The following is a 123,480-nucleotide window of genomic DNA, read 5'->3' as shown; positions in this document are numbered from 1 at the left end:
TCGACTATGCCAGTGTGATGTCTCTGCTCTTCACTATTTTGTTGAGGTTGGCCATTGTTCTCCTCCCAAGAAGGAAACATCTGATTTCCTGGCTTCAGTCTGCATCTGCAGTGATCTTCGCGCCTAGAAATATAAAGTTTGTCACTGCCTCCACGTTTCTCCCTCTATTTGCCAGTTATTAATCAGTCTGGTTGCCATAATCTTGGTTTTCTGAAGTGTCTATGAAGGGGAAATTTCTCATTGTGATGAGGTCGATTGCCAGAGTTCCTCCTTCTGCCTCTTTTCAACCAAGGGGAGCTTTGCATGATGGCCAGAAGTAGTTTAACTCATCTTATGAGCTCCATGCTTCTCTATGCTTGAAAAAAGGCTGAAGTGTCCTACAACTGGAACATTTTTCAATGTGATAAGGTGGAAAATGGATCCTATTTGTTGACTTCCTGGATGCATCTGACTATTTACTTTTTTATTTACTTCATTTATATCCCACTTTTCTCCCTGTGGGGACTCAAGGTGGCTGACAATCACTCACTTTGGTCCCTGTTTAAAACAAAGTGAATACAAAAATTAATTTAAAAAACTATAGTACTGTGTGGGTTAGGTAAAAATACAATTAAAATATAATAAATACAATGTGACTGGGAGGGTCCCTGGGAGATCCTGACTCATGGTGCCATTTTCCCAAAGACTGGCAGAGATGACTGGAGAGAAGACTAGCACACATATGACGCATGAATCATCATCCACTAACTTGCTCACAAATAAATGATTTTAAAAAATATTCTTGCAGACAATTGAGCAGCTAAAATGAAGCATACTCAAGCTCACTTTAACATGCCCTATTTATTATATACTAGCTTGGGGACCCGGCAGTGCCCGGATTATTTGAAAAGGGCATTTGACGGCTTGGTTATTTGTTGGCTAGGTTCAGGGCTCTCTGAATAAGGGTGAACTACAACTTCCATATGCCAAAGTCAATCACCCCCAAACCAGGCCTGTATGCACTCATGGTGCCTGTGTGCCAAATATGGTGCTGATCCATGTCAGCTGGATTCAGAGCTCTCTGGATAAGGGTGAACTACAACTCTCAATATCAAGGTTAATTCCCACAAAGCCCAGCAGTATGTTCAGTTGGTTATGGGGCTTCTCTGTGCCAAGTTGGGTCCCAGTCCATTCTTGGTGGGGGTCACTGTTTCTCTGGATGCGGGTGAACTACAAGTCCCAAAATCAAGGTAAATTCCCAGAAACCTCAGCAGTATGTTCAGTTGGTCACGGGGGTTCTCTGTGCCAAGTTTGGTCCCAGTCAATCATCGGTGGGGTTTGGAGTGCTCTTTGATTGCAGGTGAACTGCAAATCCCAGTATCTACAACTAACAAATGTCAAGGCAAATTCCACTGCAAATCCACCACTATTCAAATTTGGACATATTGGGCATGTGTGCCAAATTTGGTGCAGATCCATTGTTCTTTGCATTCACAGTGTTCTCTGGATGTAGGCGAACTATAATTCCTATAAATCAAGGTGAATTCCTCCCAAACCTCTCCAATATTTTTCATTGGTCATGGGGGTTCTGTGTGCTAAGTTAGTTGCAGGTCCTTTGTTGGTGGGGTCCAGGGTGCTCTTTGATTGCAGGTGAACTATAAATCCCGCTACCTACAATGGCTATAAAATCAAGGTGAAGTCCAGTGAAACCTCTCCAGTATTTTTCATTAGTCATGGGGGTTCTGTGTGCTAAATATGGCCTAGGGGGTCACAGTGCTGTGTCTTGATGCTGGGTGAACTACAACTTTCATCACTCCCCTGTTCCATCAGTTCCCCTGCTTTCAGAGTGTTGTACCTTATTTACAAAAAAAACCCTCTAAAATCAAGACAGTAAATAAAGAACAACACTCAGAAAACGGGAATTCCAGACATTAAACAATCAGGGCCAGCTAACTCCTCCCAACAAAAGATTCCCCCAGGCAGGAATCAGCCAGGCCTTGAAGCTGCAAGGCTATTCAATGCTAAACAAGGCAGTCAATTGCACCATTCACACTTTCCTCCAGCAGACAAGAGTTCTTTCTCCCGCCCTGGACCTCCCACAGATATATACATCTCACTTGCCTAGCTTCCAATATACATCACAACCACTGAGGATGCCTGCCAGAGATGTGGGCGAAACGACAGGAGAGAATGCTTGTGTTCTGGTTCTGGAACATGGCCATACAGCCCGGAAAACTGACAGCAACCCAAAACTTGGAAAGCAAGCAAGTAAGAGGTGGGAATCACTGAATACCCTAACAGTGCCTCAATTCTGGTTGACTGTTCACTATGTTTTATCGTTTATATGTTTGTTTTATTTGCATGTTATATACGTGAGTAGACCAATAGGTACCGCTCCGGCGGGAAGGTAACGGCGCTCCATGCAGTCATGCCGGCCACATGACCTGGAGATATCTATGGACAACGCCGGCTCTTCGGCTTAGAAATGGAGATGAGCACCAACCAACCCCCAGAGTCGGTCACGACTGGACTTAACGTCAGGGGAAACCTTTACCTTACCTTTTTATACTGTACAGGGCTTGGTCCCCTTGGGGAGATAGACCGGATACAGAAATAAAGTTGTTGTTGTTATTATCCGCCGGGCGCTGCCACCTGCCGGCGAAAGAAGGAGCTACACTAAATCCCGAAACTCTCTGGTCTCGACTGGTCTTAACGTCAGTGGAAAACCTTTACCTTTTTTTACTATACAGCAAGAGCATGCGCAGTGACAACGCGGCTTACTAGGCTAAAGTCCGTAAGTCTCGCGAGATCTGGTCCCTCCTTCATTGAGTTGTTCGAATCACTTCCGTGGAGCCGTCCTCGTGGTTGCGGGATGCATTCAGACGACGTGAGTCGGGGAGGGAAGAAAGATGCGAGTCTGGGAGGGGGTTTGCACGTGGGGGGGGGGGGGGACCGGAAGATTAAAGTTCAAGGTGGGGGAATCCTGTGGGTCTTTCCTTCGGAAGGAGTGTCTTAAGAGGGGGCCTTCATTGTAGCACCCTGGCAGTGGAGTGCTTTTAAACAGTTTTAAATAGAGTTTATTGCTTGTGATGTTTTCTGTAAGTAAACTATAATATTATCTTTTATCAGATTGTCTGGGACACTCTTGGCAACAGACAGTTCTGCTCATTTAAGATCAAGTGAGTATTCCTGATCTGAGTTCTTCTCTCTGTCTTGAATTCAAGTGCTATAGAATGCATTGGTTCTGCTGTTTCGCCCAGTTTATTTCAGTCGGTTTTTCAACTGCCTTATTTATTGACTAAGCAAGATTTCTAACTTGTTGGTGATACCCTTGGATCTAAAGTACGGTCCTGCCACAAGGCTCAGAATTAGTGTTCTGTCTCTATTGAAATGTATAAAATTTATGTTCCACTTCTTTTCATAATCAATATCATCATTTAATTACTTATTAATCACTCTCCATCCAAGATGCTCTAGGCGATTTACAAGATAAAATTGTAAAGGATAAAAATACATACATACAAATATTGATAAAATTAATATAGATTAAAAGCTCTAGTAAAGAGCCAGGTCTTGAGTGCTAGGGTAAAAGGCCCTAACTCACGCATGGCTCTCATATAGGGCAGCAAGGCATTCCATAAGGCAGGGGCAGGAATAGAAAAAGCTCTGCACCTGGTCCTTTCCAAGTGCACTTCTCTAGGACCTGGTATATAAAGTAAGTCGCGTTGGGATGGTCATTGCGACCTCCGATGATGGGAGAAGGAGAGACAGTCCCTAAGGTACGATGGGCCCTGGCCGTAAAGAATTTTAAAGGTCAGAACTAGCATCTTATATAGACCACGGAAATCAGTTGGAAGCCAATGCAGATGCTGCAGCACTGGTGTTATGTGGCATTTCATGGGTGTTCTTGTGAGTAGCCTGGCTGCCGCATTCTGAACAATACGGAGCTTTCGGGTCGTGGACATCGGAAGGCCAACATACAGGGCATTGCAATAGTCCAGCCTAGACATGACCGTGGCATGGATGACTGTTGCCAGCGTCTCATCAGATAGATAGGGTGCCAGTTGCCTCGCTTGTCATAGATGGAAAAAGGCCTGTTTGCTGGCAGCAGCGACCTGCTTTTCTCTTCTTTGCAGGACAAAAACACAGAGCTTTTGCCGGAATGAATTCAATATCACGGGCCTGTGCAACCGCTCCTCCTGCCCCTTGGCCAACAGCCAGTATGCAACTATTAAGGAGGAGAAAGGTGAGGATCTTTGGATGGGTTCCTGGAGATGATGCTCCGGTTTCGTTGATTTGATGAAGGGTCTATAACAGAGCTTTCCAAACCTTTCATGTTGGGAACACACTGTTCAGATATGTGTTCTTTTGTGACAAGGTAATTCAGTTTTACGAAGGAGATATAAAACGCTTTTCTTTTCACATCAGTTTTTGTTGCTCAGCTAGAACTTGAACAATTAAGTCAATCTCATTCATATTTGCACAATGGGAAGCCCTGACAGCGCCTATGGGCTTTGCAGTGCTTTTTTCACTGTTGGAAACCTGTTAAAATGGTTGGCTGTTGACAGAATAAAAAAGGAAAATATTGGAGAAGCTGCCAACTTTGAGTAGATCTCATAAAAAGTGAAGTAGTGACAGTTACCCTTTTGCAAGCAGACTGAAGTTTCAGTAATTTTGATTTTGTGTTTTGCCTTCTGTTGTGGCATATTTCTTCATCTGATGACTTGAAGGTATGGCAAACCTGGCATTAAATGAATAGAGGTGTATACTTTTCCTTTCCAGGACAATGCTACCTGTACATGAAGACCATTGAACGGGCTGCTTTCCCCAACCGGCTGTGGGAGCGGGTAAGCCATCCTTCTAAATTGCCAGTCTGCACGTGGCCCTGTTGATATTTGTTTCATATATTGTGCTTAAGGTAACAAAATTAAATAAAATTGGCAACAAGAAAGAGATAATCTGTCACGCTCCAGTGTTGTTGGGCTGCAAGTGTTTACCAGGATGCAGAATCAAAGGCTACTCTGAAAAGATGATATTGAAATTCTTGTTTGTTTCACTGTTGACCTCTACCTGTCCCAGACATGATGGGCTATGTGTTACTTCGTAGTCAGACTTGGCCATTACCTTCCTGTTTTTCACCTTATTTGCTGGCAGGTCCGACTGAGTAAAAACTATGAGAAAGCACTGGAGGAGATTGATGAGAACCTGATCTACTGGCCCCGCTTCATCCGGCACAAATGCAAGCAGCGCTTCACCAAGATCACACAGTACCTGATCCGGATCCGCAAGCTGACGCTGAAGAGACAGTAAGTCAAGTCAACGCACAGCCTTGGATTCACATCTTTTGCCCCATTCTGGCAAACAAAGGGCAAAGTCCTCTCCTGGCTCTCCAAGAGCGCCAATTAGCCTTTTAAGGAAGTGCTTCCTACATAGTTTAATATTTAGAAAGTCTGTTTTGCAAAACCATGAAGAGAATGGAGCTTATCTTAATTTGGCCTTGAGGGTGCTACGTCAAGGGATGTGGCCCTTTGGTGTGCTGTAATGCATGAGTCAAAGTACATTAGCCTTTTCATGAGGCTTTTGCTTCTCTACAGATTTACACTAGTTCTTTCTTTAGCATTTCTTCTGCTCTATCTAGTGATGCTGTTGACTTAGGTGTTTCCTATATGTGTCATAAAGCAAAAGGAGACCCCAGTAGACCCTTCTTACTAGCATAGCTTGAGATCTTCCAGATGTGTTAGACTCCTTTCCTTGTAGCCCAAAAAAGTGGTGAGGGATGATGGATATAAGTTCAAAGACCATAGTTCAAAGACTGGAGGCCTCTTCAGAGTTGTATACAAGTGCCTCATTTGGCCAGCTACTTTATTTATTATGAATATAATATTTATATTTATATTCAACCTTTCTGGAACAGAATTGAAAGTGGCTTCCCTTTACTAACCACATCTTGCCCTTTGCAGGAGAAAGCTCGTTCCATTAAGCAAAAAGATTGAAAGGCGTGAGAAGAGGAGAGAGGTACAAACATTTTTGTTTATATTATTCAACCATAGAAGAAAAACAATGGACTTTAATTTGGAAAAAAACCCGCTTATAAATTATTATTGACACAACTGGGATAAAATACACTGAACATTGTGCATAAATGGTAGAGTCTCGCTTATCCAAACTCTGCTTATCCAAGGTTCTGTATTATCTAACGGAGTTTCCCTTTTAGTACTCAATGTTTTTGTAGTCAATTTTTCAATACATTGCAAAGTTTTGGTGCTAAATTCATAAATATAGTAATTATTACATAACGTTATCGTGTACTGAACTTTTGCTATCCATTTGTTGTAAAGCATGATGTTTTGGTGCTTAATTTGTAAAATCATAACATAATTTGATGTTTAATAGGCTTTTTCCTTAATCCCTCCTTATTATCCAACATTTTCGCTTATCCAATGTTCTGCCGGTCCGTTTATGTTGGATAAGTGAGACTCTACTATTATTCCCCTTAAATTCTTTCTCTTCCAGCATTAACCTCATCTTCCTATCTCCCCAGGAAAAAGCTCTGGTTGCAGCTCAGCTGGACAATGCCATTGAAAAAGAACTGTTGGAGAGACTCAAGCAGGACACGGTATGGTCTCATAAAGCAGTACATGAAGTTCATATTATCAGATGATTTCCAGTAAACAGTGCTTGAAGTGACACTGACATATATACCTAAAAACTATTACTATTTGGCCAGAATCTAAAAATTCCATAACGTGTTTTGAGAGCTCTGGCTTTGGGGGGATTTTTCTTTTCAGTTCATCTGTGGGTTGGCTATCATCTAATCATATTTTGCTTTTTCTTGGCCTGTTTAGTATGGCGATATCTATAACTTCCCTATCCATGCCTTCGACAAAGCTCTAGAACACCAGGAGGTGGAGAGTGAAAGTGACTCAGATGTGGAGAAGGAAGAAGAGGAGGAAAATGTAATTTTTTTGTTACTTTTTTGCACGTTTTTCGTCTTTCCAATCTGGAAGGAATTTTGTTTTCCAGATAATCTTATAATGTATTTGTTTTGGAATGCAATCCTTTCCTTTTAAATTTCCTCCTATAGTAAATAATAAGGGAAATGTAACAATGGCTGTGTTATTCATCTCCTTGTAATATTAAATGTTTATGTGATTAAGATACAAATCTTAAAAAGATGCAATTATGTATAGAACATTATTGTTACTGTCAGTATCAAGAACCTAGGTTGTCTACCGGTTTCAAAAGAAGCCATGATTATCTTTTTGCTGTGCCAAAAATGCTGTGTATGGATGTGTGCATATCCTACTTCCAGTTCCATTGGTCAGTGACAGGGAGTTGCTTGAAAGATCATTTGTGGAGCTGGAATTATGAAACTGAAATTTAAGTACTGCTCTCTAATTGAGTTTACTTACAATTTCAGTGAAGCAAAAAGGAAGTTTGGTAATCACTCTCAAACTGCATGGAAATAGTTGGCATATCAGATGAACTCTAAATAGTCTATTTAGTCAAAATCAGTTCAACAAAAGATATAAAAGTACACCATTTGTGGAAGAGGTCCCCAGAGTAGATGGCAAACTCTTGTTTGTGGTCTTCATCATGGTTCCATTAGATACCATTAGTCTTTGGATTTGTTCATCTCTGTATACAGATAAACTCTTCATTAAACAGATTTGAAGTTTTATGAGAAGAAATGTTTCCCTCTCTTTCTCAGTATGCTCAATTTTCGCAATTTTATCTCTGCAGGATTCAAAGAGGGAGTTTGTAGAAGTGGATGAGAGTGATCTCAGTGACTTTGAGGTAAGTGAAAATTTGGGAGGTCCCCTTGCTCTTCTACAGCCTTTCCTCAATCCGTTGCCCTCCAGATGTGTTTGACACCAGCTTCCATCTTCTCTACAGCTACCCTTCCCATGGAAGGAATGGGAATTGTTGTCCAACACATTCAGGGGGGCACCAGGTTAGGAAAATCTGCCATGTTCTTAAGCCAAAATGTGTGATACTGTAGTGCTTGTGTTCTTTGCCTCCCACTTCTAATATTATACAATTTTATAAGTCATTTTTATGTATAAGATACACACATTGCTAATTTCATACAGTGATAGATATGTTCTTGTATTTAGAAAACAGCAATATTGGAATCTAATTTGAGTGCCCAAGTTCAGCACTTCTACTCAGGCCTCTTGATTCATCAGAAGCATTTGTCTTCACTACTAATACCCTTTCTCTGTTCAAGGATATGGATAAACTGGCAACTACCAGTGATGAAGATGAGGAAGAGGCTACATCCAGTGAGGATGAAGAGAGAGAGATGGAGCCCAAGTCCAAGGGGAAAACTCCTCTGAAGGGGCCAGCAAGAAGGAAACGAGCTTATGTCGAAATAGAGTATGAGCAGGAAACAGAACCACTGTCAAAATCAAAAGCAACGTGACTTACCCAACATTTGTGAACTGTGATATACTGTTCGAGGAAAAACTTTTAGCAACTTCAGTGATGAAAATACTCATTCAAAAACAATCTCAGTCCCAACGGGTATTCATTCAGCTGAAGGACTTGTAATACTGTTTTTCAGAAATGCTACAGTGAATGTTTTGGAAGTATACTTTTGAATACTGAGAAACATGAAAGGTTCTGAGGAAAGTATATTGTTTCTCCCACTAGCTTCAGATAGTATAGACACTGAGTCAGCTCATGGGAATTGTAAGTCAACAGTGAGATAAATGCGCAAATGCTTTTCAGGCTTTTATTATAAAAGTGATATATTAATAAGTGAAGAAACTATACATTTCAATTTTTTAAATAATGTATTATTTCCCATTATAAAGAGTTCTTGTATCAGGATAAGCAGGCTGTAATTTACAAAAAGAGAGTTAGTCTTCCAATCTTGAATAATCTAATCCTTACTAAACATCTTTATTGAGCTTTCCAGGAGGCCAAACTTCTACAGGCTCCATTTGTACTTTCTTCAGGTAATTCTTGAGGTGATCATTTTGACAATGATGGTAGACTCCTTGCAAAAGAATCTGGAATTTATGAGGAGAGAAAAACGTACATTATATTTATAGCAGGATTTTTTTATCTCCAGTGATCTTAAAGCAAGGTACATGCCTCACCCTTACTTTATCATGAGAAACTTGTGAGGCAGGACGTGTTGAAATAAAGTGACTTTTAGGGTTTCACTGGGACTTCCTTAAGCCAACATCTCACAATTTTCAGTCTTTCTAACTATATATCACCATACTGGCTCTTTATAACTTATACATGAGGTTGACTTATACACAATGCAGTATAGAAAGCCAATGTGGTGCTAAGTTTTGAATGGCAGAATAGGACTACCAAAAGAAAGAGGGTGAAATAAAATTATCTCATAATAACCAATTGTTTATCCTGCTAAGTAAGCCTCAGTAAGGGGGAAATTACTTTCAGCATTCCAAATGTGGAGGTTGAAAGCTGTAGTCTTCTAGGGTCCTGCGAGGGGAATATGTGTCCTCATCCCCAGGTAGCTGCTCACCTCAACACCTAGGGACAACTGATTAGGGTCTAAATCTAAAGATTTCTCACCTTCACTTGGCCATGAGTAGAATGATCCAATAAGAGAAGGCATTCTGTGGCTCTCTGCAGCAACTCTGCTTTCACCGGTTCAGGTGTAAAACTATTGTCTGTAGATACATCCCACATCATTTTCAGCAAAGCCTTCAAGAGCACACTGAGATGGCAGGTCATTCTGGAACAAAGGAATTGTAAGATCATGTTAGACTCATTGGGAAGTTCCGCTTTTGGCCTATCTTTACTGTTGGTATTAATGACTTTCTGCAACCCCCCCCCCCCCCCAAGGCAATTGATCATCACAGCACTGCAAGATGGTTTGGGCCCCATGGTGGAAGATGATCAAGGATAGCAAATAAATAGGTTAGTGGAGAACTCCTGATCTCTGGTGAGATTTTAGTCCACAATCTCCATTAGCTCCAGGCGGCATTATGGTAAGAGATTACAGGAATTATAATCTGGAGGCCACACATTTTTCATATCCTGCAATAGATATTCTGCCTCTAAGCACATTGAACTAATAAAAAGTGTTAGTTTAAGACTCTCTATTAAGATATGAAACTAAATGTGAACTCTTGGTCCACTCAGTCTCAACATGACTATACATCACACTTCATCCTGAGGAAAAAAGGAGAAGAAGAGTCAAGTATTCTGCCTTGACTTTATTACAGGAAAGGCAAGATATCAATTTAATCAGGTACCTGGGCCAGGTGTGTTGTATAGTACACTTCAGAGTATCCAATATTGCCAATCTAGCAACTTCTTCGGGTCCATCAGCAATCTCCAAGTAGCCAACAATCACTTGTTGTAGCCTTTTCAGGTGCTGAGTGATCTGAATGCCGAATCTTTCAAAGATAAATTAGTTAAAGTTTATATTTGCTTTTAAAGTACACAAATAAGCATGGAGGAAGAAAACAGCAATTCTATCCCTTACCTCTTTACAAAGGTAGGCAGGTTCCTGGCATAGATCCTCCGTAAGGACAGCTGGGGCTCTGCTTCCATGTGTGTCAGTACAAGCTGAAACACTTCATCAGAAGGTGTGACAAGTGGGGGGTTGTGGGACTGCTGTAGTGAGGACTTCTCCAGGATTGGCAGCAAATCCAAGACACATGGCAACAAAATCTGTTTTAGTCATGAGATTATGTTTTAGTATTTATTTGAGCAATTGACCAAAGATCACCCATTGTGTTTCATGGCTCATTGAGACAAGAATGGTTGCCCAGATCCACATGGCAGTATTCTAACTTTGCCATCACTAAGGAAGAGCAATGAGAATAGCTGCAGATTAGTTCTTTAAACTGATTCAAATTTGCAGCAGTAGAAATCATAACAATGAGCTGAAATTCATCAAAACCAACTCCAAGGAGTCTTCAGCTACCAACTGGCTGCAGAGAGCTGAAGGATCACAGACCTGTTTTTAAGCCACTAATAGAGAGTTAAGAGACATGCCTAAAAACACTAGTTCTTAAGGCTGCAATCCTATGGGTGCTTTCCTGGAAGGAAGTAAATGACTCTTGCTTTTGAGCAGACAAGTACAGGGCTATGCTGTAAATTACCTGCATGAGATGAGCCTCCTTGCTGTAGAGGTGGAGGGAAAGGGCATGATTTACAACTTGCACCCTGTTGAATTGGCAGAGGTCAGCTGCAGGCTGCAACAAGAGGAAATCAGTGACAATTTGACTTGCAAAAGCTTACAGAAAGAAATCACCAAGATTTCCATCATTCATGCCTGAGATTAAAAAGCCAAAGCTCAAATGAGGGCTTTACCGCCAGATCTACCATACAAAATAACTAAATAAATGCCATTTAGAAACAGAATAAATTTGATTACAAGATATTTAGCATGAAATTAGATCCTTCATGTTCTGCTTGGGAATTTCTCAAGACCTCTAAGGTAGCCACGGTTGAAGGCAATAGCTATAAAGGCTTTTACATGAGTCACCAAGACTCACGTAAAGTATAACTTCCATCATTCACAGAAACCAAAGCGGACAGACCTGGACTATTCATACCATCCATGTCCTGATTTCAAAGGTTTTTTTGCAAGCAAGCAGAAATGTATGTGTCCTGTTGATTTTGATGGTTATTTTCTGGTTGGAGCTAACATTGGATTTATAAAGAAAAAAAAGCAAAGGAATGGGTCTGATTATTATTATAGCTTCATCTACACTGTGCTTTGGCACTAATCCCATCGCAATGCAGACTTGACATGTTGTTGACTTAGATCAAAGTCTGGTTCCCTTGATAATCTCATAACTGTTGATTCTCATGGCCATTTTAGTCCCATGATAACTGAGGTGGGTCAATAGCCCCATTTTATGTTGGGGCTGACATATTTCTTACTCTGGAGTTATAGTAATTCAGGAAGACATTTTCTTCAGCCACTGATTTTACTGGTATTGGTTATTTTTAGAAATGAGGATTCAGTTCTGAGACCCTGTAACACGTATGGATATATATGTAGGTGATAACAGAGATGCCACCACTCCCCCCCCCCCCCCAATTTTCTTTCCTTACCACATTCCTAATGATGTGGTGCAGGCACTTTACTCCCAGGATTTTGTTTTCCACACGATAGTCATCTGACAGGAGCAATGCAGGGGGCAGAACCTTCTCTAAATGCTGGCTGAGCCAGGGTCTTGTGACTTGCTGGAGCACTGAGCAGAAGATGTACTTTGCTGATGGGTTGTGCTGCCATGTTTCTCTGAAGCAGAGGAAAGAGAATCATGATACCCCTGAGAAGGTTTGCAATGTGGCTTTGAATAAATAGCTAGAAAGGGGCAAGCCACAACACAGGAAGCTCCTTTCTACAGATCAGACTTTCTTTCATCTGCCTCACCTTGTATTATCTACTTCTGACTGATAGCAGTTCTTGAAAGCCATTGGCAAAGAGAGGTCTTGTCCACTTCAAGGTATCTGATCCTTTCAACAAGACATAGGGGATAATTTTCAGGATCTCTGAGAGAATGTACAGTAGAGTCTCACTTATCCAACATTTGCTTATCCAACGTTCTGGATTATCCAATGCATTTTTGTAGTCAATGTTTTCAATACATCGTGACATTTTGGTGCTAAATTTGTAAATACGGCAATTACTACATAGCATTACTGCATACTGAACTACTTTTTCTGTCAAATTTGTTGTATAACATGATGTTTTGGTGCTTAATTTGTAAAATCATAACCTAATTTGATATTTAATAGGCTTCTCCTTAATCTCTTATTAGCCAACATATTCGCTTATCCAACGTTCTGCCGGCCCGTTTATGTTGGATAAGTGAAACTCTACTGTATGTCAATGTGTTATGTCAGAGAACAATAGACTATAATTGTGACATTGTTAAGATCCCACATGTGGCTTCCTGACTGTTAGAATTATGGAGAGTCAATGTAGTAGTAAATAGTAAAGTAAAAGTTGGAAGAATAGTAAAGTTGGAAGAGACCTCATAGGCCATCCAGTCCAACCCCCTGTCAAGAAGCAGGAAATCGCATTCAAAGCACCCCCGACAGATGGCCATCCAGCCTCTGCTTAAAAGCCTCCAAAGAAGGAGCCTCCACCAATGTATAGCCAGACCAATGAGATAACTGATTTCTGTAGACCAATGAGAATGTGTCTTTAATTCTCTGTCAAAGTGATAAAAACCTTGCAGCCTCATTTGGGGGTGCAACAGAGCTTTTTATGCTCCATGCATTTTGTCCTTATTGCTGGCCCAGAATAAACAGCTTCTGCAGTAGGTTGATTGCCAGAGTTCTCTACTTTCAGGACACTTCTGCCTCTTTTCAACCACGGAGAGCTATGCATGATAGCCAGAAATAACTTAACTCATGTGATGAGCTCATACTTCTTTCTGCTTGAAAAGGGGCTGAAGTGTCCTACGAGGGGGAAGTGCCTCAATGTGATGAGGTGGATGAGCCTTAAACAGTTTGGATCCGGCTTATCTCTTTGATTGCATTTCTTACTACGAGCCTGTGTGGTTTCTGAGATCTGCTGGGGAGGCCCTCCTCTCGTTTTCACTGCTCTCTCAAACATGGTTGGTGGAGACGAGGGAGAGGGCCTTCTCGGCGGTGCCCCCCGGCTCTGGAACTCCCTCCCGAGAGAAAATAGACTAACCCACACCCTGGCCACATTCCGTAAACATCTGGAAACCTGTGCATTAATTAAATGTGCACTTGATTAAATTGGCATAAATTGATGACTGTCCCTTACCTCCACCTAGACCCAGTTACTGCTCTTCCTCCGGTCCATTCAGTAGAGCGTTATAAGATATTGTATACAGACAACATTTGCCTTGTCCCCAGTGGAATATGTTTACTGTGCCTGACTAATAGCTTTTGCTTGAGTATGTTTTTATGTATTATATGTTTTATGATTTTATGTTTATAAGTTTTAAATGGTGGCACAGTGTGTTAAAGCACTGAGCTGCTGAACTTGCGGAGCAAAAGGTGCCAAGTTCAAATCCTGGGAGCGGAATGAGTGCTTGCTGTTAGCCCCATCTCCTGCCAACCTAGCAGTTCGAAAACATGCAAATGTGAGTAGATCAATAGGTGACGCTCTGGCGGGAAGGTAACGGCGCTCATGCCAGCCACATGATCTTGGAAGTGTCTACGGACAACGCCGGCTCTTCGGCTTTGAAATGGAGATGAGCACCAACCCCCAGAGTCAGTCAGGACTGGACTTAATGTCGGGGGAAACCTTTACCTTTTATTTGATTGTGTATTGCTGGGCTTGGTCCCCATGTGAGCCACCCCGAGTCCCTTCGGAGAGATGGGGCCGGATATAAGAATACAGTTGTTGTTGTTGTTGTTATTGCTCAGCCCATACCTTCTCAGCTCCGGCTCCAGAAAGCGCATCACCTCGGCCAAGCAGCCTTCGTCTCCCTCGCAGGCGCCTCGGAGGAACTCAGGCACGGACTGACATCCCCGAACCCGGAGGAGGTTGTCCAGCAGCGCCTGGGCCTGACGCGCTGTCCCCGGATGGGCCGAGTGGGCCGCCGCCAAGACGAACACGGGCCCTTCCAAGCCTTGGGCCTCCCCCAGTTTGGAGACGAGGCTGGAGAAGGCGAGGCCGGCATCCGTCTCCCTGTCAGTGGCTGTTGCGTCGGCCCTCGGCTCCAGAGGCGCGGCAGAGCGGCCCAACGCCGCCGCCAGGTCGCGCAGCAGGTCTGCGGCCTCACCCTCGCCTCCATTTGCGAAAAGGCGCAGGGAGGAGGCCCAGGGCTCCTCTCCCGACGCCTCCACCTCTCGGGCCTCCACCGCTTCCCTCTTTCAAAACAGGCCGCGAAGGGGACTCTGTTTACCTCAGGCACACTCCGCAAAGGGCCTTTCCGCTGCATACCAGAAGTCCCGCCTTGTCGCCCCGCGCAGGCGCAGATCCGGGAGCCTATCCCGCTTGGTTTCGTTTGTGGACACATTTAGGCTTGAATGCAACCGGAATTCTGAGACTTGCTTCTCTCTAATTACCTAGCTCTATGAACAGCAATTTCACCTCCTCTTTGGTCTCATTCGTCCGCTCTAGTGAATATTAGCATGTCTAATTAGGCTGGCAAGAACCTGGTAATTTTGGGAGCAACGACGCCATTCCAAGGGATGGAATTAGAATCTTTTTCTTCCAGCAGATATTAAACCATTGAGTTAATCCGCTGCTTTAGTGTTGAGTGTGAGACCACACTAACTTAAAGGTGGAGTGCGTCTCTTAAGTAGTTCCTCATGCGCCCTTATGCTCCGATCCTTCAGGTTCTTCCATGTGATGAGTGGGTTGTTCATGCGCATGCGTGAGATGTGCCGTCCCAATTGTTACGACAGGGCACAGTACCCATCTGATCTGAACCTGCTTAATTAACTTAAGACATTTGTTGAGTTGTAGGTGGTTATTATTGTTTGTTGGGTTATGAGTTTTCTTGTGGTTCTATGTAATGGGATGCTGTGAGTTTTCTGGGCTGTATGGCCATGTTCCAGAAGCATTCTCTCCTGATATTTTGGTCAGATCTATGGCAGACATCCTCAGAGGTTGTGAGGGTTGGAAACAAGGCAAGTGGGGGTTTATATATCTGTCTAGGGTGAAAGAACTGTGTTTGGGGCAAGTATGAATGTTGCAATTGATCGCCTAGATTAGCATGGAATAGCTTTGCAGATTCAAAGCCTGGCTGCTTCCTGCCTGGGGAAAATCCTTTGTTGGGAAGTGTTACTGGCCCAACTGTTTCCTGTCTGGAATTCCTGTCTTTAAGTGTTGTTTTTATTTACTGTCCTGATTTTCAAGTATTTTAATACTGCTAGCCAGATTTTGTTCATTTTCATTGTTTCCTCCTTTTCTGTTGAAATTGTCCACATGCTTGTGGATTTCAGTGGCTTCTCTGTGTAGCCTGACATGGTGGTCTGTCCTCTAAAATCAGGACAGTAAATAATGAACAACACGCAAAACTGGGGAATTCCAGACAGGAAACAATCGGGGCCAGTTGAATACCTCCCAATATAGCCAAGAAGCATCCAGGCTTTGAAGCTGCAAGGCTATTCAATGCTAATCAAGGTGACCAATTGCAACATTCACACTTGCCTCAGACAGAGAAGAGTTCTTTCTCCCACCCTGGACGTTCCATAGATATATAAATCCCACTTATATAGTTTCCAACAAGACCCCACAACCTCTGAGGATAACCCCACTTTCCAGCCTCATGTCCAGAATTGCCTTGTTTAAGAAACGGAAAAGACCAAATAGACTTAATCCAGGTTTCAGAGTCAGTCATTTATTTTTTTCTGTACAAGGATAGAATAACAATAACAATAAAGAAAAAAAATGAAGGCCACTCAGGATAACACGTCCATCTTCCAAATCCAAAAGGTTGGGACATAGCTATTTCCGTGTCTCCTCCTTCCTCGCCAACTGGCCCCAAGGCCCTTTCCTCCCACTCCAAACCAGTCTTCTAATGGAAACAGGCTGGCTTTCTTGGTGCTCTCTTGGTCAGGGAAGTGTCTTCTGCACCTACAGGAGGATTTCCAATTCAGTCTAATGTAAACATTGACAGTAGGTTCTGCAGAGAACAATCCAGGCAGAACCTGGCAATAGGTCTAGGACAGAACCTTCCAAGCTCTTGGTTTATAAAACAACCTCTTCTCACAAGGAGAGGTCAAGAGGGTCCAGATGGCTTTCTACTAAAAGAGTGGTGCTGAGTAAACCTGCTAAAACAGAAGTAGGAGATGCTGGCCAAAGTGGATAAAGAAGACACAGGGGATGTTTGCCACCCATCGCTTCTGGCCAGCAGTTCCTAGAAGAAGGAAGACTTTAATCTCATAGTTGGCACCACAAGGTCCAGTGGCAAAACCTGATTGTCTACACAGGATTTCCTGGGAAGATCCCCTCTTCTTGTCTCCCAAGCCCTTCATGGATCGGTGGACTGTAGCGTGAGGCCCCAGCGCTGATCCGATGAAGCTCTCCTGACAATCCCTCCCAGGCTGGAGAGCAAGGCCGGCTTGCCTTCCATCTTGGCCATGATTTTAGGGAGGAGAAGTGTCTCTGGATGGGACACAGGCTGATGTGCAGAGCCCCAAGGCAAATGTCCATGTCGATAGACGTTCTGATTCCGGGGGAAGCCCTTGAGCAGAGGTGGGGATCACACCAGCTCATCCAGGAGGACCCCAATGCTCTGGTGAGCCTCTGTGGGGCCCGCAATGGGCTTGTTGCACATGGGGCAGACGCATCGGACTTCCAACCATTTTACGAGGCACCTGCAGCCAAAAGCAGAAAAAGCAGAGGACAGTGCTGTTATCCTGTACGTGCATATTCAGCTTGGCTGGAAGGATATATATATATATATATATATATATATATATATATAGTATATACATATAATATTGATAATAATATTATAATGTAATACAATATTATACTAATAATAATACACTATACTGTATATATTCGAGTATAAGCCTAGTTTTTCAGCCCTTTTTTTAAGACTGAAAAAGCCCCCTCGGCTTATACTCGGGTGAGGGTCCTGGTTGGCTTATATTTGGGTCAGCTTATACTCGAGAATATATGGTACATTTATTATTTTCTTTATTATTATTGGTATTACAGTAGAGTCACACTTATCCAACATAAACGGGCCGGCAGAACGTTGGATAAGCGAACATGTTTGATAATAAGGAGAGATTAAGAAAAAGTCTATTAAACATCAAAATAGGTTATGATTTTACAAATTAAGCACCAAAACATGTTATGCAACAAATTTGACAGAAAAAGTAGTTCATTACACATTAATGCTATGCAGTAATTACTGTATTTACGAATTTAGCACCAAAATATCACGATATATTGAAAACATTGACTACAAAAATGCGTTGGATAATCCAGAATGTTGGATAAGTGAGACTCTACTGTATTACATTTATTATTTTTCTCTATTGTTGCTACTATTATATTTATTTTACTCTATTTTTATTATTATTAATACATTTATTATTTCACTCTGATCTTAATATTATTGCATTTATTATTTTACTCTATTTATTATTACATGTATTATTTTCCTGTATGTATCATTATTATTATTTATTACATGTATTATTTTACTCTATTATTATTAAAAGGATACATAAGCACACTTACATTGAAGATGAGAATAATGATTTGATCCGAGTTGGACAGTCTTATCTTAAATTTGAGCTTTATGTAAATATTCAAAAACATTTAACCTACTGATGCCTCAATTAATGTAATTTTATTGGTATCTATTTTTATTTCTGAAATTTACCACTCTCGGCTTATACTGGAGTCAATGTTTTCCCAGTTTTTTGTGGTAAAATTAGGTGTCTCGGCTTATATTCGGGTCGGCTTATACTCGAGTATATACGGTAATAATATTAATTATATATTATATATTAAATGTAATATTACCATGTAATGATATAGTACAATATAGTAATTTAATGCTTATATTGTGCTATGCTAATAATATATTGTATGTTCATTTGATTTGTAAGCTGCTCTGAGTCCCCTTCGGGGTGAGAAGGGCGGGATATAAATGTAGTAAATAAATAAATAAATAAGGAAGAAAATATGAGGGTGGTCCGTGGTGCCATTTCCTTTGCCCTGTCTGGATTATATCCTGACTCCTTCCTATTCCCTCTGGTCAGTCACAGCCTTTCTAAGGGCTTGGAAGAAGGTTTTTAGCTAGAAGACAAGAGTATAGCCTTTTGCACCTTGTCCAAAAAGGGACATAGGACCTTATCACATTGAAATATAATCCATTTATATCAGTATGCCAATCCTATTTTTTAAGGACGGGATGCATACTGTATTGAGACGGGATGCATACTCTCTTCATCACACCTGATTTTTATGATTCTGATGATTTGAAAATACCATGCTTTGACCCATCATACTATGGAAAGCTGGCTCCACCCAAACCCTTCAAAACACCCCAACATCATTATGACCTTTTAAAAAGTGTCATCGCTGACGGGATGCATACAGATTTTCTTATCATACACAAAAACAGTGCTTCGGCAATAGAAAAATCTGTAGTATTTCAAAAAACACAAATGCAAATAATCCGTTTCTGCGATGCTTTGCCAATGGATTCTAATGGAATACTAATGGGATGGGGCAAATGTAATGTGATGGGACCCTTTTGAGATAATTCTCAAACAGTCTCAGAAACAGAATATTTCCTAATGTGTTAAGGTCCATAGTCAGTGTCACTACTATGATTTGTTTTTCTATGTCAGGAGTGACTTGAGAAACTGCAAATCGCTTCCTGTGCAAGAGAATTGGATGTCTGCAAGGATGTTTCCCAGGGGACGCCCGGATGTTTTACCATCCTTGTGGGAGGCTTCTCTCATGTCCACGCATGGGGAGCTGGAGCTGACAGAGGGAGCTCACCCACTCTCCCTGGATTCAAATGGGCAACCTTCAGGTCAGCAGTCCTGACAGCACAAGGGTTAAACCTATTGCACCACCGGGGGCTCCTCACTACTATTATGTCAACCTCAGAACCATAATCTGTTAGCAAAACACAAAAAGCTCAATAGGACTCTTCTAGCATGGCCCTGTGGCTCAGCAACAGGGAGGTTTCAATCTTGTAGGATTGCTTTTGCTTCGAGCAATCACATGTTGCTCCCATTTTTCAGTAATTCAATCGCCTGGCTTCGTCACTTGCTTATTGGCAGCCTGAATATTAAATGGAAGCTCATCAAGGAAATGGGGCAGCAGGGATGGGAACCACGTGGCCGTGGGCAACACTTGCACTCTCGACTTCTTTCCCAACTCGGTTTGGCAAAAAAAATTATATATATATAAGAAACACAGAAAAGCACTTCTCCATTAAAACAAAATACGACCCATGGGTTGCTTTGAGTTTTCTGGGCTTTATGGCCATGTTCCAGAAGCACTCTCTCCTGACGTTTCGCCCACATCTATGGCAGGCATCCTCAGAGGTGTGAGGACTGTTTAACCATTTTACAAATGCAAACATACAACAAGATTTCCAAACAGAAATCCTATCATTAGTTTCAACTGGAGCACTTGTTTCATGTGCCCAGTAATTAACTAACTTGCGTTTGGAGAAGCAACATCGTTTTAGCTTAGAAAGGTGTGCTTTAGGCCCAAAGTTTCTTCATCTTAATGCAACTTTCATTTTGATCATTTAGATCAAGATCAAGAGAAAAGGAATGCTCTGAGATCTGTGAGAACATGTCAGCAACCTAACTCAGCTGTCATCTGCCTTTACACATACACAGTAACTGCTTTGCGACAGAACAGAATCACCCTTCATTGCAACTAAAGACTGTATGACTGAAACACTGTCCCTTGTTTTTCTTTGATGACGCTGTTTTACTGTGAGAACTAATCTTTCTCCAGGCATGAATTGTGTGTCTGCCATTTGCTCATCACCATGTGAGCTTATAAAATTGGTGACGGCCAATCTACAAACTCTTGACTCATGAAAGAAGGAGGTTGTTCTGTGTTTTTGGTGACGAGAGGAGTCTTTTAGATCGAAGGCCAGGCTGGGCCACACTCTTCCCCTGTGGCTTGAAGGTACCCTTGCAATCCACACAACCATAAAGGGTTTCATGGCAGACTAGGCATATTGTTTGATCTTTAGTGTTAGTGGCTTTAATTTTCCTATGGAAGACAAGAAGCGGGATATAAATACATATGATTATGATGATTCCTGGAGTCCAGGTCTGGCACTTAAATCAACGTACCACGCTGTTTGCCCTCTTTTTCTTAATCTTAGTCAGAAAAAAGTAGGTCAAGAAAAAGAAGCTGCAGATTAATCCAAGTGCTGATTTCTCCCAGTCATTTGCCTCACCTCTCTCCAACCCTTTCCTACCGCTTTCCCCTGCATGGCCTGCTTTTCGCTCCACAAGATGCTAGAGAACAGGCATTTGTTCAGGCTTGTTGGCATTTTAGCCTCAAGGCTAAAATTCTTTTGGCAAAGCTCCCAGAAGACAGGCATTTATGGCACTAATTTTGTGCAAGGGTTAATAACAAATGTTTTTCAAAATTGTTTCTGGGCACAGCTGGGGGATAGGGAGCCATCAGCCATTTGGGAGAGAACAGGGAACACTGGGCTCATGTGTGAAGCTGCCCTGGGCTTGGAAAGCTGTTTTTGAAATGTAATTTGTTACAGTCATCATGGTTCCAAGCTTCAAAAAAACGCTATCATGATATTGTGTTGTCAAAGGCTTTCATGGCCGGAATCACTGGATTGCTGTGAGTTTTCCAGGCTGTATGGCCATGTTCCAGAAGTATTCTCTCCTAATGTTTCACCCACATCTATGGCAAGCATTCTCAGAGGTTGTGAGGTCTGTTGGAAACTAGGCAAGTGGGGTTTATATATCTGTGGAAGATCCAGGGTGGGAGAAAGACTCTTGCCTCAGTAAAGAGCAACACTAGGAAGAAAAAAAAACAGGGGAACTCCAGACAGGAAACAATCAGGGTCAGGTAATACTCCCAACAAAGGATTTCCCCGGGCAGGGAGCAGCCAGGCTTTGAAGCTGCAAGGCTATTCAATGTTAATCAAGCTGGCCAATTGCAACATTAACACTTGCCTCAAGCGGACAAGAGTACTTTCTTCCATCCTGGACACCATTCCACAGATATATAAACCCCACTTGCCTAATTTCCAACAGACCTCACAACCCATCAATGTGGGCAAAACGTCAGGAGAGAATGTTTCTGGAACATGGCCATACAGCCCAGAAAACTCACAGCAACCCAGCTATCATTATAATTTGTTCATTTTAGCAATGAATGTTTTCCACTTTGTTCTTTTCTTTGTATGCCACCCTGAGTTCCTTTGGGGAGATAGGGCAAGTAATAAATAAAGCTTTATTAAAATGATGATGATGATGATGATGATTATAGTAAAGCATTTATAACTATAACATTTTTTTAAAGTATGGTTTTCATTTCTGGTAAATATCAATAATAAGATTTTGAAAAAAATCAGACTACTGTAAGTTGACAATCTGCACTATAACATGTGTTCTACTCTCATTCACTGCCTTGTCTGCCTTAAACCACCCAGCAGTCTTCTTCTACAATGTATTCAGGCCACACTTCCATAATATAAAAATAACTAAGGTCACATTAACACTGCAGAAGAGGTGAAGGTAGCAAGTTATTTTGTTAACTTGCATCTGTTATATGGCATCCTGATGCCTTTGCTAGTGGGGAAACTAACTGATTGGTTAACATTGGTTAACCAATAACATTGGTTATTTGACTTTAGTTATGTCCATTTTCTGCTTATGGGGAGGCAAATGCTTCACTCTCCAGTTTGCTGCTCCATTTGTTGGTGATGGCCATTCTAGCATTCAGAGGATACCCACAAAATGGTTTGCTAAAAAGAGACTACTTGTATTATATTTGGGAAGCTATATATTGTAGTATTTGGGGTTGTATATTTTATTATTTTGTCTTCATTTCTGTTCATTTTCTTAAACTGGTAGTACAGCAGGTGGAGAGTGCTTGCCATGATCATTCTTTCACCTTAGAAGAGCAAAAATTGCTACTATTGTTCAAACCTGCTGATTTTCCTCATTTCGGCAATTATTTTGCTCCTCCCCAATCTGTTCTGTAGGTTTGCCCAAAATGTGACACTCAATCCAATCCAGCCTGCCACCCAAACCAACCAAGACCAGCACCGGGTTCTTTGGGTATATATCTATCTGGGTGTGTACATTTGTCCACATTTGAGTCCTCCCTATGACCCTCCTCTTGCTCTTTCTTTATGGTTGAAGTGAACAGGTTTGTGCTTTATGTCGCTAGAGGTGCCACCTCTTTTTCCCAATCACAGGCTTGAAGGGCATTTATTGACTGTGCACCGGGCTGTTTGCCAAACGGCGAGGCACAAAGGAGCTATTTCGGCTGTCCTTGGCAGCTACTCACTTTCTGTGGAAGGCATGTTGGCATGGCAACACTCCCAGCTCATCTTTCACTTTAAAGTCTTCCAGGCAGACGGCGCAGGTCTGCTGCGAGGAAAAGAGGAGGAGGACAAGGGGAAAAGAGGCATATATTACAAAGTGGTATCACGCATACCCACCCACATCACAAAAGGATCTCATGGTTTCACCCAGGTCACAGAGAAAGGGTTAGAATGGATGGCAAAGCCTGTTTTGCTTCTGCAAAGTCATTTGCTCTCTTTGACTGTGGAAAAGAAACCTATGGGATTCTTGTCTGGATGAAGGTTTCCCTGACCTTGGAGACTCCCTGAGGAATAGGATAGGTCTCATTTACATGGTCTCCAACCTTACTGGCCAAGGACTGTGTCTTACTTGTCCTGATTAAGTTACTCCAGACTTCCAGTGTGTCTGTTACTAAAACTGGTGACTGAGGTCATTGGAGGAAGGCACAGAAGCAGCAGCAGTTGGGCACTTCTCCATTGTGTCTACTTGCAGCTCTAAGACCTATTAAATCTAGTCTCCACTGAACTTTGGATTCAAGAAACGAGATTTACTCCTCTATGTGTGCCTTCGAGTCTATTTTGACTTATGAGGCAAACTAAGGCAAACCTATCCTGTGAGGTGGGGGTGATTTGCCCAAGGTAACCATTGGTTTCCCACTTATTTATGTTTTTCATGTCAAAAGTATTGCATAATAAATACATTTAAAAGTGATAAAATGAAGGAATCACAAGCAGCTAAATAGTTTTAGATCAAAAGCGGGCAACAGCTACCGCATTGTCCATAGCTTTAAGCAACTCTTCCTCCGTACATGAGGTAGGACATTGTGGGTAAGCATACATATGCGAAGTTGTTTGTTCTGCTCCACAGCCACACAAGTTGGAGGATTCCTCCAGACAGTGCCATCTCGCCAGGTTGTCTTTTGATCTGCCCACTCTGCTTCCGAATCTGTTTAGGGACTTCCAAGTTACCCATTCTTGGTTTGCCCCTGGAGGAAGACCCTCATGGGGGGCCATCCAGTTGGGATTGCCTGGTTTAGCTGCCCAGAGGGATACTCTTGTTGTTGAAGGAACATTAAGAGGGGTGGTGGGTCTCATGAAGCTTTTCCTTGATTTGAGTCTACTGGGAGGAGTCACTGATAGTTTTCTACTGCCAAGTGTGGATTTGAACATTGAATCCCTGACACTCAAACCACTAAACCCAATGGTTTTCTTCCTCTTCCACTCCTTTTGGCTTTTGCATCATGTTATAACCTTGCAGATCTTGCTTGTCCTATTTGTCAGCAGCCCAAGGGAGGGCAAGGAGATCGGGGTTGAAATTGAGTCCATAATAAATAAAGACTGCAACCTAGGGTTTTTTCAGACAACATGAGTTATGATCAGAGAATGTGGGTTGTGCGGATCTGTAAAGAAGCCCAGCTTAGTATTGTCTATTGTGATTGGCAACTAATCTACAGGTCTTTCCAGGCACAGAGTTTTCCCCATCACTTGGTAGCTGATCATTTTAAATAGAGATGCCTGGGATTTTCTGTATGCAAAAATAAAGTGATCTTGGGATTTTTCATGGATTTTCATGGAAACATTCAATTGGAAAGAACCCCAGGTGTCATCTAGTTCAGCTCTTGCTATATATATTTAACCTTCTCTGCTAAAGAGCTCTGGTACTACAACAAACTACAACTCCTAACATTCTATAGCCCTGAGCTATGGAAGTCAAAGTGGTGTCAACTGCCATAATTCTTCAATGTAGCTGTCTTTTAAGTCACTTATAAAGACATGGAATATTTGGTTTTGTTCAGCTGATATACCTGAATCCCAGTATATTTTAATAAATACACATTTACATGTTCAAACAGGTTGTGATTTTCTTATTCCTCCCACCCCCTGGGTCTCCGGAAACAAAAGGACTGTCTTCTTTTGACATTTTGGGAAAAGGTTAGCCTTGTCTGTTCATCAAGGCGAGTTCTTTACCCACCCCGTGTAAGTTTAGTTTTCTGGCGTCACCTTTCAAAACCACCTGGGAAAAGAAAGGAAAGAGAAGGAGGCAGATTAGGATCAGGGCATTGGTACTGAATGATCAGGACATGTATTTTATCCTGCTGGCCACTGCTGAACATGAAACATCTTGGTTCATATGGCTTCTGGGTGAAGAGATCAGGCTCAAACAATCTGCATTTCAGATTATTTCCCCATTAGCAAAGTTCTTTTTTTCTACAACTTTTCTAAAGCAAACAGTTTAGAATCATTGTTCAGCAATACGATCAGACTATGATTCTCTGGTCTAGCTTCACCACAGCCTTCTTTAGTTCAGAAGAAAAAAAAATCTTAAAAGCCAGTCCCTTTCTCCTTTACCTCTTTGTAACCAAATCTTTCACTTTGTGCTTGATGCCGAAGTTTGCTGCAAAGAGAAGAAAAATACGGTAATTGAGAGAATGTTGAATATGTTATCATATACAACATTTCTACAGATGGACTGGCCAGTTCTTAACTCTTACCTATCGCTAACAGGAATGAGATTAGTTCTACAAATATTTGAAAATGGAAAACAACGTAGATACCATTGGACACTACACTGTTTACTATAATCACATTTCTACACATGCATCTTAGGTGCCTTCAAGTTGAATCTAATGTATGACAATCCTACCATAGATCTTTTTTCATAGCAAGATTACTCAGAGGAGGTTTTCCCTTTTCTTCTTCTGAGGTTGAGAATGTATAACATGCTCAAGGTCACCCAAGTGAATTTCCATATCTGAATGAGGATTCAAACCTATGCTGGTACACTCTGCAAACTCTCACATCCATATATACATACTTCTTTGCAAGTGATTAAACAAAGCAATATTTTTTATATTGGATGTATTTAGTTAATCCGTTGGTTAAACACTGTTACAAGAAACATTAAATGCATAAATAATGTCTATTGTAAGTAAAGGTTTGACAGCTATTCATTAGAAAACAAAACAAAAACACACAGACTTGGCTGCTTTAAAAGTCAATGGCAACTGGAGTGTTAAGCAGCCATGTCTTCAGATCTTTTTTGCACAATTGCAGAGATGAGGCAGAGACAGGAATACCATTTCTGTTTAGCCATATGCTGCAAGATCCAGCTTTCAATGGCGAGTGAGCAGCAGCTGCGACTAGACTTGCAAATATAGGCTCCTACGGATGTCAGTAATGAACCTTGCTCCCGTTCTGGAGCTCAGACCTTTTGGCCAAAGCTGGGTTGTTCAAAGCCCGAGGGGACAAATGGCCCTTCAGTTCTGTGGAAGACAGACCAGCTGGTTTGAGCTGTGGGAGGCCAAAAATTGACTGTGAATAATAGTTCTGTTTTGTATTGACACAGATTCCTTTGTGCCCAAACTGCAAGGAGGGCTGGGCCAGAGGCAGCTGCAACACCAACCAAGAAGGCAATGCCAAGGATATTGCGGAGCAGGAATGCTGTATTTTATGAGGAAATCGGAGTACAGGAATTTAGTAATAGGCCTCTTCAATTGTTCTAACCTTGGTTGGCTTACTTTAGTTGTTGTAACCTTGGTTGGGAAGGAATGCCTCTTCCAAGATGGAAATCCTTTCTATAGCCCTGCTGGGAATGGCATCTGCGTACCATCCAACTGTCCTGCTTTGGGAAGCACAGTCCATCATCTTGCATTCCACTTTTTTGGTAGCCTGACCAGAAATCTTGTTATTGTTGTGTAACTTCACATAATTTCTAATTTATGGTGATGCTAGATTATATGAAAACAACATTAAGCAAAGAGTCCTGGAATTGATCCTTCGTGTAATATGCACACTTATTAACTGATACACAGAAAACTGTCATAGATCAGAAATAGACTCCTCCATCCATCCCTGCTGAGAAAGAGACTGTGATTTTTTTTTGGGTAGCATATTTATGGGCAAAGGAACATTATCCTGGCTTTCAAAACCACTGTTGTATAGGCAACTGATGAACAGATTAATATGGAAAAACACAACAGATGGAGTAAAATTGTTAGCAAACTGGCAAGGAGGGGATCAGGCGGAAAGGTCCAGCATGAGAAAGGTAGTGTTCAAAGTCAGTTCTGTTTTCATGGATAAATTGGTAAAAGAGGCCCACAGTAAACGAAGGACCTCTCCTGTGCATGTATTTAGACTAAACAAGACGGCTGCAGGAACAAGAAGGAGGTGCCGCCTTCGACTACAGAAATAGCAACTTTCCCACCTCCAAATGTGTTTTGCAGGCAGAGAACTCAGTCCTTGGAGACAGATGCACAGTATGCGGCAACTGTGTTTGTTTGTTTCAGTTGAGCCATGTAGCCTCAGAATGAGTGATATGGAGAGTCCTCTCTCACTTTACCCCATATTCATTATTTCACCTTGCAATGTCTTCAAAAAACCCTAATAGGACCAGATCTTGTCTGATCTCAGAAGCCGAGCAAGAGTTTAATTTGTGAAAGTTGGATAGTACAGCAATAAAAATTACAGTGCTTAGGGAAGGAATCACAGAGTTGGTCAACATCCTCTGGACATGTTCAATGTATTGACATTGTCAGTATCTTACTTGAATGCCCAGAACTGGATACCTTATTCCAGGTGAGGTCAATATATAGTTTTTGCTAATTCCATTTTAGGTTTCAGCTAATAGAAATAATGAAACATCAAAGAAAGCAATAGAACTAAATAATGAATAAAGAGTCTGAAACATAACTTAAATTGGATGACAATACAGTCAGTCCTCCATATCCATAGATTGAAAATATTCCAAAAAATATTGAAAGGAAGCCTTGATTTTGCCATTGTATATAAAGGATACCTTGTTACTATGCCATTGTAACAGGATTTTAGCATCCAGAGATTTTTGGATACTTATTTATTGTGTCAGAAGCAAATTGAGGATACAGTTATACTGTATTTAAAAACACAAACACAGTTAAAAACTTGGCATTGTACTAGATTTCCTTTGATCAGAAGCTGGCCACTTGGAGTGCCTCTGGTGTCGCTGTGAGAAGGTCCTTCATTGCTCATGTGGCAGGGGGGTTGGAGATCACCTATAAAATTCCCTCTTGATGGTGGTTGGTCTAGAAAGGACTAAATTCACAGGAGCCACAAAATGAGCTGGAAGACAGCTACTCCATATTGTCTGTTTGGTTCTTTCTAGACTTCCTGACTGCCAATGTTTGTCTAAAAATGAGTGTTCCATAAATAGACAATAAAACCAGGACATCACTCTTCTTCCCCTGAGAAACAATAGCTCTGTTCTGGCCACCCGAACAAGACCTTCCTTCCAACTTCCTACTATTTCCTGCATGAGATGATTTGCTCACTGGCTGTTTATTTCTTATGGGACCAAAACACAAGTATGTACTCAGCATGATGATCTGTGAGGAAACCATCTGGCTGTGAAGAAAGGTTAAAACTTTTGGTGTAAGTGGGGTTGAGGTGAGAAGATGGATGGGTAAAAGGTAAAGGTTTTCCCCTGACGTTAAGTCCAGTCGTGACCGACTCTGGGGTTGGTGCTCATCTCCATTTCTAAGCTGAAGAGCCGGCATTGTCCGTAGACACCTCCAAGGTCATGTGGCCGGCATGACTGCATGGAGCGCTGTTACCTTCCCGCCGGAGCGGTACCTATTGATCTACTCACATTGGCATGTTTTCGAACTGCTAGGTTGGCAGGAGCTGGGGCCAACAGCGGGCGCTCATTCCGTTCCTAGGATTTGAATCTGGGACCTTTCGGTCTGCAAGTTCAGAAGCTCAGCGCTTTCACACACTGCGCCACCACCAGGGGCACAAAAAAGATTATAAAGTGTAATACGTATAATATCTACATGCGTAAGTTTACAAATTTTAGTTAAAAAGCAACTCCAAAAACTGTGCTGATTTATTCACAAGTCAGGGGGTTGGACTGGATGGCCCACAAGGTCTCTTCCAACTTTATGGTTCTAATGTGAGTGCTGAATGTTTGCTCTTAACTTAAAGGAACCATCCCCTTCTCTGATTGAAAGAGCTTAGTCCATTCTGAAAAAACTGAAATGAATAGCCAATCTTCTCAAACTCTCTCCGTTATGGCATTCATTCATGTGGTCTACTTATACATGCTTAGGTTTTATGTCATTATATATTTTTGTTTGCATATGTTTAACTTAATTTATTGATGTTAGGTTCTAATTTTACCTTTACATGTGGTGTTATCCTGAATTATTTTGCTGCTACGTGTTTTTATTAAGGCATTGAATGTTTGCCTTCTTGTATGTTAGAATCCACCCTGAGTCCTCCTGGGGAGATAGGGCAGAATATAAATATATTATTATTATTATTATTATTATTATTATTATTGACACAATGACATTGTATGACACAGAAAACAAGATAGATATGCTGGATTTTGTATCATAAAATCACAAGTCGAACACTTCCCAAGTGTCTAGGACTGTGTGATGTATTTTCGGATGATGTGTGCAGATCCCAGTAGGGTGGCCTTTTGCAGTTGACAGATCGTGGTTTTGTCAATGTCTATTGTTTCCAAATGCCGGCTGAGATCTTTTGGTACGGCACCCAATGTGCCGATCACCACCGGGACAACCTGGACTGGTTTCTGCCAGAGTCTTTGAAGTTCAGTCTTGAGGTCCTGATAGCAGGTGAGTTTTTCCTGTTGTTTTTCGTCAATGTGACTGTCACCTGGGATGGCGACATCAATGATCTAAACCTTTTTCTTTTCCACAACTGTGATGTCTGGTGTGTTGTGTTCCTGAACTTTGTCAGTCTGGATTCGGAAGTCCCACAGTATCTTTGCATGTTCATTTTCCATTACCTTTGCAGGTTTGTGATCCCACCAGTTCTTTGCTGCTGGGAGGTGGTACTTGAGGCATAAGTTTCAATGAATCATTTGGGCCACATAGTTGTGCCTCTGTTTGTAGTCTGTCTGTGCGATTTTCTTACAGCAGTCGAGGAGATGATCCATGGTTTTGTCAGCTTCCTTGCACAGCCTGCATTTTGGGTCATCAGATGATGCTGATGATGATTAATTATTAATGGTAAATATTTATTATTGTTGGGGGAGTATTGGACAGGAAAAAAAAATTCCCATTCTTCCTGTAAAACATTTTGGAGTTAGCCAGAAAAATAGATGGCTAGATTTCAAGACGAACCACATTGAGAAAAAAAAAACCCAATTGTTTATACTATGCATTATTTATGTATAGTACGAGAAGTCAGTAATGATGAACATTAGCCCAGAACATAAGAACTTGCTGAGTCAGCCCAAATGTCTACCTGGTACCACATTTTGAGCTATACAATGGCCAGTCTAAATCACATGATGGCCATCCATAAGTAGGACTTCAGGGTAAATACAGCCTGCACCTTATGTTCCCCAGCAAGTGATAGACATAGGCCAACTTATGTAATCCTGGGAGTGATACATATGCTTGTTGCAAGTAGCGATCGATGCCCACGTGCTGCATGAATTCATCTAATTCACTTTTAAAGTTATATATCAATAATTGTCATTCAAAGGCCAATTTAATGAATGAAAGGTCTCCCAATGACTATGAGTACCTGCAATAAAGAATACCATACAACCTCAAAGAGGCTAAAGCAGTTTGTGGAAAAAGCAAGGTTCTGAAGCATCCTTTGTTTGCATGTTAGCCTTTGGGTTGAACTATCCATGGTCGTTATGACCCAAGCCTGGGCTAATATGGATGTGGCTCCAAATCATACTCAAAACTCCCTACTTGTTTGAGGGACTAGATAAAGGCTTCATTGTCCACCAAACCGAAACTAGGAGCTCAGAGGTCTCGAAGTGCCATTCAAATTCTTTCTCTACGCCATTAGCATCCCTTACACTGCTTGGGGTACCGTCTCCTCCAGTGAAGGCTGCACCCACATAGCATTCTTACGCCCACCAGACTTTACACATTCATGATGGAGGGAACAATGGCAGCATCAACTTGGAAAATGGATCAAATTTAGAACAATGGCCAATTCACAATGGCAGTTACAAATGCATACATTAGGTTTCTTGATTTTAATTGGGTGTGATATAAAAGGGAGCAGTTGTTCAACAGGACAGAAAAATGTTCTACATATGTTCAGAGGCACTAAAAATATTGCTGATTAAAAAGTTTTGCACTCCGGATGCACCGATGGATTATTGCAGCTATTTATTAGTACACTTCAGTCATGCGCTGGGTAAATTTCCTCAGTCCGGAATGGACATATAATTCATGTGCCAATCCAAACCAAGAAACATGGCAGCTTTGGTGGGTGATGGTTGGGAAAAAACATATTTGTAACAAAATTTAACTGAATAAGTTGACAGAATCTGTAATTTTCTGAGAATCTTCTGCATCACTAACATCGCCATCTGCACCATCAATTAGATTATAGCAGTGGTTCCCAATCTTTGGGCATCCAGATGTTTTGGACTTCAGCTCCCACAATTCCCAACAGCTGGTAAATTGGCTGGGATTTCTGGGAGTTGAAGTACACAACACCTGGAGGCCCAAAGGTTGGGAATTACTGGATTATAGGATGGGAATCCAACACATCTGGAGAGTGTCACACTGTTGAAGCCAACTTAAATGACAAAAGAGTATTTTGAAGGGAGCCAATGACAAAATCTGCCCTTGGGGAGCAACAATGAGAATTCTCTAAAAATGTCACAATTTCTTTTGTTTATACTAATGATTTCATTTTAAAAACCTAACAATAATAATGTAATTAAAGTCCACCTCTCTTAACATTTACAACAACCAATTAATTTCCCCATTGTCACTTATCAGAATGGATGAATTGTTCTTTAAAATGTAATATTCCACTCTCTGGGTTTTGTTTATCCTTTTAAAAAAAAAACATGTTAGCTATCTCGGGTCACAGTTTTAGGAGAAAATCTGGATATACAAATAAAATAAAAGAGCCACCAATAACATAGGGGAACCACAGCAGGTATTTTGGAAATAGCTGTTCTTATCAAGATAAATCTATTCAGTTTGAAATAATTCAAACTCTTCCTTATTCTTTCTAAATCCAAATTATCTTCAGACTAAATAAAAATAGGCAGCTGCAGCCAGAAGCCCAGGTGCATCTCCTGGGTTGCCTTGTTCCTTTGCCATTGGCACCTGGAGTCCCTTTGGGATCACCACTCACCTCATAAAGTAGCAGCAAAAAATGAGGCTCAGCACAAAGATGAAGATGCCGGTGCCAAAAATCACCATGTAGATATTCAGTGGTAAGTCTTGGAAAGTGATGGGAGGCATTGTACACGATTTGTTGGTGTAAATCAGCCCTAAGCCGCAGAAGCATCCTAGGAAGCAGACAGAAGAAACAGGAGTCATCCAAATGAAGAAAAGCAGAAAACAAGAAAAGAATAACATCAATCTCTAACAAAATAGGGCAGCCTTTCTTATTAATCCCTGCCGGTATTGTTTGAAACAGGGTTTTAAAGCCTCTCAGCCTTTCTTGATCACACTGACTTGGTTTTTCCTGGCTGTAAAAAAATTTGCTCTTCAGACAAGTCCATTTTTCTTGAAAACAAGGCAGTCCTCTTGTACTTGGTTTATGCTGGAAGTCCAATAATGCTCAGCATTTAAAAGAAGACTTCAGTGAAGACCTCAGGCCATATGTATACTTGGACTTCAATTTTTGTCTCTGGAACGTTCCCCCATTCCTGCCCTTTATGAAAAAATTCTGGAGCAACTTTTGTTCCCTTTACTCTGTTCAATCAAATGCATGGGGTGGGGAGCAACCTATTACCTTTCCTTTCTATGATTTCAACTGAATACTTGATTGCCTAAAGTATTGGGCTCTCCTTCTCTGGATGTATTTAAAAAGAGGTTGGACAGCAACTTTTTGGGTAAGTTTCAGGTGGAGATCGTGCACTGACTCCACGGCCCATGAAGCCCCTTCCAAGCCTGTGAGTCTATGAAAAAGGCTGCTAAGTGAATCCGGCTTTAGGTGTACACTATTGTGTGTCCACAACCAAGAAATTATGTCTATTCAAAATGCATAAATGAGGACAGCCACTTTAACCTTGGCCTCAAAAACAGGAAATGATGGAAAGATGTTCCAAGTGACTATTTCAGGAAATACACATTACATTATGGAGAATTTATGGAGAGATACGAAACAGCTGGGGATAATTACAGGAAAGCTACTTTGAAAAAAACACAGAAACAACCATGACCAACTCCAAAGGAGCAATTCACTAAAAGACAGAAATCATAAAACCCTACTTGGTCCAAGTATTAAGGGAAAGGAAGGAAATGGAATAAAATATTGCATAAAATGAAATAAACTTCCAGTAAAATGAAATACTCCTCTAATCCTCCTGATTTGGCAGGGACGGTAGTGCTTAACCCTATGTCCTGCCATTTTAAAGATACTTTTAATAACATCCCAATTTCTTTCCCCTTTCCACACTTTTTCCTTTGCAACTTCAGCTGTATCAAACTGAGTTCAATGTGCAAATGTATTTCCTATTAAATGAGCTCAGGAGGAGATGGGAACCTGAGTGAATTAACAGATTGCGGCGAAAGGCATACAAACAGGGCAGGCCCACCTTGCCCCTACAATCTGAATAGCATTTGGACACCCCTGCCTACTGAATATAACCTTCCCCTTACTCACCGCAGCCTATATTTTAGCCTTTTCAGTACAATTGGATAAATCTGAACATTTGATGCTCCAGCCAGCTGTGAGCGCTGACACTTGTGGGTCAAGGTCAGGCCAATGGGATGGTTGTGATTTCAGCGTCATGAGAGTCTTTTTTGACAATTTTGCCTCCGGCTGCCGCACGTGATCACTTGTGCATCACTGAATTTGGAGCCTCCTTTTTGGGTCTGGAATGTGTTTTCTAAAGTGGGAGTATTGCAGCACATTTGTGTCGTTGAGAATTTTCCAACCATGGATTGAGCCAAAAGGTGGGAGCACTGTGTTCTTGATGATGTTTTGCATTGAGAGGAATTCTCTCTACATTACTGAATGTATCAGTTACACCATGCAAGTCTGAGAGGTTGGAGCTTCAACATAATAACCCAATTGTGCTGCTTTATGAGAAACTTCAAATGAATTCTTGACTGACTTAAGTATCTTCTCTCCCCGATGGTGAAGCTGTGGCACTATCTCATTTGACGGATGAGCACTGCTCATTTGGAGAGGAAGCTAACTGATGTAATGCAAGGGGATCGACCACACATATGTAAAAATAGAGACTAGCGGAGAGAAGGCAAGACTTGAAATGAGGCCTTGTATGTGGGTGGGCACCCGACGTAATCTGGTTTCCTTCATGTGAACCACTTCAAGACGGCAACTCTTCTCTAGAAGCTCAGGTGATGCAGTTGGTTCTTTATTTTAGCTGCAGATGCTGGTAAGATCCTTGTGAGACTTTGACTCTCTGCATTTTCACACCAGTTTACTAAGAAGTACTTTCACTGAACTCTAGGACCCTTATTTCTATGAAGACATAAATAGAAACTGCTAGCAAAATTACCCTTGTGCTTATATGTACCGTAGTACATAAAAGCATTACTACAATTTTAGAGATAATGGGGGTGGTGGGGTGGATGAGGTTATGATATGAACTCCTTGTCCTAAACATTTTATCAAAGCAAAAACATCCACAACAAAAACAACCACAGCAACAATTATTCATTATATATAAAAGCTGTGGACAGGGAATGGGTGCATACATATTTCTGTTTTCTCTACATCTCCAGAAACATTGCTGCTGAATGGAATACATCTCACCACGTTAAACAGTGGATGTGGCTCTTAATGAGACATGCCACACCATCACAGGATGTCTACGCCCCACCTCACTGGAGAAATTATACTGTTTGGCTGGCATTGCACCACCTGACATCCGCCGGGATGTAGCAGCCAGCAATGAAAGGACCAAGGCATTGACATCTCCGGACCATCTCCTGTTTGGGTATCAGCCAGCACACCAATGCCTTAAATCAAGAAATAGTTTTCTAAGATCTACAGAAATACTCGCAGGAACATCTCAGCAAGCGAGAGTCCAAAAGTGGCAGGCTAAAACTCGGAACCTCAATCAGTGGCTGACACCGGATGAGGGACTCCCTCCTGGGCACACAGAAGACTGGGTGACATGGAAGACACTGAACAGACTGCGCTCTGGCACCATGAGAAGCAGAGCCAACCTTAAGAAATGATCCCAAGTATGGTTAACATTATCCGTTACGACTGGCAGTACTTTGTCTGGGTTTCAGGTAGGAAAAGGTCTTCCTCTTCATCACCTGACCTTTTGGAAACACAGACAACACGGCAAACCCTGGGTATCTTTTCCATCTAATACTTTTTGCTTTGCTGTAGCTCATCTCCTAAAAGAACTTCTGCTCACCAGAGTTTTAAAGATTTAGACTCCAGACTCTAGTTCTTAATTATTAATAGACACCTCTATGCTTTAAGTGCTTCATTCGAGGCTCGAGTTCTAAGGGCCAAATCAGATATGACAGCAATGATCTATAATGGAATATCTTCCCCCTTGGAAACTTGGGAGGGGAATGATCCCTGTTATCTTGTGTCATTGTATAGAAGGAGATAGAACTTTTAGGTTTTTTTAAATGTTGTCATCATCATCATCATTACTATTACTATTATGTTTAGTTATATCCTGCTGTTTCTCTCCATACGGAGATTCAAACCAGCTCACAACTAAAAGCATTCAAATGCAGTAGAGTCTCACTTATCCAACATAAACGGGCCAGCAGAATGTTGGATAAGCGAATATGTTGGATAATAAGGAGGGATTAAGGAGAAGCCTATTAAACATCAAATTAGGTTATGATTTTACAAATTAAGCACCAAAACATCATGTTATATGACAAATTTGACAGAAAAAGTAGTTCAATACTCAGTAATGCTATGTAGTAATTACTGTATTTACGAATTTAGCACCAAAATATCATGATGTATTGAAAACATTGACTACAAAAATGCATTGGATAATCCAGAATGTTGGATAAGCGAATGTTGGATAAGTGAGATTCTACTGTACAACTTAAAATATAAAAAAGTATCCAAACAGTAAAAACATCATTTTTACAAAATTCCCCAAAAATCTGTGGATGAGTAAAATGTTCTGAAACATGATGGGCTAACAGTGGGAAATGTGTCGCTGTGAGCTTTCTGGGCTGTATGGCCATGTTCCAGAAGCATTCTCTCCTGATGTTTCACTCACATCTATGGCAGACATGCTCAGAGGTGTGAGGTCTGTTGGAAACTAGGCAAGTGGGGTTTATATATCTGTAGAATAATGTCCAGGGTGGGAGAAAAGTCTTGTCTGTTTGAAGCAAGTGTAAATGTTGAAACTCATCAACTTGATTGGCATTTAATGACACAATAAAAAGGGAGGGTTGGATCACATAGTCCTTGTGGTCCCTCCCAACTCAAAGATTATATGAAGCACTACAAATCACTTCATTTTTCCCATATGCACTTTAGGACTCTCAACTATAATCGCAGACACATATGTGATCTAGTTTTGTTTACTTGGAAGTGAGATAATGGCATCCTGCAGGTGCTCAAAAGGACTCTCTATCACTCCACTGTTTCAAATCTGGAGTGTTGAGTTAAATTTACAACGGGGCTGTAGGAAGTCAGGGTCATTTGTGACTCATACACCCATCAGTCCACCTGCAGTAGACACCCAATGCATAATGCATGCTTGCCTCATATGTGGGCTATTTCAACTCAGGTATTTAGATGAGGATTCATGAATATTCTCACCGGCTCGCAGCTGAGGAATGTACGATATATCTTACTACAGTAAGAGCACACGACAAAGGGGTGTTTCTATACTTTTTCTATGTGTGTGGAGAAGCATGAAGCTCCACTGTGATGCCAGGCTGACTTCTGAATCACAGCAGCTGCTTTGAGCCTTATACATGCTTCCTGCCCTTGCTGCTTCAAAGCCTGGCTGCTTCCTGCCTGAGGGAATCCTTTGTTGGGAGGTGTTAGTTGGTCCTGATTGTTTCTTGTCTGGAATTCCCTCTGTTTTCAGAGTGTTGTGCTTTATTTACTGCCCTGATTTTAGAGTTTTTAAAATACTGGTAGCCAGATTATGTATGTCAGGAGAGAATGCTTCTGGAACATGGCCATACAGCCCGGAAAACTCAAAGCAAGCCAGTGATTCCAGCATGAAAGGCTTTGACAAGACAAGGGTTCTTTCTCCCACCCTGGACATCCCCCTATATCTATCTATCTATCTATCTATCTATCTATCTATCTATACATACCGTGTTTCCCCGAAAATAAGACAGTGTCTTATATTATTTTTTACTCCCAAAGATGTGCTAGGTCTTATTTTCAGGGGATGTCTCATTTTTCCATGAAGAAGAATTCATATTCATTGTTGAACAAAAAAATTAACATTTATTCTATACTGTGCAGTAGTTGTCATCACAAACCAACATAACTAAACCAGACAAACTGTGACTCCTGTCAAGAATTTCTTGTTAATACCATAATTTACATATACAACTGGTATGTAAGCCGCCCTGAGTCCGTCTTGGGAGATGGAAGTGGGGTATAAAAATAAAATAATAATAATAATAATGTACATTTACCAATCCTGCATGCTATGGAGTTTTGTTTGGCGGGCGCGGGGCATACTTCCAAACAAAAACGTTGCTAGGTCTTACTTTCCGGTGAGGCCTTATATTTAGCAATTCAGCAAAATTTCTACTAGGTCTTATTTTTTGGGGATGTCTTATTTTCAGGGAAACAGGGTACATACATACACCCTGTTTCCCCGAAAATAAGACACTGTCTTATATTAATTTTTGCTCCCAAAGATGCGCTAGGTCTTATTTTCAGGGGATGTCTTATTTCTCCACCAAGAAGAATTCACATTTATTTTTGAACATTTTTTTAATTATACACTGAACAGTAGTTGTCATCACAAACCAGCATAACCAGTCAAACTGTGAATCCTATCAAGAATTTCTTCTTACTACCATTATTTCCAAGTACAACAATCTATGATATGTACATTTACCAATTTTGCATGCTCTTGTGTTCTGTTTGGCGGGCATGTTTCCAAACAAAAACTTTGCTAGGTCTTACTTTCAGGGGAGGCCTTATATATAGCAATTCAGCAAAACTTCTCCTAGGTCTTATTTTCAGGGGATGTCTTATTTTTGGGGAAACAGGGTATACACACACACACACACACACACACACAGCCCACTTGCCTCACTAGAAACAGAACCTCAGCCACAGATGCAGGTAAAACGTCAAGAGAGAATGCTAATAGAACATGGCCACACAGCCTGAAAAACTCTCAGCAACCCTGTGATTCCGGCAATGAAAGCCGCCGACAACACAATGTTATTGTTTGTATATATTTTTCTCTCAGTGGATTGGGTGACAAAAACAGCAAGAGAGTTTTAGCAGAAGAGATCAAAGACTCCTCAGTGTCCTTATGTACTCAAAATAAGTCTCTTCCTCCTCCTTTTCCCTTCCATTGTCTCTGAAGCACATGGCCCAGAGGGGTTGGGGCTAGTTCAATTTCATGAAAGCCAGAGGGAAACATTCGGGAGTGGAGGCGAAGGAGAGAAAGAGGAGGATAAAGAAAGCCGGAGAACAAAAAGGAGCCTGAAATAATTAATCCAGGCTCATCCCAAAGAGGACTGGGCTCTTTTTAATTAACTGGTAGCCCTTTACAAAAGCAGTCACCATCTGCTAGGCTGACTGAACTAACACCCGTCCTTGTTTCAGTCCAAAATTGTACAGAGAGATGGGATTTAAATAAGAAGTTTGGCAAAGATGCCCATTTCCTTTCCCATCTCCAGATTGGGCATTTCTCCTTTCTTCTCCTCTCTCTTTCCAGAATATGGAGTAAATGTGTGGAGCGGGGTCCCAAAAGAAGCAGTTTTGGGATTCCCACCACAACAGTCAGAGCAGAACTAAAACTATGTTGGTGAAGTTAAGTCTGCCTCAGGCTCCATCCACCCTTCCATATAATGCAGTTTAACTGCACTGAATGGCATTATAAGGTAGGGTGGACTTAAATAATGTACTTCAATGTATTGTCGAAGGCTTTCATGGCTGGAATCACTGGGTTGCTGTGAGTTTTCCAGGCTGTATGGACATGTTCCAGAAGCATTATCTCCTGACTTTTCACCCACATGTATGGCAGGCATCCTCGGAGGTTGTGTGGTCTGTTATAAACTAGGCAAGTGGAGTTTATATATCTGTGGAATAATGTCCAGGGTGGGAGAAAGAACTCCCAGACAAGAAACAATCAGGACCAGCTAATCACCTCCCAACAAAGGATTCCCTCAGGTAGGAAGCAGCCAAGCTTTGAAGCTGCCATGCTATTCAATGCTAATCAAGGTGACCAATTGCAACATTCACTCTTGCCTCAAACAGAGAAGAGTTATTTCTCTTACCCTGGGATTCCACAGATATATAAACCCCACTTGCTTAGTTTCCAACAGACCTCACAACCTCTGAGGATGCCTGCCGTAGATGTGGGAAAATGTCAGGAGAGAATGCTTCTGGAACATGGCCATACATCCTGGAAAGCTCACAGAAACCCAGTACATCAATGTAGTTCAACTGCATTCTGAAACTGCATCAGCTCTGCAACTTCAGCCAACTTTTAGCCATTACGGTTCTCCTATACATCTTTCATTTAATGACATCCCGCCCTCGATTGTATAATTTGGGGGTTGCATTTCTGCTTGAGTCGGGTCTCATCTACACTGCCATATAAAATCCAGATTATCCACTTTGAACTGCATTATGTGAGTCTACAGTACCCAATAATCCAGTTTAAAGCAGATAATCTGGATTTTATAAGGCAGTGTAGATGGGCCTTGTATAACTTATTTTGGGTATACAAAAATGGGAGGAATGGGAGGTAGACTTTAGCCTCAGCAACCAAAAATAAGTATGTGTATATATGGTGTATGTGTGTGTGTATGTGTGTATACAGTAGAGTCTCACTTATCCAAGACTTGCTTAGCCAATGTTCTGGATTATTCAAGGCATTTTTGTAGTCAATGTTTTCAATATATCATGATATTTTGGGGCTATATTCGTAAATACAGTAATTACAACATAACATTACAGTGTATTGAACTACTTTTTTCTGTCAAATTTGTTGTATAACATAATGTTTTGGTGCTTAATTTGTAAAATCATAACCTAATTTGATGTTTAATAGGCTTTTCCTTAATCCCTCATTATCCATGATATTCAATTATCCAAGGTTCTGCCAGCCCATTTAGCTTGGATAAGTGAGACTCTACTGTGTGTGTGTATATATATATACACAGTAGAGTCTCACTTATCCAACACTCGCTTATCCAACGTTCTGGATTATCCAACGCATTTTTGTAGTCAATGTTTGCAAAATATCATGATATTTTGGTGCTAAATTCGTAAATACAGTAATTACTACATAGCATTACTGTGTATTGAACTACTTTTTCTGTCAAATTTGTTGTTAAACATGATGTTTTGGTGCTTAATTTGTAAAATCATAACTTAATTTGATGTGTAATAGGCTTTTCCTTAATCCCTCCTTATTATCCATGATATTCGCTTATCCAACATTCTGCCGGCCCGTTTATGTTGGATAAATGAGACTCTACTGTATATAGAGCTTTCAATGGGTGAAAAACTCGGGGCTATGTCTGTTCTTATTGTTATTTTAAAGCTAATTGTATGTTTTAATCTATTTCTGTAGACTGCTCCGAGCCAAATTGGGAGTAGCAGTATACAAGTCTAATATATATGTGTGTGTGTGTGTGTGTGTGTGTGTGTGTGTGTGTATAAATGCATGTAAAGATTTCCAGGTTTAAAAGCTGGCTCAGGCCCCTTCTACACTGCCATATATTCCAGATTATCAAATCAGATAATACATATTCTTTTCTTTGAACTGGATTATATGAGTCAGTCTACACTGCCATATAATCCAGTTCAAAGCAGATAATCTGGATTTTATAAGGCAGTGTAGAAGGAGCCTATATGTACTAGTCCTGAGTACTTACTTGAGGGCTCTTTGTGCTAAAAGGCCATGAGATGCTATGCATAGGATTCCTGGGAAGTTTAAAAGGAGGGAGAGGCATCCAGAAGTTGATGGGAACAAGGAGGCATTGGAGGGAGGGGGGGGGATGGAGGAAGCAGAGACAAAGCTTTCAAGAGGGAATCCCAGGGCGAAGACTGTTTGCAGAAGGCAAACCCAAGTCCTCATCTGCACTATTAAATGCAGTTTCCAACCGGCATGGAATGGCTGTGATGGCTGGGGGAGAGGCGCTTACCGTTACACCACTGGAAGGGGTGCATCGGAGTCCCCGGCGCCGCCGCTTGCTAGAACCAAACTAAGGACCGAAAAGGAGAAATCCCAAGGTTCTCCTCCGCAAAGGTCGCCGACTCTCCCCTCTCCTCGCCACGGAAGAAGCGGGCCCGAAGAGAAAGATTCCGAAGTGACGGGGAGACCCAACACTCGGCCGGCGGGTCAGGGGCGCGCGTCTCCTCCAATTAGCGCCCACCGCTGGAGCGCGAGGGGGCTTTGCCCGTCCAGGCGCTGGGAACAAGGACCCTCCGGCCCCGCCCCCAGGCCCCGCCAGCCAATCGTCGCCCTCAGCGAGTCGGGCTCATTTGCATGCGGCGCTGGGATAGGCTGGCTTTGGAAGGCGGCTCCAGCCTGGGATAAGGGGGACCCAAAACAAAGGGAAGAAACTGGGTTGCTGTGAGTTTTCCGGGCTGTAGAAGCATTCTTTCCTGAAACAATCCCAACAAAGGATCCCCTCAGGCAGGAAGCAGCCAAGCTTTGAAGCTGCAAGGCTATTCAATGCTAATCAAGGTGGCCAATTGCAACTTTCACACTTTCCTCAAACAGACAAGAGTTCTTTCTCCCACCCTGGACATTATTCCAGAGATATATAAACCCCGGTGGCGAAGTGCGTTAAAGTACTGAGCTGGAGACCGAAAGGTCCCAGGTTCAAACCCCGGGAGCGGCATGAGTGGCCGCTGTTAGCTCCAGCTCCTGCCAACCTAGCAGTTCGAAAACATGTCAATGTGAGTAGATCAATAGGTACCGCTCCGGCGGGAAGGTAATGGCGCTCCATGCAGACATGCCGGCCACATGACTTTGGAGGTGTCTACGGACAAAGCCGGCTCTTCGGCTTAGAAATGGAGATGAGCAGCACCAACCCCCAGAGTCAGACATGACTGGACTTAACATCAGGGGAGACCTTTACCTATAAACCCCACTTGCCTAGTTTCCAACAGGCCTCACAATCTCTGAGGATGACCGCTATAGATGTGGGCAAAGCATCAGGAGAGAATGCTTCTGGGACATGGCCATATAGCCCGGAAAACTCACAGCAAGCCATTGCTACACTAGAGTCTCACTTATCCACGCTAAATGGGCCGGCAGAACCTTGGATAAGCAAATATCTTGGATAATAAGGAGGGATTAAAGAAAAGCCTATTAAACATCAAATTAGGTTATGATTTTACAAATTAAGCACCAAAACATCATATTATACAACAAATTTGACAGACAAAGTAGTTCAATACACTGTAATGTTATGTTGTAATTACTGTATTTACGAATTTAGCACCAAAATATCACGATATATTGAAAACATTGACTACAAAAATGCCTTGGATAATCCAGAACCTTGGATAAGCGAGTCTTGGATAAGTGAGACTCTACTGTATATTACATTTGTAGCTCTTGAGTGTTTCTGCCTGAGCTTGAGCTGGAGCCTGGATCTCAGGTAGCAGACACCTGCCTACATTATCATTTCTGTCTACAAAAGGAGTGTAGCCAATGAGAAAGAACACCTTTAAAAAGAAGAATGTGGAAAGTTTTCATTTTGCTTGAAAAAAAAAACTTGTTTTGAATTGCAACTCCTGTATGTTGCTAAAAACCGTACTTACAAAGGTATTAAAAACAAAGCTGGGAATGGTTTGTTTCTCCCACCAAAACAGAGCCTGGAGAACCTGTGGTTTTAAACTTTGTTTTAATGGTTTTTAACTGGGATTGTTTTGATACTGTTTATATTTAATCCTGTTTTCATGTTCATATATTTGTATATTTTAAATGGTTAAGTGGGTGCTTTTATGTTAAGCCACTTTGAGTCACTTTTGCGGGAAATAAAGTGGGGTATAAAAATCAATCATAAAATGAAGTTTGGTGCAGTTAAACTTCATTATACTCGTACAGTAGAGTCTCGCTTATCCAACCTTCGCTTATTGAGGCTGCAAGGCTATTCACTGCTACTCCACTTGGCCAAGAAATGATTCGCATAAGCTGCAGCAACGCGTGGCCAGGCACAGCTAGTAATATATAATACTCATATTATACTATACTAATATTATAATATATTGTATATACATATAATATTTATAATAATATTATGATGTAATACAATGTAATAATAATAATGATACACTATTACAATTGTATATTTATATTACATGCAATATTACTAATATTGCAATATAGTCGTATATTACAATATTTATTTATTATTTATTTACAGCATTTATATTCCGCTCTTCTCACCCCGAAGGGGACTCAGGGCGGATCACATTACACATATAGGCAAACATTCAATGCGTTTTAACATAGAACAAAGACAAACAAACATAGGCTCCAAGCGGGGCTCGAACTCATGACCTCCTGGTCAGAGTGATTCATTGCAGTTAATTGCACTGGCTTGCTCTCCCGCCTGCGCCACAGCCCATTATATATTATATTATATATTATTATATAATATATATATTATTATATAATAATATATAATGCTTATATGGTGCTTATATTGTGCTATACTAATAATATAATATATTGTATGTATATATATCTTGTAAGCTGCCCTGAGTCCTCTTCGGGGTGAGAAGGGCGGGATATAAATGTCGCTAATAAATAAATAATAAATAATCCAACGTTCTGTATGATCCAACACAGTCTGCCTTTTAGTCAATGTTTTTGTAGTCAATTATTTCAATACATTGCGAGAGTTTAGTGCTAAATTCATAAATACAGTAATTACAGCAGAGTCTCACTTATCCAAGCCTTGCTTATCCAAGCCTCTGGATAATCCAAGGCATTTTTGTAGTCAATGTTTTCAATATATCGTGATATTTTGGTGCTAAATTCGTAAATACAGTAATTACAACATAACATTACTGCGTATTGAACTACTTTTTCTGTCAAATTTGTTGTATAACATGAAGTTTTGGTGCTTAATTTGTAAAATCATAACCTATTTTGATGTTTAATAGGCTTTTCCTTAATCCCTCCTTATTGTCCAAGATATTCGCTTATCCAAGCTTCTGCCAGCCCATTTAGCTTGGATAAGTGAGACTCTACTGTATTACATAACGTTACTGTGTATTGAACTGCCTTTTCTGTCGATTTGTTGTAAGACATGATGTTTTGGTGCTTAATTTGTAAAATCATAACATAATTTGATGTTTAATTGGCTTTTCCTTAATCCTTCCTTATTATCCAACATTTTCGCTTATCCAACATTCTGCCAGCCCATTTATGTTGGATAAGTGAGACTCTATTGTATTTTAAACTGCATTACAAGGCAGTGTATACGGGGCCTGTGTGACAGGAAAGGACGTGATTGCCTGGTTAAGACATTGCATTTGGAACAAATTCCTCATCTAGACATGGCACACACATAGGGAATAGGGTTGCTTTGGCCTTGCGCTTTCACCCACCGTAATCCACTGCAAAACAAACCTAGCCATGTACTCCACACCGTGTTGATCCCAGCTTTAGTAAACAATGCTGTTGTATCTGATCAGACACACAGTACACAATGGGAGAGGCCCAAGGCAGGACATGTTTCAGATAACATCTTCAATGCTCTGTTCAGCCCAATCTGCCTTTTGCTGTTTGTCCAATGCAGAGTGTTCAGAGGGGCATTGCATGGCTACTTCATTGAAAATCCATTCTGGGTTTTTAAAAACTTTACAGCTGTCCTTCTCATCTGGATTGCATCTCAAACACATTGCAGGTTGAGGATACATAAGTCATTGTTAGGTATGTGTGTATCTGCAGATTTAATGCAGTTTGATACCACTTGAACTACCATGGCTCAGTGTTATGGAATCCTGGGAGGAGTAGTTGAATGAGGGAAGCAGCACTCTTTGACAGGGAAAGCTAAAGGCTTGTAAAACTACAACTCATGGAATTTCATAACATTTTGTTAAGGGAGTTCAGGTGGCATCAAAACTGCATTTATTTTAAGTATATAAAATGTCCTCATTTCTGTTTAAATCCGTCATATTTTCAGTTAGTCCTAATAGGTAAAATTCTGGTTTCATTAGGAATGTTTTTTTTAATATTTTCTGTGTTTCAACATGTATTTGTTTACAATACTTTGACATTTCAGGCAGAACTGGCCCTAGGTATTTTTAAAGTGTAGGCGAACAGAATTTTGCCCCCCCCCCCCCAAAAAAAACCAATCACTGAAAAATAAACGTGTTGGATAAGCGAAAATGTTGGATAATAAGGCGGGATTAAGGAAAAGCCTATTAAACATCAAATTACATTAAGATTTTACAAATTAAGCACCAAAACACCATGTTTTACAAGAAATCAACAGAAAAAGCAGTCTAGATTGCACCCCATATGTTTTGTGCCCCAAGCGATTGCTTAATTCGCCTCATTGTTGGACCGGCTCTGATTTCAGGGCAAGTCCACCATGCATGGTAAAATGTTTTTTTTCCCATTTCTTGCACTTCCAGCAGTGATTTTGAGCATTTTTGTACATTATCCCTAATTTTTTTTCCGGTGTTATATACCAATGGTGAAACATCTTAAGCCAATTCTCTTGCAGATCTGAGGAGTACGTATATTTTAATTTTTGGTTCCAAACCGTTTCCCATTCTACCAAATTTCCTTATATAGCAACGGCAGCAAGGATGACCTTTGCGAGATATTGGAAACTGCAAGAAATTTCTACAAAAGAACTCTGGTTAGAAAAATTAGATGAAATTCACAACATGGACTGACTAACCTTTTTACTGAGGGAAAATAGAGGAAAACCATTAAAAATGACAGATTGGAAGACATATGAAGAATACAGAAAGAATGCAAAGGATTAGAAAACAAACAGGAATTCCCGTGAAATGAAATTTAGAGGAGCCTAGAATACATGAGAGCAAGACATTAAAGATTGATAAAATACATGAAGAGAAAAGAATGGAAGACCAAAATAAACTTTTACCCTATAAAAACTGCATTTATTCTACAGTGCAGAGGTACTGTTTGCTGTTAAATGCCAGTCCTTTTACACAAGAATACAAAGAAACAGAAAAGTGATGCCAGTCTGAGAACCTTGCAAAGTTTTCCAAACTTTGGGCTGGTGGAAATTGTAACAGCGGTCGCAATTGGGCCCCGGGCTGGACTTTGGACATTCCTGTCCTATGCAATGTCTATTTTATTTTATTTTTACTGCTAAGATATTATGCCTGGCCCAGGCTCAACCAGTGAGTTTTTTTGGCATGTGAGAATTTCATGGTTCAATACAGCACGCTGTAGCTGCTATACCTCACTGACTTTCAATATCAACCAACTTTTTCACACCCTTCCTAAAATGTATATGTGGTTATACTGTAACGTTTGAGAAATACACAGTCTGTTTATACACACATCCCCCTCTTTTAAGACACTTACTTGTGTGTGGGAGGCCTTCCTTATCTCTCTCTATGCGTATGAGTAATGTCACCATCACAAATACTGGAAAAACATGTATTTCAGTATTCCCTTGTGGCAAAATTTCACCTCTCTCCTTTTTTTATGGCCACGCATGCAACAAAACAGATGTCGTGTCTTGAAAACATGGTTACTTTTACTGTGGAAAAAAAAGAATATAAAGAAATAATGAGGAAGTTTTGCAGCAAATTTAATCAGATCCACGACCACTTCCTCAGACAGTGGTTGAAATAGCTGCAAAACTGAAATCTTGTGTGGAAGAGTTTTCAGCAAGTGTTCCTTGTCATTGTAACAAGACAAATGAATAGAAATTCTTTCTTCTCTGCAACCATTAGAGCTACAGCAGGGCTGCTATTCGTAGTTCAGGAAGGGCTGGGAGAATCTCATCTCTGGAGTAAGGGGTTTTCCTCTTCCATCTCTAACTGTCATAGAATCATAGAATAGTAGAGTTGGAAGAGACCTCATGGGCCATCCAGTCCAACCCCCTGCCAAGAAGCAGGAAATCACATTCAAAATGAGGCGGGAGGTTAAAGAACCCCAGGAAATACCATATATGGGCAGAGATGGCGACAGCTAGCGACCCGGGTGCATAAACTCACAGAAACATGTGACTTCTGGGAAATCATGTGTTTCTGAAGAAATGAAAGCTAAAGATAAACAAACAGCGCATGCGTACGCAGGCGCTTTGAATGATTGTGAGCACGGCACAGAAAAAGTGCGGCCAGCCCGCTGGTCAGCACTGATTGGGTCCAAGTCAGGCAGCGTCACAACTCTAAGCCAATGAATTTGCTTGTGGGCGGGCATAACCCGAACCCTGTAGTGTGTATAAATATTTACTCAGCCCGCCACTGGGGGTTCTCCCTGGAAAAGCACTTACTTTGTGCGAGGGAGAACCCTAGTGGCCATTAGCGAAATAAAACTGCTTTCTTGGAATTCCTTCAGTTGTTCGTCTCCAATTCCTCCACTGCGCTCAAACAAGGACCGTAGCACAAAGGTTCCGCTACATTTTCTGGTGACCCCGACGTGATTTCCTATAAGACGGGCCAGGAGATTGGAGACGGATCCCGTTGGCGGGACGGCCTCAACTCAGCGGTGGGGGCCTGAGGCAACTACCGTGAGACGAGAAGGGGCCCCTGAATATTACAAGACCGGCTGCGGTGCTTGCCTCTGATGCCAACGCCGACTGACGGTGGGAGCTGCAACACCAGCGAGGTTCCATAGAAACCAGCCAGGAGGAAGAGGATCCAGGGAAAAAGCCCAGGGGCGAAGGTTGGTCCGACGTCTACAGAAATCTGGCAAGTATAGTGGTTGCATGAGACATTAAGGGAACACCAGCGCTGGGAGGGACACAAAAAAGTTCCCAGGGAGGTAGAAAGGGGCTCTGTCTTGTGTTTCCTGACGCATGCCGTTGAGTGGCCGGGTGCCCAGGCCAGGACAGTCCCCTCTATTAGGCAGGATGGGAGGGAAAAATTCAAAGAGCTCCACTCCCTTACAATGCATCTTAGATAATTTTGGCTCTTTTGCTATCAGAGCCATAGCAGGGAATCCAAGGGACCTGAGAGATTATAGACTGAGGAATTTGTGTCAGGGAGAATGGCCAGAGTTTGGGTTAGGTTGGCAAGTAGAAGGAACGTGGGATCTGAAACTGATCCGAACAGTGGAAGAATATTGTGCTGTGAATCATCCGAACCAGTGGGTCTATATTGCTACTTGGGAACGGGTAGTTAGAGAAGATCCAGGTTGGGTTCGACAGTGCAGGAATGGCAAATGTATGGTGGTGAAGAAGGAAGGGAAAAAGAAGGAAGTTTTCCAATCCAATGAGGAGGACTACCCAGATTTACAGTTGAGTGTACAGGCTAGACAACAGGAATTATTGCCGCCACCCTTGCCACCGCCCCCCCCCCACCCCAGGGAACAGCCCCCGGTGCACCTACACTAGGAACGAGACCCCCACCCTACTCTCCAGAGTCAACCGAAGCAGCCAAGAAACACTACCCTAGCCTAGAAAAATATCAGGAGGAAACAAAGGAAAAGAAGAGGTCACAATGGATGCCCAGTGATGCTTCTCCGGCACAAACTCGGAGACATGGAGCTCCGGTGTGGCCTGGTGATTCACCGACTGGCCCGGCCCTCCAGATGCCCTTGAGAACGGTGCCTGTGATAAACAACAGGAATGAGATAGTTCAAGCATACCAGGTAGTGCCTTTCAGTAGTAGTGACATTTTGAACTGGAAAAATAATACTCCACCTTATAGTGAAGAACCCCAAGCTATGGCTAGGCTATTGGAAGGGATTATGGCAACCCATAATCCCACCTGGCAAGATTGCAGACAATTGTTGAATATGTTGTTCACATCAGAAGAGAGAAGAGCAGTGTTGAATAATGGGGTAGCCATAGCCCAGGTGGGGGCCCCACAAGATGGTGATGCAGCCGAGTGGGGAGCACAGAGGTTTCCTGTGGAAATAGATCCCCAATGGGACACCGCAGAAGAAGGACATTTGCAGAGACTGAAAGGATTCCAGCGTATATTGGTAGAAGCGGTAAAGAGGGGCCCGCCGCGACCCGTCAACATTGTAAAAATTCAGGGAGTGGTACAGGAAAAATCTGAGTCACCAACAGCCTTTTTGGAAAGGCTGGAGGCAGCATATAGAAAGTATAGCCCGTATAATTTGGAGGATGAAAACGGTAGGAGGGCGATTCAACAGTCTTTTATCAGTCAAGCGGCTCCTGACATCCGGAGAAAGATTCAAAAGCAACCAGGATTTCTAGGAAAGACTATGAATGAATTGTTGGCACTCGCAGATCAAGTTTATATGGCGAGGGACCAGGTAGAAGAAGAGAAGAAGGACAGGAAGAAGAAGCAGGAATACCAAGCATTAGTTACCATGATGGAACAAAGTGCAAGTGGACAGAGAGGAAGAGGAGGATATGCCAGAGGGGGACAAGGAGGAAGAAGAGGGCCCCCTTGGAGGTTAGGTCGAGACCAATGTGCTAAATGTAAGAAGTTTGGACACTGGAAAGGTGAATGCCCAGAAGGAAGAGAAGGAAGTCAGGAAGGACCGAGAGAAAGAGGAAGGCCTGAGAGAGGAAGAAACCCAGGAAGGGGAAGAGGACGTGGGAACTACGTACCTTTTCCTGCAAGAGAGGTGATAGCTGCAGCAGCTGTGATGGAAGAAGAATGGGAAGATATGGATGGAGGAGAGGAATGAGGAAGCCAGGCTCTTGTTTTGTTGGACCCCGGGGAGCCGATGGTCACACTTGAAATCGGGGACCAACAATTGGACTTTTTGGTGGACACAGGTGCCGAAAAATCAGTAGTAAATACAAAAATTAGTCCACCAACTCGGGAAACTACGAAAGTAATAGGGGTGTCTGGGAAGACCCAGAAGTGCCCCTTCCTTAAGGAACGCACCTGCAATCTGGCCGGACATCAGGTCAAGCATAAGATGTTATATCTCCCAGACTGCCCAGTCCCTTTATTGGGAAGGGACATTTTATCAAAATTACAAGCACAACTCCAGTTCAAGAAGAATGGACAAATGGAACTATCATTTCCCATGGAAGAGGAATGGAGACTGTTTCAAGTTAGGATTTTTACTGAAGAAATACAATGGCCATGGCATGAGACTCCTTTAGTGTGGGCAGAAGATAATCCTCCAGGATTAGCTAAATATGTTCCACCGGTGGTGGTGGAAGTGAAAAGAGGAATGGGACCCATATGTAAGCCACAGTATCCCGTCAGTCGAGAGGCGGTGCAGGGGATCAGAAAGCATCTAGAGCGACTTCTGCAGCATGGGATATTGATACCATGCAGTTCCCCGTGGAACACGCCCCTGCTCCCAGTCAAGAAACCTGGAGGACAAGGAGAATATCGCCCAGTTCAAGATTTGCGGGCTGTAAATCAAGTCACCGTTCCCCTAACCCCGGTAGTGCCAAATCCATACATCATGATGAGTCTAGTACCAGCATTTGCCAAATGGTTTACTGTATTGGATTTAAAGGATGCATTCTTTTGCATTCGATTGGCCCCTGTATCCCAACCGATCTTTGCTTTCCAGTGGGAATCTCAGCAGTCAGGGCAAAGGACCCAGTATGTTTGGACACGCCTTCCTCAGGGGTTCTGGGACAGCCAGACCATTTTTGGTCAAGCCCTGGCCAAAGACTTACAGGATTTTGTAATACCTAAAGAAGAAGGAATTTGGCTTCAGTACGTAGATGATCTGCTTATCGCTTGCCGGACACTAGGGGGCACTAGAGAGCATACTTTGAGATTACTCAAGACACTGGAAGAAAAGGGTTACAAAGTGTCAAAGAAAAAGGCCCAGTTGTGCTGTCCCACAGTGAAATATTTGGGGTTCCATCTGACCGAAGGAAAGAAGATGTTAGGAGCTGAAAGAAAGGAAGTTGTTTGTGCCATCCCCACTCCCAGTACCTGGCGACAGGTGCGGGAATTTTTGGGATCAGCAGGATATTGCAGACAGTGGATCCCCAACTACGCCGTGTTGGCTAAGCCGCTGTACCAGGCTACGAGAGGTGGAAGAGAAGATCCATTTGAGTGGACAGAAGAATGTCAACAGGCATTTAAGGCATTAAAAGAAGCATTGATGTCATCTCCAGCATTAGGACTGCCCGATTTGGAAAAACCATTCACTCTGTTCGCTGCAGAGCGGGAAGGAACAGCGGTTGGAGTATTGACCCAACCACTAGGTTCATGGCAAAGGCCGATTGCCTACTTGTCAAAGCAATTGGACACAGTGGCTCGTGGATTGCCACCTTGCCTGAGGGCTGTGGCAGCATCAGTAGATTTAATCAAAGAAGCGAATAAATTGACCCTAGGACAGCCACTGACAGTTAAGGTGCCCCATAGCGTTAAGGCACTGTTAGACATTAAGGGACCGCGCTGGCTCACAAGTGAGAGGTTAATGAAATATGAGGGATTGTTGTGTGACAACCCACTGGTGACCCTGGAGACTTGCTCCACTCTGAATCCGGCCACCTTGCTCCCGACTCCAGGAGACACCACGATCCATCAGTGTGCCCAGGTGATGGATGAGGTATTCTCCAGTCGACCGGATTTGAAGGATGTGCCACTAACTAAGGTGGACGACACTGTTCACAGATGGAAGCTCCTTTATGGAAAATAATCAAAGACACTCAGGTTATGCGGTTGTTCGGGGGGGGGGGGGGGGAGAGACGCTGGAAGCAGAGTCACTGCCCCCGGGAACTTCTGCCCAGAAGGCCGAATTGATTGCCCTGACCCGAGCGTTGGAATTGTCAAGCGGAAAGCGGGTTAACGTTTACACAGACTCAAAATATGCCTTCACTACCCTCCACGCACACGGAGCACTGTACAAGGAGCGCGGGCTCCTCACGTCTGGAGGAAAGTGCGTGAAACATGCTGGAGAGATTGTGGATCTCCTGGAGGCGGTTTGGAAGCCAAGGCAGGTGGCTGTGATGCATTGTAAAGGGCACCAACGTGGAGACGATCCCGTAGTGCAAGGAAATAGGCAGGCTGATCTGGCAGCCAAAGAGGCAGCTAGGCTGCCCTATATTGAACATCAGGTAATGGCCCTACAGGTAGAATTAACTGAACATAACATTACATATACACCAGAGGAAGAAGAATGGGCCTTAAAGGAGAAGGGTCAGTGGTCAGGAGAACTCATAGTGATGCCAGACGCCCGTGTCTACGTCCCTAAGGACTTGGCATGGCACTTAGTCCAACACATGCACCAAAACACACATTTAGGAAAAATGGCATTGGCAAATCTGCTGGGACGACAGTTGTATATCGATGGATTACATAGCCTAACGGCAGCAGCAGCCCGAAGATGCTGGACATGTATAAAAAATAACCCCAGAGAAGGACCCCTCAAGCCACCAGGAGTCCAACATGTGGGTGGGGTACCCTTTGAAGCTTTAGTCACTGACTTTACAGAAATGCCCCCATACAAAGGATACAAATATTTACTGGTGTTCGTGGACACATACACAGGATGGGTGGAGGCTTACCCTACAAGGACTGAGAAGGCTGTAGAGGTTTCAACAGCTCTAATGAAAGATGTTATTCCCAGATTTGGCATACCCTTAGAAATTGGATCAGATAATGGCCCCGCATATATTCAACAGGCTGTGCAAGGATTATGTAGAATTTTGGGCATAAAATGGAAGTTACATTGTGCATATAGACCCCAATCTTCTGGAAAAGTGGAAAGAATGAATAGGACATTAAAGGCTCAGCTTGGAAAACTTTGCCAAGAGACAGGATTGCCGTGGACGGTGGTTTTGCCCATGGCATTATTAGGAATCAGATGTACACCACACAAACGGACAGGACTCTCCCCTTTTGAAAGACTCTATGGACGACCCCCTTTGAACTTGAAGGGAGCCTTAGAGACAGGAGCTGAGCAACACCTCATAGGAGAGAAACAGACATTGGCCCAGGTTCAGGCTTTGGGCAGACAAATGCAGCAGTTAGAAAAATACATTTCTGAATTGAACCCACCATTCCCTACCACACCTCTACATTGTTTTTCACCAGGTGACGAGGTTCTGGTCAAGGATTGGAAGATTGAGCCATTGGGACCCAAGTGGCGAGGACCCTATGTTGTGCTCCTGTCTACCCCCACTGCAGTGAAGGTGAAGGAGATTAAGCCGTGGATACATTACACCCGTGTAAAACTAGCACCTGAGGAGTGGCGGACGGAGCGAGTTCCTGGTGAGGACCTGAGACTCAGGATCATCCGGCAACTCCCTAAGGGGTCAACAAGGCCATGAAGCTGATCCCTTCGGGTGCAACGGAGCGTCGGTGGTCAAGTATGTCGCAGCATGGCCCAACAAAGGCGCTCTCCGGGAGATGGTGGCTAGACATTTTGAGAGGAAAAAGTGGGAGACAAGTTATGAGGAGGGGAGGAAAGCGCACTGTGTTTGGTATATTATTTGTGCTGAGTTTTATTCTCTCTTTTGGAAAAAGAGCACATGGGAATTGGATAAAAGAACATGCCAATTATATGTTTGAGCAGCACGGGAAAGAGGTAGCATTAATATATGAACACCCCCTCACCATAGGAGATTTTTCATTTCTTCCCGATTTAATTGATGAACCACAGATTGTGTTGGAGGGATTGTCCAAGGCTCAGGAGGGTCCACCTACCGTGTTTTCTAGCATACCGAAAAAAATAAATAAAACTCGGTTTCGACGGTTTAGATACCATACCTCCACCAGGGGTTTGTGCTTCTGTTGTGGAGGATCGGGAATATGGAATTCTGAGTGGAAACACTGGGGAACTAGGCAGGCGTTCTTTTCCCGATTAGGCAATTACTCCCACTGTCGAGACCGGTTCTATCTACATGGACGATTTAATACATCTTATGTCTCACGATTAAATCTAACCGCAACCGAGTGGGCTAGCATGTATCCAGATTATCCTACATTTAGTGTGAATGATTCTATTGAGGGCCTAAAATCTTATATGAACATATTGCAACAATTAACCCAACTGAGCCTAGGTAAAAGCCTCTGTCCGTTATGGCAAATTAGGGATCCAAATCTATGGTTTTTCTTTGATAAATGGGCCACAAATTATCACCCCGGCAACTACCAGTGTGTCGGTGTGGGTTATTTGACATTCCCAGTTCAGGTCTTACACAAAAGGCATCAGCGCCTGAAACGGGACATTGTGCAAACAGGCCCTCTAGGACCAGAATGCTCGGATGAGGTCATTATTAACAAGGCCCTGTCAGGTTCAGAAGCCTCCCGTGTAGGAGGAGGCCTGATCACAGGCTTGTTGACCCTGGGTGCTTACCCAGGGATTGTAGCTCAAGCAAATCGTAGAAGTGTTCTAGGCCTGACTTGCCGCCTTGAAAAGTCCATAAATGCCACTGGTAAAATTTTCCGGGAAATCCAGTCTGAAGTAGAAGAAATCAGCCAGATGGCCCTACAGCATAAGTTGGCCCTTGACTACCTACTGGCGGCCAGGGGGGGTTTATGCGCCATGGTTAGAGGGCGTTGTGTAGTGAAATTTCATAACTTGAATAGTACTATTGAAGATGACATCGAGTCATTACAAAAGTTAATTTACAATAATGTCCAGGAGATAGAAGGTTGGTCTCCCTTCTCCTGGGTGACTAGCTGGTTACCCTCAATAGAATGGTTGAAGAACATATTGTTGGTAGGGATTTTAGGATTGTTCATTGTTCTCATAGTTATGTGCTGCACTCCAATAATGATGCAAATGTGTACTAGGTGTGTCACACAATCTTTACCTGAAAAAAAGATAGCCATACTCCAAGCCAAGCGGGATTGGATGGAACCATAATGCTTTGCTTCAGCTTTTGTACATGCGCTTCGCAAAAAGAAAATGGGGGAGTGAGGCGGGAGGTTAAAGAACCCCAGGAAATACCATATATGGGCAGAGATGGCGACAGCTAGCGACCCGGGTGCATCAACTCACAGAAACATGTGACTTCTGGGAAATCATGTGTTTCTGAAGAAATGAAAGCTAAAGATAAACAAACAGCGCATGCGTACGCAGGCGCTTTGAATGATTGTGAGCACGGCACAGAAAAAGTGCGGCCGGCCCGCTGGTCAGCACTGATTGGGTCCAAGTCAGGCAGCGTCACAACTCTAAGCCAATGAATTTGCTTGTGGGCGGGCATAACCCGAACCCTGTAGTGTGTATAAATATTTACTCAGCCCGCCACTGGGGGTTCTCCCTGGAAAAGCACTTACTTTGTGCGAGGGGGAACCCTAGTGGCCATTAGCGAAATAAAACTGCTTTCTTGGAATTCCTTCAGTTGTTCGTCTCCAATTCCTCCACTGCGCTCAAACAAGGACCGTAGCACAAAGGTTCCGCTACAAAAACACCCCCCAACAGATGGCCATCCAGCCTCTGCTTAAAAGCCTCCAAAGAAGGAGTCTCCACCACACTCCAGGGCAGAGAGTTCTACTGTTGAACAGCCCTCACAGTGAGGAAGTTCTTCCTAATGTTCAGGTGGAATCTCCTTTCCTGTAATTTGAAGCCATTGTTCTGCGTGCTAGTCTCCAGGGCAGCAGAAAACAAGCTTGCTCCCTCCTCCCCTTGACTTCCCCTCACATATGTATGCATGGCTATCATGTCTCCTCTAAGCCTTCTCTTCTGCAGGCTAAACATGCCCAGCTCTTTAAGCCGCTCCTCATAGGGCTTGTTCTCCAGACCCTTGATCATTTTAGTCGCCCTCCTCTGGACACATTCCAGCTTGTCAACATCTCCCTTCAACTGCTGTGTGTCCCTAAAGACATACAGTAGAATCTCACTTATCCAAGCTAAATGGGCCAGCAGAACCTTGGATAAGCGAATATCTTGGATAATAAGGAGGGATTAAGGAAAAGCCTATTAAACTTCAAATTAGGTTATGACTTTACAAATTAAGCACCAAAACATCATGTTATACAACAAATTTGACAGAAAAAGTAGTTCAATATGCAGTAATGCTATGTTGTAATTACTGTATTTATGAATTTAGCACCAAAATATCATGATATATTGAAAACATTGACTACAAAAATGCATTGGATAATCCAGAACCTTGGATAAGTGAGTCTTGGATAAATGAGAATCTACTGTATCTCTCTATAGTTGACTTCACACTAGTGGAAAATCTGGGGAGTATATGGAAGACTTTTGTCTCCATCTCCTTTGTTTATTACTTTTTAAAATATAACATCCAGAATTGTCTAGTGACTATTGTGATGTGCGATTGGAGAAGTCAGCATGGTGTGGTGGTTTGAGCACTGGATGTGGGTCAGTATCACCTTAAAGTTTAAAGAGTAGGCAAAGAGTATGCATCCCATCTGAAATCCCATGGCTGTCTCATGCAGAATTCTGGGGCTTGTAGTTTAGCAGCGGGACCTTTAAAATGCTCAGCCAGAGAGGTTCCGGGTCTCACTAAACTACAAGCCCCAGAATTCAGCAAGATGTAGCCACAGGATTTCAGATGGGATTCATACTTCATTTGGCCACTGCATCATTGGGACCTGGACGACCATCTGAGAGGCTTGGGGGTCACTGGTGGGGAACCTTGAGTGGGCCCAGCTCCATTTGACCCGCACTCGGCCCTGCCATATTGGGGGTTCCCTCCGCATATGCGCTGATCCAGACCAGCTTAGATTAAAGAGTTTAGCTAAAATGTGTATGTGGAGAGGGATATGGGCTTCATGTGGTTGGGGTCTGCTGCTGGTCTGGGAAGGGTGGGGGGAGGCCTCATGTTGTGGATGTAGGCTATTGCAGTCATCCTAGCCCCACATCATTGGGGAAACTACAATTTCCCTTCAGGGTCAAACTATGTCTGTCTTTTATTTGGGTGGGGGTAGCTGTGTTTGAGAACAGTGTGGTGTCTGATATTTTGATGCACATGCGTCACTTGCTACTTAGGACCTCTTTCTTGTTTCACATTTACCATCCAAAAATGGTTGGGAATGGGAAAGAAAGAAAAGCCCTCTTTTCAGGACAAAGGACCTGATGTGCTTCTTAGGGGATTCCCCAGCGGTCTGGGTGGCATCATTCCAGCCGTAGAGCCTGCCCAAGATTAAAACCCATTTCCAGACACAAGGCATGTGCTTGCAAGTCTTTTACCCTACTAGGCGGGCTGAGCAGAGCGGCCTTCACCAGAGCCAGTTGATCCTCTATTGTTTGCACAGTGCTGAGGGCCAGACAGACAGCTGCCTATCCGTTCAAGGAAACAGCTACTTAAGTTTCCTGAAATCTCTCTGTGTGGCGGGGGAGTCATATGAACTTTACAACACACAATAAGAACCATATGGAAGCCTCTGAATAGCCTGCCGTAGTCTTTGCTTAGACTGCCATTAAGTAATCACGTATTTATATATTTAAAATCAATACACGGAGTGCAAAGGCTGCTTTTAAAGCATTAACTGACTTGTGATCCTTCTCCCATATTGTCCTTCTCCTGTATTCTCCACTCCCCATTTCTGTTGAGGCCAATCTTTCCTTGTCATAAGGATAAAGAACATGACAGAGGTCTTCAGCGACAGGTGGAATGTTGACATGGTGATGTCTTTCACTAATTCTGTAAGAACCTAGAACTTATAAACAGTTATTTGTAATTCATTATTTCCCTCAATAGCAAAGCCACTGTGAAAAGGCAGAGGCTGGGATAATTGAAATCTGTAAGAACTGTTTAACGATGATTGCTTTTGCTTTACCATTTTAATTGCTAGAGAATGAAATCTGTATTGATCATTTAATGATAATTGTCCTTGCCTTGCCTAGGTAACTGCTGCATATTTGTAACAGTTGCATCACAATTGCAAAGGTAATACCCACAGAGATACTTGCAGGAACATCTCAGCAAGCGAGAGCCCAAAAGTGGCAGGCTAAAACCTGGAACCTCAATTCAGTGACTCTTATAGTTACATGGTTATGATGCATTGGTAATGCCTCCTGATACCCTAACACCACTCCTGTAGGTTAACAGTTTAGAGTTACATGCTGTTATCCCAACAACAATACTATTGCATGATACAATTTCTTCTGTGGTTTGCTTACAATTTTCAATTACAGTAGAGTCTCACTTATCCAGCACTCGCTTATCCAACATTCTGGATTATCCAACGCATTTTTGTAGTCAATGTTTTCAATACATCGTGATATTTTGGTGCCAAATTTGTAAATACAGTAATTACTACATACAGCATTACTGTGTATTGAACTACTTTTTCTGTCAACTTTATTGTATAATATGATGTTTTGGTGCTTAATTTGTAAAATCATAACCTAATTTGATGTTTAATAGGCTTTTTCTTAATCCCTCCTTATTATCCAACATATTCGCTTATCCAACGTTCTGCCGGCCCGTTTACGTTGGATAAATGAGACTCTACTGTACTTTTGTAGTTACATGGGAATGGTTATTAAATGGCAATACAAGGAAGATCATCACATTGTTTATACTCTGTTTCAGTTTTTAAGACCATGAAACTGTGGAGAAGTGGCGTGTTTTATCATCTGCCAGGGGTTTGTAACAATCTCATGCCTCCAAAAGTTAACATAGTGACGTTTAATGAAAAGGAAACCAAAAGGCTATTTTAAAAATATAGTTGTAACAGTAATACAGCCGAAAAGAAAGAAAGAAACCATGGGAGAAAGGAAGAGGGAAACAGCGTTAGATCCTTCTCAGTGTTCAAGTCTTCCATAATTTAGCCCAAGCATTTTCCTCGGGGAAACTTTTGCTCTGCCCTAAATACAATTCACTCTAATTCTAATTTACAGGATTAACTTTTTCAAGGTTATTATTTGTGGCTCAAAGTTATGGAATCCAGGGAGCCATGATTTTGCAGTCTTTAGCCTTCTTTGGCAAAGAGTGCTGGTGCCTCATCAAACTACAGCTCCTATGATTCCTTAGCATTGAGCCATGACAGTCAATATGGTGTCACACTCAGGCCTGTAGCGAGGGGGGGGGGGGTTAGAGGTTCAACCCCCCCCCCCGAAATTTTTCAAGTTATAAAAAAAATCTCGTTTACTCATGAATTTTAACTGGTTAACCAAATCCCCATGCTAAGTCTATGAGATGCAAAACATTAAGAGTCCCTCCAGGCACTATCTCAAGCGATAAACAAATACACAAAGAGGTGGTTTGTTGCAGTTTGCACATAAAGTGCGTGCATATTACTTAACTGTACAAAGATCCCACTTGGCCGCCACGCTCACCAAGAGATGTAACAAAAGCAAAACATTCCCATCACATGCACCAGCTGTGGCATGTTCCGCTTTTTCACACAAAAACTAGACAACTACATCTGCTCCAAATGCAAACAGATGACTCTGATGGAGCAGAGGATCCAACAGCTCGAGCACCGTATTAAGACCCTTAAGGACATTCAGGCACTCGAGCTCTTCTTGGACACTGCACAACACGCTGCTGTAGATCAGCAGCCTGCATCACACCAACACCACCAAGACCATGATCAGGAACCTTATGGGGAGATCAACTCAAAGGTAGACAACCCTCAGGCTTGGAAGGAGGTCACCCATAGAAGGAGACGCAGGACCAGGCAGCCTCCGCAGAACTCCTCTGCTCAGCTGCATTTACACAACAGATTTGAAATTCTTACATCATTAACATACAATCAGGAAACACATCTTGTGGAGGACCACAGTTTCTTAGATACCACTCAGTGGACCACCCTGGATCAATGCGCAGGGGATAGCCCTGACGGGGACAGTGCATCACCACAGTCATACTTATGTAATCATGCAAATGCTCCATCCCCAATCATAGACCAGGAGCAACAGGAACATCCTTGGGAGAGTAATGGGCTCTCGGATGTATCTCAATGGATTGTCATTGATGAATGCACTGGGGATGTTGAGGAGGAGGACAACACTTTACACCTACATGATTCACTTCAACAGGAACACTCTTCAGGGGACATACACACTGTCTTGCACAAAAGGGACCCTGTCAATCCTCAAAGGAAACAGGTCTTGGTAGAACGGAAGCCATCATTTCCAGACCGGATGGGATGGCTCGAGAAACATGCTGCCTCCCGGGGGCAAAAATACACCATATCACTCAGAGGCTCAGCAGGCTCCTAAAGCCCCATCACCCTCCCCACCTTATGTTGATTCATGTAGGTACCAATGACACCGCTAGGCATACTTTTCAAAAGATCACAAATGATTTTCGAGCTCTGGGAACAAAGCTAAAACTGTATAATGTACATGTGATCTTTTCATCCCTCCTCCCTGTTGTAGGACACGGCTCTACAAGGGCTGGAAAAATAGTACAGGTCAATAACTGGCTCAGAAAATGGTGTCAAGAGGAGCATTTTGGCTTCCTTGACCATGGTCTACTCTTCCAAGAGGATGGACTACTGGCAAGCGATGGGGTGCATCTCACACAAGTAGGAAAACATCTTTTTGCACACAGACTCACAAACCTCATCAGGCGCACTTTAAACTAGATCCACTGGGGGAGGGGAACAACAGCCTGGCGAACACTATATTACCCACGACCACAGGGTAACAAACACAGCAAGGACCAAGTACAGAGAGCACAATAATCCCAAATAAACAGTTCGAGGGGAGGTCACAGGGGCTTACATGTCTTTACACTAATGCTCAGAGCATGGGAAATAAGCAAGACGAACTCCAACTCCTAGCACAGCACCACACATACGATGTTGTCACGCTCACTTCAAAGGATCAGTCTGAACGCAGATCATAGATAGCTGCTCTCAAATCCAATCTTTATTGAAGAATACATGACTTTGGAAAAGTCGAGAATGACCTAATGTTTACATACATTCAATTTTATCACTTCTGATGCAACGTAATAGCACACGCAAATATCATCATCAAACCCCACCCTCCGGATCACATTACTACCATTCCCACACACTACATCAATTATAATTGTTTATACTTTCAACCCTGAGTTCCCAGGCTCATTTTATCTTCTCCCGCCAGGTGCTTGCAGGGTTGTTTTATGTTATGAAGCCAGATTCAGGGCTTGGAAATCCAGCCCTGGGATTTGGCTCCATGACATGGCGCCCTCGTTTTCTTCGTCCTCCTCTCCGGTTCTTCTTTCATCATAGTCCTGAAACAAATCAAACAATAACTCTATGTGTCCATTTTGTCCAAAGTCCCCATATACTTTTTCAGTAAGCTGCGATGGAATACTGGGTGTATTTTCCCTAAACTTTTTGGCAATGCCAACTGGAAAGTTACTTCATTGATAACACCCTGTATTCTGAATGGTCCAATATATTTGGGGCCCAACTTTCTCGAAGGTAGCCCCAATTTGATGTTTTGGGTACTTAACCACACTAGATCTCCTTTATCCAATTTATCGCCTTCCACCCTCTTTCTGTCTGCGAACGCTTTATACTTTTTGTGTGCTTCCTTTAAGGATGCAGTCACTTGACTCCAGCATTCTAGCATTTGCGTTTTCCATTTTCCTGCCTCTGTTTCCTCATTCTCTGTCCATCTTGGCAACTGGGGCAAAGGCTGTATTTCATACCCGTAAACTACTTCAAAGGGGGTTTTATTTGTTGCTGAATGTATAGTCGAATTAAAAGCTAGTTCTGCAAAAGCCAACCACCTAGACCAGTCATTTTGTCTCATGTTAGAGTACATTCGAAGGAACTGCCCAAGTGTCTGCTGAGTACGTTCTACTGCCCCGTTTGTCATGGGGTGAAAAGCAGAACTTAGACTCCTTTCTGCTCCTAGCATTTCCAAGAATTTTTCCCAAAATTTTGCTGTGAATTGTACTCCTCTGTCACTGACCACTCTACTGGGACATCCATGCAGTTTGTAAATATGGTTTATGTACAATTCAGCTAGTTTCTCGGCCGATGGTAGTTTCGTCAGTGCTATAAAGTGGGCCTGTTTAGAAAACAGGTCTAATACTGTCCAAATATAACGATGTCCTTTGCTAACCGGCAGTTCCCCCACAAAGTCCATAGCTACACATTCCCAAGGTCTGGTAGGTTCCGCTACTGTTTGTAATAATCCCATAGGCTTCCCTCCTCTCGATTTATTTCTGGCACAATCATCACATTGAACAACATGATTCTTTATGTCCTTCCTCATTCCTGGCCACCAACAATGTTTTGCTATTGCCTTCATTGTTTTTGTAATTCCTGTATGACCAGCGCTCTGGTTATTATGAAAACGATGCAAAATCTTAATCCTTAATATTGCTGGGATATACAGTTTCTTGTTAACAAACCAAAATCCCCCCTTCTGCTCCCCCTTTTCTGCGTTGGATGCGATCCACTGATCTCCTTCATAAGACTGTTTCAGTTCGTTTCCCCAATTATCTTCCCCGTCGAGTTCAACAATAGCCGTGTTCTCCTTTTGGGTTTGCGCTCTTGTCCTGACAGCTAAGCCCCATTGTTTATCGGAGAATATTGTCCCCTCTTTTGCTGTGGTTATGCCTTCGTGTTGAGGCATGCGTGAAAGAGCATCTGCCAAGACATTCTGCTTCCCTTGAAAAAATTTTAATTGGAAATCGAACCTGCTGAAGTATTGCGCCCATCTAATTTGGGGGACAATTTTCGAGGAGACTTTAAATACTGGAGGTTCTTATGGTCAGACCAAATTTCAAATGGGATTCCGCTTCCTTCGAGGAAGTGTCGCCAGCATTCTAAGGCTTTTAATATGGCTAATGCCTCTTTTTCCCATATTGGCCAACATTTTTCAGTTTCGCTGAACTTCCGGGACAAATATCCACAGGGTTTTAAGTTCCCATTTTGATCTTTTTGCAATAGTACTGCCCCGTACGCACAGTCTGAGGCATCGCAATGGATTATGAAAGGGCTTCTGATATCTGGATGTTTTAGGATGGGTCCTTCTGTGAAGCATTCTTTTAGGGTTTCAAATGCCTTTTGGCATTCTGGCGTCCAACTCAGTTTGGCGCCAGGAGCTTTTACTTTTGCTGTCTCCCCTTTCCCTTTTGTTTTTAAAAGTTCAGTAAGGGGTGCGGTTATTTGCGCGAAGCCTTTTATGAAGGATCTATAAAAATTTGCAAACCCCAGAAATGATTGCAATTGCCTCCTTGTTTGAGGCACTCCCCATTCTTTTACATCTGATACTTTAGCTGGATCCATAGCTAACCCTTCTGGAGATATCCGATACCCCAGAAAGTCAATTTGAGTTTTATTAAATTCACATTTGGACAGTTTTGCGTACAGCTTTGCTTCTCTTAGTCTCTGCAACACTTCCCGGACCAATTTCACGTGCTTTTCCTTATCTTCGCTCACAATCAAGATATCATCAAGGAATATGAATACCCCTCTGTACAACAATGGGTGTAGTATTTCATTTATAAGCTGCATAAAGCAACCGCCTCCGTTTTTTAATCCGAAAGGCAAAATTTTATATTCAAAATGGCCGAATGCGCAGGAAAATGCAGTTTTCCAAGTATCCTCCGGTTTGATTCTTAATTTATGATATGCTTCAATTAAATCCAGTTTAGTAAATATGCTCCCTTTCTTCAATACGGTAATTAAATCCTTTACTAAGGGCATAGGGTATTTATTGTCCTTAGTAATTGCATTTAAATTTCGATAATCAATGCACAATCTTAGGGAGTTGTCTTTCTTTCTCCTAAATAACACTGGGGCCCCGAGAGGAGAATTGGATGGCTTAATGAAGCCTCGCGCCAGGTTTTTATCAATATATTTCCTCAATTCCTCCTTCTCCTGCACAGACATGGGATACACTTTTGGTTTTGGTAAGTTTGCTCCTGGGGTTATTTCAATTTCTACTTCTATATTCCTTTTGGGAGGTAATTTACTTGCTTCTTTCTGATTGAAAACATCCACAAAGTCTCTGTATTCAGGTGGCAATAGCTGTGGGTCTATTTCACCTGCTTCATCTCCCTCGTCCTCCTCTTCTGCAATTTTGCTTATCTCCCATTGCGTCTGCTGTTCTTTAAATGCTAGGCTCTTTCCTCTCCAATCTACTTCAGGATTAGCCTGTTCGAGCCATGGTATCCCTAATATTACGTGGTATGCGGCAATAGGGGCTATCACAAAGGATATTCTTCCTTCCCATTTGCCTATTTTACATGGGACCCCCCGTATTTCCTTTGTCGATACTTCCCCAGCAGCAACTGATCCATCCAGCTGCGAAAATGCAATTGGGGAGTCAAGTGCCATCTGCTGGCACTTCAGCGCTCCTGCTAGTTCCGGAGTTATAATGTTCCTAGAACAACCACAATCCACGAATGCCTTGCAGGTGGCCCGATTCTCTAGCCCCGAGATGCAGATTGGCACTACTATCATGCGTTTGTCCCGACTCACCAGTTTTTCCGAAGATTCTGGGGCTTGCACCTCCTCCTCCGCACGCCTCCCGGTTGCTGGCTTGGGTTTTGAGGGTTTTGGTGGCTCCCCCTTCCGTGCCCAACATTCTGCTGCTCGATGGCCCGTCTTCCCACACACAAAGCATCCCGGTTTAGGTTTGTTGTCGTCTCCTCTGGAGGGAATCCCCGGCCTCCCTCCGGACCTTTCCTGCTTCCTCGTTTCTCCTCGGCCTCTTGCCACCGGTCTTTGCTGGCCGCCGCTGCTCCTGAAGCGCTTCACTTGGGCCAGGGTGGACTCAACGCGCCCCGCTAGTTGAATCCATCCCTGGAGCGTTTCGGGGTCATCTCTGTGCGCTGCCCAGCTGAAAACCTCGGGGCGTAGTCCCTCTTTAAATATTTCCACTTTGGTCACTTCAGACCACTCTGGTACCCTTTCCGCGAGGTGGAGGAATTCCTCTGCGTACTCGGGCACCGTTTTGTCCCTCTGCTTTATTCCTTTAAGCTGGTCTCGAGCCCTCAATTGCTCTAGCCGGTCTCTGAACCGGTTTTCCAGTGCGGCGAGGAAGCGGGGCACTGACCTCAGGCATGGGTCGCGTCTGGCATGTAGTTGCACATACCAGCTTGCAGCTCCTCTCTTTAGTGTGTTGCCGATGGCTCGAACCCTGCTTGCTTCGGAGGGGAATGTGTGTGCATTGTCTTCCATGTATCCTCTGATGCTAATTAGAAAAAAGTTCAATTCAGCTGATTCCCCTCCGTATTCTAGTTTGAGATCTTCCCTCCTTGGCATCCATTCTGCGGCCCGTTGGTGCTGTCTGGGAGGCAGGGGGAAGGGTTGCATCGGGTTTCCTTGGATGGCCCCTCTGAACACGCCGCGCCCCACTCCGGTAGTCATTCTGCGCGGCTCCCGAAATTCTGCCGCCGCTGTCGGCCCTTCCACCCATCCGCATACGGGCCTCGCTGTAGCCCCCGCATCTCGTCTTCCCTCGTCGTACAGCACATTCTCCTCCTCTTCCTGGATCTCCTGCTCCTCTCCGCCTTCGTCTGCTAATCCACTGGACCCGATCCCTGGCCCCAGTGGTCTTTCCACCCCGACGCCCATTCGGGGGGTTGGGAGCTCTGTTGGAGATGGCGGCCTCAGAGTTCCCAGAGCTCGCTGGCGCTCCACTTCGCGTGCCATTCTGTCTCGGAACTCCAGCTCCTGCCAATATTCCTCATCTCCCTCGCCCCTCGCGGCCACGGGACTCTGCGTTGATGCTCGCTGGCCCCTCTGGCTCCAATCTCCTTCTTTACTTGGCTCTCTCTCGGCGCCATATCGGATGGGCTCCTTTTGGAGATTCTCTTCCAATAGTGGCACCAACCTCCCTACGGTTTCCGACAGCCTGGATAAATTTGTTTCCAGGATGGATAACCGCAGGGCCACGGTCTCCGGCATGCTTCCTCCAGATCCCCAACTGGTTTCCGCAGCCGCAGAGACGCCTCTTCCTCCCCTGGGAATCCTCTGGGTCACGCCGTCCGGCCTGGGGTACCCCGTAGAGGAAGCTATGGCTTGCAGCGTCTCTTCTCCCAACGGCCGGGCCCCTTGCAAAGGCCTCCCTGCTCCATTTGGGCTTTGATCTCCTTCTCCACTCATTATCACTTCACTGCGAATTCCGCAGGAGGGTGAGAACGGGATTCTCGACTTAAATGTCACGCTCACTTCAAAGGATCAGTCTGAACGCAGATCATAGATAGCTGCTCTCAAATCCAATCTTTATTGAAGAATACATGACTTTGGAAAAGTCGAGAATGACCTAATGTTTACATACATTCAATTTTATCACTTCTGATGCAACGTAATAGCACACGCAAATATCATCATCAAACCCCACCCTCCGGATCACATTACTACCATTCCCACACACTACATCAATTATAATTGTTTATACTTTCAACCCTGAGTTCCCAGGCTCATTTTATCTTCTCCCGCCAGGTGCTTGCAGGGTTGTTTTATGTTATGAAGCCAGATTCAGGGCTTGGAAATCCAGCCCTGGGATTTGGCTCCATGACACGATGTCATAGGCATCACTGAAACCTGGTGGGATGACTCCCATCACTGGAATTTAACCATTGTGGGCTATAACCTCTTTCACAGAAATAGAACAAAGGGGAGAGGAGGGGGAGTAGCTTTATATGTCAAAAACAGTTACGTTGCAGAAGAAATGCAAGACTGTAATCCGGGAAACCAGCTTGAAAGCATCTGGATAAGAATCAAGGGAACCGGGACTCAAAAAGATCTTGTCGTGGGTGTCTACTACAGACCTCCGAGTCAGGATGAAGGACTTGATGAAGCCTTCTGTCAACAGCTGACCAAACAGGCACAAAGAAGAGATATAGTAGTCATGGGCGATTTCAATTATCCCGATATCTGCTGGAAAACAAACTCAGCCAAGAGTACAAAGTCCAACAAATCAAGTCAAACACGCATTCTGGACTTTAAGAGAGCTGACTTCCAAAAAATGAAGGAATTACTGAGCGGCATTCCATGGACGCCGATATTAAAAAACAAGGGAGTTAAGGATGGATGGGAGTTTTTCAAAAGTGAAATACTCAAGGCGCAAATGCAAACAGTGCCAACAAAGAAGAAAAATAAGACAAGTGCAAAGAAGCCAGAATGGATGTCCAAAGAACTTCTAATTGAGCTAAAGCTCAAAAGTGACATGCACAAGAAGTGGAAAAGGGGAGAAATCACCAAAGAAGAATTCAAACGTATAGCCAACACCTGTAGGGAAAAGGTTCGCAAGGCTAAAGCGCAAAATGAGCTCAGGCTTGCCAGGGACATAAAAAACAACAAAAAAGGCTTTTTTGCTTACGTTGGTAGAAAAAGGAAGAAAAAGGAGGCGATAGGGCCATTGCAAGGAGAAGATGGGGTGATGGCGACAGGGGACAGGGAAAAGGCAGAACTACTTAATGCCTTCTTTGCCTCGGTCTTCTCAGAAAAAGAAAGCCATCTTCAACCTCAGCAACACGGAATGGACGAAGGATTGGGGGAAATCCAACCCCAAATAGGGAAACAAGTTGTCCAGGAACACTTGGGCTCTCTAAACGAATTCAAGTCCCCAGGGCCAGATCAGCTACACCCAAGAGTACTGAAGGAACTAGCGGAAGTTATTTCAGAACCACTGGCAATTATCTTCGAGAGTTCTTGGAGAACGGGAGAAGTCCCAGCAGATTGGAGGAGGGTTGGTTCTCGCAGAAGCAGAGGAAGCAGGAGGACATTTTTGCTCCCTGGCTTCAGGTAGGACTTGGCTAAGATTTGGCTAAGATTTTAAACTGAGTTTGGGCTTGGCTCCTGTGGTCAAAGTCTAACTGTTGTGTGACTGTTGTGTTGAAAGAGAGCCAGGTACTTAAGTTGATTGACAGCAGGCATTGTCCCCTGTTAATTGAGTTTCTGGGAAAGCTTTATTTGCCAGTGTGAGTTTCTGCCAGAGCCTGATCCCAGAAGGGCAGTTGGTTCTCGCAGAAGCAGAGGAAGCAGGAGGACATTTTTGCTCCCTGGCTTCAGGTAGGACTTGGCTAAGATTTGGCTAAGATTTTAAACTGAGTTTGGGCTTGGCTCCTGTGGTCAAAGTCTAACTGTTGTGTGACTGTTGTGTTGAAAGAGAGCCAGGTACTTAAGTTGATTGACAGCAGGCATTGTCCCCTGTTAATTGAGTTTCTGGGAAAGCTTTATTTGCCAGTGTGAGTTTCTGCCAGAGCCTGATCCCAGAAGGGCAGTTGGTTCTCGCAGAAGCAGAGGAAGCAGGAGGACATTTTTGCTCCCTGGCTTCAGGTAGGACTTGGCTAAGATTTGGCTAAGATTTTAAACTGAGTTTGGGCTTGGCTCCTGTGGTCAAAGTCTAACTGTTGTGTGACTGTTGTGTTGAAAGAGAGCCAGGTACTTAAGTTGATTGACAGCAGGCATTGTCCCCTGTTAATTGAGTTTCTGGGAAAGCTTTATTTGCCAGTGTGAGTTTCTGCCAGAGCCTGATCCCAGAAGGGCAGTTGGTTCTCGCAGAAGCAGAGGAAGCAGGAGGACATTTTTGCTCCCTGGCTTCAGGTAGGACTTGGCTAAGATTTGGCTAAGATTTTAAACTGAGTTTGGGCTTGGCTCCTGTGGTCAAAGTCTAACTGTTGTGTGACTGTTGTGTTGAAAGAGAGCCAGGTACTTAAGTTGATTGACAGCAGGCATTGTCCCCTGTTAATTGAGTTTCTGGGAAAGCTTTATTTGCCAGTGTGAGTTTCTGCCAGAGCCTGATCCCAGAAGGGCAGTTGGTTCTCGCAGAAGCAGAGGAAGCAGGAGGACATTTTTGCTCCCTGGCTTCAGGTAGGACTTGGCTAAGATTTGGCTAAGATTTTAAACTGAGTTTGGGCTTGGCTCCTGTGGTCAAAGTCTAACTGTTGTGTGACTGTTGTGTTGAAAGAGAGCCAGGTACTTAAGTTGATTGACAGCAGGCATTGTCCCCTGTTAATTGAGTTTCTGGGAAAGCTTTATTTGCCAGTGTGAGTTTCTGCCAGAGCCTGATCCCAGAAGGGCAGTTGGTTCTCGCAGAAGCAGAGGAAGCAGGAGGACATTTTTGCTCCCTGGCTTCAGGTAGGACTTGGCTAAGATTTGGCTAAGATTTTAAACTGAGTTTGGGCTTGGCTCCTGTGGTCAAAGTCTAACTGTTGTGTGACTGTTGTGTTGAAAGAGAGCCAGGTACTTAAGTTGATTGACAGCAGGCATTGTCCCCTGTTAATTGAGTTTCTGGGAAAGCTTTATTTGCCAGTGTGAGTTTCTGCCAGAGCCTGATCCCAGAAGGGCAGTTGGTTCTCGCAGAAGCAGAGGAAGCAGGAGGACATTTTTGCTCCCTGGCTTCAGGTAGGACTTGGCTAAGATTTGGCTAAGATTTTAAACTGAGTTTGGGCTTGGCTCCTGTGGTCAAAGTCTAACTGTTGTGTGACTGTTGTGTTGAAAGAGAGCCAGGTACTTAAGTTGATTGACAGCAGGCATTGTCCCCTGTTAATTGAGTTTCTGGGAAAGCTTTATTTGCCAGTGTGAGTTTCTGCCAGAGCCTGATCCCAGAAGGGCAGTTGGTTCTCGCAGAAGCAGAGGAAGCAGGAGGACATTTTTGCTCCCTGGCTTCAGGTAGGACTTGGCTAAGATTTGGCTAAGATTTTAAACTGAGTTTGGGCTTGGCTCCTGTGGTCAAAGTCTAACTGTTGTGTGACTGTTGTGTTGAAAGAGAGCCAGGTACTTAAGTTGATTGACAGCAGGCATTGTCCCCTGTTAATTGAGTTTCTGGGAAAGCTTTATTTGCCAGAATAAAAAGGCACCTTTACTAACTATCCTTTGCAGTACATACAGGAAACAAAGCAACATAAACAAATACACAAAGACGTGGTTTGTTGCAGTCTGCACATAAAGTGCGTGCATATTACTTAACTGTACAAAGATCCCACTTGGCCACCACGCTCACCAAGAGATGCAACAAAAGCAAAACATTCCCATCACATGCACCAGCTGTGGCATGTTCCGCTTTTTCACACAAAAACTAGACAACTACATCTGCTCCAAATGCAAACAGATGACTCTGATGGAGCAGAGGATCCAACAGCTCGAGCACCGTATTAAGACCCTTAAGGACATTCAGGCACTCGAGCTCTTCTTGGACACTGCACAACACGCTGCTGTAGATCAGCAGCCTGCATCACACCAACACCACCAAGACCATGATCAGGAACCTTATGGGGAGATCAACTCAAAGGTAGACAACCCTCAGGCTTGGAAGGAGGTCACCCATAGAAGGAGACGCAGGACCAGGCAGCCTCCGCAGAACTCCTCTGCTCAGCTGCATTTACACAACAGATTTGAAATTCTTACATCATTAACATACAATCAGGAAACACATCTTGTGGAGGACCACAGTTTCTTAGATACCACTCAGTGGACCATCCTGGATCAATGCGCAGGGGATAGCCCTGACGGGGACAGTGCATCACCACAGTCACACTTATGTAATCATGCAAATGCTCCATCCCCAATCATAGACCAGGAGCAACAGGAACATCCTTGGGAGAGTAATGGGCTCTCGGATGTATCTCAATGGATTGTCATTGATGAATGCACTGGGGATGTTGAGGAGGAGGACAACACTTTACACCTACATGATTCACTTCAACAGGAACACTCTTCAGGGGACATACACACTGTCTTGCACAAAAGGGACCCTGTCAATCCTCAAAGGAAACAGGTCTTGGTAGTAGGTGACTCCCTCCTTAGAGGAACGGAAGCCATCATTTCCAGACCGGATGGGATGGCTCGAGAAACATGCTGCCTCCCGGGGGCAAAAATACACCATATCACTCAGAGGCTCAGCAGGCTCCTAAAGCCCCATCACCCTCCCCACCTTATGTTGATTCATGTAGGTACCAATGACACCGCTAGGCATACTTTTCAAAAGATCACAAATGATTTTCGAGCTCTGGGAACAAAGCTAAAACTGTATAATGTACATGTGATCTTTTCATCCCTCCTCCCCGTTGTAGGACATGGCTCTACAAGGGCCGGAAAAATAGTACAGGTCAATAACTGGCTCAGAAAATGGTGTCAAGAGGAGCATTTTGGCTTCCTTGACCATGGTCTACTCTTCCAAGAGGATGGACTACTGGCAAGCGATGGGGTGCATCTCACACAAGTAGGAAAACATCTTTTTGCACACAGACTCACAAACCTCATCAGGCGCACTTTAAACTAAATCCACTGGGGGAGGGGAACAACAGCCTGGCGAACACTATATTACCCACGACCACAGGGAACCGCCGTAAGGCTAAACGGAGGGCTGCACAAACACAGCAAGGACCAAGTACAGAGAGCACAATAATCCCAAATAAACAGTTCGAGGGGAGGTCACAGGGGCTTACATGTCTTTACACTAATGCTCAGAGCATGGGAAATAAGCAAGACGAACTCCAACTCCTAGCACAGCACCACACATACGATGTCATAGGCATCACTGAAACCTGGTGGGATGACTCCCATCACTGGAATTTAACCATTGAGGGCTATAACCTCTTTCACAGAAATAGAACAAAGGGGAGAGGAGGGGGAGTAGCTTTATATGTCAAAAACAGTTACGTTGCAGAAGAAATGCAAGACTGTAATCCGGGAAACCAGCTTGAAAGCATCTGGATAAGAATCAAGGGAACCGGGACTCAAAAAGATCTTGTTGTGGGTGTCTACTACAGACCTCCGAGTCAGGATGAAGGACTTGATGAAGCCTTCTGTCAACAGCTGACCAAACAGGCACAAAGAAGAGATATAGTAGTCATGGGCGATTTCAATTATCCCGATATCTGCTGGAAAACAAACTCAGCCAAGAGTACAAAGTCCAACAAATTCCTCACTTGCCTTGCAGATAATTTTATGGTCCAGAAGGTAGAAGAGGCAACAAGGGGATCAGCAACTCTTGATCTAATCTTAACAAATGTGGAAGACCTGATCAATACAGTTGAAGTGGTTGGATCCTTAGGGGCAAGTGACCATGTGCTCCTGCAGTTTGCAATACAAAGGAATGCTGAAACTAAGACAAGTCAAACACGCATTCTGGACTTTAAGAGAGCTGACTTCCAAAAAATGAAGGAATTACTGAGCGGCATTCCATGGACGCCGATATTAAAAAACAAGGGAGTTAAGGATGGATGGGAGTTTTTCAAAAGTGAAATACTCAAGGCGCAAATGCAAACAGTGCCAACAAAGAAGAAAAATAAGACAAGTGCAAAGAAGCCAGAATGGATGTCCAAAGAACATCTAACTGAGCTAAAGCTCAAAAGTGACATGCACAAGAAGTGGAAAAGGGGAGAAATCACCAAAGAAGAATTCAAACGTATAGCCAACTCCTGTAGGGAAAAGGTTCGCAAGGCTAAAGCGCAAAATGAGCTCAGGCTTGCCAGGGACATAAAAAACAACAAAAAAGGTTTTTTTGCTTATGTTGGTAGAAAAAGGAAGAAAAAGGAGGCGATAGGGCCACTGCAAGGAGTAGATGGGGTGATGGTGACAGGGGATAGGGAAAAGGCAGAACTGCTTAATGCCTTCTTTGCCTCGGTCTTCTCACAAAAAGAAAGCCATCTTCAACCTCAGCAACATGGAATGGACGAAGGATTGGGGGAAATCCAACCCCAAATAGGGAAACAAGTTGTCCAGGAACACCTGGCCACTCTAAACGAATTCAAGTCCCCAGGGCCAGATCAGCTACATCCAAGAGTATTGAAGGAACTAGCGGAAGTTATTTCAGAACCACTGGCAATCATCTTCGAGAGTTCTTGGAGAACAGGAGAAGTCCCAGCAGATTGGAGGAGGGCGAATGTGGTCCCTATCTTCAAGAAGGGAAAAAAGAACGACCCAAACAATTACCGTCCGGTCAGCCTCACATCAATACCAGGCAAGATTCTGGAAAAGATCATTAAGGAAGTGGTCTGCAAACACTTAGAAACAAATGCGGTCATTGCTAATAGTCAACACGGATTTACCAAAAACAAGTCATGCCAGACTAATCTGATCTCTTTTTTCGATAGAGTTACGAGTTGGGTCGATACAGGGAATGCCGTGGATGTAGCATATCTAGATTTCAGTAAGGCCTTCGACAAAGTCCCCCACGACCTTCTGGCAAACAAACTAGTAAAATGTGGGCTAGACAAAACTACGGTTAGGTGGATCTGTAATTGGCTAAGCGAACGAACCCAAAGGGTGCTCACCAATGCGTCGTCTTCATCATGGAAAGAAGTGACAAGTGGAGTGCCGCAGGGCTCCGTCCTGGGCCCGGTTCTGTTCAACATCTTTATTAACGACTTAGACGAAGGGTTAGAAGGCACGATCATCAAGTTTGCAGATGACACCAAACTCGGAGGGATAGCTAACACTCCAGAAGACAGGAGCAGAATTCAAAACGATCTTGACAGACTAGAGAGATGGGCCGAAACTAACAAAATGAAGTTCAACAGGGACAAATGCAAGATACTTCACTTCGGCAGAAAAAATGGAAATCAAAGATACAGAATGGGGGACGCCTGGCTTGACAGCAGTGTGTGCGAAAAAGATCTTGGAGTCCTCGTGGACAACAAGTTAAACATGAGCCTACAATGTGATGCGGCAGCTAAAAAAGCCAATGGGATTTTGGCCTGCATCAATAGGGGAATAACGTCTAGATCCAGGGAAGTCATGCTCCCCCTCTATTCTGCCTTGGTCAGACCACACCTGGAATACTGTGTCCAGTTTTGGGCACCGCAGATGAAGGGAGATGCTGACAAGCTGGAAAGCGTCCAGAGGAGGGCAACTAAAATGATTAAGGGTCTGGAGAACAAGCCCTATGAGGAGAGGCTTAAAGAGCTGGGCATGTTTAGCCTGCAGAAGAGAAGGCTGAGAGGAGACATGATAGCCATGTACAAATATGTGAGGGGAAGTCATAGGGAGGAGGGAGCAAGCTTATTTTCTGCTGCCCTGCAGACTAGGACACGGAACAATGGCTTCAAACTGCAGGAAAGGAGATTCCACCTGAACATCAGGAAGAACTTCCTCACTGTGAGGGCTGTTCGGCAGTGGAACTCTCTCCCCCGGGCCGTGGTGGAGGCTCCTTCTTTGGAGGCTTTTAAGCAGAGGCTGGATGGCCATCTGTCGGGGGTGCTTTGAATGCGATTTCCTGCTTCTTAGCGGGGGGTTGGACTAGATGGCCCTTGAGGTCTCTTCCAACTCTACTATTCTATGATTCTATGATTCTATGAATGTGGTCCCTATCTTCAAGAAGGGAAAAAAGAACGACCCAAACAATTACCGTCCGGTCAGCCTCACATCAATACCAGGCAAAATTCTGGAAAAGATCATTAAGGAAGTGGTCTGCGAACACTTAGAAACAAATGCGGTCATTGCTAATAGTCAACACGGATTTACCAAAAACAAGTCATGCCAGACTAATCTGATCTCTTTTTTCGATAGAGTTACGAGTTGGGTCGATACAGGGAATGCTGTGGATGTAGCCTACCTAGATTTCAGTAAGGCCTTCGACAAAGTCCCCCACGACCTTCTGGCAAACAAACTAGTAAAATGTGGGCTAGACAAAACTACGGTTAGGTGGATATGTAATTGGCTAAGCGAACGAACCCAAAGGGTGCTCACCAATGCATCGTCTTCATCATGGAAAGAAGTGACAAGTGGAGTGCCGCAGGGCTCCGTCCTGGGCCCTGTTCTGTTCAACATCTTTATTAACGACTTAGACGAAGGGTTAGAAGGCACGATCATCAAGTTTGCAGACGACACAAAACTGGGAGGGATAGCTAACACTCCAGAAGACAGGAGCAGAATTCAAAACGATCTTGACAGACTAGAGAGATGGGCCAAAACTAACAAAATGAAGTTCAACAGGGACAAATGCAAGATACTTCACTTCGGCAGAAAAAATGGAAATCAAAGATACAGAATGGGGGACGCCTGGCTTGACAGCAGTGTGTGCGAAAAAGACCTTGGAGTCCTCGTGGACAACAAGTTAAACATGAGCCAACAATGTGATGCGGCTGCTAAAAAAGCCAATGGGATTCTGGCCTGCATCAATAGGGGAATAGCGTCTAGATCCAGGGAAGTTATGCTCCCCCTCTATTCTGCCTTGGTCAGACCACACCTGGAATACTGTGTCCAATTTTGGGCACCACAGTTGAAGGGAGATGTTGACAAGCTGGAAAGCGTCCAGAGGAGGGCGACTAAAATGATTAAGGGTCTGGAGAACAAGCCCTATGAGGAGCGGCTTAAAGAGCTGGGCATGTTTAGCCTGCAGAAGAGAAGGCTGAGAGGAGACATGATAGCCATGTACAAATACGTGAAGGGAAGTCATAGGGAAGAGGGAGCAAGCTTGTTTTCTGCTGCCCTGCAGACTAGGACACGGAACAATGGCTTCAAACTACAGGAAAGGAGATTCCACCTGAACATCAGGAAGAACTTCCTCACTGTGAGGGCTGTTCGACAGTGGAACTCTCTCCCCGGGGCCATGGTGGAGGCTCCTTCCTTGGAGGCTTTTAAGCAGAGGCTGGATGGCCATCTGTCGGGGGTGCTTTGAATGCGATTTCCTGCTTCTTAGCAGGGGGTTGGACTAGATGGCCCATGTGGTCTCTTCCAACTCTACTATTCTATGATTCTATGATTCTATGATTCTATATTGACAGGTTTGTAGCGGGGAGGGGTGTGTGCTAGGGGTTCAACCACCCCCCCCCGAAATTTTCAAAACCCCTCCCGAATTTTTTTTCTGGCTACGGCCCTGGTCACACTGCATTAATTTCGCACCCTCACACAGCAATGCCTTCATGTTTTGAACCTTTAATGATATATCTTTGCATGTCGCGATCAGCCAAACCTGGGTTGTGGGGTGGCATGGTCATTCTTTTAATGTACACTGCATTGTTGGTTTCCTTTGCTTTGGTTACACACTGCCTCCTTGTGTTTATTTGTGTTTAAAGCAATTTCTTTCCCTGATCCTATATCAGACCTGTGTGATTGTCCTTGTGATGATCTTGATGGCTATCTTTTCAGTTTCAGAAATACTTCCCTTCACATTTTGATTCTGAAAAATTAAGTTGGATTCACAAACCAAATCTCAATACAGGGCAAAGTGGAAATGTAGCTTGCATTCAGTTAACTCAGGAGGAGGATCCTTTCCCTTCCCTGTAGATGGTTCCCAACCTCTGGGCCTCCAGGTGTTTTAGGCTTCAGCTCCCACAGTTCCTAACAGCGGATAACCTGGCTGGGATTTCTGGGAGTTGAAGTCCAAAACACCTGGAGGCCCACAGGTTGGGAACCATTGCTGTAGATCCATGGAAAAGCAAACTGCTGCAGTAAATCTCAATTTATGTATTCTTCTCCATTGATAATTTCCCCACATTCTGGTGTTGCTTTGTCAGATATGTCCTGCTTACCCAATGAGAAATGTTGGAGCTTATAACTCTCTATCATAGCTGTTGGGAAGAACCATTTTCAGGGTTTATTCTGGAACTTAAGGTGTCTGTCTATTTCTATTTACTTTCTCTTTCTGCATAACTTTCCAGTTTCAGACTGAGGGTCCTTCCAGACAGGCCCAAAAATGTGGGGCCTGTCGGGCATTTACCCGAAGCTCCAAATGATGCCTCAGGTAAAAACGAATTAATCTGGAACATAGCAGGGTTTACCTGCTTTGCCCTGAATTAATTAGATGCCTTATTAGATCCAGGTCTTCCTGAAAGGCCTAGGTCTAATGCGGTTTTGGGCCTGTGGGGACTCACCCCAGGCAGTTCTAGGACCAACCGTAACTACCCGCAGGTGAGTCCCCATTGTCTTCTTGCACCTTTTGGGGTCCTGGAACAATTTTCCTCCTGGCAGCCCCTTTGTCTCTTGGCATATCATTTCTATACACCAGGAGAACTCCAGGACTACCTTAATGGCAGCCTGATAAGTTTTTAAAAAAGTTTTTAGGGTAGTTTTGTGGGGTTTTTTGGGGTGTCTGGATGCCAACCCAGTAGTTACCCGGGATGGCATGTAGCCACTCTATTGGGAAAGACTTTTTGTTTTTGCGAGGGAGGGGGGGACTTAAACATTTACTACAGTGGATTTTTTCAACCTGTTTTGGTGCACATTTAACTGCAGTGTGGAAGAGACCTGAGTTTTGAATAATCTGAAAGGAAAAACCTTTCCAGTCCAGTTTATAATGGCTTATCTTCAGTAAAATACACATAGCTGATTGCCTCAACATGAGAACATGTGGTGCCTTCCACTTAGAGAAAAGGATGTTGCTAACAACAGCCAGACCGAGTCTTTCCATGCCCAGCATTTGCTTGAAAGGGAGAAATGATGCTCTGATACACTTAATCTCTGAAAGATTTTATTCTCACTGCTAAAATACATTGGGAAGCTACCCAAGCTTTTCAACATAGGTGACAAACAAGTAGGAAGCAAAAGGCCACATCACACATCACTCTGGGAACATAGGCAGCTTAAAGCTCTGTCTGTCTGTGGCTGGGATTTGCCATCTAAGAGAATCCCATTTGTTTGGCTTCTGAAAGCCAATAAGGAGAGAAAAAAGAAGGGAAGGAAACCTGTTCTCAGAAAACCTGAGCTTCTTCACCTACAACAGACACCTGAAGCTAATGCTGAGAGAACATTTGAGGCTGGTGGCCTTGAAGGCCTTCAGAGCCTTATTGTCAGACTTCTGTAGTACAGGAATGATGGAAGTTCAGGGTTGCCAGAGCCCAAAAATGACCCAGAATTGCCTCAGGCCTGCCAGCAGATTTGGCTTCAGCACTATTTCTGTACAACCCATTTGCTCATGGTTTCTGTTTGAGCCTGAGGGAATTGTCCAGGGCAGCCAGCTGGCGAAGGAAACCTCGGTTGGGTATGATGCCCCGGTGGTCCTTGACGGTCTTTATGGCCTCCACCAAGGTTAAACGGTGGTAAATCATGAGGTAGGCAAGGACCAGGGTGGCTGACCTGCTCACCCCCACAGCACAGTGAACCAGGATCCTTCCTGTGGAGAGAATGAAAGACATGTTGGTCCTTGAAGCTGTCTGAGTCATTTGAGGATATGGTGGGTAAATAATGTTGATGTCAGGATAGAATAACATGAAGTTATGTGTGCATGTGCCCTTTGTTGTATAAGAAGGTAACTCTTGGTTATATAAGAAGGTAACTTTGTTGTACCAGAAGGTAACTCTTATACCTCTGTGCAATGCAAAGCTGTTATAAAGTTAGGCTTGCTATAATGGAAACCGGAGATGGCTTCTGTCATGCATAATGGTTTAAGGAAGAGGTGATTTCAGCAGAATTGCTTGTAATTTGGTTGCATGACAAGCCTACCCAAACAGGAGCCCACCCTCATTTTCAACCACTGAATTCTAGTCAGAGGGGATGCACTCAATTTCTCATTCATTAATGAGGGTAGAGCTGGCCATTTGTGGCAGAAGAAGACAGCAAGACCCAGGTAACATTGAGATGCAGTAAGGAAAAAAGGGCAGATGTTACCCTCCTGGCACCTCCTTAAATAGTGGAGATCTGAGATGGGGTGGTGATGATAGCTGGACGATTCTCCTGGCTACAGAAATGTCACCTGATGCTGCTTTTATACCCTTTTTGCTGGACAACTAATGGCTCTGAGGGATATGATATAATACTGGAAAGAAAATACGAGTAGTGTTTGGGAAGTGGTAGCTCAATGAAGCATTACGCTTCACCCACACAATGTAGGACGTTGGCTTAAATGCCTCCCTTCACACCACTTTGCCTTGACATCTTCATTTGATACAGGACACTGACCACATCACAATTTTCCAAAATATCTGAAGAAAATGACCTGAACATAAGGGCCATTAGGATGATTGAGGCAACAGATGTTGAGAACGAAGATTAACTTTACCCTGATTATTCTTCCCAAGTCTTTCTGCAAATTTCCTTTGTGGAAGTTTAGTGCGAAATGTGTTGTGTGATCCTGATCCCCCTACACTAGTCTCCTGTCCTTTGATATGATGGAAGATAATGTGTCATTATCAGTATAAAAGATAAATGGGGGAGAGGGCTCAAGCTTGTCCTTCATATCAGTCACCAAAATGTCTTGGCTAAGTCACACACATCATAATATTCATTAGAGCAGTGCTTTTCAACTTGTGGGTCCCCAAGTGTTTTGGCCTACAACTCCCAGAAATCCCAGCCAGTTTACCAGCTGTTAGGTTTTTTGGCATTTGAAGGCCAAAACATCTGGAGAACCACAGGCTGAGAACCACTGCATTAGAGGGTCAACCCTCCCCTTTGTTTATGACCATGGATTGCCCAAAATACTTTATTTCACCACTCTCCTTACCTAAACTATTCCAATGTAGTGTTCTCCAGACATGCTAAACTACAATTTTAATTATTCCCAATGAGCATTGTCCATGGTTCAGCAGATAGCTGGTGTTTGGATATGCAGATGTAATATTAGAGAGTGGACTAGCTGTAATGCCTACTGCTTGAATGGTTGTATCATCACACAGTACATTGAAAAGAATAGGAAAAATGAAATGTTGTTGGTATTTTGTTGTTGTGTGCCATCACAATTTGCCTTTTAGAGTTTTTTTTTTACAGTTTGGAGATTTCTTCTACAGACTCACCTCCACTCCTGTTCAATGCCTTGTGGATGAAGTCAGCGGCGGGCTCAAAATAGGGGCTCATGTCAAAGGTGGGTGAATCGTGTGCCTCAATGCCCATGTAGCAAATGCCAGTGCCTTCGTAGTAATCCGCACCTCCCCGCCACTTGCTGTGCGAGGCATTGAGGATGTGTGTGATCTGCAGACGTGCCAGCTCACGGCGGTTGGCTGCTATATCTCTGTAGGGAGCCGAACACAAAAGGCAGCATGAATTCATTAACTGCTGCTTGTACTCATGAATATGTCTAGATATTTTAGTCAAAAATGACTCATAAAACCTGGACTGGCTTATCCATGGATCAATCTAAACATTGTACTGTAACTGTTATCAAAATAGGAACCATCCCCTTCTCTGGGTAAGTTGGCCATTTTGTGAATGGATCGGTGGGAAAATGGTGGTGACAGCAAAAAGGGGTGACTGGTCTTCAAGGCATCATTGGTGCATCCCTTCTCTGTGGTATGGATCCATGGAGCCCTCTGCTAAGCCCCAAAATTTTACCTTTGACATATACATGAGGCCAAATTATACACGAGTATATAAGGTAAAGGTTTCCCCTGACGTTAAGTCCAGTCGTGTCCGACTCTGGGGGTTGGTGCTCATCTCAATTTCTAAGCCGAAGAGCCGGTGTTGTCCGTAGACACCTCCAAGGTCATGTGGCTGGCATGACTGCATGAAACGTCGTTACCTTCCCACTGGAGCGGTACCTATTGCTCTACTCACATTTGCATATTTTCGAACTGCTAGGTTGGCAGAAGCTGGAGCTAACAGCAGGCGCTCATTCCGCTCCCCAGATTTGAACCTGGGACCTTTCGGTCTGCAAGTTCAGCAGCTCAGCGCTTTAACACACTGAGCCACTGGAGCCACATGAGTATATATTGTAACCCAAATTGATTCTATCCATCCACATCTCTTGTCAACCTCGTCTCATTCTGCGTATTCCAAAAACATTTGGTGGTTATTATATGCTCTCCATTTCTCCCCAGGCAGAATATGCAAGTCCTAGACTTTTGTGTTTATGTCTGGTAGATTTTCCTGCTCTTTTCATCACTTGATGCACAGGCCCAAAGGCCACTCTTTGAAAGACATCTTCTCCTTGCCATAATCCATTTATTCTCTGTTTAGATTTACTTTTGACAGCTGTGCCTCAGAGGGCCAGACTGCATGATACATGAACAGATATTAATAATTAGGCATGTGCAGAAAATGGGTTCACTGATATTACTTAAATTTTTTTTATCCGATTTGTACTTCCCAGACCCAATGTAAACACAAAGGTAGTTTGTGGACAGAGGGAAATAAAAGCAACAATAAAGCAGACCAATGCACCTGCCACATCCCAGTCTTTCCTGTTCCTACTAAACTATGCTGCAATCCATACCATAGCTTGGAAAGAGTGGATTTTTTTCCAGCAATAATATATTATTGAGAGCCATCAACTGATTTGTCAATAAGGAACGTCCACACAGCTGTAGCAATTATGAACCTTCTTTTGGGTCATGGGTATGGGACCCATGTCCTCCAACATTTTACAGATGAGAGCAGAGCCATGCTGACTGAGCAACATCAGTGTATGGCCAAGTTAGAAAAATCAAGAAAGACTGCAGCAGTCTGCTTTTCCCTGAGTACATTGGGAATTGCAAAATTCTGTCCATCTGTCGCCTCTCCCCACACTTACTTAATTGAGAGCCAGTTTCTTCTACCCTTTGAATCTAGTTGGCTGCAATTGAAGTAAGCTGAGGACGACAGGGGAAAGTAGGAGAAGCAAAGAATTCATAGAAACATGGAGTTGGAAGAGACCACAAGGTCCATCCAGGTCAACTCCATACTGCCATGCAGGAATAAACAAATCCACGCGCTTCCATCTGACCATCCAGCCTATGATTTGAAAGTCTTCAAAGAAAGAAACTCCATTGTACTCTAAGGCAGACTATTCCACTGTTGAGCAGCTCTTACCATCTGGAGGCATTTCTTGGTGTTTAGATGGAATCTCTCTTTCCATCTAAATCTTAGAAAAAACTTTCTGATGGTAAGAGCTATTTGACAGCAACAAGATAAACAAATATATTTTATAAAGCATCTTGGGTACTGTTCCATTATCCAGGCAGTGGCCACTAGGGGGCGCTAGAGAGAGAAGGATAGTCCATTTTACCAAGGGGAGGCGGAAGAGTTGGAGGAAAACCATTTCCACCATTTTTGCTGGTTATTCCTCCTTCCCAGTTTCCATTTTATAAGCAAGGGTTGTTTCCATGATGGGGACATGGGTGAGGGGAATAACAGAAAAATGGCAAAATTGTTTTACTTCTTCAACCCACCCTTCACCTCACAAAATGAACTATCCTTTTCTCTCTCTAGTGCCCCCTAGTGACCTCTGCCTGGATAATAGAACAGTATTGCATCTTGAAAGGCAGATGATTAATTGGGATTGCCTCTGCCAAATCAGGACAATTGGAAGGTCTCTACTTATAGAGTCCTCATTTAGGCCTATGGCAGAAGGGCATGGCTGCAATATCTGGGTTTATACGTACTGATCTCCCAGGTAGAGTCCCGGCCAGACCTCATCAGCGTGGTTACAAGCTGTCTTCCCTGTGTAGAGTAGTCTTTCCAGCTCAAAGACACTGAGGATGGGGTGGCTGACTGTGTCATCATGGATCCTCCGGACCGGAGCTCTGGATCCATTCCTGGAGAACCGGGACATGAAAGCCATTGGTGCCACCAAGTCCCCCCTGGCATCCCCGTCTTCTTGGGGGGGCTGGGCTGGGACAGAGCTTCTAGTACAACTACCACCCACGGTCGGTTTCTAAGCTGAAAGAGAGGCAGAAATTGTATTCGTCAACCTGCCTCAGCCCCAGCATTCCATGAGAGGACAACAACTCAATGATTCCATTAAAGTCCTGCAACAAATGGAAAAGAGAGAGTCTGAAGCAAGAGACAGTGCCCCTTGGGTCCAAGACATTGATTCCAAGTTTGATCCATTCATACCAAATGATTATTTTACATGGAAGAACAAACCACACACACATGGCAACCACACTGTCCCCTGATTTCCACCACCTCATTCTGAAGTTGGAGCTTTATTAAGCTCTATTGAAAGGCCACAGAAATATGCAAGCTTACGCATTTTCCAGAATTTTTCATCTGCTTCATGAAAGATCAGAGAGGTTGAAAACTTGGATATTTTTGTGATATTTAGGATCGTAAAGGCAGTTCAACACACAGAGAATGTAAAAAGAAACAGGAAAAGCTCATAACAGTTTAGGCCAATCAGAACCATGAAATTGACATTTGAAACCCTTTCTCAAAATAGAAATTTCATCAATGTTCCAGGAGCCACAGTGGCGCAATGGTTTAAACCAGTGGTTCCCAACCTTTGGGCCTCCAGGTGTTTTGGACTTCAACTCCCAAAAATCCCAGCCAGCTTACCAACTGTAAGGAACTGTGGGAGCTGAAGTCCAAAACACCTGGAGACCCAAAGGTTGGGAACCACTGGGTTAAACCCTTGTGAACTGTTGACCTGAAGGTTGGGTTGCTCACTTTAAGGTTGTCGGTTCGAATCCGCAAGAGGGAGTGAGCTCTCGTCTGTCAGTTCTAGCTTGCTGGCACATGAAAGAAGCTTCCCAAGAGGATGGTAACACATCTGAGCACCCCCTGGGCAATGTCTCTGTAGATGGCCAAATCTCTCACACCAGAAGCAACTTGCTGTATGTTCTCAAGTCGCTTCTGACATGATTAAAAAAAAAGTGTTCCAAGTATCAAGTTACACTCAGCAAGAGCTCAGTTATCTCTTCCAACCAGGTGCCCCCTTTTTGCCTATACTTTCCCCAACAGATCTTCAACATTCTGTGATAACTAAATATTCTTTTTTTCAGAAGGTTGACAAGTTTATCCTTGTATTTCAGCAAACCACAAGTGTCCTGATCATTAATAATGAACCACGAGTTCATTATTAAAATTCCCATTGGTCACAGCCTGTATTTTCCATATGAAACCGTCTGCAATAATATAGAGTAGTTTTTGAGCTTTGTTGTTTCTGTACAAAAATAATAATGTGGCACTTGACTGTAAATTAGGAGAAGGAAAGGTGGGTTTCTTTTTTGAGTGCTTCAGAATTTCATGCAACCCAAATCGAGGTCTTGCCCTTAGATTTAGATGCAAACTCAGTGCATGAAGGATTCAATAGAACTTACTAAATAACATATGTTTCTGCAGATGAACCAACTTGGTTTGACAGATGCCTATAAAACAACAACAGTGGTTCTTAACCTTTTTAGGGGGTGGAATCCATCATGGATCTCTTTAAGAATTTGATAACACTCCACTCTAAAGCATCTTAAAGATTGGGCCCCACATCTCACAGTGCCCAGCACAACATACAGTAGAGTCTCACTTATCCAACACTCGCTTATCCAATGTTCTGGATTATCCAACGCATTTTTTGTAGTCAATGCTTTCAATACATCATGATATTTTGGTGCTAAATTCGTAAATATAGTAATCGCTACATAGCATTACTGCGTATTGAACTACTTTTTCTGTCAAATTTGTTGTATAACATGATGTTTTGGTGCTTAATTTGTAAAATCATAATCTAATTTGATTTTTAATAGGCTTTTCCTTAATCTCTCCTCATTATCCAACATATTCACTTATCCAACGTTCTGCTGGCCCGTTTATGTTGGATAAGTGAGACTCTACTGTAACACTTCTCACAACATTGAAATAAAGCACATTACTACTGTACAATGACTGATTAATCAAAGATGAGAAAAATATAAAGTCTTGCATTTTTCTGTTTAGCTGATATTCCTGGCCTTTTTTTTTTTTGCAGCTTCCAGGGTTGCTAATCTATTTGGATGCTGTTGAAGCTGCTGTTTTCTATTGAAAACAAACAAATAAACCAGTCCAGACACAAACTCGATTTTGGGGCTAATCATTGAGCCTTTACGTATCTTGCATGCCTTTTCACAAATTAGCATGCACAAAGAAGGAAGGGATGGCGGATTTCTCTCTGCTTTTGAGCTGGCAAAATCTAACCAATCGGGATCAAGGTGAGCTCAGCTGCTGCCTTCCTTCAAAACAATGTTTTGCCAGCAGAGCTTTGCCAGTTTGGGGACTGCCAAGCCCAGAATAGTAATGAGAAGCGCTGGCAGGTATGAGCAGCTTTGGACAGAGAACCAAGAACTGAGAGAGATAAAAAAAATCAAGATGTTTTCCCTCTGGCACTGACCCCATTATATGTCACAGAGAAGAAAGAGTTTTCCATTGGGCTCTCTTTTGTGGCAGCTCTGGGTTTTCTCTCAGGGAGCACCAAGATTTCTGAGGATCCCCATTATATTTAGGAAGGAGAATGAGATCCTCTCGAGTGTTCATATTTGGTGCAAAAATTTTCAGAACGTCATGAGTCAAATTCCTGGCAGCTCCAGTTCGAAACAATCCAGTTGTTGGTAATTTTGCTTGAAATCCTGGAAAGCTACTGTCAATTTGGCTAGACAATATGAGCTAAAAGGACCAACTGTAATAAATCAGATTGCTGTATAACAAGGTTCTCTCAGGATCCTGTCAGGCTCACTTCAAAGGACCAGTCTGAACGCAGATCAAAGATAGCTGCTCTCAAATCCAATCTTTATTGAAGAATACATGACTTTGGAAAAGTCGAGAATGACCTAATGTTTACATACATCCATTTTTATCACCTCTGATGCAACGTAACACCACACGCAAATATCATCATCAAACCCCACCCTCTGGATCACATTACTACTATTCCCACACACTATACCAATTATAATTGTTTACACTTTCAACCCTGAGTTCCCAGGCTCATACTATCTTCTCCCGCCAGGTGCTTTCAGGGTTATTTATGTTATGACGCCAGGTCCAGGGCTCGGAAATTCAGCCCTGGGATCTGGCTCCATGACATGGCGCCCTCGTTTTCTTCATCCTCCTCTTCGGTTCTTCTTTCATCACAATCCTGAAATAAATCAAACAATAACTCTATGTGTCCATTTTGTCCAAAGTCCCCATATACTTTTTCAGTAAGTTGCGATGGAATACCGGGTGTATTTTCCCTAAACTCTTTGGCAATGCCAACTGGAAAGTTACTTCATTGATAACACCCTGTATTCTGAATGGTCCAATATATTTGGGGCCCAATTTTCTCGAAGGTAGCCCCAATTTGATGTTTTGGGTACTTAACCACACTAGATCTCCCTTCCCCAATTTATCGCCTTCCACTCTTTTTCTGTCTGCGAACGTTTTAGACTTTTTATGTGCCTCCTTTAAGGATGCAGTCACTTGACTCCAGCATTCTAGCATTTGAGCTTTCCATTTCCCTGCCCCTGTTTCTTCATCCTCTGTCCATCTTGGCAACTGGGGCAAAGGCTGTATTTCATACCCGTAAACTACTTCAAAGGGAGTTTTATTTGTTGCTGAATGTATAGTCGAATTAAAAGCTAGTTCCGCAAAAGCCAGCCACCTAGACCAGTCATTTTGTCTCATGTTAGAGTACATTCGAAGGAACTGCCCCAGTGTCTGTTGAGTACGTTCTACTGCCCCGTTTGTCATGGGGTGAAAAGCAGAACTTATACTCCTTTCTGCTCCTAGCATTTCCAAGAATTTTTCCCAAAATTTTGCTGTGAATTGAACTCCTCTGTCACTGACCACTCTACTGGGACATCCATGAAGTTTGTAAATATGGTTTATGTATAATTCAGCTAGTTTCTCTGCCGATGGTAATTTCGTCAGTGCTATAAAGTGGGCCTGTTTAGAAAACAGGTCTAATACTGTCCAAATATAACGATGTCCTTTGCTAACCGGCAGTTCCCCCACAAAATCCATAGCTACACATTCCCAAGGTCTGGTAGGTTCCGCTACTGTTTGTAATAATCCCATTGGCTTCCCTCCTCTCGATTTATTTCTGGCACAATCGTCACATTGAACAACATGATTCTTTATGTCCTTCCTCATTCCTGGCCACCAACAATGTTTTGCTATTGCCTTTGTTGTTTTTGTAATTCCTGTATGACCAGCGCTCTGGTTATTGTGAAAACGATGCAAAATCTTAATCCTTAATATTGCTGGGATATACAGTTTCTTGTTCACAAACCAAAATCCCCCCTTCTGCTCCCCCTTTTCTGCGTTGGATTCGATCCACTGATCTCCTTCATAAGACTGTTTCAGTTCGTTTCCCCAACTATTTTCCCCGTCGATTTCAACAATAGCAGTGTTCTCTTTTTGGGTTTGCGCTCTTGTCCTGACAACTAAGCCCCATTGTTTATCAGAGAATATTGTTCCCTCTTTGGCTGTGGTTACGCCTTCGTGTTGAGGCATGCGTGAAAGAGCATCTGCCAAGACATTCTGCTTCCCTTGGAAAAATTTTAATTGGAAATCGAACCTGCTGAAGTATTGTGCCCATCTAATTTGTTTGGGGGACAATTTCCGAGGCGATTTTAAATACTGGAGGTTCTTATGGTCAGACCAAATTTCAAATGGGATTCCGCTTCCTTCGAGAAAGTGTCGCCAGCATTCTAAGGCTTTTAATATGGCTAATGCCTCCTTTTCCCATATGGGCCAACATTTTTCAGTTTCACTGAACTTCCGGGACAAATATCCACAAGGTTTTAAGTTCCCATTTTGATCCTTTTGCAATAGTACTGCCCCGTATGCACAGTCTGAAGCATCGCAATGAATTATGAAAGGGCTCCTTATATCGGGGTGTTTTAGGATGGGTTCTTTTGTGAAGCATCCTTTTAGGGTTTCAAATGCCTTTTGGCATTCTGGCGTCCAACTCAGTTTGGCGCCAGGAGCTTTCACTTTTGCTGTCTCCCCTTTCCCTTTTGTTTTTAAAAGTTCAGTAAGGGGTGCGGTTATTTGTGCGAAGCCTTTTATGAAGGATCTATAAAAATTTGCAAACCCCAGAAATGATTGCAATTGCCTCCTCGTTTGAGGTACTCCCCATTCTTTTACGTCTGATACTTTAGACGGATCCATAGCTAACCCTTCTGGAGATATCCGATACCCCAGAAAGTCGATTTGAGTTTTATTAAATTCACATTTGGACAGTTTTGCGTACAGCTTTGCTTCCCTTAGTCTCTGCAAAACTTCCCGGACCAATTCCACGTGCTTTTCTTTATCTTCGCTCACGATCAAGATATCATCAAGGAATATGAATACCCCTCGGTACAACAATGGGTGTAGTATTTCATTTATAAGCTGCATAAAGCAACCCCCGCCATTTTTTAATCCAAATGGCAAAATTTTATATTCAAAATGGCCGAATGCGCAGGAAAATGCAGTTTTCCAAGTATCCTCAGGTTTGATTCTTAATTTATGATATGCTTCAATTAAATCAAGTTTAGTAAATATGCTCCCTTTCTTCAATACGGTGATTAAATCCTTTACTAAGGGCATAGGGTATTTATTGTCCTTAGTAATTGCATTTAAATTTCGATAATCAATGCACAATCTTAGGGAGTTGTCTTTCTTTCTCCTAAATAACACTGGGGCTCCGAGAGGAGAATTGGATGGCTTAATGAAGCCTCGCGCCAGGTTCTTATCGATATATTTCCTCAATTCCTCCTTCTCCTGAACAGACATGGGATACACTTTTGGTTTTGGTAAGTTTGCTCCTGGGGTTATTTCAATTTCTACTTCTATATTCCTCTTGGGAGGTAATTTACTTGCCTCTTTCTGATTGAAAACATCCACAAAGTCTCTGTATTCAGGAGGCAATAGCTGTGGGTCTATTTCACCTGCTTCATCTCCCTCGTCCTCCTCTCCTGCAATTTTGCTTATCTCCCATTGCGTTTGTTGTTCTTTAAATGCTAGGCTCTTTCCTCTCCAATCTACTTCAGGATTTGCCTGTTCGAGCCACGGTATCCCTAATATTACGTGGTATGTGGCGATAGGGGCTATCACAAAGGATATTCTTCCTTCCCATTTGCCTATTTTACATGGGACCCCCCGTATTTCCTTTGTAGATACTTCCCCAGCCGCAACTGATCCATCTAGCTGTGAAAATGCAATTGGGGAGTCAAGCAACATCTGCTGGCATTTCAGCGCTCCTGCTAGTTCCGGAGTTATAATGTTCCTAGAGCAACCACAATCCACGAATGCCCTGCAGGTGGCCCGGTTCTCTAGCCCCGATAGGCAAATTGGCACTACTAGCATGCGTTTGTCTCGACTCACCAGCCTTTCCGAAGATTTTGGGGCTTGCACCTCCTCCTCCGCGCGCCTCCCGGTTGCTGGCTTGGGCTTTGAGGGTTTTGGCGGCTCCCCCTTCCGGGCCCAACATTCTGCTGCTCGATGGCCCGTCTTCCCACATACAAAGCATCCCGGTTTGGGTTTGTTGTCATCTCCTCCGAAGGGGATCCCCGGCCTCCCTCCGGGCTTTTCTTGCTTCCTCATTTCTCCTCGACCTCTCGCCACCGGTCTTTGCTGGCCGCCGCTGCCCCTGAAGCGCTTTACTTGGGCCAGGGTGGATTCAACGCGCCCCGCTAGTTGGATCCAGCCCTGGAGTGTTTCGGGGTCGTCTCTATGCGCTGCCCAGCTGAAAATCTCGGGGCGTAGTCCCTCTTTAAATATCTCCACTTTGGTCACTTCAGACCACTCTGGTACCCTTTCCGCGAGGTGGAGGAATTCCTCTGCGTACTCGGGCACCGTTTTGTCCCTCTGCTTTATTCCTTTAAGCTGGTCTCGAGCCCTCAGTTGCTCTAGCCGGTCTCTGAACCGGTTTTCTAGTGCGGCGAGGAAGCGGGGCACTGACCTCAGGCATGGGTCGCGTCTGGCATGTAGTTGTACATACCAGCTGGCAGCTCCTCTCTTTAGTGTGTTGCCGATGGCTCGAACCATGCTTGCTTCGGAGGGGAATGTGTGTGCATTATCTTCCATGTATCCTCTGATGCTAATGAGAAAAAAGTTCAATTCAGATGATTCCCCTCCGTATTCTAGTTTGAGATCTTCCCTCCTTTGCATCCACTCTGCGGCCCGTTGATGCTGTCTGGGGGGCATGGGGAAGGGTTGCATCGGGTTTCCTTGGGCGGCCCCTTTGAACACGCCGCGCCCCACTCCGGTAGTCGTTCTGCGCGGCTCCCGACATTCTGCCGCTGCTGTCGGCCCTTCCACCCATCCGAATGCGGGCCTCGCTGTAGTCCCCGCACCTCGCCTTTCCTCGTCGTACGGCACATCCTCCTCCTCTTCCTGGATCTCCGGCTCCTCTCCGCCCTCGTCTGCTAATCCACTGGACCCGATCCCTGGCCCCAGTGGCCTTTCCACCCCGACACCCATTCGGGGGGTTGGAAGTTCTGTTGGAGTTGGCGGCCTCAGAGTTCCCAGAGCTCGCTGGCGCTCCATTTCGCGGGCCATTCTGTCTCGGAACTCCAGCTCCCGCCAGTATTCCTCATCTCCCTCGTCCCTCGCCGCCACGGGACTCTGCGTTGATGCGCGCTGGCCCCTCTGGCTCCAATCTCCTTCTTTACTTGGCTCTCTCTCGGCGCCATATCGGATGGGCTCTTTTTGGAGATTCTCTTCCAATAGTGGGACCAACCTCCCCACGGTTTCCGACAGCCTGGATAAATTAGTTTCCAGGATGGATAACCGCAGGGCTACGGTCTCTGGCATGCTTCCTCCAGATCCCCAACTGGTTTCTGCAGCCGCAGAGACGCCTCTTCCTCCTCTGGGAATCCTCTGAGTCACGCCGTTCGGCCTGGGGTACCCCGTAGAGGAAGCTACGGCTTGCAATGTCTCTTCTCCCAACGGCCGGGCCCCTGCTCCATTTGGGCTTTGATCTCCTTCTCCACTCATTATCACTTCACTGCGAATCCGCAGGAGGGTGAGAACGGGATTCTCGACTTAAATGTCAGGCTCACTTCAAAGGACCAGTCTGAACGCAGATCAAAGATAGCTGCTCTCAAATCCAATCTTTATTGAAGAATACATGACTTTGGAAAAGTCGAGAATGACCTAATGTTTACATACATCCATTTTTATCACCTCTGATGCAACGTAACACCACACGCAAATATCATCATCAAACCCCACCCTCTGGATCACATTACTACTATTCCCACACACTATACCAATTATAATTGTTTACACTTTCAACCCTGAGTTCCCAGGCTCATACTATCTTCTCCCGCCAGGTGCTTTCAGGGTTATTTATGTTATGACGCCAGGTCCAGGGCTCGGAAATTCAGCCCTGGGATCTGGCTCCATGACAGGATCCTATTATAAACTGAACTGATTGCTTAGTGAATTTGAAGTATAGTTGGCCCTCCGTATCCATGGACTCTGTATCCTTGCTTCAACCATCAATGGTATGAAAATATCCCCCTCCTCCAATTTTTCAAAAAGCAAACCTTGATTACGGATATTTTATACAAGAGGCATCGTTTTCCCCCTATGCCATTCAATATGATTGAGAATATACTGAAACTAAGGCACAGAGTCAAAGCTCACCAGTAACACAGCCCAGCCTGTGTTTAGAGTCTGAGAACGTAGGCAGCCGTCATGAAGGAGAATGCGCAATGCTTTGCTCTATCATAATTGAGTCACCACAATCTCCACAGAGCTGAACACAATGAAGCTCATCTTGTAGAAGTTGTGCATAAAAGGCACTTCATCATAAAGAAGCCAGAGATTGTTGCGAGAACGCTATCCAATTATTTTCTCACCTGTCCCACTGCCTACTGCTTCCATTGCTAAGGTTATCTGCTCTCAACTTTGGAAGAAGTCAAATAGGTGTTTTCCCCAGAACTTGTTCAAGTTGCCTTTCCAAGCCTATAAGTGAACCGAGTGAAAAGTACTCCTGCATCTTGAACTCATTTTTCAGCCATTGAAGTAAGTTGAGGACAAAGGAGGAAATGAGATGAACAGAGAGAAACGTACACATTTTAAAAGCAGATGACAAGTGGGATGGTAGAGGGCAAACCAGGAGTTTCTGTGCCAAATTGGGAAAAGTGGAAGGCATGGGAATGTCTTCTTTCTACCACTTCCATTTGATCAATGCAAGGAATCCCTTCAAAATGCATGGATACACTTACCATGCATGTACAAACAAATGCAGCTCTATTGAATTACCCGAGATGATGTATTGCTCTGGAACATTTTGTGAAATGCTTTGCACCAGTGAGTTCAGATTACAGCCAATTGAGCAGATACACTCTACGTTATATACTGTAGAAGTATATTTCTTGGAGAATTAAAAACAGACAAAAAATAACCCAATGAAGACTATGATTGCTAGATTACTGGCTAAACTCTCAGGGAATTATTATGCTTTCTTTGAGTCACCAGAGGGGTGGCGGTGGAAATTTTGCTTATAAGGTATTTTTAAAGTTAGTGGACTCATCTGCTGTCATCCTCAGACGGTGCTGGAGTTCTTTTGTAATGTTGTTGTATAAAAAAGCCAGGATGGGGCATTTACATGGGCTCATTATGCCTTTTTGATCAAAGTGTAATGCAAACAGTGCAACTTGGGAGCTTTGTTTTGCAAGGAAAAAAGATTCCAGTCAAAATTAGGAAGAACTTTCAGTACTGTTCCATTATCTGGGCAGAGGCCACTAGGGGGTGCTAGAGAGAGCAGATTAGTCCATTTTACAAAGGGGGAGTTGAAGGAGAAAAACCATGTCCCTGGTTTTTGCTGATAATTCCACCTCCCCACTTACTATTTCATAAATGAAAGTTGTTTCTACAATGGGGACATGGTTGGGGGGAATAAGGGGAAAACTGGGGGAAATGGTTCTCCTCCTTCAATCCACCCTCCACCCCCATAAAATAGACTATCCTTCTTTCTCTAGCTCCCCTTAGTGGCCGCCACCCAGATAATGAAACAGTACTGAATTTTCTGATAGTAAGATCTGTTAGGCAATGGACTATGCTGCCTCAGGCCATTATGACGTCTCCTTCTCTGGAGGAGTTTTTCAACAGAGGCTGGATGACCATCTGTCAGGAGGGCTTTGATTGTGTGTTCCTGCATGGCAGGGAGTTGGACTGGATCACCCTTGGGATCTCTCCCAACATGATTCTATGAAATCTCTAGCTCAGAGAAAACAGCAAATTGCAAGGCCTAAACGATTTCTTGAAAATACAAAGACTCTCCATTGCGTACTGTACTTGCTAAGTTTGTAGCATCAAGTCTTACTCTCCATTCTGCTTTCAATAAGAAGCCTCTTTAATGCATTATATGTATTCAGAGATTATATATTGAAAAAGGGTTGGTACCAATCTGATGGCTCCTGCCAGGATATTGCCCTATGGTTGGCACCTTCAGTGTGAATAATTTCCTATGCTAATGTCTTAAACATTGACGAAATTGGCCCATTAAGTACAGGTCCAAAACCTTCACTGCAATGGCAAATGTACTGTATAGGTTCAGTATTAAACATGCTCACGAGAAATTTGGCCCCAGCAGACTGGTCTGTTTCCAGGTACTACATTTAGGACCAGCATTCCAGCTTAAAATATTTATGTCATCACAGAACGATCATTTGAGATTGTAGCTTTGGCAATAACCGCCAGAAAGTAATATGCAACCGGTCTAATGCCATAGATCTTTTCGCTCATTTATTATATACGTCTATTGACTGCTCAAAGAGCACCACATATATTACCTTGGCATCATCCATATAATAACCCTGTGAATATCTCTATTGTACAAATGGGGGTATGGTGGGGAAAGAACTTCCCTATGAGCAGATAATAATAATAATAATAATAATAATAATAATAATAATAATAATAATAATAACAACAACAACAACAACAACAACAACAACAACAACAATAATAGCTTTATTTATATCCCGCCCCCTCTCCCCAAAAGGACTCAGGTGGCTTACAACAGAAGAACACAATATAGATAATAATAAACATACAACCAAATCAAACATTAAACTTACACAATAATTAAAACATATAACATGCCATGACATATTAATAAAATTCAGAAGGGCGTCAACAATAGGCAAAAATATGCAACAGTTAAAACATGTACTGAGATTAAAGGAGTGCAAAACCGACCCTTCATGACAAAAAGGTCAACCAGTTAAGGTTTAAATCTTCCATCATTTAAATTAGATTATATACGGATTTCACAAGAAAGGCAAGACTTCAAAATATAATAAAACAAATGAACTACAACACGGTAACACCATGCTTCACCAGTCAACCTTTCCATTGTCACGCAGGTATCCCTTTGGCATTCAGAATTGACCCTAACCAGAATGGGATTGCAGGAGTTGTAGGCTAATTTATCTATAGGGTCAAAGGTCCCATTGCTCCAGCTATAAAAGCATAATCTCCAACATACAATTGAAGGCCAAACAACATCAGGATGTGGCCAAGGGGTGAAACGTATTACTGAGGAACAAGAAACAAATTGTGAGAGGCTGCAGCAATTTGCTGTTGCCTTAACCTACTGGGAAAAACAAGATTTCACCCTCTTCCTTTCCTCTTTCCTTGCTGAGTTAATAGAGTACTGGCTTTGAACTGACTTTGTGGCAATTGAATTTTTTATTGTGTCAGAAGAGACTTGAGAACATACTGCAAGTTGTTTCTGGTGTGAGAGAATTGACCATCTACAGAGACGTTGCCCAGGGGATGACTTCTCTCATGTCCTCGCAAGCTAGAGCTGACAGATGGGAGTCCCTCCTGTCTTTCGGATTCCAACTGGTAACCTTCAGGTCAGCAGTTCAACCGGCACAAGGGTTTAACCCATTGCGCCACCTTTGCAATTGAAATAATGAGAGGGCAAACAGTAAAGCGGGAGGAGGAGAGAGAAACTGGGACATTTAAAGAAAACAACTGAAAAGTGGGATGAGAGAGGATGAACCAGGGCCATACCTGCCAAACTAGGACTATTGCAGTAGATGTAAAAGGTATATTTTGGCCAGTAATTATCTCTTTCAGACAGAGGGGGAGGTAGATTTCTAATTTTAAATTGTGATTCAGTTCAGAATGAATTTCTGCCTATTATTTTCTTTGCCTTAGTTCCCATTCTTCCAGCCATATTATATGAGCAAAAGAAGACGTCACGTTCCCATGCAATGAACCATACAGTCCTTATTTTATCCCTCCTCATAATAGCTGTGCAAGAAAGGCCATTATTCTACCCATTTTACAAATGGAAAAAAATGAGACTACAAATGGATGCATCTTCCTCCTACTCCCCAGTTTAACTTAAAGGACGGTGAACAACGTTTTGCAGCCTTGACTCCAAGGCCCTTTATCCAATTACTCTCCATCCGCCAGGTCATACTGATTCCTGTATCAAAAAATATAAAAACAAGGAGCTCCTCAGAGCTCTGATGCCTTTTGAAAAGAATAATGACCAGTAAGCAATATGAGATGGCGATATTTGAAAATGAGATATAGTTCTTCAAGGTCAGAGGTAAATGTGAGTCACAAAAGCCCTGACCAGGTACATATGGCAAGAGAAATTAAGGTTCCTGTTTCAGGTCCTTTCGCCATGCTGTTGGGATCAAATTTATTAGCAGATGGTAAATAATACGACACTTGCTTTATAATCCAGCCTCAGATGTCCTCCTCCCCACATAGCAATCACCATTTCTGCCGAGGTTCAGCCCCAAACACCTGTCTCCTCCTCCAGCACCACCCTATAAAACAGGGAAGATGTCAGCTTCTCGTGGCTGCTTTCTGAGAAGGAGGATAGGCAATAAGCTTGGGTCCAAGACCAGAGCCACACGCTCTGTGCTGAGCGATGCCCGTGCACAAAGAGGCAGGGACAAAAGAGCCTGCCGGCCTCATTACTTTACCTTGGTCAATGCTGTGATTTTCTCAGCTGGGTAAAAAGGGCTGGCGTCTGATCTAGTCGGCCATCTCCCTCTCGCCCACTCTCCTTGCCGCTGCTTCTGTTGCTGCTCCTGATGCTGTTGCTGCCGAAGGAAGGAAAAACGCTGCTGTCTCAACATCTATTTTAAGCCCTGGCATGTCCAGGGGCAGATTTGTTTCCTAACAGTCAGTGAATGGGTGAAAGAATAGAGGAGCTGGAAAGAGGCAGCCAGGCTGATGATGGGGGGCACGTGTAAACACACGCCACCCCGGCACATAACACACACACGGATGCAGGCACACTGGCGCTGGTGTGCACGGCATGCAAATGCATAAGGTGGCCACCTGTGCTCCCGGGAAGAGCCCCGGGCCCAGCTTTCCTCTTTGATCTCTTTTTCAATTTGTGCAAATGAATGAACGCCCATCATGCAAAATAGCAGTGGTCAACTGAGGATCTCCCAAGGGGCAAATTCAACATCTGGGAAGCCATTGTTTTGCTAGCTTTTGCTTCTGAAATCAATGTTAAACCTAAAGGGGATAGTTTGCTTGGAATACATTAGCAATAAAAACGCAAAAGGGTGGTTTTTCAATAGGTAAGAAGGCAATTCCCAGTATATACAGGTATGCACCAGTTAACAAAATGTCTAAGAAATCCTCTTTTATGAAGTCTTTTTATGCCTCTCTAGCTGGTGGCACAGTGTGTTAAAGTACTGAGCTGCTGAACTTGTGGACCAAAAGGTCCCAGGTTCAAATCCCGGGAGCGGAATGAGTGCCCGCTGTTAGCCCCAGTTTCTGCCAACCTAGCAGTTTGAAAACATGCAAATGTGAGTAGATCAATAGGTACCGCTCCGGCGGAAAGGTAACTGTCATGCCAGTGGCCACATGACCTTGGAGGTGTCTATGGACAATGCCAGCTCATCGGCTTAGAAATGAAGATGAGCACCAACCCCCAGAATCGGTCACGATTGGACTTAATGTCAGGGGAAACCTTTACCTCTTAGCTGCCCTTTCCTTCTCGTTTTCTGTCTCGATCAGGCATGGGCAAACTTTGGCCCTCCTGGTGTTTTGGACTTCAACTCCCACAATTCCTAACAGCTGGTAGGCTGTTAGGAATTGTGGGAGCTGAAGTCCAAAACACCAGGAGGGCCAAAGTTTGCCCATGCCTGTTCTAGATACATTTTTTTAGCTACATTGGCATTCGGATTGGAATTAGAGGGTCATTACTTTAGGTTTGTTTTGCACAGATATTGTGGTATGATAAGTTAAAAATTAATTTTGACTTTAATATAATCACTTTTGAGATGTGCCCCTCTGAGAATATGGAATAGAACTATGGTTGTGTCCTAAAATGTCACTGTGAACTGCTGCTCAAGAAGCTTTTCATAAGGTTGACAAGGAAATAAATGAAAATGGATCATGTATAAAGATTTTTTTTTGTGATGGAGTATGATCGATATAAAGTATTGGATGATGAATACAATCCATGTCAATACCATAAACATTTGGGGGGAAAGTAAGTTTGGAAAAACAGTTTAATTAAAAAAAATGGAGTTTGAGATAAAATTATGCACAGATTAATTGGGGAAATGCATAAAATGTATAAGATGCAGTAGTATCTGAGTGGAGGCCACAAGGGGGTGCTAGAGAGAGAAGGATAGTCCATTTTATGGGGGTGGAGGGTAGGCTGAAGGTGGAAAACCATTGCCCTCTGTTTTCCTGTTATTCCTCCCACCTATGTCCCTGTTGCGGAAACAATCCTCCTTTATGATATGGGAAGTGGGGAGGGGGAATAACCAGTGAAAATGGGGGAAATGCTTTTCCTCCTTCAACTCCCACCTGTACAATGGTCTATCCTTCTCTCTTTAGTGCCCCTTAGTGGCCTCCACCTGGATAATGGAACCTTACCAATGCAGTTGACAAAATAGATGAAATATGAATAAATGAAAGAATATATGATGAAATGGGCCCAAAAATTTGGCTATGGCATTCACTTCGATCTATGAAAAAGACTGTGAATGCTCCAGAGCAACTTCAAATGACTTAGGCATCAGAACTAGCCACAAAGATAGTTGAATGACAACTCCCCAAATCTCCAATTTTGGTGATTGTAAACCTCCTAACATAGCCGGTCCTAGGTAATTTTCAAGTGTAGGCGAACAGAATTTTGCACCCCCCCCAAATTTTGGCACCCCCCCAAACCAATCACTGAAAAATAAAAGCATTGGATAAGCGAAAATGTTGGATAATAAGGAGGGATGTAGGAAAGGAAGCAGCCAGGCTTTGAATCTGCAAGGCCATTCAATGCTAATCAAGCTGGTCAATTGCAACATTCACACAAGCCTCAGACAAGAGCTCTTTCTCCCACCCTGGACTTTCCACAGATATATAAACCCCACTTACCTAGCTTCCAACAGACCTCAGGTGAGAATGCTTGCCAGAAGGTGGCCACAGGAAGGTCCATGAGGAGGAGGAGGAGGAAGAAGCACTGGGCGGAGCACTGAAGGCGCTGCTCCGGTCCCACTCACCTCCTAGCCATGCCGGAAGGCTGGAAGACCTGGCAGCATGCTGGAAGGTCCAGGTGGAGAAGGCCCGAAGGCGAAGGCGGTGGGGGTGTCGCCATCCTCCCAGGGGCCTCAACTGTGCGCCCACGGAACGATGGCATCACAGGCGAGCGCCTACTTCACCTCTTGGGTGAACCGCCTCTGCCTCCTAAATATATATTTTTCCAATCTCTGAGTTCTCTTTGCACTTTGCTGAATGAAGGGAACCAGTTGTTTGGGGTTTGGCTGAAATATAATAAATGTTCTGGCTTTAATTCTTTTAAAAGAAGAGGCCAAAGAGGAGGGAAATGTTGCTTGATGGAGCACAGTTACAACTGGCGAACTTACATTTTGATCACAAGTGTTAGACCTGCTCTTGGTGTAGTGGACCTATTGATTCCTAAAATGGTACCAATTTTCCCCAATCATCTCTTACTTTTTGAGATACAGAAAATATGCCATACACCAGTCTTCATCTGCTTGCCAATAGAAAATCATGACAACCAGATCTAGGAAACTAGAGCTGATGCAGTCTATCCAAGACAATTTTCTGAATCAATGCTTCAAAGAATCTCAGGAACAAGCCTAAAAACCAAGATATCAAGATTTATTTTGGTTGGGCTACAGAATCCATTGCTTTCCCCTGATGCCATCATTGCACATGAAACTGTAATTCATGTAGCCTATGCTGAAGCATGTTTACCCAGAGGTATGTCTTGCTGAGTTTAGTGAGACGTGCTGTTTTTGCAACTCCTGCCTTTATCTCCGGAGACACAATATCATTTTGCCATAAGCCCGGTTGCCCTCCATCCTGGGTAGGTAACCTCAGCGGGTGCAGTTGATCCCACACTGTTCTCGATCTGTCTCCCATAACATAGACACGAGGTGACATTTCTTTGCAAGACCCTCAGACCCAACTTCTTGTCCCTTGTGTGCAGATCATGTTCAGAAAGGAATTTGCCTAATCCTATCACTCAATTATAAATCTGAACATAAAGCTAAGAGGCTTTGGGAGAATGAAATTAGTGGATAAATGATTTGGCTTAGTACCGTTGGCAGGGCACTTGCTGGTCAGTTTCATTTACATGGCTGTCTGTTGAATTTGTATTGGGTCCTAAAAGGAAAGACTTTGAAAAAGACCCAACAGTCCACCTCTCCTTGATGAAATGGCACTGGGGATAAGTGACAAAGCCCTAGATATCACCTTCATTGCGCCACGGGGCTTTCGCGCTCAGCCTTTACTGTTTTCCTGCAGAAGGAAACAAAATAATTACAGAATAATTTATTTATTTTATTTATTTAAGTATTTATATTCCGCACTTCTTACCCCGAAGGGGACTCAGGGCGGATCACAATGTACACGTACAAGGCAAACATTCAATTCCATATGAACATAGAGACAGAGACAGACCCAGAGGCAATTTAACCTTCTCCAGCTTCCTGAGGGTATGCTCAATTCTGGCCACAGAGGGTGCAGTTGCTTCATCATCCACTGTGATGCTGAGTCCTTCAATACTTCCTCATTCCAAACACTGCTGGACGATTGTTATGGTGTTGTAAATTAGTTAAATTAGCCTCCCCACATAGTGGTACCTAAATTTCCTACTTGATAGATGCAACTATCTTTCGGGTTGCTTAGGTCAACAACGAGCAGAGCTATTTTTTTTATTTTAATGGTTGGGTGCTCACTCCGCCACGGGCTGGCCTCGAACTCATGACCTCTTGGTCATAGTGATTTATTGCAGCTGGCTACTAACCAGCCTGCGCCACAGCCCAACCTCAACAAAGACAACAAAATATAAATATAAATAAAGCAGTGCCTCTTGCTATTTTTTAAGTAGTTCCTCCATAGAATCATAGAATCGTAGAGTTGGATGAGACCTCATGGACCTTCCAGTCCAACCGCCTGCAAGAAGCAGGAAAATCTCATTCAAAGCACCCCTGACAGATGGCCATCCGGCCTCTGCTTAAAAGCCTCCAAAGAAGAAGCCTCCACCACAGTCCGGGGCAGAGAGTTCCACTGCTGAACAGCTCTCACAGTGAGGAAGTTCTTCCTGATGTTCAGGTGGACTCTCCTTTCCTGTAGTTTAAAGCCATTGTTCTGTGTCCTAGTCTCCAGGGCAGCATAAGACAAGCTTGCTCCCTCCTCCCTATGACTTCTCTTCACGTATTTGTACATTTCTACATAAAACTCCAATTTGAGTTTTAAAGAATTTCACTGGCCCATTTGGAATAGGGCATAAGGTAACGTCTTATCTTTACAGCCAGAGAACTGAGCAATGAGGATGAGATGTTGCTGTTGCTTTTATCCCAACAAATTGTGAGAGAAATAAGCTGGAACATGGCTACCAGCCTCCTCCCAGTAGACTTAAATCAAGGAAAAGTTTCTTGAGAACCACCACTCCTCTAAATGTTCCTTCAGCAACAGGAATATCCCTGTGGGTAGCAAAATCAGGCAATTCCACTTGGATGGCTCCCCATTAGGGTCTTCCTCCAGGGCAAACCAAGAATGGGCAATGTGGAAGTCCCTGAACAGACTCAGAAGCAGAGTTGGCAGAGCAAAAGACAATCTGGCAAAATGGCATTACCTAGAAGAATCCTCCACCTTGTGTAACTGTGAGCAGAACAAACAACCCTGCATCTGTACGCTTGCCCTCAATGCCCTGCCTCATGCACAGAGGAAGAACGGTTTAAAGGTACAGACAATGCAGTTGCTGTTGCCTGTTTTTGGTCTAAGACTATTTAGCAGCTTGTGATCCCTTTATTTTATCAGTTTTAAACTTATCTTTTTCTACAATGCTTTTGACACAAAATAAATAAATGCCAACAAATATAAACGACACAATACATGAAATTTCCTTCCCTGGGGCCTGGGAGCAGCCACCAAAAAGACCCTCTCCTATGTTCCTGCCAGATATAGCTGTGCAGGTGATGGGAAAAAGAAGAGGACCTGCCCAGAAGAATCTCAGGCATGGGGAGGCTTATATGGGGAGATACTTTTGGATTTGCCTTAATAAGATATCACGCCAGGCAGCATAATGTATTAGCAGCAACACACAGTCTCAGGAACAGCCGGCAAGTGAGCAGCTGTGCCCTCGAGAGCTGAAGTAACGCAAAGGAGTTGTGAGTGTGTTTTCAAGCGTGCAGTTGGCTGTGTAATGTGCAGCTAGAAAAAATGGAGACAATTACGTACATGTTATGCACTTGAGATGGGGCACTGGAATTGAATATACAACACTGAGAATATGCAGAAACCTTTGCACTCGTTTTCCAAGGCTATTTTGGTCTTAGTTTGGAAGAGCTCCGGTTTCTGCAGTAAATGTTCGATGAAACAGCAGGAGTAGATAGATAAGTTTGTTACTAAGCAAAGCAGATTCGTGTATAGTAGATAACATAGTTCCCATTGGACTCTTTTTTTTCTGGTTTTTCTGTTAATCTTTTATGTAAAAATGTTTGTATATTGTGTTTCAAACAAGTTATGATACAATGCACAGCATGTGCAATGGGTGAGATAACAAGGCCAAAACCTTTTTATTCAAAAAAGTTTTTAAAGGAGGAGGTTTTTAAGATCAAATCAGAGGGTGTTGTGGATTTAGCTATGAATCAGTTTTAAGGGTTTAAACTGTTTATCATTAATACCATTAGGGGCCGGGCTGTTGTGCAGGCTGGTTAGCAGCCAGCTGCAATAAATCACTCTGACCAAAAGGTCATGAATTCGAGGCCAGCCCATGTTGGGGTGAGCACCCGGCAATTATATAAATATATAGCCCCTGCTCGTTGCTGACCTAAGCAACCCAAAAGATAGTTGCATCTATCAAGTAGGAAATTTAGGTACCACTTATATGTGGGAAGGCTAATTTATGACATCATAAAAATCACCCAGCCGCCGTTGGAATGAGGAAGTTGCCTTCGCAGTGAATGATGAAGCAGCTGCTCCCCCTGTGGCAGGAATCAAGCATACCCTCAGGAAGCTGGAAGCTGGAGAAGGTTTAAATTGCCTCTGCGTCTGTCTCTGTCTGTGTTCTGTTATATGGCATTGAATGTTTGCCTTATATGTGTACAATGTGATCCACTCTGAGTCCTCTTCGGCGTGAGAAGGGCGGAATATAAATACTGTAAATAAATAAATAATTCTATTTTTATGTTTGTATGCCTATCGGGTTTTAAATTATATTGTATCAGTTTTATTGTAAGCCTCTTTGCATCTCTTTTTTGGAGAGAAAAAGTGGGGTATAAATGATGATGATGATGATGATGATGATATAACTTTTATGAAGATACCACCAGTGACATACTAATGGAATCCTGTTGCTGATATACACAGATGATAACCTCTTGCCATGACTCGGACTGTGTTTTTTAAAATGGTTGCATAAGTAGAGATTAGAGGTGTGCATTTTTCATTAGTCCTCGTAATTCAGATTAAATTTGTTAAATTCATACTTAGAAGGCAATATCCGATATGTGGTGTGGCCTGCACCAAAAATTTAAGAATTGAAAGAATTGAAAACAGTGGGAAATGGTTTTACTCCTTCAGACCTCCTTCCACCCCCATAAAATGGACTATTCTTCACTCTTTAGCACCAGCTAGTGGCCTCTGCCCAGATAATGCCACCTGAATGCTCCTGCCACCTGAAGATGTTTATGACAAGGAGGCCTACCTCACTCTTTTGTGTCTAGAAAATTCAGAAACTGGCCATAATTCAATAGAGTATCTACTCACTTGATTGCTGCCATATTGCTCCTCTATATATGGATTACTTTGTTTTTGTCTCCAAGGCAATTACATATTGAAACCTTTTAAAGTGGGTTTGGTTAGTAGAGGATATTTCTTGAGAAATGGAAATGAATGTTAAGAATAACCCTTTTGCCAAATAAGGAGATATGTGTTAAACAAGTGGGAGAGGTGACTGTTCAAACCACAAGTAACAAGGGACATGCTTAACATCCATCTAAAGTTCATGGAAAGAAGTCACGAGTGGAGTGCCGCAGGGCTCCGTCCTGGGCCCGGTTCTGTTCAACATCTTTATTAATGACTTAGACGAAGGGTTAGAAGGCACGATCATCAAGTTTGCAGACGACACAAAACTGGGAGGGATAGCTAACACTCCAGAAGACAGGAGCAGAATTCAAAACGATCTTGACAGACTAGAGAGATGGGCCGAAACTAACAAAATGAAGTTCAACAGGGACAAATGCAAGATACTTCACTTCGGCAGAAAAAATGGAAATCAGAGATACAGAATGGGGGACGCCTGGCTTGACAGCAGTGTGTGCGAAAAAGACCTTGGAGTCGTTGTGGACAACAAGTTAAACATGAGCCAACAATGTGATGCGGCAGCTAAAAAAAGCCAACGGGATTCTGGCCTGCATCAATAGGGGAATAGCGTCTAGATCCAGGGAAGTCATGCTCCCCCTCTATTCTGCCTTGGTCAGACCACACCTGGAATACTGTGTCCAATTCTGGGCACCGTAGTTGAAGGGAGATATTGACAAGCTGGAAAGCGTCCAGAGGAGGGCGACTGATAGCCATGTACAAATACGTGAAGGGAAGTCATAGGGAGGAGGGAGCAAGTTTGTTTTCTGCTGCCCTGCAGACTAGGACACGGAACAATGGCTTCAAACTACAGGAAAGGAGATTCCACCTGAACATCAGGAAGAACTTCCTCACTGTGAGGACTGTTCGACAGTGGAACTCTCTCCCCCGGGCCATGGTGGAGGCTCCTTCTTTGGAGGCTTTTAAGCAGAGGCTGTATGGCCATCTGTCGGGGGTGCTTTGAATGCGATTTCCTGCTTCTTAGCAGGGGGTTGGACTGGATGGCCCATGAGGTCTCTTCCAACTCTACTATTCTATGATTCTATGATTCTGTGGCAAAAGAGTAACAATTGTACCACTACAGAAAAATAATGTGTGTACATAGGGAGAACCAGCATGGTGTAGTGGTATGAATGTTAGACTACAACTCCAGAAATCTGGATTCAAATCCCTGCTCAGCTATGAAAACCCACTGGGTGACCTTGAGGAAGTCAAATGAAATATATCACTTTCTCGAGGAAAGCACAGGCAAGCCCCTTCGGAACAAATCATGCCGAGAAAAACCTGTGATAGGTTCACCTGAGGTCACTATAGGTCAGGAACAAGCTTGTACTTTGCTTTTTTTTTTTAAAAACGTGCACTTTGCTTTTTTCCTCTACTAAACAAAGCTTGGCAAAACCTGGCCACTAGGTGCTGCTCTAATTATATGTAAACCTCCTTTTTCCTTCTGCAGCAAACAAAACAAAAATTCTCAGAACCTGAAATGAGGAAGTTAACAAACAGGATTCAGGCAGTTTTCAGCCATTTCTGGACATGCCTGTTCTGGACAGTTTAGGCAGTGCAGCTGGTTGCGAGGCACATACTATTAAAATGGTCATCTAGCCCAAACAACATAAAAAGTAAAATAAATCAAGCATCATAAGAAGGGGGAGCAAGCTATTTTGACCCACTGGACTTGAGCAAATGGATAGTGGACTGATCAGGCAAATATAGATCACTTGACCACAGCCTTCCTCTCTGAAAAGTATTGTGTTTCTTCTATAAAGGTCACTAGCTGTGCCCAGCCATGCATTGCTGTGGTGAAGTGTGGTGGTATGGGAAATAAAGTATTAAGGAATTGGTGGAAGTTAGTATATGTTATTTCCTAAAGCTTGTGAATATACACTGGCATTCTGGGTTATATAGCTGGTGAAGGGCCTTGAGTCTACACTGTCTAATCCAGTTCAAATCAGATAATCTGTATTTTATAGGCATTATGGAAGAGGCCTAAGTGAACCCTGCCTGTCCCCTGGCTCCATTGTGGCTGCGGAGGTTGCTCTGACATGAAGGGGCGGAGCCTAAAGGGGGGCTACCTTTCTGACTGGCAGCCAGGGGAGAATGACCCTTCCTCATCCTCTGTAATTCGGACTTTATTTTTCTAGGGTTTTTTTTTACTGAAAGACATAGATTGGATGACTATGCCTTTTGTGGCCAAATTTGGTGTGATTTGGTTTGGTGGTTTTGTTGTTTACTCCATGGGAAAAAAGCACATTACATTTATATATATATATATATATATATATATATATATATATATATATATATAATGAGTGCATCTGCAAATCTGTGTCAAAATTGGAAGAGGTAATTTTGCTCGAGCCCCACACCAAGTTGTAAGAGACAGTGTGGTGTTATAGTCTGAGTATTGGACTAGTGACCACCAGTGAAAAGGAAAGCGTGTGAGTGGCTCGTGGCGCCCCGTGCACCCTCCCTCCTCCCCTCATCATACAAAGGGGATGGGAGAGGGTGCTTTGGCTCCATCAGATGGCAGAATGGGTAGTAACGCACAACAATGCACGTTGCCCCACCGTCCTTTCTGCCATTTCACAGCAAAAAGGGGAGGAAAGTGCAGGTAGCTCCACTGTAGCTAACCAAACCACACTTTCCTCCCCATAGTGGAGGCGAAAAGCCCTTCATTTTGGGAGGAATATGGGTGGGACCTGCAGTGCATTGTGTGATGGCGCATGGCAGGCTTTGTCCTTACCATGCATAAAAGTAGCAAAATGAGGCAAAAACATGTGAAAAGGTGGTAGGACTCAAGGAGACTAGGTTTACAATCCCCATTCATCCACTGAAACCCATTGGATGACCTTGGGTGTGTCACACTCAGCCAGAGAGAAAGACAATGGCAAAATTCCTCTGAATAAATTTCCTGAAGAGTCCTGAAGACATATACCCACACCAAGTTGTAGTATTTTTTTTAATATATCTCGCATGCCTTTGTTTAGGCTACTTATATTTTGGGCTGCCTGATTTATATTTATTGTGATACATGGCACTTATATGCAAGCCACAGTAATGCATCAGCTAGAGCATTGGGCTATGACCCCATAACTCCTTGGATTCAGGCCTCCACCCAATCATGATGTTCACTGGTTGACCTCAGGAATTATATCTTTAATGAGAAATTTGGTACCACAGGCAAGGAGAATAAGCAAACACCCTCTTCCTTCCAATATGGGATTCTTGTCTACCAAAATGGTGTATTACAGAACATCAGTCAAAATAATTAACCAACCATTCATGGTACATATTAGTTGATGTCTATTTTGCCCATCAAATGACTTTGACTGTAGTCAAAGCAGCAAATAGCCACTGGAATGTGAGGACTATTCAGTGGCATTTCTTGTGGGCCCAAGAGAGGACAGCATTGCCAGAGCCATTTATTCTGATGGATAGGCTTCCTGTTGTGTCACTCTTTGCCTGGCTGTTGTTATCTTGTCAAGAATGAATGATCACCCCTTGATTCTGCATCTAAAGCTTCTAACCCAGATGTCTAGTTTCCAAACAGATCACAAAAGGCACGAGTCTGGCATTTCTATAAGAACAGTTCTCAAAAACATTCCAGTGCTTACCCAAGGGAAATGGGATATCAGAGAGCTCTCTCAAGAGTGATTTTATTCCCTTTCTTCCCATTTAGTATTGTCAAGTCACTGAGGTTTATAGGTCCAGATGAACAATGGGCGAAAGAGAGTAGCCAGCCGATTCTGATCTTTGCTAATGAGAAGGTGCTGTGCTGCTGCTGCTCAGTCGTTTAGTCATCTCCAACTCTTTGTGACCTCATGGACCAGTCCACGCCAGAGCTCCCTGTCAGCCGTCACTGCCCCCAGTTCCTTCAAGGTCAACCCAGTCACTTCAAGGATACTGTCCATCCATCTTGCCCTTGGTCGGCCTCGTGATCTTTTCCAAGCTTTCCTGTCTCCTCATGATGTGGCAAAAATACTTCAGCTTTGCCTCTAATATCCTTCCCTCCAGGTGCTGTAGGAGGCCACTAAATCAAACCTCTCCCCTGTCTTCAAGACGAAGGTGGGGAACACGGTCCAGATGCTGTTGGATTGCATCTCAGTGTAGGTTTTCTAAAGTAAGAGCAATGATCGACCCATATTCATACCCTCACACACTCTGGATTTCTTGTCCTCTTCAGACTCTCTGAACCAAAAAGGGGTGATAGTTCAGCTTTTGAATAGTTTCAAGGGTTACCACTGCCGGGCTTTAGTACAGCAGGTTAACCACCAGCTGCAATAAATCTTACCAATCAAAAGGTTGGCAGTTTGAAGCCCGGTTCGGGGTGAGCACTCGACCTTCAGCCCAGTTCACTGCCCACCTAGCAGATGGAAAACAGCAGTGAGTAGATGAATCGGTACCAGGGTTGTTGTATGTCTTTCAGGCTGTGTGGCCATGTTCCAGAAGTATTCTCTCCTGACGTTTTGCCCACATCTATGGCAGGCATCCTCAGAGGTGCAACAGCCTTCGACAACACATTGAATCGGTACCGCTTAAGTGGGGAGGTATTTTAATGGCACCATAAAGGAAATACCAGAAAAATGCCGGCAATCAAAAAAGGAGGAAATCTGTGAATAGATCTCTTTGACATGGAGGATGGAGCAACAGCACCTCCTTGTGGCTGTAATTGAGCACAACCTCCAGAATGCCGAAGATGGGAAATGCCTATATATCCATAGGAAAATGCCTATTTATCTGTTGTCTGTCCTATGTATTACAGCATTAAATGTTTGTCGTATATGTGTTCTGTGATCTGCCCTGAGTCCCCTTTGAGGTGAGAAGTGCAGAATAAATACATAATACTTTTTTTTCAAAACCAGAAGTGAACCTCCAGCCATTTCTGGGTTTGGGGCTACTTTCTGGCAATGTGTGAAGTCCTTGAAGGGTCCCAGAGACTGGAAGTTGGCTTTGGCACCTTGCGGTTGCCCGCCCGTGGCACATGTTGCTTCTTTCATGCTTTCAAAGTGTCCTTTCATAATTGCCATGAATGCAGCCTCCAATGCTTGTTACACAGGAAGCTGTTGCAGGCAAGAATCCTCTCACCCCCTGATCTTTTCTTGCTGTGCCGTCACTCTCTGCATGTAGTTGGAACATATTTTCTTACAGGTGACATTTGTGCGGTTTAAACAGGCATTCACTGTAATAACACTCTCAGGAACGAAATCACCCAACCGCACCAGCTTCTTTAACAGCAACCCCCCTGAGCTGAGTACAAAGAAAGATTTAAATGTCACAGGGAAAGCGCGGCACACGTCCATCAGGAGATAAGCTGTTTCTTTCTCGGGTTGGGAGCAGAGCAGCAACCGGGGCTGTCACGGCTTGGAGAATAAGGGCTTGAAATAGCTGCCCTGAAGAGGAATTGGAAGTATTGTTGGGGGAGGCTGTTACGCCTAATCATTTCCATAGCACCTGAAGGCACAATGCTTTGGAGAATGCACAACTTGAAACAAATGGCAGAAGAGTACACATTGTTTGTGGAAGTCCCACTCATTTCTATGGTGTGTGTGTGTTTTTCTCTCTGCGTGTGTATAACATGCATCTGCCAGATGATACCTCCCGTCTGAACTGCACAACTCCCAGTAGGTAATCCAAAAAGCAGAAATGTCTCTTGCTTCTCTAGAATTCAATACTGTCCTAAGTCATACATCACCGCAAGCCCCTATGGATGCAAAGTGCAAATATCCTTTGGAAGTAGGACTGACAGGATGAGAATAATTGAGATCTTCTTTTATGGCCTTCTCCGTGATAGAGCTTGGAGTAGCTCTGCTGTGAAGGTGGTTCTGGGAATTGTAGCCCAAAAGGTAACAACTTTGGAACTAAGTGGTTAGGCCACACATGGCTGCAAATACAGATGTACTAAAATGAATATGTTGTAAAGGGGGTAATGTTATCTCTGATTGCCAAGCAAGATTGCTTGTTTACTTGCACATGTGTCTGTGCATGTCCACACACAACCTAAAAGGCAATGTAATTGAAGACATAGAAAAAAGTATATACTGAAATAGAATAGGCTGGGCTGTGGAGGAGGCTGGTTAGTAGCCAGCTGCAATAAATCACTATGACCATGAGGTCATGAGTTCAAGGCCAGCCCATGTCGGAGTGAGCACCCAACCATTAAAATAAAAAATAGCCCTGCTCGTTGTTGACCTAAGCAACGCGAAAGATAGTTGCATCTATCAAGTAGGAAATTTAGGTACCACTTATGTGGGGAGGCTAATTTAATGAATTTACGACACCATAACAATTATCTAGCAGCTTTTGGAATGAGGAAGTTTTCAAGGACTTGGCATCACAGTGGATGATGAAGCAGCTGCTCCCTCTGTGGCCGTAATTGAGCATCCCCTCAGGAAGCTGGAAGCTGGAGAAGGTTAAATTGCCTCTGTGTCTGTCTCTGTCTCTATGTTCATATGCATTGAATGTTTGCCATGTATGTGTACATTGTGATCCGCCCTAAGTCCCCTTTGGGGTGAGAAGGGTGGAATATAAATACTGTAAATAAATAAATAAATAAACAAACAAACTAATTACAATTATTTCATCACGTCTGTTAAAATACAATTTAAAAAAAAACAAAAAACAAAAAATATTCAGCCAAAACCAATGCAGCACTGCATAGCCCAATCTTGAAAAACTTCAGCCTTTCTGAATAAAAAAGTGTTAGCCAGAAGGATATCACATTTTCAAGATATTTACCTCATCATATTTTGTGGATGAATGAAACAGGAAGGTGGGAAAGGATAATGTTTTACATTTCTGGTACAGCTAATTGTGGATAGCATCCTTGTGATCATAAAACACACACACACACACAGCTGGAGATCTAACAGTTCTCACCAGATATTAAAAACAAAGCCACACAAATTAGATAGCATGAAGTGTGTCAAATGGAAAAGTTCTCTCCCCCTCCCTTCCCCTCCTTTTCTCGCACAAACACTCACACTCACCCACAAGGGAAAATAAATCGGAGTTGATAATTAAGTCTGAGAAAGGGCAGAGCCCATCAGCAGATGTCATGAGATCTGCTTTTAAAAGCTGTAACCTTTAAAGAGAAGAAACAGAGACCAGGTGGGAGAAAACATCCCCTTCTCTGTCTATGACTTTTGTGAGAAAGTGGTTTTTAGTCAAGAGCAAATAAGGTTATGAGTAGCAAAGTGCTGACCTCCTTCTCTTTGTGTGCATTTGCAACAATGGAAGTAACCTGAGGATATAGAGTGAAGGTACGAGGAGAAGAGAGAAACTGGGAAGAAGGCAGTTATGAGGAAACATAATCTGATCACTCTGGATTGGATTTATAGATTATCTGAACTGGAAATGAACAAAATACTTCGTTGCATGTAGACACAATCCCACAGTGGTTGCACAAACACCTCCGAAATGGTACCTTTCTAGTCACCTCATCACATTCAGAGGTTAGTAAATAATACACCACAAACCAATGCAGCGCTACCTCAGTAATAGCAAGGTGGGGAGTGGAAGAGGAACAGAATCCCACCCTTGACACCACTTTAATGTTGGCATGTTGGCACAGAAATGAAACGGAGTCATTGCACTAAGTAAATGATGAGGTCATGGCAATAGCAGAGGTGGGGTTTTTGAAGGCCGACTGGCCCTGGAACATACCCTGCAATAGGAACCATCCCTAAAGGACCTGCTTCAATGCTGATCATGCTTCTTTAATGCTAGTTTGCTATGTTTGTGTGAAAAAATCCTAATTAACAAACTGGGGCTCCTGTCCAAAGGCCATGTCTTCTAATTGAACCTTAATAACCAGTCTACAAACTAAGACATACACTTCCCAAATTTGTTCTTATCAGCAACATCAACTCTGATTCCTGTGAATAAATAACACAAGCTTATGCCATCTCCTTCCTCTCTCTTTTGGAGTGGCTGCATTGTCCTTTTTTTTAATGGTCCAGGTCTTCAGTGACCTTTAGAAGTTAAATCCCCAAGAAGAGCTTGAGAAAATAAGTATTTTGGCTACAGCTATCAGGACCTCTTTGCTACCATGGTCAATAGTTATAATCATCATCATCATTTTATTTCTTACCCACCTTTCTGTGTGGCTTGAGGTGGGTTACAGAATTGTTGGATGTCATCCTGGACTACAGAAGTCTCATCTATTAGTTATGTAGTGGACAGATTAAACTGAGGGAAACCTCTCTATAATCCCATGCATGCCCAGATAGGTTTTGCTGATTTCCCTCTGTTCCTATCCTGTTTACATCCACCCATTCACCTTGTTGTTTTAGCAATGTGATCTCTTCAGAGATTAGGTAACTTCCTCTATCTAGATTGGAATGTTAATTGCCCCAAAGAAGGCTTGGACCATGCGGCCATAGCCATATCTCTCTTCTTTGTCTTCTAACTAAGAAGGACACATTTTGCCACTCTCCTAGGCAAAATGTAGCTATTTAGATATCTTTGTTATTTCTACCTGCTTACCTTCCTTAGTGCTAGCTTAGACAGCTAGTTAGCTCCAAAACCTTTTCTATCTATAATGGATTTCTTTTTACCTCAATAAATACTTTTTAACTTTCAAGAAGACTTTTGCAATCCTTTGCCATCCTAGAGAACAAAGGCTTCTCCATCCTCACCACACGTAAGCTTTTGCTGCTTATGAATCGTGGTTCTGCCATTCTGCTATATTTTTGAGGAATCACCCCCCAGAAGAGGGTTATTTTTGAGCCTAACAGCTCATAGATTCCCAACAAGAATAACTAAAACATATACATAAACATTGTAAAAAATACCACAAATAGACATATTAAAATGTATTTCTATAAATGATACATACCAAAATGTAAAATATGTGTTAAAATACACAAAACAGAGATTAAATACACATTGAAAATTCACGTTTAAAAACTGTCTGGGTACACCTGCTGGAAAGATAGATCTTTATGGAAAGATAGGTCTTTAGGTGATTTTTTAATTCCAATAGCTCATTTAGCTGTCAGAGCTCTACCAACAGGTCGATCCACAGTCATGGGGTGGCAGAGGAAAAGGTCCTCTGGTTGGAATAATTGCCCCCCAGAGGACCTAAGTGCTCGGGGTGGATTGTACAGGAGAAGGTGATCCTGTAGGTAACCCAGACCCAAACCATGTAGGACTTTAAAAGGTCAAAACCAATGCCTTGTATGTTGCCCAGAAACTAATTGGCAGCTAGTGGAGTGACCTTAGTATAGGTGCAATGTGTTCACTGCTGTATTTTAAACCAGCTGGAGTTTCTGAACTTGGTACAAAATACCCCAATGCAAAGCGTATTGCAGAAGTCCAACCTTGAGGTTACCAGTGTGTGCACTACTGTCTTAAGGTCCTCCAAATCTAGTTACGTTGCTTGGGGGATTCTGGGAGTTTTACACTGAGGAGTAGTCTCTGAAGCTTTGTCTCTGTGGGGAGGTGGGTTTATCTTATTCCCAGTACACATGATTTGCAGACATATGGATAGCAATGTTCCCATTTTTACTAGAGATGAGTGGGAGCATTTTGTTTAATTGCATTTTGGTAAGCACTTGCCACATTTGTTTCTTCCAGTTTAATATGGAATAAAAAAAAAAACAGAGCAAGAAAGAATGAGCAGGGAGACATGGTGCCCATGCATAGGTATCCCAGAAAAGGTGAACATTCAGGTCACTCACTTTAATCTACCACACAGGGTTACTTTACTATTTCCAGTGAAGTATTGGAGTACAGTGTTCCCTCACTATTTAGCGATTCGCTTTTCGCGGATTTGCTGTTTCGAGGTTTTTTAATAAACACTAAAATAATATTATAAATCAAAAAAAATTATGATTTACAGTGGCAGTGGTCTCAGTTGGGTGTGGGCAGTGGGGCAGAGAAGGAGCCCAAATGGCAGTGGGAAGAGAAGGAGGCGGTGCCATGTTTCCCTGCCTCTTTCCTCCCTCCCTCCCTCCCTTCCTCCCTCTTTCTACTTTCTTCCTCAGGAGAAGCCTGGCGTTCCTACTTCACGGATTTTCACTTATCGTGGGTAGTCCTGGAACGTAACCCCATGATAAGTGAGGGAACACTGTACTCTGGCTGAGAACTGTTTATGTTGTTGTTATTATTATTATTATTATTATTATTATTATTATTATTATTATTATGTTTATTTATACCCCACTTTATCTTTCCAAATGAGACTCAAAGTGGCTTACATTAAAAGTATGACCACACTGTTTTAAATATACAGATATGCAAGCCTTAAAACAGAATTAAACATAATAATATTAAACATTCACAGTTAAAATTCAAAGCTAAAAACCACAGCACCCCCTGACTTCTTGATCATAAAAACCTTCTTCTAATGTTCCTTCTAAACTGCAGATCCCAGGATTCCATTGGATGATCCATGGCAGTTAAGGTGGAATCATGGTTCCCAAGTTTTATTTGAAAAGAGCCAGCCCCTGCTGCAGTTCCAAGATCTTGTGTTGTCTCGAGATTCTGTTTCATCCTTAGCAATTGACCTCCAATGTAAGAAACACCATTGAATTATTGGGGAGGGGGGATGGATTTCACCCACACTACTTCATTGAAGCCCTTGTGTACTTTAAGCTTTTCTGTCTGGGTGCTTAATATGAGGTCATTAATGCATCTCGAATCAGCAGCTACATAAAACAAGTGTGCTGAAGGGGGAGTGTGAAAAATGGTGACAGAGACCAGAAGTGAGCAGGAGACAAGCTGGAGCCGCTGTGTTCAGCCGGGAGATGATTAATGAAAGTCCCCTCACCACCATCCATCCTCCTCTTTGCAAAAGAGGAAGCAAGAGAGCTTGACAAGAACAAGCACTCCCCGTGCAAAGAGGGTAATCGCAGGAATGATACATCTCTGGGAGATTCCTGAGGTCTCGCCTGCCTGTAATAAATTGCCCTTGTCAGTTGGGGGAAACTTATGAAGAAAGATGGCGAATGCTGGAGAAGCAATAGGGAGAATTAAAAAAATAACCCCCCCTCCTTGGAAGAATTTCAAAGACTCTGCTCCAACCTCCATTGTTTCCAGACTCCTTGCAATCAACAATCTGACTTTCAGTTTTATGCATTGATTCACTTACCTACTTGCTTGCTTCTTAATTAGGGCCCTTTCACACTACAGAATTATAGTTCTATGATTCAACTTTAATTGCAATAGTTTCATTACATGGAATCCTTGGATTCGCAGTTTCGGAATCATATTTAGAAATCTTCACTAAAAGAAATGTGAGAGGGCCTTAGGTGTGGGGAGCATTTGGCCCTTCAGATGTTTTGGATGATAACTCCCACTATTTCTTCCATTGACCCATGTTGCTTGGGGCTGATGAGGAGTAGGGCTAAGGAAGAAGTGCTGGCCAAAACGTGTACGGGACCAAAGAACTGTTATTAACTCCTGTGGAGTCAACTTTGACTTATGGTGACTCTATGAATGAGACATCCATGTACCTGTATCATCAACCTTCCTACTCAGGTTTTGTACTCTTGGAGTCATGGCTTCCTTGATTGAGTCTATCCATCTGGAATGTGGTCTTTCCCGTTTCCTACTATTAATTTCTTTTCTAGTGAATTCTGTTTTTCCATGACTCAACAACATTGTCTTAATCACCATGGCTTCTCAGGAGATGCTCTAGGACAGTGGTCCCCAACCTGTGGTCCATGGACCACCAGTGGACCGCAAGAACTAAAATATGGTCTGTGGCCTCACCGTTACTACTAAAGATAATAACACAGCATAACGGGGAAAAAATCTTGTTATCTTCATTTTTAGGCCTATTCCTGGGGTTCAAAAATTGCATTGGATAGACCTCATAAGCCCTAGATTATTAAATATGGTTTTCTTTGGCAACTACTAGATGGCATCTGTATCAGAAACTAGAACTGATGTGTCTATCCAGTGCAGTTTTCTGAATCAGCACACCAAATAACCAAACTGAATTTAAAGTTGACCAAAAAACTGATTCATAACCCTTTTGATACTAATGTTGGAGAGCGGTCCTTGGTGAAAGTGGTTCCTGGCCAATAAAAGGATGGGAACCACTACTCTGGGATCTTCTTATTCATCTTTTTAGTAGTATCTGCAGAACTCTTTTTCAGTACCATAGATGTGATGTGATATTGCTTCTGGTTGTGGAGAGAATATAAGAGTGTGGGCCTTGGTTGGGACATGGGGATAACATTTTTCCCCTTGCCTCCCTGAATTTGCCCACTTGGATCTAAAGACATAGGCTGGGATTCTGACAAATCACAGCTTCAGATGAAACAAGAATACTGTTGCGGGGTGCAACATCAGAGACAAATGTTTCTGATTTCCTTCTCATAGCTATGAAAAAGAAGAGGAGGGAAGAGTATGAGCCTGGGAGCTGGAATCTGCGTCTTCCCATTTTATCTGGAGCGGATCTTTGGCTTCGGGAAGACCTGAATGTGAACAACACACAGAAAAACCTCATTTCCCAAGTGGAGTAATTTACAGGTATCGGCTGGAACCCAAAGCAGCCTGGCCAACCTGTGTTGGCTTTCATGCTGGACAGACATCAAACTCATTATAGTCAATATGATGGAAATTGAGCTGGGCTTTGTTTAAACCCAATGATCCCTTTGCCGGCTGCCATAAATTTATTCTTTTGATTTGTTCTCTCTCCTTCCCCTCCTCGTCTCATGTTTTCCTCCCTTTTATTTAATGCTTCTCTTCTGGCAATGTCTTCTGTTGTTTGCCTCGAATTTGAAGCACAGTTTAAAAAGCTGCCGTTGATTTCAATTAAATACTCCCATTGGGATTATCTTTTTTAAAGAAATGTATACAGAAGCACAGAGACCTCTATGATGGTTTCCATGGTGAAGTATTAAATTCTTAATTGGGAAGAGCTGGATGATTTGTGGAAAAATTTGTCTGAGGCTCACCTTTTATGTTTTTAATACCTCTGGTTAGAAAATGAGCATTGCATTATCTCCATCAAAATGCCAGGGACATTCTCACAATAACTTTCAGGATCTAGCCAAAATGGACCAGGTCTCGATCTTTATTAGTAGAGCATATATTTTCCCAGAAAATGATCCATTTGCATTTCCTTGTGTGATTTTGTTTCATTTTTATTTATTCGAATAGACATACATTTATAAGTATTTGTTGCATAAAGTGCAATACTAAATGCATAAACATATATTTTGAATTGATATGAGAATATCAAATAACGGCGCTCCATGCAGTCATGCCGGCCACATGACCTTGGAGGTGTCTACGGACAACGCCGGCTCTTCGGCTTAGAAATGGAGATGAGCACCAACCCCCAGAGTCAAACATGACTGGACTTAACATCAGGGGAAACCTTTACCGTTACCTTTATGAGAATATATGCTTTAGATGTATTTATTTTCAGTGCACATTTCTGTATACAGTAGAGTCTCACTTATCCAACATAAACGGGCTGGCAAAATGTTGGATAAGCGAATATGTTGGATAATAAGGAGGCATTAAGGAAAAGCCTATTAAATGTCAAATTACATGATGATTTTACAAATGAAGCACCAAAACATCATGTTATACAACAAATTTGACAGAAAAAGTAGTTCAATACGCAGTAATGCTATGTAGTAATTACTGTATTTACGAATTTAGCACCAAAATATCATGATATTTTGCAAACATTGACCACAAAAATGCGTTGGATAATCCAGAATGTTGGATAAGCGAGTGTTGGATAAGTGAGACTCTACTCACTTGTGTTGGATAAGTGAGACCTACACTATAGACCCTACCTTAACTGCCATGGCTCAATGCTATGGAATCATGGGAAATGTAACTCTTTGGCAGAAAAGCCTAAAGACTTTGTAAAACTACAACTCCCAGAATTCCATAGCATTAAAAAGTGGGGTTAAACTGCATTAATTCCACATTATGAATGTTCCCTGAAAAGAGAGAGGGATATAGGTGCTGTAGCACTAAAGGATCTTAATACCCTCTCCCATATTCTCCTAGTTTAAGGATATGGCTCTATGGGAATGTATGGTCTCTGGGAAAGAATTCTCAAGATCAATTTCATTTTCTCTCCCTTACAGAATCCAGCAGTGACAGGACCAGATAAGAGTACCTTGAAAAATACTGTAAGCTCCTCTAAGTCATAGGGGTCAACAAAAAAAGGCCTTGATAGCTTTCATAACATTTCAGAAGAATTCTGATCTTCACTGAACCACATTCTGCCATGATGGATAACAGGCAGAAAATGGCAGAGAATATATTTTTATGCTTCTGAGAGGGTTTATCTACGACCTCTTCTACACTTCCATATAAAAAGGTAAAGGTTTTCCCCTGACATTAAGTCCAGTCATTGTCCGTAGACACCTCCAAGGTCATGTGGCCAGCATGACTTCATGGAGCACAATTACCTTCCCACCGAAGCAGTACCTATTGGTCTACTCACATTTGCATGTTTTTGAAATGCTAGGTTGGCAGAAGCTGGGGCTAACAGTGGGAGCTCACTCCACTCCCTGGATTCAAATGGCCTGCCTTTCGGTCAGCAAATTCAGCAGCTCAGCAGTTTAACCCACTGTGCCACCAGGGACTCCACTGCCATATAGAATCCAGATTATCTGCTTTGACAATCTGTGTTATATGGCAGTGCAGAGGGGGCCTTAGAGGTCTCTTATTCGTAGAGTCACTATAAATCAAAGTTGATTTGTTGGCAATTAACAACCACACACAAATAATGCTCAGTGTTTACATGTAACCAAGTCCAGAGATTCCTCCTAGCTTTATTTACCCCATGATTCTCACATATTCTGTTGTATAAATTAAATTTGGCTCTCAAACAAACCTACAGTCCCTGAAAGAGCCAGCTGACCCAGGCTGACTTATCTGCAGTTAAAGACTTGCTCTGTTCACTTCCATTGCTCTGACTCTACGGAATAATCACCTCTGCTTTTGCAGGATTGATGAAACTTGACAGCTTGGCTCCCACCTGTTCCATTTCTTGCTCTGTGAAGCTTTTGCAAACATTTCCCTCTCTGTGGAAACCATGGGTGAGGAAGAGGAAGCAAACAATCCTGGTTATTTGTTGCAGCCACAGCTTCCAACAGGCTTCTTTTGCAGGGAGCAATAAAGCACTGTCTGAAAGGCAGCACGGAGTTTTAATTTTCTCATTGTCAATGTCTGCAATCCCGTAATTAACAAAGCGCTGGAGACAGTCATTTAGAACAAACAGCGAGGGAGCTGGTGCGCAGGGAGCAGGGAGGCATCCCTAGGAAAATGAGGGAAAAAGCATTGTTTATTCATGAAACTGGGAGCCAAAATGTTTGCTTGCATCTCTTCTGCACTGAGAATCTCCTGAGGATAACTACTCCATGGATAGACCAGTGTACCTTCTATTGTTGCCCTCTCGCAAGTCCACATTTTGCGAGCAGGAAACCAACATTCCTTAGTCACAGCAAAACAGGCAAATGGAGTACGCTTGCATAAATTGTTTCCGTAATTTATTCTGCTTCTGTGGTTTAACATAACAAACACAAAACGCTTATGCCATAATGAATTTGTCAGTCTTTAAGTTGCTGGGAGATTCTTTTTGACAGAGATGTCAGGCTGAGATGGAGCTGCCTCTGGGGAAGGAGTTAAGGATTGGTCTGAAAATGGGACATTGCAGGTTTGAGAGATTAGTTCCCTGTTACATTGGAGGAGAAAATTAGAACTGGTCTCAGCTATCCGTCACTTTCTTGAGATGCATCTACACTGCAGAATGAATGCAGTCTGACACTGTTTAAATTGCCATGGCCCAATTCTGTGGAATCATGGGACATGTAATTTTGCAAGGTCTTTAGCCTTTTCTGTCAAAGTGCTAGTGTCTCACCAAACTACAATGCTTGAAGTTCCATAGCATTTAGACTTGCTTCAGGAGGGGAGGAAAAGTAAAATGTGTTTGTGATGAAGGTGTATTGGGAAAATATAATACTTGTATTGGAAACTATATACTGAATGTAATCATGTTAAGAAATATAAATAGGAAAATATGTAATCACCAGCAGATTGTGTGCGTAGCCTTAAAAATACACTCTGCTCAGCAAAATAACTGTCTACCCATAGCAAGACCAAAGTTCACTCTAAGTGCCAGAGACATATGTTAAGTGTCAACAAGAATAGATAAGCTAATGGACAAGAGACAAATTAAGGCTTTTTGGGATGTCAAGATAAGACCTGGCGCCATGAGGGGAGTGCTAATGGGTCTCTGACAGCTAAGATAAGGGGGAACTCCTTAATTAATGAGAACCCCTAAAAGCTGAGATAGGAAATTCCAGAGATAACGCCTAATGGAGGGTTAGAGGTCTTGAAAGTAGTCTATATTTTAGGAAAATGCAAAGATAGCTTTTTAGTAAGTGCACAGTAAGACTTTTTTGACATTAATTGGTGATTGATAATGCCTGGATGACGTAGTAGATGGAGGAAAAAGGGTATATAAGAACCTGTGATCCTTTGTTCCAGTACCTTCGCTTTCCTGACCACAGGAGAAGGTCTTTGCTTATTCTCTCTGGCCATTGAGAATAAGCGTCATTTTTTTTCTACAGCCACTCTCTTTGTCTCATTTCCTCAAACCTTTGTTTGCCATTTCATTTGTAACATTTTTGTTTGTGTGCATTTTGATTTGTTGTCGAAGGCTTTCATGGCTGGGATCACAGGGTTGTTGTATGTCTTTCGGGCTGTGTGGCCATGTTCCAGAAGTATTCTCTCCTGACGTTTCGCCCACATCTATGGCAGGCATCCTCAGAGGCTGTGAGGCATGGATAAACTAGGCAAGGAAAGGAAAAAAAATATCTGTGGAGAGTCCAGGATGTGGCAAGATTCCTTTGTCACTGGGAAGCCAACATTAATGTTTCAGTTAATCACCCTAATTAGCATTGGAAAGGTTTTGTCTCTTGCCTGAGGGGCATCCTTTGTTCAGTCATTAGCCGTCCTTGGGGCTCCTCTGCCCTCAGAGTGTTGGTTCCCATCTACTGTTTTGATTTTAGAGTTTTCTAATACTGGTAGCCAGATTTTGTTCATTTTCATGGTTTTCCTCCTTTCTGTTGAAGTTGTCCACATGCTTGTGGATTTCAATGGCTTCTCGTTTTGATTTGATTTGCTATTACGGGGTGGAGGGGATAGAGGATAGTTCTTAGTCTGTGTTGGTAGGGATGGGGAGGCAGGGAGGGTGGAAGCTGGACTCATTCCTAGCTTTGGCATGGCTGGGTTTTGGGGCCTGTGTTTCACCACTGAAACAACTGAGGGCACCCCTGTCTGGCTGCAATGTGGGCTGGAACCAACATTTTTCATGACGATTCCAAGCCGTGTTATGTACCTGTGCAGAACCGCCTTCATTCTTTCCCTCTGTAATGTGTAAATTACCGATTTTGTGCACCTCTGAGCACAATTGTATCACTCTGCTCTGTAATGTTGAAAACACAGGTTGAAAATGTTTTTTTTAAAAAAACTACCGCTTTTAGAATCTTTGTTAGCTGGGGAATTCTTGCAGTTGCCCAGAATAGTAAGTTTCAGAAAACAGCAACTGTTAAAAAGAGGGATTGGCAGTATGATACAATTAAAATATTGCTAGACATTATGCTACAGACAGGATTTTACAGTTGTTCCTTACTCTCTGATGTTACAATTCTGTAAGCACATTTTTTGCCCTTTTCCCATCCCGTACGGTGGTTGGCTAGGAGCAGAGGCAGCAGCAAAACACAAGAGATGGCAGCCCAGTGAGACAGATGTAGTCCTGGACCATCTGGACAATGGCCCCAAATTCAGGACATTTGTGCTGGATTCAGGGCTGCTGCAGATCAAAATTACCCTGGACGCACCTGCCTGGTGTAGATAGTCACATAATCATAGTATAGGATGACTCAATATGAAATTATTTTGAAAATTGACTGATCATCGAGTCTTTTGGCATGTTTTCTCCTTTTGATTCATGTTGGGTTTAATATGGCTTACTCTCGATTGGAGCTTATGAGAAATGAGAAATGGCAATTGCCTTCATTCCGTTGTTGTTGTTGTTGTTGTTGTTGTTGTTGTTGTTGTTGTTGTTATTATTATTTACTTTTATCCCACTTTTCTCCCATGAATGGGACTACCAAAATAGAAAACAACTACATTATACTGAAAACCATCATCCCACAACCTGACATATAAACAATAAATCAACACATTGCATAAGACACATAGTTTCTGGGAAAAAGCACTCCATCTATATGGGAGCATCTCCAAGGACTTGGTTTTCCAGGCTTAAAACCCAGTCGCCATAGTGATCTACTGCCCTTGTAAGCCAAATAGGGCTGTATCAATGTGATCAGCAATCTTCTGGCAGAAAGCACAAGCAGTGATATGAAACCAATAACTTCTCAGGTCCAGTGATTTCCTATAGGCAGTTGATGACTTTCTCAGAGGATCTGTAATTGCCCAGCATAGAGACCAGGAGTGTGCAGGCAGCAAAGGCATCATTGCTTCCAACCCTCTCCTGGAGAGAAATTGATTTGACACCCTTTGGCTCCCTTGTGCAATGTTATACAAATATCCCATCTTCTTCATTCTTCCGAGACCAAGAGTGCCTTTATGCCAGATGGTGGCACAGAGACCTAAGAGCCAACATGCTAGTGGCATTTGCAGTCATTTTGTAATAAATAAATAAATAAATAAATATTTGAACTACAATTACCAGAATTATGGCTGTGAGAGCCTGAGAGTTGCGGTCCAAAATATCTTTGTTCTGGATTTGCACGACAAAGTTGAAGGGGCAACCAATATAACAAAGGAGTTTTTGTGTTTTGCTAGGAGTCTGGCTTGGCCCCATGTGAGCTGCCCTGAGTCCCTTCGGGGAGATGGAGGCGGGATATAAAAATTAAGTTGTTATTATTATTATTATTATTATTATTATTATTATTATTATTATTATTATTATTATTCTTTTTGCTCAGCCAAGGTGACCTACTAGGTGACCTACTACTGGCTGTTAGGAATTGTGGGAGTTGAAGTCCAAAACACCTGGAGGGCCGAAGTTTGCCCACGCCTGTTCTAGATTCAATGTGTGGTTTAAAGTATTTGGCCATGACATTCAGCCTAAATTTCAGTGTACGTTTGGTAGGATACAAACACAGATGAGAACCTCATGGAGCATCTTGAATTTGCTAGAAAATATAGGTGTCAAAAATACTAGTCATATTTTAATTTCAATGTATGATTCTAGGCATGACTAAGTTTTTGTCCAGTCTTTTGAGCTTTTACTGGATCTGCGCATCAAATATTCCTATTTAATACTGCATTCCTTAGCTGCTGATGTGAGACTGGAACTTTCCGAGGAAACTTTTGAAGAGGGAGTGAAATAACTTGAAAGGAAGAGGAATCTTCCCATTTATAAGAACTTGGTCAACATTTAAAGCAATAGAATTATCCCAGAACTTGTATACCCCAGAAGCAGAGAGAAAGGTTAAGGTCCATTTATCGCTCAGCTCCTCCTAGCGCTGTCAGGATTGGCTCACAGCACCTCTTCAAATTGAATCAGGGAGGGTTGAAAGAATGAGTCTGGTTTTTTAATTTCATGTCCTGTGTGGCACAAAGAGGTCACACCAAGCGAGAATCCCTCTTGGCTCTGGGTTGATGTACGAGGTCTTATTTCGTGGTGACATTGGAAAGTGTTTGCTTAATGGATGTTAGAAGGCAACTGACTTTAATTGGGAAGAGGCACAGGCTCAGCAGGAGCATGGCTACGTAGGTGCAAGATGGAGTTTCAGGGCCAAACATTTAGCTAAATAAATGCTGAATATCATTGGGAGACATGATGTGCCCAAAAATTCGAGCTGGCACAGTACAAAATCTTGCACTGTTTTAAAGGATCTCAGGAACAGGAAAAGTTGCCACGTACCAAGTCAGATTATTTATCTCACCTACTAAGATCTGCTCCTCACTGCTAGTGACCTTTCATATCCTCTGCAATGTCCTTTCCTATCCCCTGCAAAATGATCCCTTTCATGAGAAAGTGCCAGAGTTGGAACAGACTTTTGCATGTGAAGTATGCACTGTGCCTCAAAACTATAGTATCTCTACAGCATTCCTTGTTTAAGCCATTAGCTGATTTTTTAAAAAAATCAATACATTTAGACTGGAGCTGCTGAACTTGTGGACTTAAAGGTCGCAGGTTCGAATCCGGGGAGTGGGGTGAGCACCTGAAGTTAGCCCCACCTTCTGCCAACCTTAGGTACACAGTTTGAAGGTACCAAACTGTGTAGCAGTTTGTATACTCGGGCTTGAGCTAAGCCAGTGGTTCCCAGATGTTTTTGACCTACAATTCCCAGAAATCCCAGCCAGTTTACCAGTTGTTAGGATTTCTGGTTGAAGGCCAAAAACATCTGGGGACCCCAGGTTGAGAACCACTGATCTAAACTATAAAATTAATGCAGTTTGACACCACTTTAATTGCCATGGCTCAGTACTATGGAATACTTGGAGCTGTAGTTTTACTAGATTTTAGATTTTCTCTGCAATGGAAGAGTGCTGTCGTCCCACCAAAGTACAAGCCTCAGGTCTCCATTGTATTGAGCCATAGCAGTTAAAGGGGTGTCAAACTGCATTCATTCTATAGTTTAGATCTGGTCTTAGTCTACAAACAAATATACAGCACTTTATTCTGTTATCTTGAGTTTACAACTTTTATAATGTGTACTTTACTTAGTCTATTATTATAACCTTGCTGTTTTTAATTGCATGT

General features: G+C 43.0%; 4 protein-coding genes and 1 non-coding gene across 9 annotated transcripts; 2 read left to right on the top strand and 3 right to left on the bottom strand.

Annotated features, from left to right (window-relative positions):
• Positions 1-2,739: 2,739 nt before the first annotated feature.
• mak16 (MAK16 homolog) lies at positions 2,740-8,490 on the top strand. Its single transcript, XM_003224206.4, has 10 exons — positions 2,740-2,866; positions 3,109-3,158; positions 4,116-4,225; positions 4,762-4,826; positions 5,134-5,285; positions 5,940-5,994; positions 6,521-6,595; positions 6,825-6,935; positions 7,723-7,776; positions 8,210-8,490. The coding sequence occupies exons 1-10, from the start codon at positions 2,852-2,854 to the stop codon at positions 8,402-8,404; spliced, it is 882 nt and encodes a 293-aa protein (XP_003224254.1). The 5' UTR covers positions 2,740-2,851; the 3' UTR covers positions 8,405-8,490.
• Positions 8,491-8,702: 212 nt separating this feature from the next.
• On the bottom strand, positions 8,703-14,930 carry tti2 (TELO2 interacting protein 2). The gene is made up of 8 exons (XM_062961238.1): positions 14,817-14,930; positions 14,342-14,781; positions 12,037-12,223; positions 11,076-11,168; positions 10,454-10,641; positions 10,221-10,364; positions 9,535-9,697; positions 8,703-8,996 (listed from the first exon to the last, which is right to left on the bottom strand). Exons 1-8 carry the CDS (start codon positions 14,928-14,930, stop codon positions 8,877-8,879), a joined length of 1,449 nt encoding a protein of 482 aa, XP_062817308.1. The 3' UTR covers positions 8,703-8,876.
• Positions 14,931-15,243: 313 nt separating this feature from the next.
• Positions 15,244-15,341, top strand: LOC134293566 (small nucleolar RNA U13). Its single transcript, XR_010000519.1, has one exon. It is a non-coding gene; the product is annotated as a small nucleolar RNA U13 (small nucleolar RNA).
• An 896-nt stretch (positions 15,342-16,237) lies between these two features.
• Positions 16,238-41,479, bottom strand: rnf122 (ring finger protein 122). 2 transcript variants are annotated; one of them, XM_003224207.3, is made up of 6 exons: positions 41,198-41,479; positions 32,052-32,208; positions 25,275-25,320; positions 24,898-24,939; positions 22,910-22,992; positions 16,238-17,238 (listed from the first exon to the last, which is right to left on the bottom strand). In XM_003224207.3, the coding sequence occupies exons 1-6, from the start codon at positions 41,220-41,222 to the stop codon at positions 17,124-17,126; spliced, it is 468 nt and encodes a 155-aa protein (XP_003224255.1). In that variant the 5' UTR covers positions 41,223-41,479; the 3' UTR covers positions 16,238-17,123. The 2 variants fall into 2 exon arrangements, with proteins under 2 accessions (XP_003224255.1, XP_008114238.1); XM_008116031.2 differs by having other exon boundaries at positions 22,910-22,989; positions 41,198-41,477.
• Positions 41,480-77,302: 35,823 nt separating this feature from the next.
• On the bottom strand, positions 77,303-95,720 carry dusp26 (dual specificity phosphatase 26). Of its 4 annotated transcripts, none has more exons than XM_008116033.2 (5): positions 95,381-95,720; positions 82,452-82,504; positions 82,139-82,291; positions 79,577-79,791; positions 77,303-77,961 (listed from the first exon to the last, which is right to left on the bottom strand). In XM_008116033.2, the coding sequence occupies exons 1-5, from the start codon at positions 95,534-95,536 to the stop codon at positions 77,762-77,764; spliced, it is 777 nt and encodes a 258-aa protein (XP_008114240.1). In that variant the 5' UTR covers positions 95,537-95,720; the 3' UTR covers positions 77,303-77,761. The 4 variants fall into 4 exon arrangements, with proteins under 4 accessions (XP_008114240.1, XP_062817096.1, XP_008114239.1 ...); XM_062961026.1 differs by lacking the exon at positions 82,452-82,504 and adding an exon at positions 95,125-95,221 and having other exon boundaries at positions 82,139-82,415; positions 95,381-95,517; XM_008116032.2 differs by lacking the exon at positions 82,452-82,504 and having other exon boundaries at positions 82,139-82,410; positions 95,381-95,719.
• Between the last annotated feature and the right edge of the window lie 27,760 nt (positions 95,721-123,480).

This window comes from Anolis carolinensis, unplaced genomic scaffold, assembly GCF_035594765.1.
Source record: "Anolis carolinensis isolate JA03-04 unplaced genomic scaffold, rAnoCar3.1.pri scaffold_8, whole genome shotgun sequence".
Lineage (NCBI taxonomy): Eukaryota > Metazoa > Chordata > Lepidosauria > Squamata > Dactyloidae > Anolis > Anolis carolinensis.
Note: the sequence above shows the minus strand (reverse complement) of the source record. Positions and strands in the feature narration are given on the sequence as shown.

Excerpts from the sequence above, each read along its gene's own strand:
- mak16 (XM_003224206.4), top strand. Across the intron at positions 3,159-4,115 it reads TTCTGCTCATTTAAGATCAA|GACAAAAACACAGAGCTTTT; the intron begins GTGAGTATTCCT and ends TCTTCTTTGCAG. Across the intron at positions 7,777-8,209 it reads GTGATCTCAGTGACTTTGAG|GATATGGATAAACTGGCAAC; the intron begins GTAAGTGAAAAT and ends TCTCTGTTCAAG.
- tti2 (XM_062961238.1), bottom strand. The coding sequence starts at position 14,930 with ATGTGTCCACAAACGAAACCAAGCGGGATAGGCTCCCGGATCTGCGCC. Across the intron at positions 12,224-14,341 it reads CTGGAGCCGGAGCTGAGAAG|AGAAACATGGCAGCACAACC; the intron begins GTATGGGCTGAG and ends CCTCTGCTTCAG. Across the intron at positions 10,642-11,075 it reads AGGAGGCTCATCTCATGCAG|ATTTTGTTGCCATGTGTCTT; the intron begins GTAATTTACAGC and ends TGACTAAAACAG.
- rnf122 (XM_003224207.3), bottom strand. The coding sequence starts at position 41,222 with ATGCACCCCTTCCAGTGGTGTAACG. Across the intron at positions 32,209-41,197 it reads CCCCTTCCAGTGGTGTAACG|GATGCTTCTGCGGCTTAGGG; the intron begins GTAAGCGCCTCT and ends TCTGCTTCCTAG. Across the intron at positions 24,940-25,274 it reads AAAGATTTGGTTACAAAGAG|GTGGTTTTGAAAGGTGACGC; the intron begins GTAAAGGAGAAA and ends TTCTTTTCCCAG.
- dusp26 (XM_008116032.2), bottom strand. The coding sequence starts at position 95,536 with ATGTTGAGACAGCAGCGTTTTTCCTTCCTTCGGCAGCAACAGCATCAG. Across the intron at positions 82,411-95,380 it reads AAATCACAGCATTGACCAAG|AAACCGACCGTGGGTGGTAG; the intron begins GTAAAGTAATGA and ends CTTTCAGCTTAG. Across the intron at positions 77,962-79,576 it reads GGCATTGAACAGGAGTGGAG|GAAGGATCCTGGTTCACTGT; the intron begins GTGAGTCTGTAG and ends TTCTCTCCACAG.